The sequence below is a fragment of the Pygocentrus nattereri genome, chromosome 13 (genome assembly GCF_015220715.1).
Source record: "Pygocentrus nattereri isolate fPygNat1 chromosome 13, fPygNat1.pri, whole genome shotgun sequence".
NCBI lineage: Eukaryota > Metazoa > Chordata > Actinopteri > Characiformes > Serrasalmidae > Pygocentrus > Pygocentrus nattereri.
This window is the reverse complement of record NC_051223.1, coordinates 36,262,616-36,400,115: the sequence shown is the minus strand read 5'-3', so window position 1 is coordinate 36,400,115 and position 137,500 is coordinate 36,262,616. Positions and strand designations below refer to the sequence as shown.

Below are 137,500 nucleotides of genomic sequence, written 5' to 3'. Positions count from 1 at the left end.
TAAAGAGAGAGAGAGAGAGAGAGATAAAGAGAGAGAGAGAGAGAGAGAGAGAGATAAAGAGAGAGAGAGAGAGAGAGAGAGAGAGAGGGTGAGAAAGGGTCACTTTATTATAACCACGTCTCATTAAAGTGTGTAAAAGTGACTTCAGGCCAACTCGGCCCTCAAACCAGCAAAAAGCAAACAGGTTCCTGAATAAATAAAAGAAATAAATACAAAAAAGTGCAATCCACTTTGTGTCAAATAAAATGCAGGTGCAAAGAAAAGTTCACCATCTAAAACTGAGAGAGAGAGCGAGAGAGAGGGGGGGGTGAGAGAGAGAGGGTGAGAGAGGAGAATGAGAGAGACAGAGAGAGAGAGACAGACAGAAAGAGAGTGGGGGCGAAGAATAAGAGAGAAAGGGGGGATGAGAGAGAGAAACAGAGAGACAAGGGGGGAGAATGAGAGAGAGAGGGTGAGAGAGAGGGGGCGAAGAATGAGTGAGGGGGGGGGGGGTGACTGAGAGAGGGTTAGCGAGAGAGAGGGTGAGAGAGAGGGGGAATGAGAGAGAGAGAGAGTGGGGGGTGAGAGAGAAAGAGACAGAGAGAGGGGGGGTGAGAGAGAGGGTGAGACAGAGTGGGAATGAGAGAGAGAGAGGAAAGAATGAGAGACAGAGAGAGAGAGAGAGAGCGTGAGAGAGGGGGGTCAGAGAGAGAGAGAGAGGGGGGGTGAGAGAGAGAGAGAGAGAGATAGGGGGGGGAGAATGAGAGAGAGAGAGGGTGAGAGAGAGGGGGAATGAAAGAGAGAGAGAAGGGGGGGTGAGAGAGAGAGGGGGGAATGAGAGAGAGCGAGAGAGATGGGGGAATGAGACAGAGAGAGAGAGAGAGGGGGGGTGAGAGAGATACAGAGAGAGGGGGAGAGAGGGGGAGAAGGAGAGAGAGAGGAGAGAGTGGGGGGATGAGAGAGAAAGAGACATAGAGAGAGAGGGGGGAGAATGAGAGAGAGAGAGGGTGAGAGAGAGGGGGAATGAAAGAGAGAGAGAGGGGGGGTGAGAGAGAGAGGGGGGAATGAGAGAGAGAGAGCGAGAGAGACGGGGGAATGAGACAGAGAGAGAGAGAGGGGGAGAAAGAGAGAGGGGGGGTGAGAGAGATACAGAGAGAGGGGGAGAGAGGGGGGAGAAGGAGAGAGAGAGGAGAGAGTGGGGGGATGAGAGAGAAAGAGACAGAGAGAGAGGGGGGAGAATGAGAGAGAGGGTGAGACAGAGGGGGAATGAGAGCGAGAAAGAGAGAGAGAATGAGAGAGACAGAGACACACAGAGAGAGCGTGAGAGAGGGGGGGTGAGAGAGAGAGAGGGGGGGGGATGAGAGAGAGAGAGGGTGAGAGAGAGGGAGAATGAAAGAGAGAGAGCGGGGGGGTGAGAGAGAGAGAGGGGGGAATGAGAGAGAGAGAGCGAGAGAGACGGGGGAATGAGAGAGAGAGAGAGAGGGGGGGAAAGAGAGGGGGGGTGAGAGAGATACAGAGAGAGGGGGAGAGTGGGGGGAGGAGAGAGAAAGAGACATAGAGAGAGAGGGGGGAGAATGAGAGAGAGGGTGAGACAGAGGGGGAATGAGACGAGAAAGAGAGAGAGAGAGAGAGAGAGAGAGAGAAAGAGAGAGAGAGTGAGAGAGGGGACGAAGAATGAGAGAGAGAGACAGAGAGGGGGGGGGGTGAGAGAGAGAGGGTGAGAGAGGGGGAATGAAAGAGAGAGAGGGGGGGTGAGAGAGAGGGGGGGTGAGAGAGAGGGGGAATGAGAGAGAGAGAGAGAGAGAGTGGGGGGTGAGAGAGAAAGAGACAGAGAGAGGGGGGGTGAGAGAGAGAGGGTGAGAGAGGGGGAATGAAAGAGAGAGAGGGGGGGTGAGAGAGAGGGGGGGTGAGAGAGAGGGGGAATGAGAGAGAGAGAGAGAGAGTGGGGGGTGAGAGAGAAAGAGACAGAGAGAGGGGGGGTGAGAGAGAGGGTGAGACAGAGTGGGAATGAGAGAGAGAGAGGAGAGAATGAGAGACAGAGAGAGAGAGAGAGAGTGTGAGAGAGGGGGGTCAGAGAGAGAGAGAGGGGGGGGATGAGAGAGAGAGAGAGATGGGGGGGGAGAATGAGAGAGAGAGAGGGTGAGAGAGAGGGGGAATGAAAGAGAGAGAGAAGGGGGGGTGAGAGAGGGGGGAATGAGAGAGAGAGAGCGAGAGAGATGGGGGAATGAGACAGAGAGAGAGGGGGGGGGGTGAGAGAGATCCAGAGAGAGGGGGAGAGTGGGGGGAGGAGAGAGAAAGAGACATAGAGAGAGAGGGGGAGAATGAGAGAGAGGGTGAGACAGAGGGGGAATGAGACGAGAAAGAGAGAGAGAGAGAGAGAGAGAGAGAGAGAGAGAGAAAGAGAGAGAGAGTGAGAGAGGGGACGAAGAATGAGAGAGAGAGAGAGACAGAGAGGGGGGGTGAGAGAGAGGGTGAGAGAGGGGGAATGAGAGAGAGAGAGGGGGGGTGAGAGAGAGGGGGGGTGAGAGAGAGGGGGGAATGAGAGAGAGAGAGAGAGACGGGGGAATTAGAGGGACAGAGAGAGGGAGGGGTTAGAGAGAGAGAGAGACAGAGAGAGGGGGAGAAAGAGGGGGGAGAAGGAGAGAGAGAGGAGAGAGTAGGGGGGATGAAAGAGAAAGAGACAGAGAGAGAGAGGGGGAGAATGAGAGACAGGGAGAGAATGAGAGAGGGGGCGAAGAATGAGTGAGAGAGAGAGAGGGGGGGGGATGACAGAGAGAGGGTTAAAGAGAGAGAGAGGGTGAGAGAGAGGGGGAATGAAAGAGAGAGAGAGAGACAGAGAGAGAGAGAATGAGAGAGGGGGCTAAGAATGAGAGAGGGGGGGTGAGAGAGAAAGAGAGAGAGAGGGGAGAATGAGAGACAGAGAGAGAGACAGAGAGAGAGAGAGACAGAGAGAGAATGAGAGAGGGGGCGAAGAATGAGTGAGAGAGGGGGGGGACAGAGACAGGGTTAGAGAGAGAGGGGGGAGAATGAGAGAGAGGGTGAGGGAGATGGGTAATGAGAGAGAGAGAGAGTGGGGGGGTGAGAGAGAAAGAGAAGGAGAGGGGGGTGAGAGAGAGGGTGAGACAGAGGGGGAATGAGAGAGAGAGACAGAGAGAGAGAGAGAATGAGAGAGGGGGCGAAGAATGAGAGAGAGAGGGGGGGTGAGAGAGAAAGAGAGATGGGGGAATGAGAGAGAGGGTGAGACAGAGGGGGAATGAGAGAGAGAGAGAGAGAGAGGGGGGGGGGGGAGAAACAGAGAGAGGGTGAGAGAGAGGGGGAATGAAAGAGAGAGAGGGGGGGAGTGAGAGAGGGGGGGACGAGAGAGAGGGGGGAATGAGAGAGAGGGGGGGTGAGAGAGAGAGGGGGGGATGAGAGAGAGAGATCGAGAGAGGGGAGAAGGAGAGAGAGAGGAGAGAGACAGAGACACATAGAGTGAACGTGAGAGAGGGGGGGGGTGAGAGAGAGAGACAGAGAGAGAGAGAGAATGAGAGAGAGGGGGGAGAATGAGAGAGAGAGACACAGAGAGAGAGGGGGGGTGAGAGAGAGGGGGGGTGAGAGAGGAGAGACAGAGACACACAGAGTGAGCGTGAGAGAGACAGAGGGTAGAATGAGAGAGCGAGGGTGAGAGAGGGGGGGGTGAGAGAGAGAGGGGGGGATGAGAGAGAGAGATCGAGAGAGGGGAGAAGGAGAGAGAGAGGAGAGAGACATAGACACATAGAGTGAACGTGAGAGAGGGGGGGTGAGAGAGAGAGAGACAGAGAGAGAGAATGAGAGAGAGGGGGGAGAATGAGAGAGAGAGACACAGAGAGAGAGGGGGGGTGAGAGAGGAGAGACAGAGACACACAGAGTGAGCGTGAGAGAGACAGAGGGTAGAATGAGAGAGCGAGGGTGAGAGATGGGGAATGAGAGAGAGGAGACACAGAGACACACAGAGAGAGCGTAAGGGGGAAAATGAGACAGAGCGAGAGGGGGGGTGAGAGAGAGAGAGAGAGAGAGAGAGAGAGAGAGAGACAGAGGGGGATGAGAGAAACAGAGAGAGAGAGAGAGACAGAATGAGGGGCGCAGAATGAGACAGAGAGAGAGAGAGAGAGAGTTCTGAACCCTTTATTGTCCGTTCACACAGTCAGTTATGATGATGATAAAACAAAAAATGGGGAGGAAACAAAAAAAAACACATAAAGGAACAGTGCACTGCACAGCGAGGTCCAATAAAACATGGTGCCCAAAACAGACCCTACAAGACAGAACAGGGGGGGTTAGTCTGGGACACTCCATAAAACAATGAAAGACAGTTTCCCTCTCACCACAGTGGGGGCACTCCTGGCGTATAGCTGGATTTAAAACAGAAGTAAATGCATTCACAGCCATGATGCCATGCAGAACGCTCCACTGCAGGTCACCATAGGTCTAAGTTAATGGTGGTTTATAAAAAGCTCTCCATGACGGTTTAACATCAACTCCTAAGGCAAGCTTGGCCCGCCAGGGTGTATCAACTCTTGCATTTAGCTTAGTTTTGTTAAGAACCATTACACAAGCTTTATAAAACTGTTTCCCAGTTGTTTGACATAAAACTTTGCCACCAACATCAAGTGCCTGAACAGCACACTCTGTGGGATCCAATGCAGCTTGTCCCAGAAGAAGTCCACCAGTGCAGCAACCCTGGAGGGGGATCTAAACACACTAATCTGTGCCACAAAGATGACGCCGCCAAATTATTACAAATTAAGACATGTCCTTTGTAAGACAAGTAAGGCAATAAAAAGGTCCACCTACAGAGTCGACCTTTGACTTTTTCAAGGAGCCCTTCCCAGTTTCTTTGCTCCGTTTGCTTATCACCCAAAAACACCCCCAAGTACTTAAAACCTTTGCTGGCCCACTTCAACCCTTGTGGTAGTCTGGGTGCTCCACTTAACCAGTTTCCCACCAACAGAGCCTCACTTTTCTACCAAATTCTAATAAGAAATTCTACCAAACCTGTGTACAGTGCTGATTAAGTTGTCATCATCAGACTGAGTCTTAGCAATCACAATTACATCGTCAGCATAGGCAGATAGTAAAATCTTTGAGTTACAGTTTGGTACACTAAAACCAGAGAGAACGTGTCTTAATCTGTGTAAGAGAGGCTCTATTGCCAATGCATACAACATGCCAGACAGACAAGATCCCTGCCTTATCCCCCTCTGAACTTTAAAAGGAGCACTTAAACCACCGTTAACTTTCATAATACTTTCAGCGTCACAATACAAAGCCCTGATCTTGGCTATAAGACCTGGGCTGAACCCAAAAGCTGAGAGAGCTTTCCACAAATACTCATGCTCAACCTGGTCAAAAGCCTTTTCCTGATCCAAAGAAATAAGACCAGTATCTAAACCCAGTGGTCTTGAGACGTCCAAAATATCTCGAATTAAAAAAATATTGTCGAAAATTGACCTGCTTGGAATGCAGTAGGTCTGGTCAGGATGGATAACCTGTCCCATGACCGCCTTCAGTCTGACTGCCAGTACTTCTGAGAGCAGCTTGTAATCACAGCAGAGCAACGAGACAGGTCTCCAGTTTTTGAGCTCATGAAGGTCACCCTTTTTAGGCAACAGGGTCAGCACAGCCCTTCTGCAACTTGACGGCAGTCTCCCCTTAGCGAGGCTGTCATTGAGGACTTCCAGCAAGTCCTAGCCAATCACCTGCCAAAAGGACTTATAAAAATCTACTGGGAGTCCATCAATACCTGGTGCTTTCCCGCACTCCATACCCTGCAGAGCATCACTCAGCTCCACCAGGGAGAGCTGCCTCTCAAGGCCCTAAGCAGAGTCTTCCACAAGCTTCGGAAGACCGTCAAAGAAAGCTTTTTCCAGCTCTGGTTGCTCACTGTATTCAGAGGTGTAGAGCTTCCCATAAAACTTAGCTGCATGACTACAAATCCCTGCAGGGTCTGAAAGTAGAGCTCCACACTCAGACCGCAGGGCATGTATACACCTCCTTCTTGTGCTCCAGACTAAAGAAGAATTTGGACGGAGCATCCATCTGTGCCACTTACTGAAAGCGTGACCGGACAAGAGCCCCCTGCAGAGACAGAGAGTGCGAGGGGGGGGGGGGGGGGGGGGGGGGCGTGAGAGAGAGAGCGAGGGGGGGTGAGAGAGAGGGGAGAATGAGAGAGACAGAGAGATAGACAGAGAGAGAGAGAGAGAGAGAGAGAGAGAGAGAGAGACAGAATGAGAGAGGGGGGAGAATGAGAGAGTGAGTACAAAGGCTTGTCGCTGGGGCTGTACCCTGTTGAGGTACAATACAGTACCTTTCAGCGCAGGTCCTTCTTTGTACCCATGGTTATTGTATCAGTTAGGGTACAATTGCATACCCCAAGAGGCAAAAATGTACATTTAAACTATGGTACAACTGTGTACCCTTTCCCAAAAGGTACCAACATGTGATTTAGAGGTACCACCCCAGCGACAAGCCATTTCGGACCCTATAGTGACAAAATTGCACCAGAAATATTCACAAAAATGTTCATAATGTCTTTCTACACCGCTTATTTAGTAGTAAACAGACAAATGTAGTATAAATTCAAAGAGCTTTACAGAGAGAAATACATTAACACAAATGTTTACGAAGGTGAGGTCAAATAGTTAAAAAAACCTCCACTGCAGTTTAAGAAATAACTTCAAGTCAAATGTCATTTTAAAAAGCTCATTTCATTCAACCATGGCAAAATTTATGAATGTGTACTCGAACAATAAAAAATATCCTAGAGAAGATCAGCCTCAAATACAAAATTGACATTTTTAAAAAACACCTCAAATACCAAACATGCCCCACTCCATTGTAATACTATAATAATAATTTTCAAGAAACAGCTTCACAACTAAATGTGGCATTAATGTCCAATGTGGCAATTACAAAAAGAGTGTTGCATACATGAACATGACCGAATTTATGTTTATTTTTTATCCAAATTTTTTATTTATTTATTTAACATGTACCTTGAAAATAAAAGACCAACTTCAAAAGGTATTACTATCACACTGCCAATTCTGTGTCTAAAATGACTTCAGACTAAATACTTCAGTTGATCATCATCAACTGAATATGCATCAAGCACTTGACGGTCCAGTTCCTGTCCTGGATTTTGTAAAGTCCAGTCTTTGTCAAATATGACACGATATGCATGGAAATGACCATCAAACGAAACTGGATTTCAAGGAAGCAAGATTTCACCACACAGAAGCCATAATGTATCTATGTTTAGTACCTGACTTTCCAAAACAATGGAATCATTTCAGTGTGCAGACGGCCTATTACAAAGACATCACCAAAGGAATACTTAACGGTATTTACAGACACATCAGACACACGCTAATGCACCTTCCCTTGAAACTGCACTTCTCTGAGAGCATTGCTGAGTTTGAGAGACTTTTGTAGGTCTGCTGGTAGGGATGAAAATGGTGTGCATACACTTTTGCTGGGCATCTCTTCAAACTCACCTAGGAGTCGTTTAGAGGAAAACTCCCAGCACTGTTTCAGCTGATGACGGTTGCTCAGAGTCAGTGTTATGTTTCTGAAATTCCTACATGTGCGAGCAATATTCTTAAAATACTGGTGCTTATTTTCAAACCTCATACACCACAAAGCACAGAGAGGGCCATACATAAGCATAAGTCTTGGATAATGTATTAGATAATGATACTTGGGTGTTAAAACATTCCCGAAAACAGTCATTTCAGTGAGAAATTCTTGTACAAGTAATCCCAGAAAAAGCAAGCTTGTTTGCCCAGTCATTTTTCCCAATAGTTATATTTTTAAGCTCATCATTAATCTCATGTATGCTTGTATTTCTGTTTGTGAGCTTCACTAATAACCAATTTCATTACTAGAGGCAGAACTCCCTACAAATCATGCATAACATCTGGAGGAAGACACTTCAACATCAAAGTAATCCATCCATCCATTTTCTAAGCCGCTTCTCCGTCAGGGTCAATCAAGTACATCAAATTTGCAAGTACCATACACACCATACAAAGCAGTGCTTGCTGGATCATTTTCTACATATTCAAGGTGATACTTGTGCACTTCCGCAGTCCTAAGAACAAAACTATCCTCCTGGAATTTTTGTTTCATCTCAGAATAAGAAGCCATGCAGTATCGACAAACTCTGCCAGACTTAAAAGACATGGTAAACCCCCTAATCATGTGAGCAGACAGGTTATCACATGAAAAAGTTGCCAGAGCAGCATTAATTCTATACACTTCTCCATTAATCTTTATGCTGAACTTCAGATAACTAAATGTGGCATTAATGACATACAAAAATGTCCAATGTGGCAATTACAAAAAGAGTGTTGCATACATGAACATGACCGAATTTCAGAACCTCAGTTGAGAGCTTTCTGAGGTCAACTACCACTGGCTGTAGTATAACATCAACTCCACACTCTTGCAGATGTGAACAGCGAACAAACAAGGCTAAATGAATGTGACCGAGTTTTGAGCAATACCTCCCACTTACATTACCAACACCATAATAAACTGCACACATCTTGTACTTATTTCTCTTGGAGCCTAAAGGGTTAACAATTTCAAATTCATCTTCATAATCCAGATGCAGAAAAAGGGCCACTGGCATCATGAAGGACCCTACTCACCCAGCACACACACTTTTTGTCCCGCTCCCCTCAGGTAGGAGATTGCGGAGCATTAAGAGTAAAACAACCAGACTGAGGAACAGCTTCTTCCCTGAAGCCGTAAGACTCTTAAATTGCAATTAGATGTCACTGCAATGGCACTTCGTGTCCAGTTATTTATCTCTGCTGCTGTACTGAATCAGTGCCTCCACTATAATCACCCCTAACATGTCAATTTATACACATCACTTATACATCACCAGTATTAAGATGTACAGCTTCTACCTCATACTCATGTTGCTGTGGTTCATGCTGCTGTTATTTGCACCTTTTATCTGCATCTTCTATTTATTGTTTATGTTACTTTTGGGAGTTAACTGGGACCGCAAGTACAATGTTTCGTTCCACCTCATGTACCACATGTGATGTGAATGACAAAGCCTCATCTATCTATCTATCTATCTATCTATCTATCTATCTATCTATCTATCTACCTACCTACCTACCTACCTACCTACCTACCTACCTACCTACCTACCTACCTATAAAAGTCTCAGAGCTTTTGGGTGGTCTTTGAAATACAAGTGCTCTTTAAAATAAACTCTGTCAGCGTAGTCCCATAAAACCTGATCATCCGTCAGTTTATGAATGTCCACATCCATCTCTTCCCAGACATCTTCAAGAGAGCAATATTTCTTCAGTACACCTGCAATTGGTACATAGGAATAAGTGCCAATTTTGTTACCATAAACATTTTAGTTCAAAGTTAATGGGTTCTGTCAAATCCATTTTAGATTTGCAGCATTCTTTAATCATGTGTGGAGAATGAATAACACCACAGGCTTTGTCAAATAAATAAATAAATAAAAATCAGGGGTGGATAAAACTTGCTGGTGTTCAGGACATTCTGAAATCGAGAAGCTGTATTTTTCTAGATGAGAAATGAATACATCGTAGTTCTCTTTGAAAAAGCAAAAAATAAAAAAGTTGAAATCATGAATAATTTCTTGCTGAACTGACAGAGGAAGATGTTTTTTCCCCTGCATTTCAGAACGAAGCCAAAAAGGTTCTCTTTTAAATACAAGCAGTCGATCCATACTTGGTGGGGTGCTTCGTGTTGTTCCACTATGGAGTCTTCCGTAACCTCCTCATTGCTCTCAGGGGAAGGAAAAATATTGTGCTTGTGTTTTCCGTACATATGCCTTTGGAATGATACTTGGAAAAAGTAGACCGGCAGTCATTTATACCACATGCTATGCTGAAGTGAGGTTCATGCGCATGTACAAATCCCATGTGTTGTATGAGCTTCACAAGGTGAACATTTGATGTGGGCATTTTGTGCGCTGGTGCAGTGGAAGCATGACTGGTTTAATTTCCATCCTCCTTAATGTTAAGAATGCACCTCTGGAGAAATGTCAGTATTTTTCCAGGCATCCAGGGTATGCAATGTTGAAAGTGTAATACATACAGAAGGTTGCGATGAAAGCCTAATCTATTGCAGTACAAGAGCACACTTCAACTCCATCAACCTTCACCACACTAGGACTTCATCTAGAAATGGCAATTTTCCAACCCTTGCCTTTCAGCTGAATTGTTGGATATGGTGTTGTTGGTTCACCCTATAGAGAAACTACAAGAGTTCCACTGATGCAAAGCACCACTTTTTCTGCCTGTGGTCATTTGAACAACCTAGTTAGTTACTGTTATTCTGAGTGAACATTTCTGACATCCCTAAACAATCATAACACAAAGGCTGTAGCAAGAAACTGCAAAATATGTACATTTACTAGATCCCGCTAATGTAGATTCTTTCAATACTGCATCCAAGTTATTTGGAAGCGAATGACACCCCCTCGTGGAGAATATTCAGTCTACTTGAGACAGTGAGTATATGTTGGTGGGCATGGGTTAAAATGCATGACAATAAAACATCTGGCATGGTACAATAAAGAGCATTCCTGACTTTCTGTTGAGGGTGGCTCTGTCAGGTTTGTGGCACCAGTTTCTTACCTCCCCAAGAGTAATGAGGTGGTCAACATTCTCCCTGAAAATGGATGGTAAAAGAACAAGTCCACCTCTGAAGTCAAAGCCTACATCATGGAAAAAAAATGTCTTTAATAACAATCCCATGCTTAATTTGATTTACATTCAAAAGCACAGAGGCAACACTTATGCAATAATAATATATTTAGGTCAAAATCACAACCTGGAAGGTCCTCAGCCAGGGCTTCCTCCCTCACCTTCAGATACAGCGATGTCCCCTTGACTACTTTCAACAAATTACAGTAGAACTTACATTGTGTACTGTACCATCATTTCATACAGTGCTCTAATAATTTTGTTCTGATCTCCTGGAACCTTTTGACAACGCTCTGTGGCTGGCATCCACATAGCTCTGGACATCTTCTGGAAAACGTGGAATGGATATGACAGCAGGTAGTCTTTGGCAAACTGGTTCATGTCTGAAAAATGAAAAGGAAACTGTCTCTATGACTACTGTGTGACTATATAGGATCAGATTAAACTCAGATAAGAGGTATAAACTACCAGAAGCTGGTTTAATCCAGTTAAGCTTTATTCTTTTTATAGATGAGTCAACCAAAAACAAAGCACTGCAAACAGGTGGCAAATACATTTTAGGAAAGGTAATATTCTTTATTAAAAATGCTTACCTTTCCCTTTGAGTCAGGTGCTCCACTACTTGTGTGACTTCTTCCAAATTAAGAGTCACCTCCTTGTTTTGTTTCAATTTTAATTGGTTTTTGAAAGACTTGTCAAAGAGCTTCTGTAAGTCCACAGTCCATGCTCTCTCTGTCCACATCATTGTCTTAATATGGGGGGTGGGGGTTGGGGGGGCTTCACAGTGTAAAGTAATCTAATCCTTTGAAGATGAGAGGTGAACTGAAAAAAGTAAAAAGCTGGACAACTGCAATTGGCAGGCAGATTTGTTTTTGTGTACTATACAACCCATCTCAAGGATTTCAACAAGAGAACTCACGAGTGCGCCACATCGTCAGCATCTGTCATCGGCTGTGAATTTTTTAGCCGATGTTTCGTTGGCGCAGCTCAGTGGGCATATAACTAGTACAGGTCCGGATAGTTCAGCACGCATTTAACGTTACGTGACGACAGACACATTTAACTACCTCAGCACTCAAGGCAGCCCTCAGGGACAAACATTTTCGGTGTGTTAGTGTTAAACGATTAGCGTACAACTTGAAGTGTGAAACAGAATCCAAGTTAAATTAAACTGAACGTTTGCATGTTGGTCATATCCAAGTAAATGGCCAAGGCCACCTTTGTTTCCCTGGAATCTGTGGGAAATACTTCAGATAATGACATAGATGATGAATACTCTGATACACAGCCAGACTGCAATGTTGATGCCCCAGAGGACCTTTCAAATCTAATCGAATGTACTTTTGCAGCAGCTTTGTTAAAGTTGGAGCATTTTACCCATGTACCAAGCAAAGCAATTGATGATTTTTTGCTAGAGTTTCACCACTTATCTCTCTCTCTCTCTCAAGTTCCCACACTGATGGTGTTCTAGTTGATATTTTTCAGAAGCACGATCTCCAGGTTAACAGTGCTGTCATAGAGAAAATAACCAATCTCAGATCAGAAGAAGTACATGGGACTCATGTCAGAGCAGCCTTAGAAAGTTGCAGTAGTTGTTTTGGAGTTAAAAGAGATTGTCCTTTGACTAAAGCACTTTCTCATTTTCATGTTGTCAGTGGCTCTACCCCCCCCCCAGACATTGCCCATGATCTTTTTGAAGGCATTGTGCCTGTTGAAATAGCATATTGCCTCTCATTACTAACATCAAAGAAATATATCACTTTGGATGACATAAACAGCTCCATTCTACATTTCCCATATAAGTGGACGGACAAAACAAATAAGCCTCATACTTTGCCAGAAAACCTCTCAAGCAGAAAAACCATTGGTAGTAACGCCCATGAAAACTGGAGCTTGTTAAGATTGCTCCCATTTCTAATTGGGCCTAAAATTCCTGAGTATGATCCCGCGTGGCAGATCTTGTTGGACCTAAAACAGATTGTTGAACTTGTGGTTGCCCCAGCCCACAATGACGAGTCTATTGCATACCTTGAGAGCAAAATTTCAGACCATAGACAAAGGTATCAAGAGGTGTTTCCTAACAATAGACTGCTCCCGAAACACCACTACATAGAACATTACCCACAACTAATAAGCTTCTTTGGGCCTCTTGTGGGACTTTGGACAATCAGGTTTGAAGCAAAGCAGTTTCTTTAAAAAAAGTAATTAAACACACCAATTGCTTTAAAAATGTGCCTCTTTCTCTGGCTTTAAAACATCAGTTTATGATTGGTTACCACTTGTCGTCTCCAAGTATCGATAAACCAGTGCTGGATGTATCAGATGTATCTACTGTCCCATTAGATTTTTTGAAGGAGTTGGCTCAAGCATTTACACAGCAGGATCCTGATCTATCTGAAATACACCTTGCAAAAAATGTTTGGAGAAATGGAATAAACTACAGGACTGGTATGGTAGTTGCTCATGGGTCAGAAGGTGGCTTGCCTGAATTTGGGGAAATACATCAAATATGCATTTTGCATCAAAGACTGTTTTGAAACTACTGTGTGGCTGGTATAATGAGCACTACAGAGTCATTGAACTGACTCCATCTTCACCTGCTCTTGTGGAAGTCTGTGAACTGGTCTATGAATATCCCTTGGCTGCCTTGAAGAGGTCAATCTGTGTCTGAGGTAAGGTAACAAACACTGTGTGAAAAGGTACATATAGTCATGGAAAGAAGGGCACACACTTTTTCACTTGTTTTTGTCTTGGTGCCTTTCCTAGACATAGTGTTAATACACCTGGATGCTCATGAAGTTTTGATCAAGTACCTCTTGAAATAAAACAAATAAAAAAAAATTATTTATTTATTTTTACCTAACAGACTGAAGTTGGACCATGACGACCTCCGCTATTCTAAGAGTGATCCTGGGGCCAGACAGTTGTCAGAGGGTGGTGTTTTCTGCTGGCCTGCCTTCAGCTGTAACGGAACTGGAGACTGAGATAAAAAAATTAGTGTAAAATAAAGGAACCCTTTCGGCTGCAGTTTGTGGACAGGCTTTTTGGCAATGAATTTATGAACTTCAATGGAAGAAGTACAAGACAAAGCTACAGTCAAGCTCATATACACATCCTGCAAACCCCTCGATGCTCATGCAGATCAGTGTGTGTACAGATGCTCGTTTCCAACAACCAGTCATCCTGATGACTCTACATTTTCTTCTGATGACAGCACTGTGATTCTCACATCTCCAGAGTCCACTTTTTCCCGGTCTTTGTGGCCAGATACCTTCCACATTCACAGTTTTTCATATGATGCGGAGCTGAAGCTTGAGAAGGCACATGAAGCTTTCAGAGAAAAAGGGACACTGCTGATCCCTGATCCAAAGCTGAAGTCTGATATACTACAAGGGTTGGTTCAGGAGATTAAGTACAAAGTCTATGCCACAGACAGGGAGTTTGACCAAGTTGCCAAGGCACTCGTCACGAGACATCAGTGTCTACAGGAAAAAGGCTCAGCTACTGGCTATGGGGGATGGAAGACCAGTTTGAAGTATGTTGTCTAACTACCGTACACATCTCCAGAAAGTAGGATGTCCTGAAGTATGTGTTAATGCTTTGAAACATAAACCAAATGGGAAATGTTGTCCTGCCTTTGATGTTAAAAAACCAAAGAGGGGTGAAGTAGCTTATTGCCCCTCCATTCCACTTGGAGAAAGCAACCAGTCCCTGGAGAAGATGAGGGTTGAACTCCTCTCGGATATCAAGAAGCGTAACAATAGAGAGACTGTTAGGGCAAAAATGGAAAAAATGTTTACACTAAGAAGACAGGAAGTCATTTTTGATACTCCCATGTTCAGTGATGTACAAGAGAGATGGCCAGCTCTCTTTGATGTAATTGAGGTAAGTATAATAATAATAAAAAAAAAAAACCCTTTCAATGATGGTGACTTTTTGTCCTGTAGATAATATATATGCGGCTGATAGACTAATGGTTGACTCCATTAGGATGTGGTTCAGAACGTTCCATAGCAGAAATGTATTTGTTGCTTTGAATCTTTTTGTTGGTTTTAAAAACATGAATGTTACAGGACACCAAATTTTAAGCAATACCTGTATTTACTAATTGCGAATGGCGTTGAGGATGATGTAAGCTAAAACATGCCTGCCTTACAACTGAAGCATAAACTGGTGTAAGCAGTCATAAGCTCTTCCATAGTTATTTGAGTGTGGGTTGCAGTGGGTTTTTTCTTTTTTTTTTTTTTTGGTGTAACACGTTGTTTCAGATAAACGCAGAGTCCAGGCGCATCACAACTATGCCTCTACAGTCAAGGTTTCTGTCACAACTTCACCTACATTCTGCAAATCTCCTGAGGGTGTTTGTGAGGAGATTGCAAGTTTGATCCTTGGTGATGCTACATGCTACTGTTTTGTTTTAATCCTTGATGATGTTGAAGCTGGCAGAGAGTGCATCATAAAAGGACTCTACATGTACTTCAATGAGGACCCTAAAGATCTGGTGCAGGAGGAATACATGGTGAGTGTGCAAAAGTAGGTGGTGCTTTTTTTTTATTTAAAAATGAATGTTCATATAAACATGTTCATATAAACATGTTGTGGTGCTTTGCAACCTGGAGAATGTGGCCCTTGCAACTGCCATGCTGTTTGGATTTTTTTACATCTTAAATATGAGGTACCCGTCGAAGTTGCACTACACCCTGGAAGTTATTCAAAAGATAATAATGAAGTTGGATGCAGCCGATCTATCAAGAAAGGCCCAAAGCTTGAAAACTAAAGTACACCAGTAAGGAGAACTGTGTTGTTTTTGCTTCACCCTTCCTGTAAAAGAAGGGCTACATTCTTGGACTGAGCAATGTGGCTGGTTTTACAGATGTTTGTTTTAATTACTGTGAAATTTTAAGTCTATTTGATTGTTGATTTCTGTTTGCTGTTTTACAGTTGTAATTACTGTGCAGTTCTCTACATATCTGATATTACTGTTTTATTGATATGTGAATAATAATGACTATGTTGCTGTCTGCTGAGCTTTGCGATTTATTTTTTCTAGTTGAAAACATTTGACTGACATTTTAAGTTGGTACATTTAGAATGGGGACACTTGCTGTTCTGTTTCTGGAATAAAAGTTTTATAACAAAACTGCTTCTTGTTTTCAATTAAATAATTAGATATTAGGAATGATCAAAAAGAATTAAGGTATTAAACAAGACGATACTTGCTGAAATTTGGATTTTTAATCATCTTTATATTTAATTTATAAATGAACCGTTTTTAAATGGATGGAATTTAAATGTTACCATTTTGAAACCTTGATATGGAAATATTAAAATACTTAATATTGTAATATTGATATGGTTGTGATTAAATAATGTTGGGGTGGAATACACTGTCTTGGAATAAAATAAATTTCATTTATTAAATCAAATTTCAGTAGCTTTGTATCAACACAGTACTTGTGTTGATTAAACATAAATAGCTTGTCTTGATTTTAACTGAGAATTGTTGAATGAACATAAATAGTTTGTTTTGATTGAACACAATTGTGTAAGTTGCTGCAAAACCAAACAATATGTGTGCAACCAATGTCCACTATTGAATTGAGTAAATCCAATGTGTTGTTTTTTTTTTCAGTGCGTGCGCCAATACATTTTTCCCCCCACAGCAGAGCCAGAGTCACCCCAAACATGAGTAACACTCACCTGGCGAAAAAGCCAGGAATGTCCTGGCTTTGGGATGGGAACGTCCGAAAACAGAACCTGCTTCCTTAGGCGGTCTATGCTAACTTTTAATCTTCACCAAACTCGCTGGAGGATTCAAATAAGAAGCCAGCTTCAGTCTCCTGCTAGTTTACAACACGTAGAGCCAATGGAAAACAACTAGGTTAGCTAGCTAACTAATTACTAATTATATAAAACTAATATTAACTATGATTTATACTGGTTGTAAAAATGCTCTTCGCCTGTAGCGCCAGGCTCTTTCAGCCAGGAGCTACCTTACGATGCTAATGATAACTATATAGCTATATTAATATAAAATATACAATGATACCTATATATATATATATATATATATATATATATATAATTTAGATATGATAAATATATATATCATATAATGATAACAAATTATATCTATATTTTTTAGAAAGACTCTTAGCTCTTAGTTAATCTAAGCGTTGTCTGAAAGAGCCAACACGCCAATGAGACGTTGGCTAAATAATTCCCAGCCAACGACGAATTAATGTGATTTTTCCAGACATTTAGAAAAAGAAAAAAAGACAAATATCGCCATTTATAACTGAGAGCGCCTCAGTGTTAGTTAGCCTGCGTTTCACTGAACTCGCGCAGCCAAGCTCTTCCCGCTCTTTTTAAAGTCGGTTAGCATCATTAGCTAGCTCGCATTTCACTGAAACTCACAGGCCTATTGCTGAAATAAATGTCGAAAACATCACTGTTAGTTAATACAACTTCGAGCTTTGTTTCAAATAGAAGAGGCCAACTTCCTCCACACCGTCACTGAAAACGTAACCTAGTTAGCTTGACAGCATAACTTCGCTGATTCATTAAATCAGTTAACGCTAGCTAGCGCTCGCTAGTTTAGCTAATGGTACCCATCACTGTAACAGTGGCGATAAAGACACTTGCTGCGACTACACCGCGCTCATCTTTGAACCCCTGAGCCTCCGCTGGTATGTTACTGACTGCGTCCTACTTTTTAAAATCTCCTCCGCTGTAAGTCGCCTCAGCGCCGCGGCGAGGAGTGACCGTTAAATTTGAAAATTAAAAGGGGGAGGGGCTCGGGCTCGGGCTCTCTCTCTCTCTCTCTCTCTCTCTCTGCCTCGCTCTCTCTTTCTCGCTCTCTCTCTCTCTCTCTGCCTCGCTCTCTCTTTCTCGCTCTCTCTCTGCATCTCTCTCTCTCTCTCTCTCTCTCTCTGCCTCGCTCTCTCTTTCTCGCTCTCTCTCTGCATCTCTCTCTCTCTCTCTCTCTCTCTCTCTCTCCCCCTTTCTGTATCTCCTCTATCGCTCTCCCCCTCTCTCTGTATCTCTCTCTTTCTCGCTCTCTCTCTGCATCTCTCTCTCTCTCTCTCTCTCTCTCTCTCTCTCTCTCTCTCTCTCTCTCTCACAGAACACAGGCCTAATTTCATCTTCATGGACGACGATGCTCCAGCTCATCGAGGTCGCATCATTAGGGAACGGCTGCTGGAGACTGGGGTACCTCAAATGGAGTGGCCTGCACTTTCTCCAAACCTCAATCCCATAGAAAACCTATGGGATCAGCTGAGTCGCTGTGTAGAGGCTCGTAACTCTGTACCCCAGAACCTCAATGACCTGAGGGCCGCCCTTCAAGAAGAGTGGGATGCCTCAGCAGACAATGAGTCGACTTGTGAACAGCATGAGACGTCGTTGTCAAGCTGTAATCGATGCTCAAGGGCGCATGACGAGTTACTGAGACATTGACATTTTTGTTGGGGTAACCAGACACTGTTGTTGGCTTTTGTTTCAATAAATTGTTGGAGATGAGGAAATCACCATTACATGCTTCTAATTAAATGACCTACTTTCATGATATAATATCACTGTATGTATGTATGTATGTATGTATATATATATATATATATATATATATATATATATATATATATATAATGTGTGTGTATATGTGCGTGTATATATATATATATATATAAATGTATGTAGAGAGTAGAGAGAGGTGATATATATGTGTGTGTATAAGTGTATAATCACTTATCACACTCTCTCTCTACACACACACACATATATATATATATATATATATATATATATATATATATATATATATATGTGTGTATCTCCTATAAATTTTTAGTGACTCATTTGAATTATTCAGTATGCACTATGAATTTATAGTGAGTAATTTGAATCATTCAATATCTACTATGAGTTATTCAGTATCTTCTGTGAATTGTTAGTGACTACTTTGCTAACAGAACCTTCTCTACTGGAGTCCAGGTGGGGGCGCTAATCCTGCAACTGTGCATCTTCGACCCAGTAAAGCGCCGAAGAAGAACCCGTTCTTTAACCCGTTCCAAAATTCCTGCTTTCTCCTCTCCTGGTGCAGATCTTCTCCACATCTACTCGGCAGGTGTTCTCCGTTCCCCCTCACCGGCTGTCCCAGTTCTGCAGAGCTGAGGGTGAAGGTGAGGAGATGTTCGACACTTTACAGGCTGTTTTTAAGGTGTGTTCAGCGAGCCTGGAGCTCCTGCTCCAGCATTAGTAACAGCTCAGTTTCAGAAGGAGGCATCAGTCAAGTCCAGTGGTCTTTATTAACATTGCTCAGTACAGCGACATGTGGTTCTTCACCAATAGAACCATTAAGAGTGAAACCTGATGGTTTTGTTTTCGAATGGGAAATGGCTCAATAGCTACCATTACAGACCACTAGTTTCCCAGTAGAACACCTTTATATCCCGTTAGGGAAACATCAGATACAGCTGGAATCAGAACACCTGCTAAATTGCCCCTAGGTGTGAATGTGTGAGTGACTGTCTGTGTCTGTCTGTCTGCCCTGTGATGGACTGGTGACCTGTCCAGGGTGTATCCTGCCTTCCGCCCGATGACCGCTGGGATAGGCTCCAGCATCCCCCCCGCGACCCTGACGGAGAAGCGGCTTAGATGGATGGATGAACACCACCAGGAACCAGCAGAACCTGTTAATGGTTTCTATGATTTTTTTCTGCAGGAAATAAATAAACCAGACAGTAAATATACAGAACCATAAATATACATACAATACAGTATATAAAAAAGGATTCATATATAATGTATGTATATACATACATGCAGACACACACAGGGATTGACAACTACTGCAAACACAGTCACTGTAAACTGGGCAGAAAGAGTCACATATTTAAAGAGTTTGATGTGCAGTGAAGGTAAAGGGTATGTGATCAGTCTGTGGTGGATGTAGGAGACAGTCTAGATTAGTGCAGGTGGATGTTGGAGAGGATTAGTCTAGGTGGATGTTGGAGAGGATTAGTCTAGGTGGATGTTGGAGAGGATTAGTCTAGGTGGATGTTGGAGAGGATTAGTCTAGGTGGATGTTGGAGAGGATTAGTCTAGGTGGATGTTGGAGACCCTCTTTTGATTGGGAGTGCCAAAATTTTCATATGCAACTGCAGCAGTGTTGACATGTTCTTATCTCCTTGGCTCATTTTGTTGGCCCTGCTCTCTGGATGGGTCAGTTGGCTTCTTTTCCTTCATCCTCTGTTGTTTACTGTGATTTTGGATCACACATCCGGAATAGGGCAGTCAGATCTCTTCAAAGTGCATTCAGTTGTTCTGTGTTTTTGCATGATGAGGTGGCTGGCTTTACATATCCTGGATGAAACACGTGCCAACTCTTGATTCTCCCAGCTTTATAAGAGCAGTGCTCTACATCAGTGACACTGTGTTTCCTTATTTTTTCTGTTCCTCCTCTAGAAATGTATGCCATCCTGGTCCAAGTCCTCTCCTGCAACTTCTACACAGTTTGAATAACACCTGGATTAAAAACACCTGGAGTCAGGAGAGACTGAATGTGAGAATATGGAACCCAGCGGAGGCTCCAGCAATCTCGGCACCAACACATCTCGCAGGCGAATGCAGACAAATACAGGAAAGAAGAGAAGTCACCACTGCTCACAGTGCGGGAAGAGTTTCACTCAGCGAGGTCATCTGCAACAGCATCAGCGCATCCACACGGGAGAGAAACCGTTTCGCTGCTCAGAGTGCGGCAAGAGTTTTAATCATCCGAGCAGCTTCCAAAGACACCAGCGCACTCACACGGAAGAGAAACCGTATCACTGCTCAGAGTGCGGCAAGAGCTTTACTCAGCAGTGTCACCTCCAGCTACACCAGCGCGTTCACACCGGAGAGAAACCGTATTACTGCCCAGAGTGCGGGAACAGCTTTAACAGTCAGAATAATCTCCAACGGCACCATCAGATTCACACCGGAGAGAAACCACATTACTGTGCAGAGTGTGGGTGGAGCTTCAGGCATTCCAGCACTTTAAAGAGGCACAAGTGCGTTAAGCTCACTCGTGGTGACATTCAAAGCAATGACTTTCATATTTATTACTTTTAATTGTTATTCTGTAGTTTTATGTATTAAATGTATTTGGTTTTGGCTGGTCAGAGTCCAGATTTAAACCCTGTATACAGTATTTGTTCTTGCATTAAATACAAACTAGTTCAGCAGTTTTTTTCAGCTGTTTGAAACCATCAAAGATGAATGGAAAAATATTGACACTCCAAGTTTACCGACAAGACATCAATTAAAAGAAATCAATGGGAAAGGCTCTCTCACACTAAATCACTGCAGCTATTTGTTTAATTATTGCTAATTTATTGATCAATAATTTGTTGCTAAGTGCATTAAGCTTATGTATTGTATGCACATGCACTCGGGTTTTTCCTACTGTAAGGTTTTGATTCTGTAGCTTAGTTCCTTTAAACCACTGCATCTGCAGAATGTCTTCAAGTACAAATTGTTAATTGATGGGTTCTGTTTATTTTCTCAACATGTAAATTTGGGCTTAGTATTACTGCTGCTGAGTGCTGATTGGTTAGCATTACTGCTGCTGAGTGCTGATTGGTTGGCATTACTGCTACTGAGAGCTGATTGGTTGTCGAGCAGAGCAGCTCATTGGCTGCACTCAAGTGTTGTCATGAACATACACGAGGCACCGTTTTAAACTCATCCAACTCGGGTTAAAAAGCTCTTAAAAATGTAGTGGTCATGACACCCACAGAGCAGGTACTACACACTAACACCACGTCAGTGTCACTGCAGTGCTGAGAATGATCCACCATCGAAATAATACCTGCTCTGTGGGGGTCCATGAGGGTCCTGACCACTGAAGAACAGGGTAACAAAGTATCAGAGAAACAGATGGACTACAGTCTGTAACTGTAGAACTACAAAGTGCAGCTATACAGTAAGTGGAGCTGAAAAAATGGACAATGAAGTGACCGATAAGTTTAGGTGTAATTTGACCAGGGATGCCCAAACCTTTGTATACACCTGTATGATGTCACATTGCTGTCGTGAGAATTGATTTCAGAACCAAATGCAGTGATGGAGCCCAACCTCAACCGCTGGATGCTGTTTAAGTACCATTGTGTTCTGTCTTGGTCTATGGCAACATGGATGCTTTCTCAACGGACCAATCAGGAGACTTCGAATGAACAGATTGTCGGAAGACGGGTGGGATTTGAATAATAACACCGCAACTTCCAAGCTCCAGATTCCAGATTCCAGTATGAAGCCCCTAGAGGCCAGGTGGGGGCGCTAATCCTGTAACTGTGGATGTTGAACCGTAAAAAGCGGAGAAGAAGGACCCGTTCTGCTCAGCTGTTCACGGCGTCTTCCAAATCCCTTAAAATTTCCTGCTGTCTCTTCTCCCGATTTAGATATTGTCCCTACCTGCTCCCTTCCTTTGGCTTTTCCAAAACTGGAGGAGTTGAAGAAGCTGCTCCAAGGAGCTTCCAGAGAGCTGTTGGAGAGCCAGGAGCTGCTCCGCTGAAGGTGAGGAGCTCCTCTTCACCTCACACTGATTGAATCGTGTAAAACACGCCTGACCCCAGTTTCAGTTCAGCATCAAAATGAGGCGGCGGTCAAATGTCAGTCAGTCCTTGTTGGTCAAGCAGTGCTCGGTGGTTGTGTACAGTCAGTAGAGGTGGGCGTATGTAAACAGAAGCCTGTAGACAATTGGACTGTTCTATCAAAACTCTCTGTGTGTCATAACTGGAGCTTTTTCTCTACCATCAATAACATTTTACACCCTGTGGGGCTGGGGATTGGGTTTAAATGTAAAAACTAAAGATCAAACACAGATAACACAGTTTTGGGCCAGTTCTCAGTTTTGGGCTTTCCTGTGTGAGGATTGGTTGACTACTGGGTAAATGCTAGGCATGCGGGCTAGAATAGGGCCAGATCCTGGACAGCGCCATATGGTTTTGCCTCGTGTAAACAATTGTGGGACAATTCTGGCATGAATGTTGTGAAATAACAATGTAGTTGGCCCAGTGTGGGGCCAGATTTGGGCCATATACTTAAGTTCTACTCACTTTATAGAGTGTGGGCCAGATCTGCGCCGAGGACCCATACGTATATTGGGCCAGGACAAATCAAGAATGCGGCCCACCAGTGGGCCAGACTAATTTTGCTAACTGGGAAGTTGTTATTAATTTAGCGCAATGGTCTCCATTACTCCTTCTCCTGGAGAGCCACTTCCAGTCTGCTTGTAACATGGTCACCATACCCTGGTTAAGTCCAGTGTGAGGGGGTCTTTATCGTCATTGCTGTAGCGCTGTGTGAGGCTCCTTGCTCACAGGACCCTGGAGGATGGAAACACAGACCTCTTTTCACTTCTTCACACAGTTAGATTTTTATGAATGAAAGAAGAAAGACACACATACATTAACCCCGTTTTCACACCAAGTCTGAAGCTGATGGACTGCAAAACTGCCTATGTTTGTTAATTGGAGGCTGCTCTGTTTTCCAATAGACTCTGGCTGCAGATATGCATGCTCAGCCTCAGTGACGTACCGTGCACATAACACGGCTATAGAGTCACATTTAATGTACCTCCCTGATGGAAAGGAAATATGTACAGCAGGCAGTAAATATACAGAACTATACATATGCATAACAATACGGTATATACAAATGGAGAGGTGTCGAGATTAGTCCAGGTAAATGTTGGAGATGGGGTCTAGATTAGTCCAGGTGAATGTTGGATAGGGGTCTAGATTAGTCCAGGTGGATGTTGGGAAGCAGTCAGGATTAGTCCAGGTGGATGTTGGAGAGGGGTCTAGATTAGTCCAGGTGGATGTTGGGAAGCAGTCAGGATTAGTCCAGGTGGATGTTGGAGAGTGGTCTAGATTAGTCCAGGTGGATGTTGGGAAGCAATCAGGATTAGTCCAGGTGGATGTTGGAGAGGGGTCTAGATTAGTCCAGGTGGATGTTGGGAAGCGGTCAGGAATAGTCCAGGTGGATGTTGGAGAGGGTCTAGATTATGGAGCCTTTAGGAACAAGCTGTTCTAGAGTCTGGTGGTGGTGAAGCGGATGGCAGGAGGGTGAAGAGGCCATTCATGTAGGATAAAAGATGATGCATCTGATCCAGTCAGTTAACTTTCACGTGCAACTTCAGCAGTGTTGACGTGTTCTTATTCCCATGGTTCATGTTGTTGGCCCTGTTCTCTGGGTGGGCCAGATGGCCTCCTCTCCTGCATCCTCTGTTGTTTAGGGTAATGATAACCTAATGCTGTTGGTTTCTAGGTCACACATCCAGAATAGAGCAGTCAGATCTCTCCTCCAAGTACATTCAGTTGTTCTGTTTTTCCATGATGAGGTGGCTGGCTTTACCTGTCCTTTTCATTGGTAGTGACTAAATTAGCAGAAAATTGGCTGAATTTCCTGTTTTTTCGTTTTTAATTGTATCTATTTTTTGCAACTCACTGGGAATGAAGATATAAATCCCAATGTTATTTTTTTGGTATTAGATCTAGATTTTTTCTGATGCAAAGAATGTTTTGGTCCTGGCTTGTAACTTTCTCACTAACATTTAGAAGGCTGAAATTTTGATGCTCTATAAGAGCAGCATTTCACATCAATAACACTGTGTGTTCTTGTTTTTTCAGTTCCTCCCTCAGAAATGTATGACATCCTTGTTCTAGCCCTCTCCTGCACCTGCTGGTCATTTGCCTACACAGTGTAAATGTACACCCACAAACACATCGGGAAAAGCTACCAAGAATAAGGCACACTGCTGGCGTCAGAAGAGACTGAAAGTGAGATTATGGAACCCAGCGAAAGCTCCAGCACTCAGCGAGTGTTCCCCAGTTCTCTCCATACAAACGCATCTCGCAAACAAATGAAGGCAAATACAGGAAAGACCAAAACTCACCACTGCACAGAGTGTGGAAAGAGTTTCACTCAGCGAGGTCATCTGCGACAGCATCAGCGCATTCACACGGGAGAGAAGCCGTTTCGCTGCTCAGAGTGCGGCAAGAGTTTTAATCATCCGAGCAGCTTCCAAAGACACCAGCGCACTCACACGGAAGAGAAACCGTATCACTGCTCAGACTGTGGAAAAAGTTTTAATCAGCAGTGTCACCTCCAACTACACCAGCGCGTTCACACTGGAGAGAAACCGTATTACTGCTCAGAGTGTGGGAACAGCTTTAACAGTCAGAATAATTTCCATAGACACCAGCGCATCCACACAGGAGAGAAGCCGTACGACTGCTCAGAGTGTGGGAAGAGTTTTAGAGACAGTGGATCCCTCCAAACACACCGGCGCATTCACACCGGAGAGAAACCGTATCAGTGCTCAGAGTGCGGGAAGAGTTTTAATCAGAACAGTAATCTCCGGACACACCTGCGCGTTCACACGGGAGAGAAGCCGTATGACTGCTCAGAGTGTGGGAACAGTTTTGGTGATAGATGTGCCCTCCAGAGACACCAGCAGATCCACACCGGAGAGAAACCGTACTACTGCGCAGAGTGTGGGTGGAGCTTCAGACATTTGAGAACTTTGAAGACGCACAAGTGCATTAAGCTCACTCGTGGGGACGTTCAGAGCAATGATTCTCACGTTTATTATTTCTAGATTAATTGCTCATTTGTACTTTTCAGAATTCTTTTTCGTGGGTAGGGCCAGACAGTTTTATTTAGTTTTACACTGCCTCATTCTTATGTTTTAGAGCAAGGGTGCCCAATCCTGGTCCTGGAGATCTAACTCTAACTCTAACCTACGGGTGTCTTCCCACTTGTCCCGAATACTTGAATCCGCACCCAGGACTGATTCTGGGCTCGTATGGGGGAGGGGCTCATTATCACTGGTTTGCTTTCACACACAATAATTCATTCCGAACTGTGGATCTGTGTGCAGTTCCACACGTCACTTTTCTGTGTGCAGGTTTGCAGAATATTATTTTCTTCGGATACACTCAAGCGATGAAGAGCTGCTCTTTCTGCCTACAGCAGTCCTCTCTCCTATCACCACACTCGAAGTGATGCAATAAGTTGAAGCAGTCACGTTACAGACTGAGCCAATCGTACAGCCCCACACGATGCGCCGGGAGAGGAGAGCTCCCACTGTGCAGCAGACCAACCAAAGACCACTTTGTACTTTGTTCTGCTCCCAAGCTCGAAAACAGGTTTCGTGCTCGACCAAACATCCTGAACTTGCAGCGCAAGCGGTCTGGAAAAAGGCTCTGTTGTGAAAACACCCTAATACACCTGCTCCAAGTAATGGAGGCCTTCAAGAGCATCTAAGGCCCAATCCCGTTTCACCCCTTGCCCCTACCACTTAGCCCTCCGTTTTGTGCAGTCACGTCTAGGGGTAGGCTGTCCTAGTTTTTTTTTAGATAGAGGGGTAGGGTGAAGTGGCCCTCCAAACAGAGTGTTATGAGAAAATAGAAAAACCGGTGGCTGAGCAAGAGACCAAAGAAACTCACAAATGTGGGAATTTTCTCCAGTAAAAAAATGACGGTAGCTAGTCTTTTATCTTAGTTTAATCATTAATTAATTTATGTTTATGGTTAATAATGTATGGTTTATAATTTATGGTTATGGTTCTTTTCTTCATAACAAGCACAAAAAATCGCTAACAGCATGCTAATGAATCGGTAGCTGGCTAGCTAGCATTCCCGTTCCACCTTAAATAGTCCAGCAGTTCTGACGCCTGAAGCGCCAGAATGTAACTGCTGCACCATTTAAGGTGGAACGGGAAAATTAGAGCCAGAATCTGTTGAATATCTGACTTCAGCTTCATATCACTGAAGAATGGGGGGGGGGGGGGGGGGGGGGATGATGGCGTATGATGCCCTAAATGTAACTGAAGCCCAGCAGTGAGGAGCTGAACTTTACCCTTCTCTGCTGTCACTGCAGACGGGCAGTGTTGCCTACAGAGCAGCGCTAGTATCTGTGAATGAAGTTTTTTTTTTGTTGTTGTTGTTTTTGAGGTCCCATTTCGTGGGGCAAGATTTTTACCACTACCCCTTGTAACTCAGTTCCAAGGTGTTAGGTTGACACTCGAAAACAAAGGGTAGGGGTAAAAAGAAGAAATGGGACTGGGCCTAAATATTAGAGGAAGATGTGTTGGATCTGAACTATCCATGGTGCGAGATCTTCAGGACCAGGATTGAGCACCCGTGATTTACAGCATGTATACATGCAAGTAAGATTATTTTTAGACTGAGAGTTGTTTGTGTCATCTTTCTAAAATGCTCAATGGTGGTTTATGAAAAATGGTCTGCATTTGTAAAAGGATGCTATACGAAGCTCATTGGGTGGCCAGTACGAATTGTAAAGGAAGCTAATTGTACTATATAGCCAGTAAATTATACAGTAAAAAGAGTGTACATTGAAAGCAGGCTGTGAAATACTAGCTGAACAGTTTTAGCTTGCAAGATTGTGTTTAATTGCTTGTCTGCAATCGTAAAATATATTTTTGTTTCTTTTTTTTCCTCTAATGTCATTTAGCCAAATCTTTCCCAATGACAAGACAAAGCAGCCTTTGTAAACAGTTCCCAACTAACAGGGTAGGGAGGCTTTAAAATGTATTCCAGTGCAGAAGCAGTCAAATGCAGATTTCTTAATAAATAAATTATTACTGCAGTTTTATAATATTGAATGTTTAAAAACCACTCTTGTACTCAGACACATATGAATTAGTCTGGAATAGAGATGTGCACAAAAGAAAGGGGTTTAAAATTGCCCGACAGATGATGAAGATGGTTCTTCAAGATGATGAAGATCGTTCTTCCTTAGTAAAGGTAATGCGTCTGTTTAGAACCATGTTCTATGTAGAATCATTCCATGCTCAAGTGGTTCTCTGCATGATGAAATGGTTCTTCAGATTGATGGAGAATACACCAATCAGGCACAACATTCTGACCTCCTCCTTCTTTCTGCACTCACTGTCCATTTGATCAGCTCCTCTTACTGTATAGCTGGACTCTGTAGTTCTACAGTTACAGACTGTAGTCCATCTGTTTCTCTGATACTCTGTTACCCTGTTCTTCAGTGGTCAGGACCCCCATGGACCCTCACAGAGCAGGTACTATTTGGGTGGTGGATCATTTCAGCACCGCAGTAACACTGACGTGGTGGTGGTGTGTCAGTGTGTGCTGTGCTGGTGAGTCGATCAGACACAGCAGTGCTGCTGGAGTTCTTAAACACTGTGTCCACTCTCTGTCCACTCTATTAGACATTCCTACCTTATCAGTCCACCTTGTAGATGTAAAGCCAGAGACGACAGCTCATCTGCTGCTGCACAGTTTGCTGTGGGGTAGAAGGGTGTCGGAATACGGGTGGGTTTTGTGAAAGTAACAACACGAATTCCGCCGTCTTCAGGTTGCGGTGTGAAGCCCCCTGGAGCCCACGGGATGGCGCTAATCGTGCAATTGTGGTTCTCCAGCCCCAATGAAGTGGAGAAGAAGGAAAATCCTGTTTCGCTCAGCATTTCAGGCCCTTGTCCGAATTCAAAACAGTTCTCCCTCAAAAGATTCCTCTCTCCCGTTTCCCGGGTCCTGGTTTCCGTGCTGCCTCAAAACCGGAGGAGCCGCTCCAATCAAGCCCATCTCCGCTTCCACAGAGCTGCTGGAGGAGCAGGAGCTGCAGGGGGTGAGGATCTTCTACACCTCACACTGATGCGCTGAGTTCCAGTACACTTCCAGAGGGATGGACGGGGAGATGACCTGTTACAGTAAATATATGAGAACCCCACAGCAGAACGGACACACAGGCTGCCTTTGTCCAGACCTTGCAGAATAACACACTCTTAAAAAGATGGTTCTTCAGTAAAGGCAATGAGTTCTATAGAGAACCATTTCATGCTTACGTGTTTTTTGCATGGTAAAATGGCTTTGAAAGTGGTTCCATATAGCACCAGAAGGGTTCTTCTAGACCACAAGCTGGATGTCGTGACAATAGAACCATTTTTGGTGCTGTATAGAAACATATACCACACATTCACCAATCTGAAGAACAAGTTCACTGTGCAATGAACGAGTTGCATGCTTTGAGTGTTCATGGTTCTAGATAGAAACATCTTTACTTAAGAACTCAGTTCTATGTAGAACCATTGGCTTTCATGTAGAATCCTTAAAGAACCATCATTTTTGCAGCGTGTGTTACAATATGTGAGTTTAATCACCTTTTTATAGGTTTTGAAAATGTGAGTTGTTTTTTTTTGTCAGATATATATATTACACACACAGTGAATGGAGCGAATCTGCATTTGCATGTATGTAGTTATAAGAATTCAGAGTCAAACATTTACAGTAATTGCAAAAATACACATTGCAGTAATATATTGTACTGCATTGTATTGTATTGGCTGGGTGACCATGGTCTTCTCTGTGTGGAGTTTGCATGTTCTTCCCGTGACAGCGTGGGTTTCCTCTGGGTTCTCCAGTTTCCAAAGACATGCAGTTAGGCCGATTGGTCATACTAAATTACCCCTAGGTAGGTGTGTGTGTGTGATTGTGTATGTCTGTTTGTCTGCCCTGCGGTGGACTGGCGACCTGTCCAGGGTGTATCCTGCCTTCCGTCTGATGACAGCTGGGATAGGCTCCAGCATCCCCCTGCGACCCTGAGGGAGAAGCAGCTTAGAAAATGTGTGTATAAAGTACAGTAACAGTGCAGTGATGTGGTTAAAGTGACAGTGTGGAGTCCAGCAGGGTCACAGCCTCAGGGAAGAAGCTCTTCCTGAGCCTGCTGGTGTGAAAGCGAGGGCATGTAATGCATGGCAGATGGGAAAAGGGTTTAAAAGCCCATGGTTAGGATGAGAAATGTTCTTAATGATGTTCCTCGCCCTGTCCAGGCAGCGCTTAAGGAAAATGTTCTCAATAGAGGGTAGCTGGCTTCCTGTGATGCATTGGGCAGTTTTCACCACCTGTTGGAGCGCTTTGCAGTCAGATGCGGAGCAGCTGCCGAACCACACTATAGGTGCAGTAAGCAAGCTCACTCTCAATGGTACAGCAGTAAAAGTAAATCAATTTTGAAGAAGACCTCTGACCAACGGCGTATGTGGCAAGGTGGAGCTGAAGTCCTCTTCAGTCTGCTGTTTGTAGCAGTGTTTCGCCTTTGCGATGCCTCTGCTGCGGTTGGCTCTGGCTGAGCTGGAGACCAGGCGGCTTACAGACCTGAAGACAGCATCTCTTGCTTTGAACAGGAGGCAAACCTCTCTTCATCCAAGGCTTCTGATTCGGGAAGCTCTTAATTATTTTGTGAGTTGTCACTCTGCCCACACAGCTGTTGATATGTTCCAGCACCGAGTTGGTGTAAATGTCAGTGTTGGTATGAGGGTCTGTGGTGGCCTGGGCTGCAAATACACTACCATCTGTGTGCTGGAATTGGTGCTGAAGAGAGGAGTCGGCACCTTCCATCCACATCTTCACAGATCTTGTTGTGGGTTTCACATGTTTGATGACTGACTTAAAGGAACAGGAATGAAGAGATGTGGTCAGACTGTCCCAGGTGGGGGAAGAATGTGGCTTTGTAGGTGTTAGCCACACAGGTATAAATGTGATCCAGTGTTCTTTGTCCCCTTGTGGTGCAGGAGAAGACATTCTGGTGAAAATCCAGATCTCAAACAGCAGTGATTAAAGTCCCCAGTGACAATAAAGCCTCTGTCCGGGTGCCCAGTTTGCAGTTTGCTGATGGTAGCACAAAAGATCTCTTCTAGCCCTTTAGCGTTTTGGGGAGACATAAACTGCAGCAGCAATAATGCAGGTAAACCTTAGTGGAAGAGAGAAGGGTCTTCTGCACAGAATCAGTATAGACCAGTACAGCTGGGGATGCGTTTCACTGAGCAGAATTTCTCAAATGGGCCAAAAAACAAGCCTGTCCAATAGAAGAAGCGCTAAGGAACTTTCCTCGCCTTTTGGCCTAAGTTACTCAGTGTACTGAGCAAAAACCCCATCCAGGTCACCAGTGAAACCAGCATATTGCTGCTGTCGGAAGAAAACCTTGTATCTCCATTTTTGCCATTTTTCAGTTTTTTAAATAATTTGGAAGTACCAGTTGTCCTTTACATTGTTTGTACATTTAATGATGAATGGACCAAAAGAAATGGCCAAAAATCATGGGGGAAAAAATTCTGGTTCCAATGACTTACATTGAAAGTAAAGTGGGTTTTTTCCTTCTCCTGTAAAGTTACCATTTTGGAGATACAAGGTTTTCTTCCGACAACAGCGACATGTTGTGTTTTGAATACTTGTCAACCAGCTAAACCAACACCAACTCAGCATAACAAACCATTCTAGACCAGCTTGGAAATCATGCTGGTCTAATCTGTTTTTTGTTTTTTTTTTCAGCAGGGTCACCTACAGAAAAAACATTAATGGATTTGTATTTATCTTGGTAATCATTTGTTCACTCCATCCAGACTAGGATAACCTCCTAATGACATGCCAAAAAGGTGGGAAGAAGTTCTGAATACTGCAACAGCTGGATTTTTTAAAACAGTCTCAAGCAACATGAAATTCACCATCTGGTTTTCTCCTGCCTTCACCAGCTTAATCTGGACAGCAAAGGATGACCCAGCTGTAAACTGTAGTGCAGAAATAAAGAAGAATAATTGTCCCACTTTTCCAGCCTGTGGGGCTGAGTACCGTTCTAATAATGAGAGCTATAGTGTGTGTATATAGGTATTGAGGTAGTGTGTGTGTGTGTGATATATAATCATTGTCAATGAAAGCATTTAAAATGAAATGAAAGCATAATTTTTGTCGATTTTTATTTTTCTACATCATTTGAGCACAGCAGTTGTTACAAAGAGTGAAGATTTCATGATGAAATGTACGAAATGTCCACTTGTGGGGTTTAGAATTACAACGTTCTGTCTGTATTCAGTTCAGTTTTGAGATACTAACAAGCAGATTAAAACCTTTTATACAGAAATTGGTGATAAGAAATCAGATTAGATAAATTAGATAAATATCTCAATTGTGTCACCATCTGTGCTCCGTTGCTAAGTTTAATGTCTTTTCCCCTTTCCTTCTCCAGAAATGTTTGATGTCCTGGTCCAAGCCTTCTTATGCTCCTAGTGTCCATTTGCCTGCACAGTTAAAATTTACGATTACAAACGCACCAGGAATCATCACTAAGAGGAATACCCCACACTGCTGCAATCAGGAGAGACTGGATGTGAGAATATGGAACCCAGCGCAAGCTCCAGCACTCAGCAGATGTTCTCTGGTGCTCTCTGCGCTACCACATATCGCAGACGAACACAGAAAAATGCAGAAAAGAAGAGACCTCATCACTGCTCAGAGTGCGGCAGGAGTTTTGCTCAGCGGTGTCATCTGCAGCAGCATCAGCGCATCCACACAGGAGAGAAGCCGTTTCGCTGCTCAGAGTGCGGCAAGAGTTTTAATCATCCGAGCAGCTTCCAAAGACACCAGCGCACTCACACGGAAGAGAAACCGTATCACTGCTCAGAGTGCGGCAAGAGCTTTACTCAGCAGTGTCACCTCCAACTACACCAGCGCGTTCACACCGGAGAGAAACCGTATTACTGCCCAGAGTGCGGGAACAGCTTTAACAGTCAGAATAGTCTTCAACGACACCAGCGCATCCACACAGGAGAGAAGCCGTACGACTGCTCAGAGTGTGGGAAGAGCTTTAGGAACAAAGGCAGCCTCCAGTTACACCGGCGCATTCACACCGGCGAGAAACCGTATCAGTGCTCAGAGTGCGGGAAGAGTTTTAATCAGATCAGTAATCTCAGATCACACCAGCGCATTCACACGGGAGAGAAGCCGTACGACTGTCCGGAGTGCGGGATCAGCTTTGGTGACAGGAGCACCCTCCAGAGACACCAGCAGATCCACACCGGCGAGAAACCGTATTACTGCGCAGAGTGTGGGTGGAGCTTCAGACATTCAAGCACTTTGAAGACACACAAGTGCATTAAGCTCACTCGTGGTGACGTTCAGAGCAATGATTCTCACGTTTATTATTTCTAGATTAACTGTGATGTGTTTCAAATATTTTGTAAGAAAGCACTGTAAGGAAAAGAGATCTCTCTAGATGATTTCTATGATTGTGGGATTATATCCATGGTCTTCATGGGTCAGACCCGACAAGTTGTTTTTCCATTTTTCACTGTTTTGTTGACGTTTCAAAGCGCGTGTTCACATGCATGTAGAGTTGTGTGATTATATTAGTAGCAAAACCGAGCTCCCAGATAAACCACAAAGCAAGCTCAAAAAATAATAAAGACCAAATGTGCAGAAAGGGAAGGACTTTACCTAAAGTGTTTCAGCTGCAAAACACTCTTTTGCTATTAGTCTGATTACTTTGGCTGTGTTCAGACTGCAGGCAAATTGGATTTGTTTTTTAGGTCGTTATTTAGAAGTGGTCAGATCGGATTTGTGTGTCCAGACATTACCAGCCTAATGGCATACGCGTCAATAACTGTGTAGCTATGCTGCTGACATGGATTTCAAATGCTGATGTAGGAGAGATGGAGGAGCGTCATCTTGCCCTCCAAACTCTTCAGAACTCTCTTCATAATCATGAATCTTTGGAGCTCTTCTTGAATCCCAGCACTTGATCACACTGGGTTTGACGTTGTTGTTTGTCACGTTACAAGTGACACAAAAGACAACGATTTGAGTGTCCATACTGGGACTTCAGATGTGGTTTGGATCCGATTTGTAATTATATTGTGCTTTTTTTTTAGGTCGAGACTATCAAAAATCAATCTGGATTCAGTCTTGGTATGACAAAAGTTGGGTTTGGGCTGGCAATCTGAACATAGCCTTTGACCCTGTTTACACCTGGTCTCTTCATGTGTGTAGTATCTGGATTGTTTCCTAATAAGCCACATGCATGTACACTTAGTAGTCAAAGGTGTGTCTGGTTAGTTGCACGGAAATCCAATTGCTGTGTGGGATGGAACATGCAACCTGCTTGTGGCGGGGCAACTGATTATCCGTTCAGCCTCTTCATCTGATTTGCACAATAGTGTCCATATTGCTGTAAAACATTTGGTTTCGTCCCCAATCTTTTGTCCTCCGTGATGGTCTTCCTCAGACACAGATCATGAGTTTTGGTTGTACTGCGAGGAGTTTCGGATGTCAACTGTGTCTTGAAGAGACGGACGTGTTTATACTGCTATAACGTGGCTCAAACGCATCTCAGTCCAGCTCCTGATGTGCTTTGAGTGATTGGATTTGAGTTTTAAATACGTCTTGGGTGGGTTTACACCAGATATAATTCCTGATACTCAAGATACATGAAATGACCAGATGTAAACAGGTTCTTTTCTCCCTGCAGTGATTCAGAGGTTCAGATACTGTATCAGTATCAATCCAATTGATAAGGTTTGGCTCCTTTCAGTCCTTTATCTTACTGACTCCTTATCTTATTAAATTAACACTGGGAGCAGACAGAAGGGTTATCTACAAAGAAATTTTGTAACGAACGTTCAGATCAATTTTTTGCAAAATATTGGCTTAAGCTACTACAGAGTGAAAATGATATTGCCATGTTAGGACGTGCTTTTACTTTTGATGTAATGTCTCTAACGTTTCCTCTTTGCTGTCCTTTAAGTATAGACTGATAAATAAACAGATCTAATATATTCATTCATTTTATTCATCTTCTATGCTGCTTATCCTCCACGGTGATTGGGTGCTGGTGCTGGTGCTGGAGACCTATTCCGGTGCCCGTTAGTTGGAAGACGGGGAAACACCCTGGGCACACTGGCGGTCCATCACAGGGCGAAACTAACAGTGTAATATTACAATGAAAACAGAAAAATCTAAATGTACATATAGAACTAACATATCTGTATGTAATTTTGGGTTGTTCTCTTTCTTACAAAATAGTTCACTTTTTGTCATTTTTATTTCTAATTTTTCCATTTTATTTTTTATATTTTAAGTATTTCCTTTTTATTTTGATTTTCATTTTCATTTTTATATTCACAATTTTATTTACAGTGTTTTAAAGTGAAATTTATATTGATCTTACCACGCAGAGGACAAGTCAACAACTTACTCCCCTACTGTTGCCCTGTATGGTCGTAACGCAACGTTGAGGACAATGTCACAGTAAGATTGAAATGATGTTGATGTACCAAAACTGACCCAGGCTGCAAATCTATGTCATAGTAACACTAACGTTCTATTGATATTATGGAGGCCTAAATGTGCGCTGGTCATTCATATCTAAGGGCTAATTATGTGCGCCCTGTGTGGACTGACCCACAGTAGTCCTGTGTCAGGCTATCTGTGGTTAACAGTGTAGTTCCCCAAAGAGAAACCCTTTAGGACCCACTGTGGGCCAGTATAGGGTTATCTCTGGGCTGGTCCGAGCCGCCAGACCCGGGCTTTTTGATGGGTTTCTATCATGTGTCAGCATCCAGTCCTCGCGGGTCAAAACAATGGAGACCTCAGCTCACTGCCTCATTAAACACACCTGATGCACTTCAAGACCTTCATGAACTGAATTCAGAGCTTTAGATGAGGGAAAGCACTGATCTCCACAGGATTTTGGCCCAGAAGGTCCCCAGTTTGACACGCAGATGTAAAGGATAACGTTTCACAATGTAAATGAATTTGATGGTTTCCTAATGGGATTTAAAAACCATTAGGTGTTAATCCTAATGGTTTCTAATGGTACTTTTTCAGCAGGGCTGACGCAGACTCTGTGATCAAGTGGTTCTACTGTGACGCTCCTGCAAACCAGGTGCGGGCACTCTTTTAGCGGTGCTTCATTCACAGAAAACTGTAGGAGAAGAGGAAGAAAATTGCGGCTCCCATGCGATCAGGACGTCACAACTTAGTCCAGTTCACGCAAAAATTCCCGTCTTTTCCTCCTGAACTCCTTTCACCCGCTACCCATATCCTGCTTGCTGTGCTGCCTTACCGGCTGTCCCAAATCCAGGAGCTGCTCCAAAGCAAACCCAGCAGAGCTTCCACAGGATCTTCTGCACCTCACACTATGATACACTGTTTTATAGGAAAGAATGGAGAGGTAGTAGATGTAAAGGTAGGACAAAATATATGTCCACGTGATTGGACTTAGTATGCAAGCACAGGGCTGGAGCGCAGCCCCAGTTACAAACTGGTTCCTCTGGAATTTTTGGTTCGTGTGAACGGAAAACGGAGCTGTGCACCAGTAACTTTCATTTAATGGAAATGTTGACTGCACTTGGTGGCTCTCACTCATGTCGTTCAACCAGTGATCTGACTGATTGAGGTGTGATGTAAAATAATCCACCAAAACGGTATTTATATTTCAGCCTTACACTCAGAGGTGGACGAAGTACACAAATCATGTACTTGAGTTAAAGTAGAGACCCCCAAAGAAAAATATGACTCCAGTAAAAGTAGAAGTTCCTCCCTTTAGACCTCCACTTGAGTAAAAGTACTAAAGTATTTACCTTCAAATGTACTTAAGTATAAAGTAAAAGTAATAAAAAAAAATTCGGGAGAGCCTCAAGCCACTGCGTACGTGTCATTTGAGGATGCCAGCAAGCACGTCCATGTTCTTCACATCATAGAAATCATAGGGCCCTAGACCTGCAAAAGTGTTTTTTTCCTGCAGTGAGCAGGCTGGAGCAGTCTACTCCTGGGTGGGAGGGGTTCTTTATGATCACTGACACCTTTGCCAGCACATTCCTCTCCACCACCATCTCCGCTGTGTCCACTTTAGCCCCTAGGACTGAGCCAGCCTTTTTAATCATCTTGTTCATTCCGTCCGTGTCCTTCACTGTAGCACTGCTGTCCCAGCACACTACAGCATAAAAATGGCACTTCACAGTTCATAGTTCTCAGTAGCTGGCCTCTCCCACCAGAGGACCTTAATCTCCTCAGAAAATACAATTGGCTCTGACTCTACTTGTCCATGTTCACGTCCCGAGCCAACTTGCCACACAGATGAACATTCAAGTTCTTGTAGATGCTGTCCACCTCAGTGTTTTCACCTTGAATGGTGATGAGGGCTGGAGGAGACTTAATTTTCTGAAAGTCGGCCAAAATCTCTTTTGTCATCTTGGTGCTTAGTTAGAGATGATTCCGCTGACACCAGCCCACACAGCTGTTCACTAGGTTCCCTCCTCCATAACAGTGTTATACAACAACTTTTGTAGGTGACACATCTCATACGTGAAATGGAGGTGTAAAAAGTGAAAAGAAAGGGAGGAACAATAGTGTAAGCACCTGACAGTTCATTAGCTGTATGTACTGGGGCCTGCTGGTCAGATAGTGAATGATCCAGGATACCAGGGCAGTATCCACCTGTGCCACACTTGGCTTGTACCTCAGCAGGAGAGGCTGGATGGTGTTGAAGGCACTAGAGAAGTCAAAGATTGTTTTTCGCAGTGCTCTCTGCCATCTCCACATGTGAGTATGCTCTGTGCAACAGGTAGATCATGGTAACTTGAACCCCCCGCATGTGAGTGAGAGGCAAACTGTAAGGTGTCCAACATTTTATTCATAATGTGAATCATTGCTACAGGTCTGTAGTCATTTAGTTTCTTTGGGTACTTGATCTTTGGTATTGGGACTATACAAGATTTATTCCAAAGTAGCGGGACTCAGGTTGTATATGCAACCTGCAGGACTCCACGCAGCTGGTCTGCGCAGACCTTCAAGACAACCACAGATCACTTCCTGACTGCCTTTACTACAGTTAACCTCATCACATACTGACAGTTACTTGAAGGTTGTGGTGCCACTTTTTTATTTGTTATTTGTTCTTTGGCATACTTCTACAATATGCGCAATATCCTTCTTGTGTGTGCAATACCTCTATCTCCAACTGCCCCCTGTGCTGCCATAGTGTAAGAATTTCATTGCATTTTTGAAGGCCCTGTATTCTGAATACATGCGACAGTAAACCAATTTTGAACTACTGGATTAGATTTTCAACTGAATATTTAGTTGTAACTGAACTTGAGATACAAACACCAATTCTATGTCATACTTTTGTCATACATTTCATATTGAGATTGTAATACTTCTTTTTCGTTTTTCTTTTTCGTTTTTCCTTCTCCAGAAATGGTTGACATCCCGGTCCAAATCTTCCCCAGCATACACAGTTAAAATTAGCCTCCACAAACACATCAAGAAACAGCACCAAGAGGAACAGATCAAATCAGGACTCATTTGGGACAATAGAGTTCAAAAGATGCTCCTGTGAAATATAGGAAAGAAGAAATCTCCCCAGTTAGAATGTATATGGTTAGTTAGATGCTGGTTATTCGAACCCAAGATGTCTTAAGCCTGCAAGGCACATTGTGAAAGTAGTAATAGTGATTGAATAAATGGCGTAAGATCACATTCAAAACGTGCATCCCAACGTGCTGCCCATGAGATTCATTGCATCATCAGCCTGCTAACTTCCCAGCTCCACTGCCATCTTCTGCCTGTCTGTGAGATGATCCTGGAGATGTAAAATCTAATATTTCTCATCTTCAGCAGGTGTGATGACCCAAGCAGCAAGCTGCATGGCAAATTGAACTTGATACCTTTATGTTGCTTCTCCAGGCTGCAGCAATGACTGCGTGTGGTTGCTGGTGAGGTAATCTGTAGACGTCAGTGTTTTACCTGCGATCCTGACCTTTAGTGGAGGCAGCAGATCTACTTTATTCCTCAAAGACATCACAGCCCATATTGCTTTGATTTTAAGAGGCTTCTGGAAATGAAAAAAGCTCTCATAAAAAAAAGCTTCTGCTGTTTATTAACTATGGAGTATATAATCGTCTCCAACAGTGCAGGGCCACTGCATTCGGATGTGCCTCAATCATGTGAGATGGGAGAAGCGTCCTTTGGTAGACAAACATCCAGGAAAAATCCAGAAAAGAACAGAAAACATCTCTGCTCGGATTGTGGGAAGAGCTTTACTCAGAAGAGTGACGTGCAAAAACTGAAAAAGGCTCAAGTCTTATTTTGATTTCAAACTGAACTTAGCCACGTCTAGGAGAGGTAACTGAGCTGAAGTGGAGATCTCATTTAGAATGTTTCTTTCCTCTGGGTGGGCTGACCAGGTGAGACCAGAGATTCTTTAGGATGAAGCATAGCTAAAAACCGAATGGCCGAGTATTACTGTATTAAAATAGCATAAGTGCTGTATGCTTTTTCCCCTTGTTCATATCCAATCCAGATGTAATTTCCACTTGAATAAAAATATTATTTATTATATTACATCAATGCAAAAGTGTTTTTTTTGTCTCACATTCCATAACTGGGATGGCCAGAAGGACGGCCATGCTGTATTCCAAGGTGGCACTGGTATACAGTGGTCACCCTCTGGCCTATGCCTCTGTAAACTGGTTCCATTGGCTCCTTTAGTTCCTTTGGTCCTTGTGAACCTTAATGGAATACTGTAATGGAAATATTAACTGTCATTGTGAAATCCGTTTAATTATGCCACATGATAAACCACGTTTTAAAAACTTTACATTTTAAACTTTATCTTTAGACAAATTCACCTGCTAAACCCCCTCTTGGCAATTTGGAATTGTGCCTCTAAGAAATCAAGAATGGGATGAGACATAAGTCTCTAATGCTAAACAGTGATAAGACAGGACTCATTCTCATTGATTCTAAATCTGCACTCAATAAAACCGGCCCCCTCACTCTCTCAGTTGATGATGTTGTCTCCCTTCTCTGTGGTCCGTAATCTGGGTGTTGTCCTCAACTCTTCACTTAGTCAGCTCTCATGTTAGCTCCCTTGATAAAACCTCTTTCTTTCAATATAGCAAAAATCCGACCATCTCTCTCCCAGTCAGCTGCTGAAACTCTCATTCATACTTTCATTTCTAGCCGTCTAGATTATTGCAGGCATCAGCTCCTCTTTGTTTCGGAAACTCCAGACGTTCCAAAACTCATGCTTGTCTCCTCATTTACACCTAGTCACTTCACCACATTACATCTGTTCTCCTAAACCTCCACTGGCTTCCCATAAACTACCGGATCCTGACCTATAAAGCTCTCGACAATCTTACTTAATCTCTCTGATCTTCGCCAATCCTGCAAGCCAGCACGCTCCCTCCGTTCTTCTACCACTGGTCTGCTTACCGTTCCCTCCTCTAAACTCCACAGTGTTGGTTATCGTATGTTTTCCAGAGCAGCTCCACACCTCTGGAACTCTGTCCCTCTCATATTCAGCTGTCTAATTCTCTGTCCTCCCTTAAATCCAACCTTAAAACACATCTGTTCTGTCTTGCATACAATCTTCTTCTATCTTAAACTAATATGGCTCTTGTTATTTTGTTTGTATGTTATATATGTTTATTATGCCACTAATTGTAATCTGTAAGTGTCTTTGGGTCCTAGAAAAGCGCTATACAAATTTCATGTTGTTGTTGTTGTTGTTGTTGTTATGATTATTATTATTATTATTGTGCATTTTTTGGATTAACAAATCCACCGAAGTTTTTGGCCACTGCACATTCATGGCACACACTCCTCATGTCATTCTAACAATTTTCACAATCATGTAAGTTATGCTTGATAATAATAAGTAATATAAACGTTTACCAAAACTATGGAAGAAAATTGTTGAGTTAAAAATGAGTTGAACTGCATGATTTCATTAAATCAAGTTTAGCCATTCAGTTTCTGATATTAGTTTGACATGATTAGTGTCAGTCATTCAACTAGATGTTAATGCTTTAACATAATAACATTGTTTTATTTGAAAATGTTTTTCAAGGATAATAATAATGGACGTTTTTGCAGAATGGCCCAGTGTGATGTGCTGTAGATGGTTCTGTGCAGACCCCTTTTGAAAAAGGTCCTATATAGCTCCAAAAATGTTCCTTCTATCCAACAAGCTTCACACCGTAACAATAGACGAATGCTTTTCTGTTCTGTGTGAAATGGTTCTCAGATTGATGGAGAATGTGTTGTATGGGGTTCTATATAGCACCAAAAAGGGTTCTGCTACTTGGTGCTTCTCATGAAGGTTCTATATAGAGCCATACACATTTTCCATCAGTGTGAAGAACCATTTTAGCATGCAAGTGGTTCTATTAAAGAACTCGCAGCTGTAAACAGAACCATTCCCTTTACTGAAGAACCCTTGGAGAATCATCTACTCTAGGTGTGGACCAGCATCCAGACTGACGCTCCTGCAGGCCAGGTGGGGGCGCTGTTTCTGTAACTGTGGTTCTTTAACCTCAAAAAAAAAAAAAAAAGGGGGAGAAGAAGATCGCAGCTGCTGTTTTGATCCGAGTTCCTGTCGTTTTTCTCCTGGTTCTCCTCCTTCCTTGTTCGTGCTGTCTTACCAGCTTGTTCCAGAACCGGGACCGGAGAGGCTCCTACAGACAAACCCATCAGAGCTTCCCCAGAGCTGCAGTCTGGGGAAGCAGCAGCTGCTGAAGGTGAGGATCTCCTGCTACAGGAGGCCGGTATGTTCATAATCATAATCTGGGTTAACCCTTATTTAAATGTATGTTAAAAACGTTTACCTGCTTTAATGTGTGTATATATATATATATATATTTAAAAAAACCCATTAAAAGGCTCTGCTGGTGTCCAGTAGTCTTTACTGGTGTTCTGTGTTTTCCTGATGGGTTGATATCACAGTGTAAATGACTCTAATGCTTTAACATGTGTTTCCTAATGGAATCTAAAGTTGTTCTACGGGATAAAATGATTACTTCTAATGGTAACCATTAAGCCAGTTCCCATTATAAAGCAAGACCATCAGGTTTTAATCCTGTTGATTATAATGGTCTTTCTTTTCTTCTTTGCTTATCGCTGTTGTCAGAACAAAACCTTGTATCTCCATTTTTGTGGATTTTCAGTTTTTGGCATAATGTGAAAATGCTTGTTAGCCTTAATATTGTGTGTAAATTTCATGAAGGATGGACCAAAATAAATGGCCAAAAATGACTTGGAAGAAATTCTGGTTCCATAGACTTACATTGAAAGTGATGTATGTTTTTTCCTTCTCCTGTAAAGTTACCATTTTGGAGATACGAGGTTTGGTTCTGACAGCAGCGAAATGTGGGTTCAGAGAAAATTCAGATGAAACTGATTTGTTCATTGGAATCTTAGCTGGAATCCTTCTTTTTAAGTTCAATTTTAACTAATTATTATTATTATTAGTAGTAGTAGTATCATCATCGTTATGATTATTATTATCCTTTGAAATTGGTCAACGCTGTTCCTCTTACAGCTTGCATGCTAGAACCACCAATTCTGAGTGACTGTAGAGCCTAAATTTGAGAGTTATGCTTGTCCTTTTGATGGTTTTTGCACCACATTATTCAGGCAGGATATTATTTCAGAGACTCCTGTAGTGACTCTGGTTCTCTGGTGCTCAGCAGATAAAAGCAGATTTTCCCAGTTCAGTTCAAACTCTACCTGGCAGGTGATCAGTCAGTACAGCGAGTCTGATAATGTCTCTTATTTATAGAGAGATATATAGAGATATAAGCTGGCGTACAGCCAGAGAGAGATTTATGAATAATAAAATGCAGACTGGAACTGAACTGTGTAGGATCAGGGTTGGAGATCACTGCTAGCACTGTGGTGCAACATCAGTTATTTTAAGTGTGCAAGAAGAAAATATTAGTTATTTAGTTATTTAATTACTTATTGGGTGTAGCCTTTCTGAAACCACTTCATAAATCACAGTGATTGTGAATGTATTATTTTTTAAATACATTTATAAAGAGTTTTTTTTATTATTATTATTATTATATAATTTTATTCATCATGTATTATTAATTTATTGTTATTTGCTTGTAACAATTATTTGTTTAATTAAAAATAAACGTTCAGGAAATGTGCCCAGCACATTGTTATAAGTGAAGATTTTGGACAGTTTTCTATCATCAAGGTCCAAACTAAAGTGGTTTTAAGGTCCAACTGTGAACCTTAAATACGTTTTACCAGGAGAAAAGTTCACATTTATGCTTCTTTCCTAACCTGATGTTTTAAACCAGAACAGTAAAATAAAAGCTTGGAGGCGAGGCGGGGGGTGTGGAGTCAGTACAGCTTAGAACAGATCAAGGGTCCCACCCCAGTGACAGTTTACTACCTTTATTGCTTTTATTGCTGAGAGTTTAGCGACTGACAACAACAGGATTATATTTGTTATATATTGTTTTTCCTCTTTCAGAAATGACTGGGCTCCTGTTCCGAGTCTTCTCCTGCTCCTAGTGTCAGTTTGCCCCCAGACCTTTTACTGACCTTCTCATCAGATGACCAAACTCATCAGAAAGGGGCACCAAGAAGAAAAACCTCACACTGCTGAAGTCCGGAGAGGCTGAATGTGAGAACATGGAGTCCAGAGGAAGCTCCATCACCCCAGAAGCGTCCCCTGACGCTCCTCCTGCAAACACACCTTGCAGTAAAACTCAAAGTAGTCCCGTAAAGAAGAGAACTCACCACTGCTCAGAGTGCGGAAAGAGTTTTATTCAGCGTTGCCACCTGCAGCAGCACCAGCGGATTCACACCGGAGAGAAGCCCTATCAGTGCTCGGAGTGCGGGAGGAGGTTTATTCAGCTGGTCAGTCTCCAGAGACACCAGCGCACTCACACAGAGGATAAACCGCATCAGTGCTCAGACTGCGGGAAGAGCTTCACTCTACAGAGTCAGCTCCAGCTTCACCAGCGCGTTCACACCGGAGAGAAACCGTATTACTGCGCCGAGTGTGGGCGGAGTTTTAACACTCAGAACAGTCTCCATCGACACCAGAGAATCCACACAGGAGAAAAGCCGTATCAGTGCTCAGAGTGTGGGCGAAGCTTCAGAAACAGAGGGACCCTCCAGTCGCACCAGCGCACTCACACCGGAGAGAAGCCATATCAGTGTTCGGAGTGCGGGAAGAGCTTTATTCAGAAAAGCATCCTCAAAACACACCGCCGCACTCACACGGGAGAGAAGCCGTACGACTGCCCAGAGTGCGGGATCAGCTTCGGAGACAGGAGCACCCTCCAGAGACACCAGCAGATCCATACTGGAGAGAAACCGTATTACTGCGCAGAGTGTGGGTGGAGCTTCAGACATCTGACTTCTTTAAAGAAACACAAGTGCATCAAGATCACGCGTGGAGTTTCTCAAAGCAGCGGCTGTGACGTTTTTTTCTTCTAGGTAACCCAAAACCTGTTTTAGTGAGGACAGTTAGTAGAACTTGAAAGAAAAGCTATACGTCTGTATGATTGTGTGATTATGTCTCTGGTCTGCAGAGGACTGCACTCTCAAAAAGATGGTTCTTTAAAGAACTATTTGCATGATTTAAAGGGTTCTTCGCGTGTAGAATACACCAATCAGGCATAACGTTATGAGCACCTCCTTCTTTCTACGCTCATTGTCCATCTTATCAGCTCCACTTACTGTATAGCTGCACTTTGTAGTTCTACAGTTACAGACTGTAGTCCATCTGTTTCTCTGATACATTGTAACCCTGTTCTTCGGTGGTCAGGACCCCCATGGACCCTCACAGAGCAGGTACTATTTGTGACGTGGTGGTGGTGTGTTTGTGTGTGTTGTACTGGTACAAGTGGATGTTGGCTGGATATTTTTGGTTGGTGGACTATTCTCAGTCCAGCAGTGACACTGAGGTGTTTAAAAACTCCAGCAGCACTGCTGTGTCTGATCCACTCAGACCAGTGCAACACACACTAACACACCAGGGTACACACAACAGGGTAAAACGGGGCTACCAAAGTATCAGAGAAACAGATGGACTACAGTCTGTAACTGTAGAACTACAAAGTGCAGCTATACAGTAAGTGGAGCTGATAAAATGGACAATGAGCGTAGAAACGAGGAGGTGGTCATGTTGAAATGTCTGATCGTTGTATGTTGTCTATGATTCTGGATAGATTTCTTGGAAGTTCTATATATGCAACAAAAAGGATTCTTCTATTGTTACAAGCTGTTCATCGTAACAATACCAGAACCCTGTTTAGTGCTTTATAGAACCATTTTTGAAAAGGTTGTATACAGAACCATCCACAGCACATTCTCCATCAGTCTGAAGAACCGTTCCAGAATACAAAGAGCACCTTCTAAATCATGCAGATGGTTCTTTAGGACCATTTTCTATACTAAAGAACCCTTGAAGAACCATCTTTTTAAGTGCGTGTTTCTGATGAAATGGCCAGGCAAGGTTTTCATTTTGTGGTGCTGCTATTTAGGTTTTTGTGTGATAATTTTTTCTTATTGCCACTTTTCAGTGTTTAATAATAATAAGAGAGACAATATTATGGTGCTGAACAGACAAGATACAAGAGTCTTTATTGTTAATACCCTATTTTGAGAATGAAATAAACTCACACACCTATGGCGTTATGCTGTAACTGTGATCCGAAGGTCGCTGCATGCACGACCAGCAGCAAAAAAACAAATCTCTAAGTAATTGGTGCCGTGCAGCAGCTCTAGCCAAGCAGGAAGCTTTGCTACATTTGTGTTAACATTAAATGGTTACTGGACTGCTTCTTCCGCATGTGTCCGGAAACCGGACAACAGCAACCCAGATATTCCACTGTTTTTCAGTAGTGGCGAATCCACACACCACAGCGGTGAGCCGAACGATCCAGTAGTTCAGTTTTTCCCAGTGGAAGAAACCATATGTTGTTTTTCGGGAGCCGTGAATGGCAAACATCTCAGTGAATTCCAAATGAACTCAATATTTTACAACACGACATAAGAGTACCGATCATTTTCCTCCCTTTGTTCGCTTTAAATAAACAATATACACTGAAAAAGCTTTTGTGATAATAAAGCAGTAAATCGCTGTGTGTTATTGCGACTTTATGTGGGGAAGTTGTTCATAGGTACGATGCAAAGCGAAGTAAAACCTGCTTCCTCTTGATAAAATCACTGTAATGCGCAGCCTCAAGCGGCTCATTGCTTTTATAAAACGGTGGCCAATGTAAATACTGGCTCCTGCACCACAACAGTGCTTAAGCATAGCTAAGAAACGGTCATTTGGGACACAGCCACGTCCACACTGGACACACTGCGCTGTATTAGCTAGATTTTCTAAACTTACACAGCACTCCAGTCTAGTCCATGTAGGCTCAGGGCTGGATCGTCACGGCCTTAGTTCATGGCTGGGTCTTTAGCGCCTTAGCTCAGGGTTAGGATTTAACCGCCTCAGCTCAGGGCTGGATCGTTAGCGCCTTAGCTCAGGGCTGGGTCGCAGCTGTGGGCCAGAGGTGCAGTGCTAAAAACATGCGAGTTAAGAGAATTTAGGACTGAACTAAAGTCTGAGTTTGGAGGAAATTGAGCCTGACTGAGTCTGTTTCTCTGTGCTGATGTGAATGATTCTCAGCTGAGAATCAGGGCTGGGTCGTTAGCGCCTTAGCTCAGGGTTAGGATGTTAGCGCCTCAGCACAGGGTTAGGATTTAACCGCCTCAGCTCAGGGTTAGGATTTAACCGCCTCAGCTCAGGGTTAGGATGTTAGCGCCTCAGCACAGGGTTAGGATTTAACCGCCTCAGCTCAGGGTTAGGATTTAACCGCCTTAGCTCAGGGCTGGGTCGTTAGCGCCTCAGCTCAGGGTTAGGATTTAACCGCCTCAGCTCAGGGTTAGGATTTAACTGCCTTAGCTCAGCTCAGGGTTAGGATTTAACCGCCTCAGCTCAGGGTTAGGATTTAACCGCCTTAGCTCAGGGTTAGGATTTAACCGCCTCAGCTCAGAGTTAGGATTTAACTGCCTTAGATCAGGGCTGGGTCGTTAGCGCCTCAGCTCAGGGTTAGGATTTAACCGCCTCAGCTTAGGGTTAGGATTTAACCGCCTCAGCTCAGGGTTAGGATTTAACCGCCTTAGCTCAGCTCAGGGTTAGGATTTAACCGCCTCAGCTCAGGGTTAGGATTTAACCGCCTTAGCTCAGCTCAGGGTTAGGATTTAACCGCCTTAGCTCAGCTCAGGGTTAGGATTTAACCGCCTCAGCTCAGGGTTAGGATTTAACCGCCTTAGCTCAGGGTTAGGATTTAACCGCCTCAGCTCAAGGTTAGGATTTAACTGCCTTAGCTCAGGGCTGGGTTGTTAGCGCCTCAGCTCAGGGTTAGGATTTAACCGCCTTAGCTCAGGGCTGGGTCGTTAGCGCCTTAGCTCAGACCTGCTGCAGGAGGAAGCAGCTGTGGGCCAGAGGTGCAGAGCTAAAAACATGCGAGTTAAGAGAATTTAAGACTGAACTAAAGTCTGAGTTCGGAGGAAAGTGAGCCTGACTGAGTCTGTTTCTCTGTGCTGATGTGAATGATTCTCAGCTGAGAATCAGGTGTGATTGAATCAACCCATCAGCCTTCATTTAGGCTCTGAGGTACATCGAGGGTGACCCTCATTAATAGCGTAGCCAAGCAGTTTAAACAGGGACTGAAGAAGTTCAGCCTGAATTTAAACCCGACAGCACACATACGCGGCCGGAGCGTCGGGAGAACATGGAAGTGGACAGAGTCCGTTTCCGAATGATGGACGACTTAATAAGGTGTGGCCATGACTTAGTAAGGCGTGGGAACGAGATCACAGCTTACTAAATCGTGGCCACTCGTTAGGTTCTCCTTCTGGCGCTTTGCTAAGGCGTGGCCACGCATCATTTTTATTTATACAGGACGTCACCATCAGGGCTCCTTAGAAAAGCAGAAAAATGGGTGGACTTGCCCTTTACCAGCGCATTCAGGCTCTGTGATCACGTGGTTCTAGTGTGACGCTCTTGAAGGCCAGGTGGGGCGCTGTCTCTGTGGTTCTCCAGCCTCTGAAAAACAGCGGAGAAGAAGAGGGTTCGCCCAAATAAGCTCTCAAACTGCTGCTTTGTCCGGATTAAACTGCTCTGCCTGAGATCTTCTCCGGAGGAGCCCAGCAGGAGAACCCGGAGCTGCTGAGGGTGAGGAGCTCTTACACGCCGAGACGCTGGGTGTGTGATGCGGAGGGATGCTGGAGCGGTGATGGTCTGTTTCTGAGCTGCGACACTGTGAACGTGGCAGAACTTCACCTGTGCATGATGAGGTTCTAGATCAGCAGGTCTTTGGCCTGGAACCAAAAGAAGTGTGAGTCACACCAGACACTCAGCTCAGAGTGTCGAGGCTCTCAAGAACCAGACCTTGCCCTGTTTGTGAGGTTCTCAGAACCAGGATCAGAGCCTTTATTGGTCAAACACCAGGTGTTCTGCTGGTGGAGGGGTCAGCATACAACTAAACCCAGCAGGATCGATGGAAAAAAGATCTACTGTATCAACATAAACAGACAGTGCAGTCTGCATGTGCAATGAGACACAGAACCGAAAAAAGAACATTAGAACCATTAGGATTGAAACCTGATGGTTTTGATTTCTGATGTGAATTGGCTTAATGGTTTCCAGTTAGAGACCACTGTTTTCCTTTACACTCTTAAAAATGTTCTTCAAGGGTTCTTCAGTAAAGACAGTGGTTCTGTATGGAACCATGAGCACTCAACCAATTTACATCCTTAAATGGTTCTTGCATGGTGAAATGTTCTTCAGACTGATGGAGACTGTGTTGTGTATGGTTCTGTTTAGCAACACAACAGAAGGGTTCTTCTGTTTAGAAGGTTGACATAACAATAGCAGAACGCTTTTCAAAAGAGTTATATATGGTACCATATTCTCACATAAATACATTCTCCATAAATCTGAAGAACCATTTCACCATTCAGAGAAATATTTAAGCTTGCAGTTTGTTCCTAGAGTGTTCATGGTTCTGCATAGAAGAACTATATTGAAGAACCAAGCGTAGAGCCGATAATCACTTCATATCTAACAGATCGAACTCCCAAGAAAAATGTACCTGTCATTTTTCAGCCTTGCCTGGCCAGATCAGCCATAAATGAACCCAATGCCATTCGGCAAACTTGGTGTGTCTGATCTTCAGAGTCGGACCAAATCAGACTGAGCCATAAAACTGACCCAATATCAGGTTCAGCTCAGTTTGGTCATTTTTTCCAGATCAGTATTAATGTTGTTTTGTTCCAGCCGGTCTGTAAAGCTTCTTACAGCCCGTTTAGTTTGGCGAATGGTGTTGGGTTCATTCTGGCTGATTCCAGGTTGTTCAGCTGTTCTGTCACAGCTGCCGACTGAAAAGCTGCTCAGTGATGACAGTTTGGGAATTTGTGTCGTCTCGTCTTCAGAGTCGGACCAAATCGTCTGTCGGTCAGATGTGATCTTAAAAGTGCCCGTTTTCTGTTTGTGGCAAAGTAAGAAGTAAAAACGTTAAAATGACTTGAGCGTCTCCTGCAGCTGTCAAAGTCGTTGCTTAGCAACGACGTCTCAGCAGAGTGATGGTGTTTGTGAAAAAAACGTGATGTTATTGTGAAATAACAGCACGGTTAGAACGCTTCACAACCAATCGGCTCGCGTGGCCAGAACTAACTGCTGTATAGTTTAAAATACCCATAATATCACTGGCTAAGACACAGCCGCACCACCTTACCTAGAACGCATCCCTGCGGTTCTGAGTGCACTTCTATTCCCGTTTCTTGTTGGAACGCTGTCTAGGTAAGCAGTGTTAGTGACTGAAGTCCTAGTGAAGACCCTCTTTCAGAGTCACTGGGATCTTTTCCTCCTGCTCTCTTCAGCCAGAATCACGGTCGGCTGGTCCTGCTCAGCACTGTGTCCTGCAGTTCACCGGTCGGGAGGCATCTGCCCTCGTTATGCTTCGTATTATTCAGGTTTTAATTTTAATGTGTCGTCAATCTAGATTTTTTAAATTCTGCAGTTCACAGTGAACGAATCTGACCTCATTCATGGTCTCTCTGGATATGGGGTGTCACTGAGGTCTATAGACATCAGGTTCTACAAATTGGTCCTCATTCTCCAGTGTCTTTCTCAGATTGTTCTTAAATGTGTTCTTGAGAAAGATCCTAAGAAAAAGTCTACGTCAGATTCATGACGTGTTCTTAAAGCGCAGAACTGTTCTCACCTCTGTGCTCTAGAGTGTGTGTAGATTCAGTTCTTACCCAAGAACAAACCCCACATAAGTTTTATGCTTAATTAGTTCTCTGGATGGTGAAATGGTTCTTCAGATAGCCCAACCTTTTTGTTTCTGTTGTATCCATGGGTTTATGAAGAAGAAGGGTTGGTGAATGAGGCCCAGAGTTTTTCTAAATAAGTCCTGTGGCAGCGTGAGCTCTCTCTGCTCCAGTTCTGCACTGCCATATTCAAATCGACCATCGCGTTCTCCGTCTACAGCGCCCTTTATTCACGTACCAAGCGTTCACTATGGTGAATGCTGCAGTGACGATCATTGGGCCTCGTTCTCCAACCGTTCTTAAGGAGAAATTGCTTCTTAAACCTGGGGCTTAAAATGGGCTTCTTAGGCACATTGCTCTTCAACAATCACCAAGTTTGATCAGGATTGGCCAAACCTTTTTGTATACATCTGTATTTTTAAATGCATTTTTAAAATCCAGTTTTGGAAACTCCCGTTTTCTCACTTTCCTTTGAACGTTTTCATCTTTTTGTAAGTGGACCATCTTATCTGGTCTCCTTTAGATGTTTTAGATGCTGGTGAGAGCGATGTGGGAGGTGGTTGTTAGTGTGCGTGTTGGGGTCTGTCTGAAGGGGAATGTAATGCCAGTGATTCCTTTAGGAGCACACAGTCCTGGAGGACACAGTCTGTAAATGGTTGGTTTTAGGATGGGAAGCGTAGAACAGGTGAAAATGGCAGGAGGTGCGCAAAGCAGTGGGAATATTAAATGCTGATTTGTTTAATGTCATATTTAGGGTTGTAGGCTACTTTGTAATTTTCTGATAATTTCTGCTTTTCTCTGACACTGAAAATGAACCCCTTGCACTTAATGGGTGTTTTGGAAATAGATAATGGTTTATAAAACATTGTTTGATTATTTCTTTAAGTTTAAAAAGCAGTGTTACGCTGCTCAAAGCGGACAGTGTTCGTCTGACTGCAATGAAAGTACAGCACTCTCTTTAAGAGTAACTCCATCCTAAGACTTTTTTTTCCCCCCAAATCAAATGTATTTGTATAGCGCTTGTTACAACGGATGTTGTCACAAAGCACCTTCACAGAATTGAATGTAACATGAAATGTAAAAACTCCCAGTTGAGCAAGCCAGGGGGGGCGACGGTGGCAAGGAGAACCTCCCTCACAGCTGAGGAAGAAACCTTGGGAGGAACCAAGGCTCACAAGGGGGGGATCCGTCCTCCTGGAATGCACTGCTCTGTAATAGTAAAATATACCAGCCTTGGCTCTGCTGTAGTTTTGTTTACGTTTTGTTTTGGTTTTGGATGTCGCTGAACATGCACACAGATGTGAACGCAGACTCTTTAAGCTGCGCAAATGGGGTTTCATGCATAGGTGTTTTCAAAAATGTCATGAAACGTCATAACGCAACGCAAGCAGTTACAGCAGGGGGCGCTATAACAGCCAAGCCTGTCCAAGCAGTCTCATACCGCTAGCGTGTTTCTCAACTGCCTAAGTAGACGAGCAGTTGAGTCTCACACAAAGACAACATAAACATTAAAATATGATCCATTTAAGGCCTTTTCATTCCAGCAGAGGAGCTGAAGCAGCTCGCTCTCCTCTGCTGTCCAAGTGTAGCTGTTAAGGCTTTTGGAATCCTCTCTGATCCTCTCTGATTTGTCCTCTAGCGCCCCCTTCAGTACTGAGTGTTTTCACGCATGGGGAGGTTTGTACAGAAGGGTTGAGTGATTCCAGTGTGTTACGCGTACTTGCGTCGAGTTTGTTTCTGGCCTTTTTGTCATTTTTCACATAAAGATTTACATCTACAAGATTTTTTCTTTTTCTCTTCCAGAAATGAACAGCGTCCTGTTCCCAGCCTTCTCCTGCTCCTACACAGTTTAAGTTCATCACCAAGAAAAAAAACTTCACACTGCTGAAATGAGGAGAGATTAAATGTGAGAATATGGAAGTTGGAAGAAGCTCCAGCACTGAGGAAGCGTCTCCTGATACTGTCCACACTAGCGCTCCAAGAGCTCATCCCTGCTTAGAGTGCGGGAAGAGTTTTACTCGGCTGAGTTATCTCCGAATACACCAGCGCATTCACACCGGAGAGAGACCGTATCAGTGCTCGGAGTGTGGAAAGAGCTTTCGTGACCGTGGTGATCTCAGGACACACCTCAGGATTCACACCGGAGAGAAACCATATCACTGCTCAGAGTGCGGGAAGAGATTTGCTCAGCTGGGTCACCTCCAAACACACCAGCGCATCCACACCGGAGAGAAACCGTACCACTGCTTGGAGTGTGGGAAGGGTTTTATTGTGCAGAGCAGTCTCCAGCTACACCAGCGTACTCACACCGGAGAGAAGCCGTATCACTGTTTGGAGTGCGGAGAAAGTTTTAACCGCCAGAGCCATCTCCAACGACACCAGCGCATCCATACTGGAGAGAAGCCGTTTGACTGCTCAGAGTGCGGGAAGGGCTTCAGAGACAGAGACACCCTCCAAAAACACCAGCGCATCCACACCGGAGAGAAGCCGTATTACTGCTCCGTGTGTGGGCGGAGCTTTAACCAACAGAACCATCTCCGAATACACCACCGCATTCACACCGGAGAGAGACCGTATCAGTGTTCATTCTGTGAGAAGCGGTTTAGTGACCGGAGCACCCTCCAAAAACACCAGCGCATCCACACCGGAGAGAAACCATATTACTGCGCAGAGTGTGGGCGGAGCTTCAGACACTCAAAAACTTTAAAGACACACAAGTGCATTAAAAGCGAGTTTGACACTCATGGAGTGACCGTGTTGGAGGTGGTGATTTGATTATCTTGGTTATTTCTAGGTTAAATGTAACCTACATTTGGCGCAGTGTTGGCCCCGTCATCGGGAGAACATCAGGAGGTCGCGAGTTCGATCCACGATGATGCTACAGCCGTCTGTGGTCGGGAGTCCAAGAGAGCACAGTTGTCCTCGCTCTCTCTCGGAGGGCTGGATGCCCTCCCATCTCCCCCTCAGCACTCAGCGCAATACTAGCCAGCGCAGGTTGGCTGATGTAGTAGAACTGGTGGTTAGTGTTCTCCTCTGAGCAGGTTCAGCTGTTCAGTGGTGTTGAAAAGATGCGGTGGATCGTCACAGAAGTCGGAGGAAGACTGTGTTTGACTTCGCCCTCCTGGAGCTGGGGGTATCGTGTGATTGGGGTAGTCCGAACTAGTGCGTGGAATAGGAAATTCGCAAAAATCAACTAACAAAAAAAGTAACTTGCAGTTTTGCGGTGTAAATATCTTGTGTGTGATTTGTACATCTGCATGACTGTGATTGTTATGCACATGCAATTGTTATTATACATTCACATGTATAGCATTTAGTAGGAGCGCTCACTCAGATACACGCTTTAAAAAATGGTTCTTCAAAGGTTCCTTTCATATTTAAAGTGTTCTTTGCATGGTGATGATGTTCTTCAGATTGGTTGAGAATGTGTTTGGCTCCATGTAGCACCAAAAAGGGTTGTGTAACAAGTTCGACATCATATCACAACATAAGAACCCTTTTTGGTACAGTATAGAATCATTTTCAAATCATTTAGAATCATTTCAACTACCCTGTGACTGAGGTACTGAGATAGAATACTGGTCCTGAAGCCTCTTCTACCATGTTGAGGGGGCACTATAGGAGAATTAAGGGGAGTGTAAGCAGACTTCACCGCATACAGAGAGGTTTTTGATTGGTGCCCAGTGAGGAATCCTGTCTTATTCATCCAAATAAAAATTGCTGTTTGTAAAGTAACTGGACAGGTATGGTGCCGAAAACCAGCCGATTCGGAGTTTGTTTACATGCACTTAATAATCAGATCATTAGTGGATTTCTGCAGTTATCTGAACAGCATGCTCAGTTTTCTTATGCTCTGGTCACATATTTGGATTGAACAAAACAGCAGTCCGCACATCATAGCGGTTTGCGGCCACTGACGACATATCCACACACAGTTGTTATCATGGTGCAAAAAGGGATGGTTATAAGAGGAGAGCTTTATCAGTGTAGAGTGTGTGTTTAAGGTGGTTCTGCACTCTTTTGTGTTGTGTAATGCTGGGTTTGTCTGCTATTCAACAACGAGATGTTTGGTGTCCACAGCTCCAAAAAAATCTCGTTTGTTCTACTGCTGTGGTCGACGGCAAATGTTAGGAGTTCAATAATGGGATTTTACCATGCATGTAAACCCCACTCTGATTTCTTTCATTTCTGTGAAAACAGAGTGCCGTCCCAGAAACAGCAAGTAGCGTTTAACACCCTCCAAGACCAACACAGCGCTTTTGGAGCGACACTGAAACCGAAAACACGCTGGAACAAATGAAGGATTTAAAAACTCTTCGTCTTCTAGATGATATGTGTTCATATTTTCAGCTGAAGTGATTCCGCGTGTTTTGAAAAAGGCGCTCATATCATTTGAGTTTTAATATGTTTGTCACATCTTATTCTGCGAGTTTATTGCCTGGCTGTAAAGCAGAAATCTGATTGCTGCCTGACACATGTAGTCACAGTGATTACGCAAGAGCGTGAAAACACCCTGAACCGGTTACTGTCACAATCTGATTTTCAGCAGTTATCAGATTATTAGGTGTAAACACACTGAACCAGTTACTGTCACAATCTGATTTTCAGCAGTTATCAGATTATTAGGTGTAAACACATTGAACCAGTTAATGTCACAATCTGATTTTCAGCAGTTATCAGATTATTAGGTGTAAACACCCTGAACCGGTTACTGACCCAATCTGATTTTCAGCAGTTATCAGATTATTAAGTGTAAAAACACTGAACCAGTTACTGACACAATCTGATTTTCTGCAGCGATCAGATTATTAAGTGCATGTAAACACACTCAGTGTGGACTATTTTATGTAACACTAGGTTGATTAACCACAAATGTTTTGCATCATAAGTAATTAAGATATTTAAAGTAGGATTAATGAATGTTTTTTTAATCTTGACTGTGTACAAACACTAAATTATGAACTACATGCTGTATTATTTATATTATTCTCTCCTGTACATGTGTTCATTAACTAGGTACAGTTATTTATTATTCATTATTGATTTATTATACTTCATTGTTGCTAATCGATAATTAAACTTGATTTCCTGTGTTATTATTTGCCTCCTACTTCTTGTCTTTATTGTAATACACTTAAAGATGCTTCTCAAAACTTCAAAAGGATGAAATGTTAGGGCTACATGGCAAATAAGCAAGCAAAGTTTATTTATAAAGCGATTTTTATAACAGGTGTTGTCACAAAGCAGCTTTACAGGACAATCAGTATTACAGAAAGAAAGAAAAGAAAAATCCGGGTCCAAGCACCCATGAGTGTCGCCAGTGGCAACAGCGGGAAGGAAAAACTCCCTAGAAGATGAAGAAACCTTGAGAGGAACCAAGAAGGGGAACCCGTCCTCCTCTGGTCGACACCGGATAGCAAACATTCTTACAATGAAGTTTTATAGAACAAAGTGGGGAAAAAAGAAAGCAGTGGCTGATTTGATTAGTTTATGATTATGCAGGCGCAGCAACAGCGGTGGTCAAGCCGATGGCTGGTGAGCAGTGGCACCCGGTCAGGGCAGAATAGGCAACAGCATCAGACACACAGGATGGGCAGCTGATCAACTCAGCAAAGAAAGGAAGAAAACACAGAGTCAGTTCTGTAAAGAGTGGCTGACCACTGATCACAGTATAACAGAGCAGCAGAGACCCCAGCAGGTCTAGATCTGACAGGGAAGACTGATCACCAAAGGTGCGACTACACAAGTACATTTTTAGCCTAGACTTAAAGATTGAGGCTGTGTCTGAGTCCCGAACATTAATAGGAAGATTATTCCAGAGCTGGGGGGCTTTGTATGAGAAAGCTCTCCCCCTGATGGAGCTTTATTAATTCTAGGTACCAGTAGTGAGCAGCACCTTGTGATCTAAGTAGGCGTGATGGTTCATAGTGGGAGAGAAGCTCACTCAGGTACTGAGGGGCGAGTCTGTTTAGAGCTTTATAGAATTTTATAATCAATGTGAAATTTAACTGGTAACCAGTGCAGGGTTGATAAAACTTGGCTGATATGGTCAAACTTTCTGGTTCTTGTGAGACTCTGGACCAGCTGAAGCTTGTTGAGGCTTTTGCTGGGACATCCAGACAGCAGGGCATTACAGTGATCCAGCCTTGAAGTCATAAAAGCATGAACTACATGGCCATCCAAACAGTGCTATGAGAGAAAAAAAAAGACCAGCAAGGTGGCTGCACGAGAGACCAAAGAAACCCACAAATGTGAGAATTTTTCTGTTAAAAAATGACAGTAACCTCTGTATTATCTTAGTTTAATGGTGTTTCAGTGGATTATGGTCCTTTTCTTCATAACAAGCATAATAATCTCTAGTAGTGCTGATGTCTCGGTAGCTGGCTAAATTTCCGGATCCACTTTAAATGCTGCAGCAGTTACGTTCTGGAGCCTCAGGCATCAGAACTGCTGCTCCATTTAAGGTGGAACAAGAAAATTCTAACAAGAAGCTGGCGAATATCTGACTTCAGCTTCATATCACTGAAGAATTAGGGGTGGGCGATAATAAGTAATTCCACACCTGAACCCAGTGCTGGTTCTGAGTCTGACTCCACTGGGATGTTCAGAGCTCTAGTATAAGGTGGAGAATCCTGGGTTCCCCAGTCTGCTGGGAGAGAAGATCTCTCATTACAGCCAGAAGGTGAGAGTCCTACTTTATGTGCACATTTAAAAAATATGATTCTTCAAAGGTTCTTTAGTAAAGGGAAAGGCTACATTTAGAACCATGAGTTCTGTATAGAACCACTGTATATATTGAATGTGTTATAGGTTATGTGGTTCTGAATAGCACCAAAAAGGGTTCTTTTATTGTTAAATCATGGACATCATAGCAATAGCAGAACCCTTCTTGGTGCTAAATAGAGCTAAAAAAGGGTGTATAATACATTCTCCATCAATCTGAAGAACATTTCACCATGCAAAGAACCATTTAAGCATGAAATGTTTTTATATAGAACTAATAGTCTTCAAGGGTTCTTTAGTAGAGTTCATCACCTTTACTGAAGAACCCTTGGTTTATTTTATATCATTAAAGAAAATGGTTTGCATCTTATCCCTTCAGCAAGCAGTGGTGTCTTTAGGGGAAAACAAACATTCAAAAAATTAAATAAATGCAAAGTTATGTTATCAATTTTTTTCTTGTGTCGAAAATGCATCATATACAAATACTCTAATACATGTATTGTGTCACAAAATGTGCGTATCATTACACCCTCAGTTGTACGGCTGAAAGATCGTTTTCACATCTAAAGCTAAAAACCACTGCATGCAATTTTATAATCAGGAGAGCTGCATTTTTATTACAGCCTATTTTATTAACAACACTGTCTTAAATTTTAAGTGGAGAACATTAACCTAATAACGCAGAGCTTGTAAACCACCTGCAGATCAGTTAGTGTCCAATCTTATCTGCTGAGGGCCGGCCCTTCACGGATAAGACTGGACCCCCCTTGAGTCAGTCCAATCAGAAGCAACTAAACATCCACGAGATTTTTCAATGAGCCCCAAGTTTCTGAGTTGGGGGCATCAACAAAAAATCAGCGATAGCCGTTGACGAACTAGTATTTCAGTCATTCATCAGCCACAACATTAACACTGCAGGCTGAAACCATCCACACATGGAAATACAGGTATAAGCATATTATGCCACACATCACTCTGCTCATCAGCATCCTCTGCTCTTCACTCTGTTGCAGTAACGAAAAATACACAGACTCTCTTTAATGACGGAAGAATAAAAGTCAAGCGAAAACATTATTTCCTGTCTTCTTTCTAACAAAAACTGCTTTAACACAAATCAAGTCTTATTATGACCCCCAAAAGTCGTAAGTAGGACCTTCCAAGCAGGAGATTAAATTATAAATCGCAATTTAATATTAATGAACAATTAGAAAATATAATATAGGCAAAGTACATATTTTCTCCAAATCGAACTACAGGACACAGCAGGCCAGTTCACTACAGGCACTACATTTCCCACAATGCATCAGCATCTTTGCAAAAGCTTGAGTGTATCCTTAGGTTTTTTGGACATTTACTTATGTCCAATTCAGCATTGGACATAAGTCTTCTTCTTCTTTCGGCTGCTCCCTTTAGGGGTCGCCACAGCGGATCATCTACCTCCATCTCGCCCTATCCATTGCCTCCTCTACTTTCACACTACCATCTCCATGTCCACCTTAACTACATCCATAAACCTTCTCTGAGGTCTACCTCTTCTCCTTCTACCCGGCAGCTCCATCTCCAACATTCTTTGACCAATATATCCACTATTCCTCCTCAACACATGTCCAAACCATCTCAACCTGGCCTCTCTGGCTTTATCTCCAAACTGCTCCACCTTCACCGTCCCTCTGATCTGCTCATTTCTAATCTTGTCCATCCTTGTCACTCCCAACGAAAATCTTAGCATCTTCTTCTCCACCACCTCCAGCTCAGCCTCCTGTCTTTTAGACAGAGCCACAGTCTCCAAAAGGGCTACTACTACTTAAGGCAACTGGTAAAATGTTACACCTCATTTTGCAGATATTAATATTTACATAATCTTTACAAACACAAACTGTACACAAATATGGTTCTTTGGTGAATAAAATGGTTCTACATACAACCCCAATTCCAATGACGTTGGGACGTTGTGTAAAACATAAATAAAAACAGAATACGATGATTTGCAAATCCTTTTCAACTTATATTCAATTGAATACACTACAAAGACAAGATATTTAATGTTCAAATGGATAAACTTTATTGCTTTTTGCAAATATTCACTCATTTTGAATTTGATGCCTGCAACACGTTCCAAAGAAGTTGGGACAGGGGCGTGTTTACCACTGTGTTACATCACCTTTCCTTTTAACAACACTCAGTAAGCGTTTATGAACTGAGGACACTAATTGTTGAAGCTTTGTAGGTGGAATTCTTTCCCATTCTTGCTTGATGTACAGCTTCAGCTGCTCAGCAGTCCGGGGGCTCCGCTGTCGTATTTTGTGCTTCATAATGCGCCAAACATTTTCAATGGGAGACGGTCTGGACTGCAGGCAGGCCAGTCTAGTACCCACAGTCTTCTACTACGAAGCCACGCTGTTGTAACACGTGCAGAATGTGGCTTGGCATTGTCTTGCTGAAATAAGCAGGATGTCCCTGAAAAAGACGTTGCTTGGATGGCAGAAGATGTTGCTCCAAAACCTGTATGTACCTTTCAGTACTAATGGTGCCTTCACAGATGTGCAAGTTACCCCTGCCATGGGCACTAACACACCCCCACACCATCAGAGATGCTGGCTTTTGAACTTTGCGCTGATAACAATCCGGACAGTCCTTTTCCTCTTTGGCCCGGAGGACACAACGTCCATGATTTCCAAAAACAATTTGAAATGTGGACTCGTCAGACCACAGGACACTTTTCCACTCTGCGTCAGTCCATCTCAGATGAGCTCGGGCCCAGAGAAGTCGGCGGTGTTTCTGGGTGGTGTTGATATCTGGCTTCGCTTTGCATGGCAGAGTTTTAACTTGCACTTGTAGATGGAGCGATGAACTGTGTTCACTGAGTGGTTTTCTGAAGTGTTCCTGAGCCCATGTGGGAATATCCGTTACAGAATGATGTCGGTTTTTAATGCAGTGACACCTGAGGGATCGAAGGTCACGGGCATTCAATGATGGTTTTCTGCCTTGCTGCTTACTTGCAGAGATTTCTCCAGATTATCTGAATCTTTTGATGATATTATGGACTGTAGATGATGAAATCCCTAAATTTCTTGCAATTGCACGTTGAGAAACGTTGTTCTTAAATGGTTGGACTATTTGCTCACACAGTTGGTCACAAAGTGGTGAACCTCACCCGTCCTTGCTTGTGAACGACTGAGCCTTTCAGGGATGCTCCCTTTATACCCAATCATGACTCTCACCTGTTTCCAATTAACCTGTTCACCTGTGGAATGTTCCAAACAGGTGTTTTTTGAGCATTCCTCAACTTTCCCAGTCTTTTGTTTCCCCTGTCTCAACTTCTTTGGAACATGTTGCAGGCATCAAATTCAAAATGAGTGAATATCTGCAAAAAACTATAAAGTTTATCTGTTTGAACAATAAATATCTCGTCTTTGTAGTGTATTCAATTGAATATAGGTTGAAAAGGATTTGCAAATCATCGTATTCTGTTTTAATTTATGTTTTACACAACGTCCCAACTTCATTGGAATTGGGGTTGTGGAACCATTAACTCTCAAAGAACCCTTTACATGCTTAAGTTGTCATTTGAATGGTAAAATGCTTCTTCAGACTGATGGAGAATGTGTTGTATATGGTTCTATACACACACACATTTTCTAAGCTGCTTATCTTTCTGGGGAGGTGGAGATTATCCCAGGTCACTGGGTGGAAGGCAGGATACACATTGGACAGGTCGTCGGTCCATTACAGGGCTGGTTCTATATAGAACCCTTTACAAAGAGTTCTATGTAGTACCAAAAACGGTTATTCTGTTGTTAGAAACTTGACATTGTCACAATAGCAGAACCCTGTCTTGGTGCTATATAGAGCCATAAACAACACATTCTCTATCAATCTGAAGAACCATTTCATCATGGAAAAGTTTCTTTGATTCACTCGGATTTCTAAAGAAGAAAAATTGGTCAACTGGCCAATCAGCAGACTGCTCGCAGGCAGGGGGCGGGGGTTACCGGAAAACGGGTGTGGTTAAAAAACACACCCATGTCCGTGCAAGTTGTGTCCAGTGTGACGCTCTTGCAGTCCAGGCGGTGGCGCTAAATATAGGACTGCGTTTAGTTTTCAACCCAAATAAAGCGGAGAAGCAGAAGATCCCGGTCTGAGAGAGAGAGAGAGAGAGAGAGAGAGAGAGAGTGTGTGTGTGTGTGTGTGTGTGTGTGTGTGTGTGTGTTGAAGGTAAGGAGCCCTCTCTCCATCAGCTTTCGCTGTGTTTACAGCGCCTTCACTGACCAGCAGAGCAGCTGAGAGACGGTGAGATGATGTGTTTGTGAAAAGGTGCTGAATGTAGATCAAAGCCATCAGACAGTCTTTAATTGGCTCGTGCTTGTGTTTGATGTTCTGCTGTCACCGTATAAACGCAGTGTTAATGCTTTATTTAGGATTCAGAGGAGCGAGGAGCCCTGCTGAAAATCCCACAGAAACCATTGTGTTTCTGTTGGTTCCTGATGGTTTTGTAGTGTGTTTTGTCCTTTTTAAACGTGTAAAGAATCCTAATGGTTTAACAGGTGATCAGTGGCGGATTCTAAATGCATTTGATGTTTTCCTAATGGGATGTAAAGGTGTTCTAACAGGAAACTAGTGAAAACCATTACGCCAATTCCCATTAGAAAGCAAAACCATTAGGTTTTAATCCCTAATGGACCTGCAGGGTTCAGCATGGTGCAGATGTTCTCCAGTGGAGATGAGTGTGTAGGTTCCTTCTGTTCTCTGAGCTTCAGGTGTTCAGTTCTTTACTCTGTTACAGGTACAGCCTGTGTCTTTTTGTCACGTTGAGCTTCTCTAATAATCCTGTTTGGAAATAAAGTCCAAAAACGGAGATCATCCCTTCTGAAAAAGGACCATCGGAAAAAATTAGGATTAGAACTTAATGGGAATTGGCCTAATGGTTTCCATTAGAGACCACTAGTTTCCTGTAGAACACCTTTAGATCCCATTGGGAAACCAACAAATGTATTTAGAGTCAGTCAAAGATCATAAGTTAAACTATTAGGATCCTTTACACTGTGATATCAACTTATTAAAAAAGCCAAAACACATTAGAAAACTTGATTTCCAGCTTGCTCTCCAACAGACCGTGATGGAGGTGCATGAGATCCTTCATAATCATGATGCAGATTTTTGTGATGTCTGATCCCCTGAACCCAAGTGGAGCTCACATCTCTAACGTCCTTCTTTCCCCTCCCTCACTTCTCAGCCCACCCCCCACCCCCCGAGGACCTGAGGAGAAGACGGAGAGAGAAATCAATGACAGACGTCCATCCCTCGTCACCTGTTACTGAGCTGTAAGGATCTCAGACACTCAGAAATCAGGCCTGAGACTTCAGCTTCAATAATGAATTAATTTTCATCATCCCTTTGTCTCGTTAACCATAATCAGCGCTGATGTAATCATCCACTGAATCACAGTTCACAGAACTGATCTGTCCTTAAAGATGGCGGAATTCGATTGATCTCCGGCTGGCGATGGAGGAGATCAATAATCAGCTCTGAGATCCGTCTTCTTGAAGGGCAGACTGAGTTGAACAGCAGCTGTAACATGAAAAATCTTCTTTGCATCGCAAGATTCAACAGCCATATTTGTACTGCACATTCTGTTTGTTATTATTATTATTATTATTATTATTATTATTATTAATAATAATAATAAAGATATTATTTATAGAGTACATTTTTTATCATCTCAGAGATGCCTTACAGCCCAAGTACTAAAATATATGCAACCAGAAAAGTGCATTTCCTGATAAAAATGCAGCGATTGTGCTGCTAAAGCAGCCGCTGGTGGTTACTGTGGTAATTTAGGTGGTTGCAAAAGTGTTAAGTGGCTGCTGTAGTATCCCAGATGGTTGCTAAGTGGTTGATATGGTATCTCAGGTGGTTGCTTTGGTTTCCTTTGTGGTGGCTAGGGTGTTGCTAAGTGGTTGCTATGGTATTCCAAATGGTTACTAGGGTGTTACTAGGTGGTGCTAAGCATTGATAGGTGGTTGTTATGGCACCCGTGGTCGTTGCTAGGGTGATTCCAACTGGTTGCTAAGGTATTGCTAAGCGGTTGCTATGGTATAACAAAGGGTTGGTAGGGTGTTGTTAGGCAGTTACTAACAGCAGTGCAAAGTAATGCTCAGTCACAATAGACGATAAACAGTATTCCAAATATTGCAAATAAAAAAATAAAGTAGAAAAAATCGTGACAGAATTAGCAAAAGTCTGCTGTAGGGTGTCAGTATTATTCCTCATTCTGACCTTTGGATTTGGTTTAGATGTTTCCCCTCACCGCCTTAACCATGAAATAAAATGTATATAGCTGTATCCATTTCCTAATGGAATCTAAATGTTCTCTACAGGAAAGTAGTGGTCTCTAATGGAAACTATTAAGCAAATTCCCATTAGAATAGACAATAAATATTTTGTATATCATTTTGTTGTCCTAGATTTTGTTGGTCAGTCTGATCTGAGGTGGTGTTCGGACCCTGCTGTTCTATGCATTTACCAAGCCTGTGGTTTACATACGCTGGTGAATCCAGCTCTTTGTTCTGTATATCCGAGGTGAGCTGCAGTTGTGTGCACTCTTAAAATGGATGGTTCTTCAAGGGTTCTTTAGTAAAGGCAATGGTTCTGTCTTGAACCACGTGTACCATATAGAACCATTTCATGGTTAAATGGTTTATTGCAAGGTGAAATGGCTCTTCAGTTCTGTATAGCACCAAGAAAGCAAGTTTTTTTGTACAGTACCTTTCAAACACAGTGGCAGTTTAAAGTGCTTTACACATGTAGAACAATGTATGCATTAGAAAATAATGCATCTTAACATCCTGAGATCCAGCACCTTAGAAAGACCTAGCACCTCAGACAGATCCAGCACCTTAGAGAGATCCAGCACCTCAGAAAGATCCAGCACCTCAGACAGATCCAGCACCTCAGACAGATCCAGCACCTTAGAGAGATCCAGCACCTCAGAGAGATCCAGCACCTCAGACAGATCCAGCACCTCAGACAGATCTAGCACCTCAGACAGATCCAGCACCTCAGACAGATCTAGCACCTCAGACAGATCCAGCACCTCAGACAGATCCAGCACCTCAGACAGATCCAGCACCTTAGAGAAATTCAGCATCTCGGACAGATCCAGCACCTTAGAGAAATCCAGCACCTCAGACAGATCCAGCACCTCAGAAAGGTTCAGCACCTCAGACAGATCCAGCACCTTAGAGATATCCAGACAGATCCAGCACCTCAGGAAGGCTTTTGCAAAGATAGTTATAAACACATAATTAAAAAGGAAGTAATAAAACCATAAAAGAGAAAAAAAATAGTTAAATAAAGAAATAATTAATTACAAAGAAAGGCAGTTGTGATTAAACTCGAGTCGTTTCCTTCAGCCTGAGTGAGGAAGAGCACCAACAATTACCGCTTTCACCCACTTGACACTGTAATAACAGAAGAACCCTTTTGGTGCTAACACATTCTCCATCAGTCAGGAGAACCAGCACACCATGCAAAGCACCTTGTAATCATACACAATATTCTTTAAGTATTCAGGGTTCTATATAGAACCACTTTCTTGACTAAAGAACCCTTGAGGAATTGTCCTTAGTAAGAGTGTGATCATGATTAAAGGCTGCTGCTTGTTCAATGTCTGTGTTTTTATGATTTAAACGATTTATTCAGGTAGCCACTGTTTTCATATAGAACGTTTCCCGAAAAAGCACAGACAAATGGACACAGCTCAACTGCAGCCACGGCAAGAATTGATAACTTATTACAGCCTTTAATAGCTCATTAATCATTCAGCTGGGCATCAGGTCTAATCAGATGCTGAAGATCAGCCGTGCAGGCGCAGCAGAGTATCAGTCCTAGAAAACCTCAGTGCTGAATGTGGCTGTGGATGAATATTAATCTAAGGTTTTTATTATTAAGGTTCTTTTTTTTTCAAGGGTCATTCCATGTCAGCTCCCCTTGGGCCTGTGCAGACACATCATGGACTTGTATGAATAAATGAAAGCAAAAGCTATGCAGAATTGCAGAGCTTTGTCCCAGTTAGTTTTTGGTCATTAATATTTAAACCTTATATATTTAGTTTAACTGGTTACAAAACAACTGAGCTGAGCTCAAATATTAACCAGGTACAAATACAACAATGACAGTGATATTCTGTCTTAAATCAGCCGGCTTCATGCTTTATTCCCAAAACAAGTTCATTTGTTGGAGGACGTGCTTTTTATTTGCAAAATTTCATCTTGGAAATATAATCATTCAGTCTTTTTCTTTCCAGAATTAGTTTTGGTCATCTTCGTTTTTATGTCATATTCATTTTGTGTAGCATGTACGTTTTTAGTAAGTCTTTCAATGATGAATTTTTGTATGCAATATTTGACAATGTACCATTCATGTAAAAATCTGTCATTTGAAAATTTGCCAAAAATGTATTCATATCTAAATGAAGTCTTGCAGAAATAATTCTAAAAGATCATAAAATTGATGTGGATTACATTTCAAAGAAGATGTAAGCCAACATTAAATATACCCTCAATAAATGAACCTGTTGTGTGAATTTATTATGATTTCAACTGAGAAAATATTTTTATTGCTGTATTTAAGCAGTTAATTTGAAACCTGATGAGACAAACCTTAATTATCCATGACTAAAAAAACCTATTTGGAGCACAGCTTTGCCATGGTTACATGTGTGACAGATGCTTCCCATTTGTCAGTGGAAAAGAGGAGTTTTCTGAACCCAGAGTGCAGCATGGCGTCCCACAAGGCTCTGCTTTAGGGCCCTTACTGTTCTCTCTTTTTTACAGTAGAATGCATAATCCATAAATACAATGTTGCCATTCACGTTCATGATGATATTCAGTTGTGTGTTTGCTCGGCCAGATTCAGTGACTGCCACAAATATGTACAAATATTTTTTCAGAGATAAAAGTCTCAATGACCAGAAATTCCAGAGTTTCACAGCACTGACTCCTTATCAGAGCAAATTCAGCTGTTAAGTAAATATAAACCCCTTTAGGAGTACCATTAATGACTATTATGCTGTTAAATTTGCTCTTCCAGTTTAATAAAATGATTTTCGAAAGATGCTGCATTAATTTGATATGTAAAGCACACAGTGAAACAAAACCAAACATTTATGGATTTTTGTTTCGTTTGTTGCACAAATGACATTTTTGAATTCCTACTTTAGGAATAGGAATAAATGTTTTATTGCTACTCTTAAACAATTTAATAATTTGTTATGAGCACTTACAGGTCCAATCACAGTGATATGAAACACAGTAGCTCACAGGGAGGTCTGATTGTTGGTGTGGATATTTTGAAAACTTTAGATTTTTATTCAGTTGTGAATAATATTTTGATTCTTTGAAAAAAGTGCTAGGATTCAAGAAGAGCTCCAAAGACTCATGATTATGGAGAGATTTGGAGGGTGAGATGATGCTCCTCCATCTTTCCTGCCCACATTGTTACCATGGCAACCCATGCAGGTAGACTGGTGAGATCTGACTCAATACATCTCATTTGATAAACAAACCAAATTCACCTGCAGTCTAAACACAGACTCATGTGTACCATTTGATGTTATACTAACATTTGTTGCAATTTGCATAGATTTTTTATTGCTTTTTCTTTTCCTCTTCTAGAAATGCAGGACATTTACATGCATGATTTAAATTTACCATGAGCAGACGTCATCAAGAGGTGTCCGAGTTTACACGACTGAAATCGGGACAGATTAGATGTGAGAATATGGAATCCAGAACGAGCTCCAGCACTCAGCAGACGTCCTCTGGTGTTCTCCACGCTACTGCAGCTTGTGAACGGACACCAAAGAATGCAGGAAAAGAGAGACCTCACCACTGCTCAGAGTGTGGGAAGAGCTTTAGTAGATACAGTCACCTCCAAGTACACGAGCGCGTTCACACAGGAGAGAAGCCGTATCTGTGCTCAGAGTGTGGACTGACATTCAATCAGCAGAACAACCTGCAGCTACACCAGCGCATTCACACCGGAGAGAAACCGTTTCCCTGTTCGGATTGCGGGAGGAGCTTCAGTCGTCAGAGTCATCTGCAACTCCACCAGCGCATCCACACCGGAGAGAAACCGTATCGCTGCTCAGAGTGTGGCAAGAGCTTCAGAGATGGAGGAACCTTCAAAGCACACCAGCGCATTCACACAGGAGAGAGACCGTACGACTGCGCAGACTGCGGGAAGAGCTTCAACCGTCTCAGTAGCTTCCAACAACACCAGCGCATTCACAAAGGAGAGAGACCGTACGAGTGCTCGGAGTGCGGCAAGAGCTTTTCTGTACATAATCATCTGCAGCGACACCAGCTCGTCCACACAGGAGAGAGACCGTTCCACTGCCCGGAGTGTGGAAGGAGTTTTAATCAGCAGATTCATCTGCAGCTGCACCAGCGCATTCACACCGGAGAGAAGCCGTATTACTGCTCAGAGTGTGGACAGAACTTCAGGCACTCGAGTACATTCAAGACCCACAAATGCGCTACGAGGGAGCTGATAACGTACGACATTGGTTTGTCTGATCAAGGTAACTTAACAGAAATGATGTGACCTGTTTAAAGGTGTTCCTGCGATGGACTGGCAACCTATCCAGGGTGTATCCTGCCTTCAATGCGGTGACCGCTGGGATAGGCTCCAGCTCACCCTGTGACCCAGAAGGATACGTGGCTTAGAAAACATGTGTGTGGGTTTAAGCGTAGAGCTTTTTTCCAGGTCCAGGACTATTTGCTCTGCGAGTTCGGTACATTTGGTTGAGCGTGAAGCCTGTTTTCGAGCTCAGTAGCGGAACAGAGAACTAAACTCTGGTCATCCTGAAATCCGTGGTCTTGGGGAACTCCGGTGGGTCCACTGGATGTGTGGAAGCTCTCTGCTCCCAGCGCTGTGTGGGGCTGCATGATTGGTTCATTCTGTAATGTGACTGCTTCGACTTATTGCATCACTTCCCTTTTCGAGCATGGAAATGGGGGAGAGGGCTACTGTGGACAGAAAGAGCTGCTCCTCACCGCTTCAGTGTTTGTATCCAGGTAAAATAAAGCATTAAAAAAATAAATTATGAACTTTATTTTATAAGTAAATTATTTGTCATGTAATTGTAGCACTGAGTGATACAATATACATGGATTCTTTTGACTAAAATGTTTAAATGTAACTACATTGACTTTGGGTATTTCTTTGGAGCAGGTGTGTCAAACTTACACTACAGGGGCCGTATGAAAAAATCTCAATGAATCTGTTGCCCAGAGAATGTGTATGATTTTATTTCATTTTTAAATAAGTGACCCGAAGACTGGATATTTAAAATACTCCAAAACTGCAACAGCAAAATCTCGGCGCCTGTAGTAGACCTTTATCATATGAATACTTAACTACTCGAATATCAAATCAAACCACATTTATTTGTATAGCACTTTTTACAACGGATATTGTCACAAAGCAGCTTCACAGAATTCCAGAAAAGACAAGAATGTAAAAACCCCTGGTGGGCAAGCCAGGGGCAACAGTAGCAAGGAAAAACTCACTTAGAACTGAGGAAGAAACCTTGGGAGGAACCAGGCTCACCAGGGGGGACCCATCCTCCTCTGGTCAAACTACCTACAGTGATTATATTACTAATATTAATAGCAGTAATATTGGTATTAGGAATAACTAGGAGTCTATGAGAACATCAGTGTAGGGTGGGCAGCTATTCCAAGGTAGGTGGCGGTAGCTGGGGCGTGGGCAGCTGGTCTGCAGTGGGTAGCAGGAGGGCTTGACAGTCAGTCGTCCTTCAGTGTCTGGCCGGACATGTGGGCGGTGGTCTTCTTCTTCTTTCGGCTGCTCCCTTTAGGGGTCGCCACAGCGGATCATCTGCCTCCATCTTGCTCCATCTTACTTTCATACTACCAACTCCATGTCCACCTTCACTACATCCATAAACCTTCTCTGAGGTCTACCTCTTCTCCTTCTACCAGGGAGATGGAATTAGTTTTATTCTGTCTGTTTGTACATAAACAGGGAATGTAAACATTTCCAGAGTGTGGCTAACGACTCCGGCAGATCTGACTATGACAGCTTAACTAAGAGGAGAGAACCAGAAAGACACACAGACACGGCAGCACTCTGAAACAGTTTGGCATCCCTCTGCTCCACTGTCCACAAACCTGAGTGACCGCGTGCGAGCAGCGGGACGACAGCACCAGCGTCTCAGTTTACTATAATTCCCTGTATCCATGGACCCCTGGATCTGCTGCCTTTATCTAGGGGGAACAATTAACTACCAAAAGCTGAACTGAACAAGTGAGTTTTCAGCCTAGTTTTAAAGACTGTTTTAAAGTCCCAAACATTTTCTGGAAGATCATTCCAGAGTTTGGGGGCTTTATAAAAAGCTCTTCCCCAGCTGCAGCCTTATGAATTTTAGGAACTACTAATAAGCCAGCACTCTGGGATCTGAGTAGTGTTGATGGCTCGTAATGGGAAATACGGTCTTGCAGGTACTACATGGGCCCATGTAGGGCTTCATAAGTCAATAAAAGAATTTTATAATCAATACGGAATTTAACAGGCAGCCAATGAAGTGATGATAGCACTGGACTGATATCAAATTTTCTAGTTTTAGTGAGAACCCTGGCTGCGGCGTTTTGGACTAGTTGAAGTTTGCTTAGATTCCTGCTCGTACATCCTGACAGTAGTGCGTTACAATAGTCTAGCCTGGAAGTAATAAAGGCATGTACTAGTGTTTCCACATCATGCAGGGACAGGGCATTTCTTATCTTGGCAATGTTGCGAAGATGTAGAAAAGCTGTTCTAGTGATGCTGCCTGTGTGTTGATCGAATGATAAATCTGAACCAATGACAGCACCAAGATTTTTTGCTGCTGAACCAGGTGTAACTGGAAAGTCAACAGGATTAAAAATTAAATCTGGTAGTTTATTTCTTGCCAATTTTGGACCCAGAAGGAGAACCTCTGTTTTGTTACTATTTAGTAGGAGAAAGTTCCGTAAACCTCCAGCATTTCATGTCTTTTACACAGTCCTCTATGTTCTTTAATCTGTATTTATCATCAGGCTTGGCTGATATGTACAGTTGCGTATCGTCTGCATAACAATGAAAGTTAATGCCATGGTTAATTATAACTGTGCCTATTGGTAACATGTATAGTGTAAATAATAATGGTCCTAAAATAGGCCCCTGCGGAACTCCAAATCTTACTTTTGAATAATTGGAAGATACATTGTTTACACTGATGAACTGATAACGCTCTGTTAGGTAAGATTGGAACCATGATAGGGCCGTCCCTGTGATTCCAACCATGTTTTCTAACCTTTCTAGGAGAATATTGTGGTCTATCGTATTGAAAGCTGTGCTGAGGTCAAGTAGCACTAACAGGGATACGTAGCCTTAATCAGAGGCAAGAAGATCATTAGTTATTTTAACTAGAGCCGTCTCAGTGCTGTGATGTGGCCTGAATCCAGATTGGAATTTTTTATATATATGGTTCTTATGTAGATATGAACTAAGTTGTTGGGCCACAGCTTTTTCTAAGATCTTAGATATAAACGGCAAGTTAGAAATAGGCCTGTAATTAGACAAAATGCTAACATCACACTTCCAGCTTGGTTTGTCACCATTTCCGCTCTAGTTTCCGAGCTGTTTGTTTTAAGGTACAGGTTTTATCATTGTACCATGGGGTGAGCTTTTTATGTCTTATCCTTTTTATTTTAAGTGGTGCCACATTTTCTAAAGTGGATTGGAAGGTATTTTCTAAATAATCAGTTAGTAAATCTAGCTCCATTGGGTCTGATGGAGTGAAAACTGGGGCTGATAGTTCTAGGAGATTTTCTATAAATTGTAGGGCGGTAAAAGGTTTTATTGAGTGCTTTGTGGAATAGCGAGGGAACGTACATATATTATGGCTAAGTCGTAGCACATATGAAATTAGGTAATCGTCGGAGATTGTTGAGGTTTGCGGTAGGATATTAAGCCTGTCTATGTTAAGATCTAGTGTCAAAACTAAATCTAATGTGTGACTACAGTAGTGTGTAGGCCCTGTTACATTTTGGGTAAAACCAACAGAGTCTAGAATTGAAGAAAATGCCTTTTTTAGTGGGTCATCTGCCTTCTCAAAGTGAATATTAAAATCTACAATTATTACTTTAGCCAGTCGGTTTAGCCTGTCTGCCTGCGGCCTGGTCCTGGCTATTTACACTACACTGCCGACTAACTAAGAGACTATGAGCTATGCTGCAAGAAAGTAAGGCAGCACCCTCCTGCATGGGGTGGACACCATCCCTAAATATAAGACCAGGCTTGCCTTCGAAACGCAACAGATTATCTATAAAGCCCACTTGATTTTCAGAACACCACTTGGACATCCAGCAGTTTAACGCCGTAAGCCTGTTGTAGGCTTCAGCGCCGCGTCGCATTGGGATGGGGCCAGAACAAATTACGGCATCGGACATCGTCTGGGCCTGTTTAATCACCTCTCTAATATTACCCTTAGTTATCTCAGACTGCCGCAGATGAATATCATTGGCCCCTACATGAATGACCATCCTCGAATATCTCATCAGCTAACAGTCCAGGGTTGCCACTAATGTCTGGCAATCTGGCTCCCAATAAACATCTAACTGTTACTGCTGGCGCCCCTAAAGGAGTAGCTAATTTCACGTGTCAGACAATTGAGTCTCCGATACCCAGAGTACTGTAACGTCCTGCTGGACGTGTTGAAGGATGGACGAGAGAGGCGCTGCAATGAACAGTTGTCACTTTTATTGCGGGAACTACATTGGTTGCTATCGGCTACAACCACGCCAAAATAACAACGGGCTAACGCTAGCACACGAGCCGAACGCACACACATACCACAGCTCTCTCTCTCGCTCACTCTCACACACCACGCGCCTACGCTCTCCTCCAATCACATGCTTGCCTTACCTTAAACACAACAGTGCATCTTTAACAGTCAGTAAACACAGAACATTACTTGCAGGTGGAGAGGACGGAGCCACAGGGCCTGACTTGGCCTTGTGTTTGACACATGGGCTTTAGAGGGTGAGTAAACCTAATTGTTTTTCTTTCTAATGGGAATAGGCTTAATGGTTTCCTGTAGAGACCATGAGTTTCCTCTAGAACACCTTTAGATCCCATTAGGAAACCATCAAATACATTTAGAATTAGTCACTGGTCAGCTGTTAACCAACACCACCAGGAACTAACAAACACACTTAATGGTTTCTGTGGGTTTTTTCAGCAGGGCTGATTCCTCCGTTGGACCAAAGACGTGCAAACTGACCAAACACAGAATGGATCATTATCTCTTCTCTGCAGACCTTCTTTGGTTCTTGCAGCAGATGAGATCCTGATGGTGGAGTGTTCAGTCCAGAGTCAAGCTTGTCTAATAAGAGCTGAGGGACACTCCTATTGGACAGTCCTCATCCTTTAACTGAAGTTATCAGGCAAACTGAGAAATCCAGCTTTGTGAAACGCTCCCCATATGACTTTAGCTCATGTCTTTAGGTCTGATATGCTAGTCCAACAGGACTACAATGCAATGTTCTGCTTTGATTTTGACCAAGAGAACCAAATTACTATAGACACTCATTCCCACCAATTAAAATAAACTCTGCTAAAAAAAAAAAAAAAAAGGACCATTAGAAACCATTAGGATTAAAACCTAATGGTTTTGCTTACTGTAGGGAGTTGGCTTAATGATTTCCGGTATAGACCACTAGTTTCCTGTAGGACAGGATTTCTCCACCTGTGGCCTGAACTCTGGGGAGGCAGCAACAAACATTTTCAATTCATAACCAGCACATGTAGTTTAGCCAAGTGAGGATTAGAACGCCAGGCCAGCGAGGGTCTTACACTGTTTCTCAACCCTCGTGGTCCTGGAGGCCCACTGTCCTGTATTTTTTACTGTTCTCCTGCTCCCAGCACACCTGATCGAACTAACCATAACCCATTGGGTTAAAGTTGGAAAAACACGGGCCTCCAGGACCAGAAACACTAGTCTATCAGATCAGTGCAGCTCTGCACCTGGACAGCCGCAGTCCAGCACAGTTTAGAGATTCCTGGTCAGACGTTCATTAGTTTCTTACCAGGTGTGGAAGGTGTGTTATAGCCAAAATCACCACATTCTGCTGGACTCTGGCCCTCCGGGACTGTGGTCGTCCATCCCTGCGCTGCAAGGGTGTCCCGCCATATCCAGTGTGGCTGCAGGCTTTCGTTTCAAACAAGCAGGAGCTCACCTGACTACTCTTTAATCAACTGCTCAGTCTTTAAATAGCTGACCATCTGAGCTCCTGCTTTATTGGAGGTAAGACAGGGCACACCTGCTGTACTAGACCAGTGCAGGCCACATTGGGCCTTGGAGGAGGTACATGTGGCCGAAACCAAGCCCAAAAAAGAAAAGATATTACACAAAAATATGGCACAGTGAAGCAGGCAGTGCCTCAAGTATGTTTATCAGCTGATTTTGAAAATAAAACCAATAGATCAAACAAAGCAAACGGCTGGATGATACACTGAGGTGATGAAACATGACTGAAAACGAGCACACAGAATAAAAAAAACTGATAGTGATGAAAACACTGAGTGAGTGGAGCTCTACTGCCCCCTTCTGGACAAAGAAATCTACTGCGTCCAATCAAAAGTCTTCTAGCAAATACACAATAGGCATAATTTCCTGTGGGATATTATAAAACGTGCTTAGCAAATTATTGATAAGCAAAATAAAGAACAAGACACGCTGTTTTAAACAGGGAACCCTTATTTATTTCTGCTATGTCTAGCAATTATTAATCATATCAGAAGAGAAGAAAATGGGCCGTACTGACAGCTGAATCCACTATGGGGTCTCAGTGTCCCTCTCCTTCATATGCCTTCCTGCTGTTTATCTGAACAAATGGAAATCTTCTGGAGCATCATTTACAATACATACAGTGATCTGTTGTACATTTAGCAGGAATTAGTTCAGGTAAGTACAGGTGCTGATGCCTGTAGCACACTAGCGCTGCTTTTACACCACTTTTTACATCAGATCGACATTTTAGAAATTATTATGTATCTCGTGATCATTTTAAGCTCAGATCTGTGCATATAGATATTTCATAAATAGAGTTTTATTATGATGTCTACACTGACAGCAGTGTTATGATTTAAACATCATTATTTCTTTCAGGTTTGAAGGCTGATTTTTGCTCCAGAATGGCTAGTAGAAGTCTGGATTTCTCTATTCTGTCGCAGTAGTTTGAGGGGTGAACCACAATTTATCTGACGCTCGCTGTATAAAAGTATTAACTGTAGTGTGAATCTCTCACACCAGAAAAAGTCCTAATTTTAGCTACCTTTAAACTGAAAGCAGTGCTTTTGTGTCTTGTTTAATCTACAGTATCATTAATTTGCCGTGTTCTGCGAGTGATGGAGCGCTGCTTCAAGTTAGACAGCTGCTAAAAACAGCTAGACTGTAAGGATGGCGCTCTCCCGCTCTCCAGTGCCTCACAGCTTCCACAGTTTACTTTTGTTTAAATCAGGGCTGTAACTCACATGAACCCACTTCATTCTTTCACTTTCGTTGCTTGGTAATGCTTCTTCTTCTTCTTCTTTCGGCTGCTCCCTTTAGAGGTCGCCACAGCGGATCATCTACCTCCATCTTGCCCTATCCATTGCCTCCTCTACTTTCACACCAACCATCTCCATGTCCACCTTCACTACATCCATAAACCTTCTCTGAGGTCTACCTCTTCTCCTTCTACCCGGCAGCTCCATCTCCAACATTCTTTGCCCAATAAATCCACTATTCCTCCTCAACACATGTCCAAACCATCTCAACCTAGCCTCTCTGGCTTTATCTCCAAACTGCTCCACCTTCACTGTCCCTCTGATCTGCTCATTTCTAATCTTGTCCATCCTTGTCACTCCCAACGAAAATCTCAGCATCTTCATCTCCGCCACCTCCAGCTCAGCCTCCTGTCTTTTAGACAGAGCCACAGTCTCCAAACCAAACATCATAGCAGGACGCACTACTGTCTTGTAAACCTTCCCTTTCACTCTTGCTGCTATCCTTCTGTCACACATCAGCCCTGACACCCGTCTCCACCCACTCCACCGTGCCTGCACCCTCTTCCTCACCTCTTTTCTACACTGTCCATTGCTCTGGATGGTTGACCCAAGATATTTGAAGTCATCCACCTTTACGACCTCTACTTCTTGCATCTTCACCTTTCCACCTGCCTCCCTCTCATTCACACACATGTATTCCATCTTATCTCTACTGACCTTCATTCCTCTCCTCTCCAGTGCAAACCTCCACCTCTCCAGATTCTCTTCCACCTGCTCTCTACTCTCACCACAGATTACAATGTCATCTGCAAACCTCATGGTCCATGGAGCCTCCTTCCTGACCTCATCTGTCAACCTGTTCATCACCATTGCAAACAAGAAGGGGCTCAAAGCTGATCCCTGATGTAACCCCACCTTCACCTTGAAACCATTTGTCACTCCAACTGCACACCTCACCACTGTCTCACTATCCTCATACATGTCCTGTACCACCCTAACATACTTTTCAGCTACACCTGACTTCCTCATACAGTACCACAGTTCCTGTCTTGGCACCCTATCATCTGCCTTCTCTAGATCCACAAAGACACAACGCACTAATACTAAAATATGGCTGAGCGCTGTAACGCAGTATTGGAGTTATGTGGAGCGGACGTGATTTAACGCTGCTAAAGCTTGTTATGATGTACACAAAGAGGTGAGTTCATTGTATGTCACTGCATTTACTCCACTTATCTCATCACTCAGACTTGGTCACAGCAGAGCAGATCGCTGGTCGCTCCACCCAAACATGGTGCACTCTCTTCTTGCAGTAGAAAAACGCCACCAGGGCTGTCCCTGAACGTGGAAGTGTGAGAATGGTGTATTATTATATCGAAAATTTAGCAAACATGTCTTATTGCTTTATTGAGGAAAAGTTATATCGCAATAATTATCATTATTGTTTTATTGCCCAGCCCTAATTTAAATGTAACTAAAACCCAGCAGTGAGGTTGCTGAACTTTGCCCTTCTGTGCGATCACTGAAAACGTCCTGGTCGACCTACAGAGAAGCGTTAGTAGCTGTTAATGAAGGGTTTTCTCTTTATTTGAGGGTCTCGCCCATTTTGTAGGGCAAGATTTCAACCACTATCCCTTGTAACTCAGTTCAAAGGAGTTAGGGTGACACTCGAAAAGGTAGGGTAAAAAGAAGAAATGGGATTAAGTTGTGGCCATCACTTAGCAAAGCATGGGAACGAGGTCACAGCTTATTAAGTTGTGGCCACAACTTTTTCATCTCTTTCTCACACCTCACTAAGTTGTGACCACACATTATTATTATTTTTACAGGATGTCACCAGCAGGGCTCCATAAAAACACTTGTCTTGTCTCTTTATTCGTTTTTTTCAGACAGACAAGCTGTAAAGATGGTGTGGCCTGGTGTCTTTGTGCAGGTTGTACTAAAAAAGTATGAAACATGAAGTCAGTACAGCTTAACTGCTGAGGGCAGAAGCACAGAAATCAGTAGTTTATTCTACAATTTAAGGCATATTTAACTGCCAGCACTTTGTATTGTGGGAAAGAGCACATCTCAGTGAACAGCTCCACTGAGGATGAAGTTGTAGTTTTTTGACGGAATGATGTACAATGTTTATCCAGTATGTAGCCATTTCAAGCCCACTGACAGTCTGCAAGGTGTCAGGTGGTCCTTGTGGTGATACAACATCCTCTCATGGCTTCTCCTACCAGTGTTCTGCTGATGATTCTCAGGCTTGATCACCTTTCAGCATGTCTGGCTAAAATCTCATCATGGAGGAGCCGACCACCTGAGAGTGAATCCCACCCAGACTGAGCTGCTCTTCACACTACAGGACTGATCTTTCTGTCTCCTTTGAGAATTCCTTGGTCAAACCTGGAATCTCCTCTACAACATCAGGAGGATTCAACCCTTTCTCTCCACTCTCAAAGCTTGAATACACTCTAAAAGATGGTCCTTCAAGGGTTCTTTAGTAAAGACATCAGTTCTTTATAGAACCATGAATGCTCAAAGAACCGTTTGCATGCTTAAATGGTTCTCCGCATGGTGAAAGTTATTCAGACTGATGGAGAATGTCTTGTATATGGTTCTATACATACCAAAATGAGTTCTGCTGTTGTTATGATGTCAAGATTGTAACAATAGGAAAACCTTTTCGGTGCTGTATAAAAACTTACACAACACATTCTACATTATTCTGAAGAACCATTTCACCATACAGAGAACCATTTAAGCAGTGTTCATGGTTCTATGTAGAGCTACTGTCTTTACTAAAGAACCTGAACTTGCTCGAGGCTGGTAATTAAAACGTTGATGGTGATTTGTTGAGATGTTGGCCCTTTTTATCACTTCATGATAAACATGACAAATGATCAAATTGTAATGAACAGATCCTTCAGTTTTTGTGAAAATTTACAAAAATAAGTCTAAAAATGTACAACAAGAAATTCATCATCATCATCATCATCAGCAGCAGCAGCAGCATCTTTAAGTGCTTAGTCCAGATGGGGTCATGGTAGGAGCTGGGAGAGCTGCAGTTTGGACATGGACAGATCAACAAATGCATTCATGAGAAGTTTCCTGTAAAATACTTATTACATCCATTATTGTCCACAAAAATGCATAATAAATCACGTATCAGGAGTTTTCATCTTCCTTGTGCTGCACTTGTGAATCTTTAAAGTATTCAAATGCCTGAAGTTCCTCTCGCACTCCGAGCAGTAATACGGTTTCTCTCCAGTGTGAATAAGTCGGTGCCGCTGTAGGTGACTGTTTAGAGTAAAACTCTGCCCGCAGTCTAAACAGTGATACGGTTTCTCTCCAGTGTGAACGCGCCGGTGTGTTTGGAGGTGACTCTTTAGAGTGAAATTTTTCCCACACTCTGAGCAGCCGTACGGTTTCACTCCAGTGTGAATGAGCTGGTGTTTCTTGAGGGTGCCGTAGTCTCTAAAGCTCTTCCAGCACTCGGAGCAGTGATACGGTTTCTCTCCAGTGTGAATGCGCTGATGTTGCTGCAGATGAGAGTGTACGGTAAATCTCTTGCCGCACTCCGAGCACTCGTACGGTTTCTCTCCGGTGTGAATGCGCTGGTGTCGTTGGAGAGAGCTGTGCAGAGAGAAACTCTTCCCACAATCGGAGCAGCGATGCGATTTCACCCCAGTGTGAACGAGCTGGTGTTTTCTGAGCGTACTGCTGGCTCCAAAACTCTGTCCACACTCTGAGCACCGAAACGGTTTCTCTCCAGTGTGAATACGCTGGTGTTTTTTGAGCGAACCACGGTCTCCAAATCTCTTCCCACAATCCAAACAGGGATGCGGTTTCTCTCCGGTGTGAATGCGCTGGTGTAGTTGGAGACTATTCAGCTGGTTAAAACTCTTTCCACACTCTGTGCAATGAAACGGTTTCTCTCCAGTGTGAACGCGCTGGTGTGTTCTCAGATGACTTGGATAGTGAAAACTCTTCCCGCACTCTGAGCAGTCGTGAGGTCTCTTCGCTGCTGCGTTGCTCTGTGTTTGACTGCGAGACGTGTTTGTGTGTTCAGTACCAGAGGGCACTGGCTGAGTGCTGGAGCTTCCTCTGGACTCCATATTCACACATTTAATCCCTCCATTTCTGGAGGGAAAAAGAAGAAAAATATTTGAAGTTCAGTATGAACTGCAACCAAAATATGACATAAAACTGCTGAAACACTGGGTCTCATTCACCAACCAAGACTCTGACGTTCACCAATGTTCTCTTATGTGGGGTTTGTTCTTAGGTAAGAACAGAATCTACACACACTCAAGAGCACAGAGGTGAGAACAGTTATGTGCTTTAAGAACACGTCATGAATCTGACGTAGACTTTTTCTTAGGACCTTTCTCAAAAACGCACTTAAGAACTAACAGAGGAAGATACTGGATAATGAGACCCATAAAGATCATTAAAAAAAAACTAGACATTGCATGATACCAGTTTTCTTTTCAGATGTCAGGTAGGGGCGAGTAACTTGGCGAATATATATTTTTTTCATGATACAAGCTGTCATGATATTTACTGTTCCTGATATCTGATCCGTTGAGACGCACAAAAAGTGGCCAGTGGTGCCACAGCACTTTAAAAAAAACTCAATACAAATGTTTTTGTTCAACATTTCACACACTGCACTAAATTAGTGACATTAAACTGTTCTGTGAATGGTGAAATAGTTCTTCATACTGATGTGTATGTTTTTAGGTTTTATATAGAACGTTTCTGAAAAGGGTTCCATAATAGCACCAAAACAGGTTCTGTTACTGTTACGATGTCAAGTGTATCACATTAGAACAACCTATTTTGGTGCTATAAGGAACCATACACCAATCATGCATAACAGTCTGACCACCTCCTTGTTTCTACGCTCAGTGTCCATCTTATCAGCTCCACTTACTGTATAGCTGCACTCTGTAGTTCTACAGTTACAGACTGTAGTCCATCTGTTTCTCTGATACTCTGTTACCCTGTTCTTCAGTGGTCAGGACCCCCATGGACCCTCACAGAGCAGGTACTATTTGGGTGGTGGATCATTCTCAGCACTGCAGTAACACTGATGTGGTGGTGGTGTGTTAGTGTGTGTTGTGCTGGTCTGAGTGGATCAGACACAGTGGTGCTGCTGGAATATTTCATACTACATTTTTTCATACTACATTTGTCCATTTGATCTTCCCACAGATTGAAAGAAGGTCTTTTGGAGTCTCTTCAGTTCAGTTCCAGAGACTTGCAGAATTGATGCTGAGGCACGTCAAAGATGGCTTGTTGCGGCTCAACACCTCACCGAAATACTGCTGGCTCTTACTTTGTTTCCCATCTGTACATCACCAACCCTGCAAATGCACTAAATACTCATACGATAACCAGTACACTGTATGATCTGCTGTACAATCCGTACTGCAAAGCTCTCGAATGACTTTTACATGTTTGTAGCCACTGTGTTACTGTATATTTACCACTGCAGTGATGAACCATGCAGTCACATACCTGGTAGAAAAAGCAGCAGGCTGGTTCTCATTAGGAAACTATCAAACGCATCTGTAATCAGAACACCTGTTAGAACCATTAGAGTCTGAGATATCAAGCCATCAGGAAAACACACCATTAAAGACTATTGGACACCGAAAAAACCTTTTAATGGGCTATATGATTTTTTTTTCAGCTGGGTTTTACCGTTTAACTGTTTTTACATATAATTTTCATGCTGGTTTGTGAGATCTGTTCATGTGTGGACAAACTGGTCACTGAGCAGAGGCTGAGGATCTCACTACACCAGAAGAACCAATTAGATACAACTGCAGCAATGATGAGAGCAGAGAATACAAATCTGTCCACTACTGTCCGAGACAGACACTGTAAATACTAAACAAATACTAGCAAAGCAAACCAAAGAGGAAAATGCCTTCGACCAAAAACCCACCCCTTTTCCACCCTGCATTTCAGACTGTGATCTCTCCCATCAGGATCGATTAAAACACAGCGCAGAACTCTTTACCTTCAGCTGATCTACTCCTGCCTCGCTGATCTTCTTCTCTTCTTTACTGGGCTAAAAACCACAGTTATGGAAACAGCGCCCCCCATCTAGACTGCTGGGCCTTCACACTGGAACCAACTTATTTTTAATCCCACCTGTTTTCCGGCAGTCAGCTAGAGCTTCCTCAGACAGCAAGCACTGAAATCAGAGTTAAAGCACCAAATTAACTCCAACTTTCTAACTTTACTAAATCCTATTAATGCATTAAAACACAACCACAGCCATCCTGCAAGGACCATTAAAAAAAAAAAAAACAACTGGCCTAAAACAGCTAAACTTTAATGGTCTCGATAGTTTAGCATCCAGAACACAACATCTGCTTAAGCTCCCGTTCTCACTTAAACTGTCAGTAACTTAGAAACACCAGAGACTGGTTTAATTCTTCTGCTCACCTATAAAGCTCTTAACCGTCTCACCCCTTCTTACCTGTCTGATCTTCTTCTTCCCTATAAAACCTCTCGCTCTCTCAGGTCGTCTTCAGCTGGACTACTTACCATCCCTCCATCTAACCTCCAAGGCTTTGGTGACCGAGCCTTCTCCAGATCTGCCCCTAGACTCTGGAACTCTCTTCCACTACTGGTCAGACAATCCAATTCACTCTCCATATTCAAGTCTAACCTGAAATCTTATCTTTTCGCACTTGCCTATAACCTCCCTCATGCCTTCAATGTCTGACCCTGCCATTGTACAGCATTTCTTATGTTAACTGCTCTGCCTCACCAAACTCATAACCTGCCCCGAGTCTGCTATGCTCCTTCATGTGACCTCCCATATACTGCCTTGTCTTTTTGTTTGTATTATTGTGCTCTTGTTGTCTGTGTTAAGTGTGTTATCTATGTACTTTGAATTGTAAGCGTCTTTGGGTCCTTGATAAAGCGCTATATAAAAATAAAGGACTATTATTATTATTATTACTTCCCAAGATCTTCTGTCTCCTGTGGCTGCTCTGGAAATGAACTGTGGTTCATTTAACCGGTTTTACAGAAAGTGTAGAGGTAAGAATATCTCTGGTTCTGTATTATTTAAAGAAAGAAGCTACACCAGCAATTTCGTTTGTCTTGGCTGTCATGACGCAGTTGATTAGGTGGCTCATTACTGATGCATTATGGGAAGCTTATTCTCCCGGTTCACACCTGACATTACCATAACACGTGTTGGGTGATGTGACCATAACTGGACAGTGCCAAGTTCATATGTTAAGTGATCATATGCATCTTTGGTAGAAATCGTCCTCCCGCCCTTTTCTGATCCCACCGTCACCTCAGTGAACCTGTTTATTCTCCCTCCGAGCTCCGGGGAGTCAGAACAGACGACACAGAGGCATCAATGTTCAGAGACACAAGTCAGAACAGTCTTTTTATTCGTGGAGGAGTATAGATAAGTCGCAGAAATTGTAAGTGCAGTTTGAGTTTGACACTTATAGATTACAGGACGTTGCCACTGAGTAGTTCAGAGCTGCCAGGCAGGTGTTTTCTCCCTTATTGAAACAGTCAGTGGTGAGAACATGTGCTGAAAGATGCAGGATGTTTCACACTATATTACATTGCTTAACATTACTGTGCTCACAGTACGGCTTATTTTACAGAAAATTCAAATTGCCCTATTAGGGAAATTCCTTTCACTGACCATCCCCAGAAGTGCTTCTGTCTTCGTGGAGCACTGATGAAAGTCTGTTGACTGAAATGTTTGCTTGTGCTCAAATGGTTCCCTGCATGGTGAAATGGTTCGTCTGATTGATGGAGAACGTGTTACATAGAACCATATACAGCACCATAAGGGTTTCATTTTATTGTTAGAAGCTTGACTTCGCAATAGGAGCAGAACCCTTTTGGTGGTATATAGAACCCTTTTTAAAAAGATTCTATATAGAATTACATACAATCAATAAGTATATTGTATCAAGTGAGAGATTATATATATCTATATCTATATTTCTTAAAAAGTGGGACCACCACCCCAGTCTGCCATTCCAGGGGGACCGCCCCAGATGTCCACGCGATGTTGCAGAGGCGTATCAGCCAAGACAGCCCTACAACATCCAGAGCCCTCAGGTATTCCGAGCAGATCTCATCCACTCCCGGTGCTCTGCCACCAAGGAGTTTTCCAACCACCTTGGTGACCTCAGCCCGAGTGATGGACGGACCCTTCTCTGGTCCACTTTTGACAGCGTCCAGTTTAAGCCCTTGGTGCACTGACGTTATGGCTGTAGCTACCGTTTCATGTCATGACAAGTTGTGAGTCATCCATCCATCCATCCATTATCTAAGCCGCTTCTCCGTCAGGGTCGCGGGGGGATGCTGGAGCCTATCCCAGCAGTCTTCAGGCGGAAGGCAGGATACACCCTGGACAGGTCGCCAGTCCATCGCAGGGCAGAAGTTGTGAGTCATGTCAACCTTCAAATACCTCTTTATGCAAGAGTGACCGAAGGACAAACACTGGCTGGACGGTTTTAATACAAGGTATTTGTAATGTACAAACATTGTTAAAGCCTAATCAGAGTAATTCCTTCACTTTCAGTGAGAGTCTGCTTGGTCAGTGACACAGTGCTTTGTAGACGGACAGGCACTGAGTGAAAGAGCGTGTGTGATTTGTCTCTGTTCCACTAGAGGGAGACAGGTACACAGATATGTTTAAGCACTAACCTGTGCTGGACTGCAAGCCCTCAGAACCAGCGCTGCTAAGTCTCTGCACTACAATATTACAGTGTAAAAAGCTTGTTACTCATTTGGAGCTGCCCATTTTTAAACATTAAGGCTTATAGGTCCATATTAATGCCCTTTGTTTTGGAACGAGACGTCCAACAAACCCACATAGGTGTGACAGCCAGGTTTCCACATAATTTTGGCCATATAGTGTATAAATACTCAAAAAACGTGTCGTTTCATTGGTGGTTTTGATTAGTGAATAAAATGGTTATATTTGTATTGTAGACATGATTCCTATCACTACCACTAAAGAAATTAGTGGTCATGAGTTTCTCTACAATTAACCATTTAACATCGCAATGATCTCAATGACTTTGGCTACATCAGCAATTGAATTTCCCTTTCACAGCAGTGAAAGACCAGCACAGCACTGAGTGGCTTGCCTTTGAAATGTACCGTCTTTATTTAAGAGTTGTGTTATTTTGTGTTGGGTGTGAGTTTTGTCAGTTTGGGTTGTGATGGTCAGTGTTAGTGGGGCTTTAATGGCTTTAGGTGACCTCCCTGCTCTTTTCCTCCTTATATATGTGCCTTTTTCTGTTGGTGCTAATAAAGAAGCACTTCTCTTAGCAGCAATGCGGCTTCCTCTAACTCCTCTTCTGCCACAATATAATGAAACACCCCCATTGTGTTCAATAAATAATTAAATTTATTAATGATAATATTCACCACAATCACAATAAACACTTCTGGCAGGCAGTGTAGTTTGTGAACAGTATGATCGTGGTGGTTATTAAGGATTAATTCCACCAATTTTTCTGAAGGTCTGCATAATTCAATCACTGACAGCTCAGCAAAGTCATTCAGAGCGTTTTTATTTTAAAAGGTTTACTGCAAAGAAACTTACCGACTCAGATGTCTTTACAGTGGTGGTGATAGGAACCAGGCGTCGTACAATAGCCTTTTTATTTATTACCCAACACCACCAGTGAACACACGTCTTCTGAGTTTTTCAGTGTGTCGTTGATGATGGTAAAGTAGTGGTAAATCTGAAAAACAAAACACAGTTTTCTTAGGGGATGATCATGTCCAGCATGAACCCCTCCACTATAAATGACCTTTAAAAATAGCATTTAGGCTAAAATATTATGCTAAAACTACTGTAAAACAGTGTCTCAGGCAGCTTATACAAGTTATAAACGTTCAGTGTTATAACTTTCTATGATGTAGGTTTAGAGACATTAAGCTCTTTGATGATAGAGAGCACCTTTGCCAGCTTAATTGTTTTAATAACCGTGCACATGAATGCAGAATTCAGCTGATGTGTGCAGTCATGTGTGAGTATGTTAAGCAATCAGGTTTTAGAACTAGAAAGGAGTGTTGGTTGGCTTGTAAACAACCCGGGACTCAGCCTGGTTTATTGTTTTGGGGCTGGAGGATCTAGGAACCAGCAGATCTTTTAGGACTTTAGTAGTGGTCATTGACGTCTCTTGGTGGGTTGATAGAGCTGGCCAATGTTTCAGTATTTATCATTGTCCTGATAAATTGCGGCCCAATATACCTTTCTACGTACACTGATTAGACATCAGACACAGCAGTGCTGCTGGAGTCTTTAAACACCTCAGTGTCACTGCTGGACTGAGAATAGTCCACCAACCAAAAATATCCAGCCAACAGCGTCCTGTGGGCAGCTTCCTCTGACCACTGGTGGAGGACTAGAGGATGACCAACACAAACTGTGCAGCAGCAGATGAGCTGTCGTCTCTGACTTTACATCTACAAGGTGGACTGACAAGTTAGGAGTGTCTAATAGAGTGGACAGTGAGTGGACACAGTGTTTAAAAGCTCCAGCAGCACTGCTGTGTCTGATCCACTCGTACAAGCGCAACACACACTAACACACCACCACTGCATCAGTGTTACTGCAGTGCTGAGAATGATCAACCATTCAAATAGTACCTGCTCTGTGAGGGTCCATGGGGTCCTGACCACTGAAGAACAGGGTAACAGAGTATCAGAGAAACAGATGGACTACAGTCTGTAACTGTAGAACTACAAAGTGCAGCTATACAGTAAGTGGAGCTGATAAAGTGGACAATGGGTGTAGAAACAAGGAGGTGGTCAGAATGTTATGCCTGATCGGTCTATATAGTTGGAATATCATCAGTGCTTAAAAATCTCTTCGGAACTGCATGTTTGATTAAAAAGAGAACACAATTTGTCCTGTTTAATTAGATTTAGTGCAGCACAGTGTGTGAAATGTTGAATACAAGTATTTGGATTCATAATTTTTGAAAGTGTCTTTAAAATGTGGAACTGATTTGTCTGTTCTAACTTCTCAGATGTCACATTGACACACTGTGAATCACAGAATCATCCGGAAGTATTGTGATATTGTGTTATTTAAATATATTTACTATCATTTTCACTGAATCTGCTCAACAAATGTTTGCTCAGTGACTAGTGTGTGCTTTAAAGATAAGCTGCTGTCAGAAACACTATTACATGAGCTCTTTTAAAAATGCTTAGACAATGGTACAAAGTCAGATATCATCACAGTAGAAGAACCCTTTCTGGTTCTATGCAGAACACTTTTTGAAAAGGTCCTATATTGACCCATCTACAGCACACTCTCCATCAGTCTGAAGAACCCTTTCATGATTCAAAGATCCACTTGTTCTCTGATATCTGCTGGTTTTATGGACTGTTTATTAGAAATGAGCATTTGATCATGTTCTTAGTTTAACATATTAAAACACATTTGACAGCACTGGAGATTTTGGCTGCCCATTATTTTAAATTCCCACAGCCGAATCACTTCATTATGATAAACTGTGAGCTGATATCTGCTGGTTTTATGAATTACTCATTGGGAATGACCATCGTATAATGCTTCAAGTTTTACTAGCCTAGTTTGGAAAGTACCATTGAGAAATGTGAGAATTCTGACTGCCAGTTTGTGGTGTTGTGGGCATCATTTTAGCAGAATGACCTTAAGGTTTTTGAAGTGTCCACTACAAAAAGAACACTGCACACACAAGGAAAGTTCCCAGTGCGCGTCTTTTATTAAGGGTTCAACCAAACAATAATAGATATATTTATTATAGATAGCGCTAATTTAACCACGATTTGGCCAAAGGCAGCTGGTTTAACCGCAGTAGCTGTGAGGGTCTGACAGCGTGGGGGCTGAAGCTGCTGCACTGCTCTGCAGGTGGATGGATACGACTGTCTCATGTCCGTTCAGGGGTCTCTTCCCGTCCGCTCCTCCGGCAATTTCCCATTCACGTCCTCCTCACTGAATAAGAGACTGTGGGCTAATTGTCCTCTCCTTTTCTTCTTCTCTCACCTCGGGAGCTGAACTACCGGAGACCCAGCGGCGCTCGTGGTAAGTGTCCTTTTTCTTTTTTTCATTTACCTCTCTCTGTTTCTCTTTTCCCCTCTGGCATCTTAGTATTTGATTATAGAAAAAGCATATATTAAACATGCATTAAAAACGTCTGTCTCTACCAAACCCCAGTTAATTGGGAAGGACAGAGTACTCACTAGAGTATAGGCTGTGTCCAAAGCGCCTGCTGCCATGTTAAATAGTATGTTAAAAACAGTGCATCACTATTAAAAGTGCTTTCATTAGTGCAGTATGTGGTATTAGATGCAGCCATAAAGAGACAAAATACAGCCTGATGTACAGCATAATGTTAATAGTTATGGCCATGATTCTAAAGGTCAGATTAGGTGGCATCACTGTAGTTTAAAAGTTTTAATGTGCCTTTCATTTTTGTTCGAGAATAATCAAAGATATTTTGATTTAGTTTCTCAAATGACCAAATAAGGAGTAAGAAACTTTATTATAATGACTGAGATCACGAACATAAACAATATTTTTCTCAAATGTTTCTCCTCCTGTAAGCCGTGGGGTTGACGCATGGTGGAACCAGAACTAGCAGTAGAGCCACCAAATGGCTGTTGACCATACATTGAAACAGATGTAGGAAATAGATACAAAGGTAAAAAGCCACAGTGCGGCGATCACGGATGTTGCCTGGCTGCTTCGAACATGCGGCCGAAAAAGAGAATACAAGTAGACAGAGGATAAGCAAGAATGTAGTGAAAACTTTGTTGAACTTTTCAAAAAACAGCAGGTTCTCAAGCTGGGCTTTCACGACTTCTGGCTCACACACCAGCCCTGAGATAATGTGGCCAAACTCAGCTCTTCCTGTTAGCACCAGTACAGTAGATGTGCCAGCTCCTGTCAAAGCCAACAGCCAGACAAAAGTCACATGAATGCGAATCCGTGCATTCGTCATAATGTTCAAGTAACGAGAGGCGTGGCATGTGTAGAGAAAACACTCCAAAGACATGGACGTCACAATCAGCAGTGAGGTGATGATGGCCAGTGAGGTGGTAAAATACTGGACGACACACCCTGCATTGAACTTCAGAGTCTGATGGTTTGCAAAACAATGTAGAGCCGAGGGAGCCACACTTAGAGTCTTTAACAGATCACTCACAATCAGATTCTTCAGGAGTGTGTAGCGTGCCTGCCAGGACAGAGATTCTGACTGCCCCAGTCTCACCAGCAGGCAAGTATTGATAGAAGAGGAAAAAATGAAGAAAATCGCCACCAAAACTGCTGAGACGTTACCCAAGACCTCATTATAGTCGACACTCCAAAACTTGCAGGATGCCACATCAGGAAGCCATGGGAGCGGCAGCTCTGTCCCATTGAGAGATGCTGCTAAAAGCTCAGCACACTCAGCCTGGTGCCTCCGGGTAGCGTTCATGCTGCAGGTTAAGTTTTCCCGGACAGCTGGAGAGGTTGAAGTGGACTAGAAAAGTAGTGGACTGGAGAACTGGAGATGTGCTGAGCTGCGAAATATGCAGGAGAGCTCGAGATCCACCACACCAGTGGAGCTACACCGAAGCGCTCTGCTATAAGTAGTTAGTTCCCTTCCACATGTGGTCCAGAATGATGCGTTCATCTCCTAGCAACAACACTCCTGTAGGGTCTAGCGAATGCAGTGGGCACCGTTTAACACTGAAGTGATTTCATTCAGTAAATCATATTGTTGACATGGTGAGGTCTCTTTCTCTGAAACCGTCAATTAGAGATCATTATCAGGTTCATTTATGGTTGAAAATTACACACGGTCAGTTTTCTGTTTTCTCTCAACCGGTGTGTAAACAAGAATTTTAAATCGTTTATGTTATAAGACGTTAATGCATAATTGCTTAAGTTTACAACAACTAATGTTATTTTAATATTTAAACATGCTACACTACTCAGTTCCAACATCCAGCTTGGATTCCTTTACAGTGTCTAGCCTTTTTTACTGTCTGAAACCAAGTTTTGAATTGTCACCTTCTTCATCAAAAATGAAACTATTGTAGACTTCCACAGCCATCGCGAGTAATAATGCTACCTTTCTGGCATCCCACTTCGTATCCAGTCCCACAGCCTCCAGGAACAGTTGAAATTGCCGTTGGAAAGCGCGCCAATTGCTGTCGACATTCCCGGCCAACTTCAGGTGCACCGGTGGCTTCAATCCGTCCGTCATGTCGCTTCTCACAATCCTCACAAACTCTCAGACTCTGTATTCACAGAAGTTTCACTCCTGGTACCATGTTTTGTTCTCTTTAATAAAGAACTGTATTCTTAATGTTTGCTTTTTTATTTTTTATTCACACAACAGGTTTTGCATTACCATTTGTGCTTTTCTTCCTTCCTCTGCTCCCCCGTGCCCATATCTCCTTTACTGACACCTAGTGTTCTGCAGTAACATACTACCAATCATCACACTTTATGTCGAGAAACATTGTTCTTGAATTGTTGTGCTATTTGATGGTATCCATAGATTCCATCTTCACTTCTGAAAGACTCCGCCTCTCTGTGATGCACATTTTACACCCAATCATGTTACTGACCTGTTGCCAATTAACCACCAGGTGTTTTATAAGCGTTACACTACTTTACCAGCCTTTTGTTGCTCTCGTCCCAACTTTTTGGAATGTGTTGCTGGTATTAAAAATTCAAAATAATAATTCGAGTGAACGTTTTGCAGTTCATACGCGAGTTTTGTGCTGTACATCACGATTTCTTAAATCGTTCACTAGTTTTAATCGTGCACACGTTTTCTTTACTTCGTGTGTACGTTTTTTTATTCGTTATCACGATTTTCTCATTCGTTCTGTTTTATTTTTAGCTGAATGCGCGGTTAGATTAATTAGATGAACAGAGACGCTCATCAGGTCTGAGTTTGATTTGGGGGGTTATGAGGAAACTGCAGCCCCTCTTCACAGCAAACGGCCCGCTGTGTTTCTGCTCCCGGTCAAATGGCGGTGTTAGGGACCATCACACAATTACAGGAAGAAATGATCAGCGTTTAAACCTCCGCACATTAATATTTCTACATCTGATCCACAGATCAGTTAGACTCTCTCTCCGTTTCACCTCGTCCCTCATGAACGTTTCTGCGTGTTTAATTCGAGGTTGTTGAAACGGCGACGCTGATCATTTCTTCCTGTAATTGTGTGATGGTCTCTAACACCGCTGCTCGCCGCGGGAGCAGAAAGCGGCCAGGCTGCGTCTGTATCTGTTAAACGTGATCACGAGAAAGTGCGGTTTAGTGAAAACTGTGGTTTTAGTTTTACTGTCTCCCTTCATTTCACCTCCAAACCGCAGCTTCTCTGATGAATCTGAGGGCCGTTAGCGGTGAAGAGGGGCTGCAGTTTCCTCAAAGCCCCCAAATCAGAATCAGACCTGATCAGCATCTCCATCAGTCAAGTAAGTCAAGTCAAATTTATTTGTGGCGCTTTTTACAGCTGATGTTGTCACAAAGCAGCTTAACAGAATTCCAGTAAAGACAGTTTTAACAAAAATGTAAAATGTTATTATTTCACATCTTTTACACAGTCCTCTATTTTCTTTAATCTGTATTTGTCATCAGGCTTGGCTGATATGTACAGTTGCGTATCGTCTGCATAACAATGAAAGTTAATGCCATGGTTACTTATAACGGTGCCTAACGGTAACATGTATAGTGTAAATAATAATGGTCCTTTGGGAGGACTTTGGGAACAAAGCCCAGACTAATGGACAAGTTTATTATAGTTAAAGAGGGTTTATAATAACTGGCAGTACTTCTTTGAGTAATTTTGAGGGAATTGCATCGAGTGTGCAGGTTGTGCAATTTGCAGAGGAGATGATCTTCTCTAGCTCCAGCTGTGGGAGTGGGTAAAAAGTTTCCAGCCTTTCTCCTACAACTATGTTAGGTTTGATATAAGCCATGTCAGATGACAGCCAAGTTGGATTTAACACTGTGGGTTGAATTTGTTGTATAATATTTTAGATTTTATTATTAAAGAAGTCCATAAAAACTTCACTGGTGAGAGTCGCTGGAATTTGTGGTTCAGTACCTGCCTGATTTTTTGTGATTTGGGAAATCACATTAAACAGAACTCTAGGATTATATTTATTATTCTCGATCAGTGAGGCCGGATATGCTGAGCGAGCTTTAGTGAGAGCATTTCTATCCTCTATAAGGCCGTCCTTCCAGGCAGAGTGGAACACTTCCAGCTTGGTTTGTCGCCATTTCCGCTCTAGTTTCTGAACTGTTTGTTTTAAGGTCCGGGTTTTATCGTTGTACCACGGGGCTTTTTCTGTCTTATCCTTTTTATTTTAAGTGGCGCCACATTTTCTAGAGTAGATCGAAAGGTATTTTCCAGACAATCGGTTAGTAAATCTAACTCCATTGGGACTGATGGAGTGGAGACTGGAGTTGATAGTTCTGGGACGTTTTCTATAAATGGTAGGGTGGTAAAAGGTTTTATTGAGCGCTTTGTAGAAGAGCGAGGGGACGTGTATATATTATGGCTAAGACGTAGTCAAATTCAGCAAACATAAAGTGTGTTAAGTTACTTTTCAAAAGTATTGGCATCCTGAGCTTCAGAACCCCCGGATAAAGTGAGCAGGTTTTCAGTCCTTCACAGTTTTTAAGAGCTTTTGTTTTGAGGTGAGTTTCTGCTTTGTTTTGATCGCAGAGAAGAGCAAACTTCACTCTCTGTGCTGGTCAATGCTGGATGGACTCAGGAGGTCAGTGCAGTTCTACCCTTGAGTGATGATCTCACTGCTGTAATAGTTCCCCTGAGTTCCTGAGTTACTCTGGTACTGACCGGCTGATCTGCTGTTTCCACATTGCAGCTCGTGTCTGTGTTGTTGGAGCACAGCTGTGGGAGTGAAGGCTGTCTGACCTTTACTGCAGCTCTGCTGCGCCCTCGCTCACTTCTGCACCTTCACTGAGTGACCGGGCGACACTGCGTCACGTGCCGTGGCAAATAACTATTAAATGCCCTGGCTCGCGTGGCCTGGTGGGCAGTTGGAAGCGCGCACGAGGCAACCACGGGTCAGAGAGCGCGCGCATTGCCTTGTTTTGTGGACATGGAGTACAACGGCTATGAGCAGGAGTACATGCTGCAGGAGGACGAGTGGGACCGGGACCTGCTGCTGGACCCCGCCTGGGAGAAACAGCAGAGGAAGGTGGGGGTTTTCAGACTTTCAAGGAAATTCTTTAGGATGTAAAGGAAGTCAGTCAGAGTGGTTTGGGGTGATGTGCTCTGTTATTGAGACACTCACTAAGTCAGAATTGTCCAAAACATTGGCGTTAGGAACCAGACGTCTCAAGCATTTAACCTCTAAAGAGACAAAGGGTTATAAATGTGTTGTGTGACGTATGAGACGTTGTTTTCTGCCAGTTTCTAGCTTTAAACCTTTTTTAACTCCATTCATGGTGGAGAGGGACAGGCAGGGCAGTGGGTCTGGTGGTTCTGGATGGTAAATAATATGTCTCTATGTGTGATGTCGACATTGTGACCTCTGGTTCCATCAACACCACTGTAAAGAAATCTGAGGCTGTCAGTTTTTCTACAGTGAACCATCTCACACCAAACCACTCTGACTGACTTCATCTACATATTACCCATTCATTTAGACAGGAATTCTGAAAAATCAATAGAATTTAACTTTAAAACTATTTTCTCATGTTTCTCAAATTCGGCTCTTGAGAATAAACCTCGGATTTTCTCACTTTGATCAGATGTGAGAAGTGTCTGATTCACTTCAGCCCTAAATTAACTGTAACCTAATCATTCAGTGATCTATGAGCCGGATGAGACTTCATTAATGCAGTATTGAGAGACGCTTCATTTCTGGTTCCTATCACCACCACTGTAAAGACGTCTGAGTCAGGTAAGATTATAGTAACCGTTAAATTATGCAGGATCATGTTTCTGAATTTCGGCTCCTGAGAAACAAACCAAAGATTTTCTCACGTTGATCAAAATATTGCTTCACAGATGACTCTTTACTGTCGGATTCATCCCAAAACCTCAGAATTCCTCCTCGACTTTTCTTTGTCTCATGAGAAAAAAAGCGTATCTCAGTGCTGCGTTAATGAAGGCGCAGGGCTTTCTGAATTCTTTCTTCTAAAATCTCCATTATGAGAAAAAAGAAGCCTTAAATAAGATGTTAAGTGTGACCCCCTGGATAGACGGACTTAAGACTGGCTGATAAATGATGTGTAGCTGCAGATGGGTGGATCTTATATATATCGCTGCTGTCAGAACAAAACCTTGTATCTCCAAAATGGTAACTTTACAGGAGAAGGAAAAAAACATACTTTGCTTTTAATGTAAGTCAATGGAGCCAGACTTGTTTCCCATGTAATTTTGGGCCATTTCTTATGGTCCATTCTTCATGAGATTTACGTATGATGTAAAGTGTAACAGGCATTTTCAAATTATTTCAAAAATGGACAAACAACAAATATGGAGATACAAGGTTTTCTTCTGACAGCAGCAAAATGAGTCTTATAATTTTATCACTTTCCATTCCACAATCTCACTGGTGTAGGTCTGTCCATGTTGAAGTCTTTCATCAGGGTGGGCTGTTGCGTTTGTTGATCGAAAGAACAGTATGTTGAGTAAAACTGGGCTGAAAGCTTAGCACTTCTGAGGTGCGTTCATGTGGTATTTCACTTCACAGAATGTTTGGTGGGTTGCAGCGCAAATACTACATCTATACATGGGTCCTGGCATTAAAAGGTTCAGGAGCCTCTTTAGTAGAGAAACTCTGGTAGAAACCACATAGCAGAGTTCTGGTGGTATTTACATGCATATTGGAAATCTGATTACTTTGCATAGGTAATTGGTGATGATTGGTGGAGGCATTGAAACAGTCCAGTTGAGGTGGAGAGTGTGTGTGTGTGTGTGTGTGTGTGTGTGTGTGTGTGTGTGTTTGTGAGAACACTAACAATAGAACAAGCGCACTGACAAACACCTTTCTTACTGTGCCATTCTAACCATGTGCACAGTATGACGACTGTGAGCAGATGCACAGAATGGATGCTAGGACTAAATTTAACTCCTCATAAAGGATCAGGGCTCCACTAATCCAGTGCCAATTGGTTGGGAGCTCATTTGTGGTGTGCACTTTTCTCACCGTAAGGTTCAGTTGTTAAAAGGCTTTTCTCACAGGGCAAAATCCCCCAGTGTTTAATGTAGTCCTGCAGTGTTCATGTAAGTCCAACTGGATGCAAATGAACACAGTAGATTACATCTCAATGCTGTCTGTGTTAAATCAATACAATGTTAAGTCAGTATTGGTGATTTTGCTGTGCTGGCAATGCAGGTCTTGAAGCTCATTGGCTGGACTTAACGGATTATTTTAAAAAAGAATCAGCGGTGAAATTTAGTCCAACTGAAAGTCAACTCTCATCGTTCCTTCTCACCACAGTGCAGAGCCCTCCTTCATAATAAAAAGTAATGCATGGCCACAACTTATTAAGTTGTAGAAATGGTATTCTAATGTGTGGACATGACTTAGTAAAGTGTGGGAACAATTCAATTATCCTATTCCCATGCTTTACTGAGTTGGGGCCATGACTGACTTATCAAGTCCTCACACCTTGTTTGACCTAAGTTGAGGCTACACTTTAATTATCTCCTTCACATGCCTTAATAAGTCATGGCTATTGTTTAACAATCTCATTCTGACCCCTTACTAAGTCATGGCCAACATTTAATTATCACAACTTAATTATCTCTTCTCATGATGACTTGTCTCGTTCCCACACTTTACTAAGTCATGGCCACAACATAATTCTCTTTCCCACAAGTTGTGGCTATGACTTAACTATCTCCTCTTCTTATCTTAGTAAGTTGTGGCTATGACTTAACAATCTCCTCCCCTCATCTTAGTAAGTTACTACACATTACTCAGTTAAAGTTGTCACTTAATTATCCCATTCCCACATCTTACTAAGTTGTGTCTATGATTCACTTATCTCATTCCCACACATTACTCAGTTAAGGCTACCACTTAATTATCTCATTCCCACACATTACTGACTTAAGGCTACCACTTAATAATCTCATTCCCACATCTAACTAAGCTCAGCTATGACTTAATTTTCTCAAAACCACACATTACTGAGTTAAGGCTACCATTTAATTATCTCATTCCTACACCTTACTGAGTTGTGGCTACAGCTTATTTATGTCATTCCTACACATTACTGAGTTAAGACTACCATTTAATTATCTCATTCCCACACCGTACTAAGTTGTGGCTATGGCTTATTTATGTAATTCCCACACATTACTGAGTTAAAGCTACCACTTATTTATTTTATTTCATGCCTTTCTAAGTCATGACTACAACTTCACTATCTCGTTCCCATTTGCCATCCAGGATCCTGTTTTCATGCTTTTGAAAGTTCTTATTTCTAGTGATGTCATTAATAAGAGAGGTCACTAGAGATCATTAACACTGTTTGATTGAGTAATGAAATTCTTCCAGGACGCAACAAAATACAGGCACAGGAAACTACCAACCACTATACAGTGATCTGTTTAGCACTGGACAGCAGAAACTAGAGAGTAAGTGGACAGTTTCAACCAGCTGTTGCTATTGGTCATTTATTATCAGTGCTCACTGATAGTTCCTACCAGTCCTTAGTCCTGTTGAACCTTGACAAAACTGATGAGAACACGTACAGGCCGAAGCAGGGGTGTCCAGCCTTGTCCGCAGAGGGCCAGTGTCGCAGGTAACTTCTTTCCAATCAAGCAGGAGCACGCCTTTGCAGAAAAGACTGAACACCCCTGCACACTATTTTGTCTTTAATTTAGCTGTCCAAGCAGGACAGAGGGCTGTTTACCCTGAACCTGTGTTTCATCACCTCTTCTTTTAAAAACACTCTAAGTGTTCGGGGTTTTCTTTGTCGTATTTTTCATTTCAGACCCGTCCAGATGTTTTCAGTGGGTGACAAATCTGAACTGCAGGCAGGTCAGTTTAGCAGTTTATGTGGCAGCATTTCTGGATGCTGTTTATACAGTTTCTTCTTTGCATTTTAGAGTATTAACTTGCATTTGTGATGAACTGTTTTCACAGCCAGTGGTTTTCAGAAGTGTTCCTGAGCCCACGCAGTGATTTCCACTACAGAATCATGTCTGTTTTTAATACAGTGCTGCCTGAGGTCCTAAAGATCATGACCAGCAAATACTGGTTTACGGAGATTTCTCCAGATTCTCTGAATCTTTTAGTGATATTATGTGTTGCAGATGATGAAAAACAAAAGTTCTTTGCTATTTTACGTTGAGAAATGTTGTTCTTAAATTGTTGCGCTATTTGATCGTGCAGTTTTTCACAGAGTGACAAACTGCTCCCCATCTTTACTTCTGAAAGACTCCGCCTCTCTGAGATGCTAATTTTATATACACTCACCAGCCACTTTATTAGGTACACCTTGCTAGTAAAAGGCTGGACCCCCTTTTTGCCTTCAGAACTGCTTTAATTCTTCATGTCAGACTTTCAACAAGGTGTTGGAAACGTTCCTCAGAGATTCTGGTTGGTTATTTGAGTTCCTGTTGTCTTTCTATCATCTGGAACCAGTCTGCCCATTCTCCTCTGACCTCTCACTTCAACAAGGCATTTTCGTCCACACAACTGACCGCTCACTGGATATTTCCTCTTTTTCGGACCGTTCTCTGTAAGCCCTAGAGATGGTTGTGTGTGAAAATCCCAGTAGATCAGCAGTTTCTGAAATACTCAGACCAGCCCGTCTGGCACCAACAACCACGCCACGTTCAGAGTCACTGAAATCCCCTTTCTTCCCCGTTCTGATGCTCGGGCTGCACTTCAGCAAGTCGCCTTGACCACCTCTACATGGCTAAATGCAGTGAGCTGCGGCCGTGTGATTGGCTGATTTGCGATTTGTGTTAACAAGCAATTGAACAGGTGTACCTAATAAAGTGGCTGGTGAGTGTACAGTCATGTTACTGACCTGTTGTCAGTCAACCACCAGTTTATTTTTTAGCATTACTCCCCTTTACCAGCCTTTTGTTGGCCCATCCCAACTTTTTTTGAATGTGTTGTTGGCATCAAATTCAAAATGGGCAAATATTTTTCAAAAAACAATAAAATTTCTCAGTTTCAACGTTTGGTATATTATCTGTACAAAACACCTCTGAGTGCTGCTTTATTGCTAAATTGGGGTGCCTTTTCCCTCAGGCAGAAATATCAGCGTGATCACAGACATGAAGCATGTTAAATTGTACACTTCATGGCCACAGGGAGGGTATTGACAGGACAGTGCTGATGAAATGCAACACCTGTTTGCTATTGTTATGTCTGGAGTTGGCACTCGGTGCTCTACTTTAGGTGACTCTGGGGGACCCTCCAAAACTCCACTATCACCGTTTTAAAAACTCGAGCAGCTGCACCTCCATGGTGCTCAAAGTTACTCCAGCAGAGATCACTGGCTCCCTGTACAGTGTTCAAATTCAGTTTCAGGACACTCTTTGAATAGAATTCATGTCTTGTTTATAATTTTCAGTCTTATCCTTCAGAAACGTTTATTACAACTATGTTAATTAACTGAAACTTGCACTCAGGCATGAGCACAACAAACATTTATGTTGTTTTCTTTTATATAGGTTATTATGCCAATTCATCTATTTTAAGTTAAGTGACCCTTTAAGTCCCACAACGGGGAAATTTCACCTCCGCATTTAAACTATTCATGCAGTAAAGCACCACATGCACACTAATAAGCACACACACACACTAGGGGGCAGTGAGCACACTTGCTCGAAGCGGTGGGTAGCCCTATCCACAATGCCCGGGGATCAGTTGGGGGTTAGGCGCCTTGCTCAAGGGCACTTAAGTCACAAGCTGTCAGCTCCGGGGATCAAACCGGCGACTTTCCAGTCACAAAGCTGGTTCCCTAGCTTCCAGCCCATGACTGCCCCTTCAGGCACTCCTAATCACATTTTAATCATATGCAAGTCTATTCTGTCCTTTCTGGAGGGCTCCCCAAAGAGCACCCTTTCTGAGCCTGGGTTCACTAGAGGTTTTTCTTCCATATCATCACTATCATCACTTTATAGTGTGTTTCCCACGAACATGGACGCTTTACAATTAGGTGCTTTACAAAAGTAACAAAATACATAATCAACAATATATTAAACAACACACACAGAGTTGCCAGAGCTACTCCCCAGACCACAGTATAAAGTCAGCTGGCTAGCCTGGAAGGGGCCTTAGCCACGAGAGGAGGTCTCACTCTGCCACAAATACATAACATAATGCAGGAGGCTGGCCTGGGAAGCCTTGAAGGCCGGAAATGTCCTTAGCCACGAAGGGGTGTCAGTTTCATACAGCCAAACACCACCAGTCCAGGCTGCATCACAGCTGCAGTGTGGCATTGCTCAAACGGCCAGCCCACAAAAAATCACTCTCAGCCTCTATCTCGATTAATGTGCTGGTGAACTCGTCAGCCAACAGGGAAACATCAAAACATAGGAGCAAACATTACAAAACAAACTAAAAATTGATGGAAAACAGCAGTCATATTGCCCCAGGATACTTATACGGGAATACGCACGTACACAAACACTGTTTACCATTTTAGAGTTTTTCCTCACCACTGTCAACTTTGGCTGTCTCAGATCGGGGATTAGACCTCAGATCTGAGTATTTTGTTGGCTGTCCCTTCTTTTGAGTGACAGCTTGATACAAATATGTACTTTTTACCTGGGAAAAACATATTTAAGGTTCATAGTTGGACCTTAAAACCACTGTTGTACCTTTTAAGGGAACATTTACCTTATATGTACCTTGATGAACAAAAGATGTACCTGCACAGAACCTTTATTTATAACAGTGTGGGGTGAATGTGTTTGCACAGCTGACACTCAGCCAGGCTTGTTGGAGTTTCTGTTTTGGATAATCAGAGCAGGATGGGTTTTGAACATTTCCACTTCCACCACTTTAGTTCATTTTTATGCTGGGTTTGGATTTTACAGCGCATCTGTAATCTTTCTCACAGATGTTTTGTAACCAGGAGACAAGCTTTAGATATTTGATATTGTTGAACATTGAACTCATGATTTAAGTTTTCTAATCAATATCAGAGTGTTAATGAAATAGAGTTAGCTGTGTTGGATGGTGGCTTTCTATAAGTAGTGTCTCTGGTTTGAACATGTGCATTTGGATTAGAGTCCCAACATTTGTTTGGGAGTGAAATGGGGGTTAGGTAAAATCTCTCAAATTTGCTATTATGTAAGAGAACGCAAATTATTGATTTATCAATTATAGTTGAAATTATGTCTTTTGGAATATAGTGAAGTATCATTTCCATAATACATTAACAAATTCAATAATTCTAATGATAGAAATGAGAACAGCAGTCAATTGCAACAAAATGTTTGGTTTAACAATTCTTCTGGAAATGCTCTTTTCTAGCTTGGTAATGCGTTTTTCCTCACATCAATTGAAATCTTAAACATCTCCTCGTTTGTCTTCAGTTTGAGAAATTCACTCTTTACCCCAGTCTCTTGGGTAAATTGGTCAAGTTTTCAGATTTCCACATAAATTACAGCATATTGTAAGTTTTTTGGATCCTGGGCATAGTTACAGTTGCTTGGCTATGAAGGACCAACTGGGTGAACCAAGTTAAAAGCAGACCACTTTGAGGCAGACCAGTGCTGCAGCTTTATTTAGTCAGGAATACTAAAAGACAGAAGCTTGTTCATTGTGGGTGAAGCAGCTAAACAATGACTGCATACTGTCAAAATAAGTTTATTTTCAAGGACCTGACAGAAATTTGATTTTGAGACATTCATGTGGTCCAAGAGGTTAACAAACCGTGGGCCCACTGCCAGGCCCAAAGTTTTATTACACACTTATATAACTTAAGAATAGCTCCATTAGTTTGCATGGAAGTCCCTGTAGTTACTGAATAATCAGCCTTTGTGTGAAATAATCCTGGCATAAGGGGTCCCAGGCCCCCCCAGGGCTCCCTATGTTTCACACCCTGGTCTCTCCCTATTTAACAGGATAGGAGTCTGTCTTGTACAGCTGGAAATAACTGCCTGGTGGTGGGCCACCGAGTGAACAGACTTTCCTGTTAGAGCTTTGTCTGGATCCAGCAAAAAAGCCCCAGACCACCATAGTTCCTGATCCATGTTTGACAGTTGGTTGATGAGGAACCATTGTTTTTCCTGATAAACACCCTGTTTGATAAAAAGATTCATTCGTTCATAAGACCTTCATGCAGTCTTCAGGGATCCACTGGCGGTGCTGTCTGGCCCTGGAAAATCTCGTCTTATTTGACATTTTATCAATGGCTTTCTGCACTGTTAGAAATAAAGGTTCTGTGCAGGTAAATGTTTTGTTCATCAAAGTACAAACAATGTAAATGTTCCCTCGAAGATACAACAGTGGTTTTAAGGTCCAATTGTGAACCTTAAATAGTTTTTTCCAGGTGAAAACTACCTATTTGTACCTTTTCATAACCAAATGTTTTAAAACGGAACAATAAAATATAAAGCGAGTGAGACAGGATGTGTGGAGTCAGTGGATTAAGGTAAAGTTATTTTCCCTGATTAAAGGTATTGAGATGTACCCTTGAGGGTACCACCCTGCTGATGGGAGGTTCACTGGCCCAGTTATAGTTTAGTACCTTTGTCTCAGAAAGTTTTCCACTCAGCCTGTCAGTCCTGCAGTTTGAAATCTTCACAGATGAAAATGAGACTTGGTTACTTCAACAAGCGTTAAACTGTTGTCCTGTGAGCCACGCTGTTGACTCTCAGAGACTTGTCTTCTGATTATGTAGCAGTTTGGGTCTTCCAGATATGTTCCCATCAGTTTCCTCCAGGTTCCAAGTGCCTTTATGATATCCTGGCTTTCTTTGCAATTTCTCTGAAGGAAAGACTTACACCAGAGGTCCCTAATAGGCAGACCACGGTCCGAGTCCGGACCCAGACGCTGTCCTATGTGCACCTGGACCTATAACCGATAAACTGTAGAGAATTATTTAATTTCACCTGGGTGGTCCCATTTTAATCGCCATAACTTTTCTAGCCTTTACAGTACTGCTTTAGCGGCCAGGAAAACTCACAAACCAATTGCATGAGTTGTAAGAAACAGCAGCCAGAGGAGAAAGTGAGTCAGAGGGAAGTTATTTCACATGGCATGCTCTAAAAAGAGAAAACTGACAGAAAATAAATAAATGTAATATGACGGAATTGGACTTTATTTGATTTGACATTCAGTTTTTGACTATACAAGATGTTGATATACCCTCTAGGCTACTTCAGTAAACAGTATATGGCACTGATTAATGATGTAAGTTAGATATGATGTTCTGGACCTTTGCTTGAGGAAATTTTCTCGAACTGGACTTTGTATCTGTTATACTGATCTACGCTAGTCTGTCTATTTTCTTTAGGTGTGGTAAGTCTTTTCCAACACTGCTTTTATACAAGGGTTTGTAAGTTATTAATGAAAGTTGGGATGCCTGAAGGTATTGTTTGCATCAACCTTCAAAGCTAAATTTACTTCTGTTGCCGCGGGACAGCTGCCAGTTGTTAACTTGTTACCTGAAGAAAGGCCTTGTTTATAACTCATTTTTCAGTTTATTGATCAGCTTTTTAAATCTTTGGCAGTTTAACGCTTATCTTTCTAACATTTCAGGTTATTCACAGGACGTAAACTGTGTAAATGTCAATAAAAACTGGAAAAATGGGTGTGTTCTAAAATTCTTGACCAGTAGTCAATGTTAAGTACCTTTGTCTGGTGTCTTCCATAATGACCTACAGGCAAGATTTCCAGCAATACGCACACAACTTGGCTGTCATTGCTAAGCAGCTTTATAGCTGTGGTTAATTTGTTGTTGTTACGTCATGGTCCCCATGTCTTTCAAATTCCATGCATCCTTACAGGCTGTGTGGAGACGCTGAAATGAATTACAGTGGAAGACAGAGCGTCCCACTGTCCCAGCTGAGTCACCTTCAGTTCTGATTGACAGAGACTGTTTTCAGCACTGCACGCAGGCCAGTGAAATTTAAGCATGTGGTTAATTTATGAGTGGCAGTCCAGCTGTCATTGATGGAACAGATGTTCTTTATGTGCTAATGTTCTGAAACGTGATAATAAATCCACAGAAGAGATCAGCAATGGCAAACAAAAGACACTGCTCAGGCGTCGGACATCTAAATCCAGAAGTTATTAAGAGAACACAGAGAACCAACAGTTGAAAACAGCTGATTAACATAAATTCTATTAATGTGTGTGTGGTGTGTGTGTGTGTGTGTGTGTGTGTGTGTGTACCTTTTCTGGGAAGAACATGTTCACTGTTCCCCCTAAAACCACTGTAGTACCTTTGAAGGCACATTTATACTTGAACAAAAACTGTACACGGACAGTATTTCTAACAGTATATAACCAAAATAAGAACTTGCTTTCCATAAATTATGAAGCATGCCGCCACTGGACTCTGGAACAGTGGAAACAGTGTATCACTGTTGCACACTTCTCTATCTGACGCTCTGATGGACGAGTCTGGGTTTGGCCAATGCCAGGAGAACGTAACCTGCCTGACTGCACTGTGCTGACTCTAAAGTTTGGTGGAGGAGGGATAATGCTATGGGGTTCTTTTTCAGGGGTTGGCCTAGAACCCTTAGTTCCAGTAAATTATTTGCTTCCAACTTTGTGAGAACAGTTTGGGGAAGAACCTTTTCTGATACAGCATGACTGTTTCCCAATGCACAAAGCAAGGTCCGTAAAGCCATGGCTGGGTGAGTTTGGTGCTTGAGAACTTGACTGACCCACACAGAGCACTGACCTCAACGAAGATGAATGGGCAAAATTGTGTGGAAGCTGTTATAGCTGTTAAGGGGGACCAACTCTATATTAAAGCCTATTGATTTAGAATGGGATGTCATAAAAGCTCCTGTGGGTGTAATGTCTAAGTGTCCCAATACTTTTGTCCACATAGTGTGGGTCATTGGAGTCACAATGTTATTATTTTTTTCCACTGTGGGTGAAATGAGTTACATTGAAATTGTGGTCTTCATGAAAGGCTGTCTCTCTGTCTTTGCCTCTCTCCTTTCAGACATTCACTGCCTGGTGCAACTCTCACCTGCGTAAAGCTGGGACTCAGATTGACAACATCGAGGAGGATTTCCGAAATGGACTGAAGCTCATGCTCCTTCTGGAAGTCATATCTGGTACTCACGAGCCATCTTCACTCTGCCTTTCACTCTACTCATATCGATGTGATTGAATTTTTACAGATGGATTTTTTATGATGTGGCTTGTGAATTTACAATACTGTGCAAAAGTTCGAGGGGCATCCTAAGCTGCTGATGCCCAGGGACCTCACAAGGCCATGATCTGTCCAAGGTGAAAACATATTTATAACAAATATATTCTTTTCTAGGCGAAAGGCTGCCCAAGCCAGATAGAGGAAAGATGCGATTCCACAAAATAGCCAACGTGAACAAAGCGCTGGAGTACATTACCAGTAAAGGGGTTAAGCTTGTGTCCATTGGAGCTGAAGGTAATCAAGATCCACTGCTTGGTGTGCAGTTTGTACATATCTCTGCTACAGATAAAAACAAATGACCTTTATGTTGTGTCAATATTTCATGATGAATGGGCCAATTGATATGGTCTAAAATTACATTAACCTTTTGTTGCATTAACTTATACTAAAAGTTAGTAATGCCTATTTTCTAGTTACTGTTTAGAAGTTATGAGTTTTTGATCCGACAGTGATATGTATCTATCCATCCATCCATCCATCCATTTTCTAAGCCGCAAATGAATATAATTAAAAGAGGCTAATTAAACATGGCTAATTTATTTTTGACCACAAAGTAGAACAACAAAATATAATATCAGCACAAAACAGTTAAATACGGTTTTAGAAAATCTGAAGCCCCTTTTTGATGAATCTGTGAACAGATAAAAACCTTCATCTTTGCTTAGAGTGCACTTTTCATACCGGTGGCACCTCAGTGAGTGTGTTTACATGCCCCAAACAGTCCGATCACTGCAGAAAATCTGATTTTGTCAGTAATCCATCAACGCTTGAATAATCAGATAATGGGGAAACTCTGGGTCTACATGAGTCAGGCAGTAATCGGATCTCTGCTTTGCAACCAGCCAATAAATAAAAGAAATCTGATTATGATCAGATTATCGAGTGCATGTAAACACACTCAATAGAACAATGCAAAAGGCATCAGAAAGTACGCGGTTTTTAGAGACCATAACAACTGCAGAACCCTTGAAGAACCATCGTTTGAAGAATGTGCTGTAATGCATGCAAAGTGAAGAGCTATTCAATACAACAGATCATAGTGAAGGACCAAATACTCTGGAGCTTTGGGCTAAAACTGCCTTTACATTTTTACAGCCTGTAGTAAAGTCTGTCATGTGTGTATGTGGTTTTTAGAGATTGTTGATGGAAATGTGAAGATGACCTTGGGAATGATCTGGACCATCATCCTCCGCTTCGCCATCCAGGACATTTCAGTGGAAGGTAAGGAGAGAAGTGTGGGCAGGTTTCTGGGGACAGACAAACAGCCTAAAGAAGTCAACACACTTTAATGTGCAGTATTAGTTTCTGGCTATTTAGACGTGGGTCACTGTGAGGGGTGTGGCCCCTGGAGGGATTGTGCACATTACTCTGCACCCACTGTCATTGACATAGATGCTTAAAAACAATTAGGTATGTCTTGTTGCAGGTGTTAACATGCACCTTACTGACATGTTGTTAATTAGTTCTCACATTTCCTCAGAAACCTCAGCTAAGGAGGGCCTGCTGCTCTGGTGCCAGAGGAAGACGGCACCTTACCGAAATGTCAACGTCCAGAACTTCCACTGCAGGTCAGAGCTAATAACAAATGATCTCAAGCACTGTAGGGTAACTTGGGTCAAGAAGCCCCCCGTGGTAAGAGGACGCCACTGCCCCCTCCTGTTTGGCTTTCTTGATCAAATGACTGAGCCACGTCTCGTCTCAGTTCTACATGGCAAACAGTGTTTTCTTGGCATGTGAAATCATTTTAAATCTAGTTGATATATCTATTATTTCTCATTTTGAGATTGCAGTAAACTTATTATGAGATTATTTAACATTTTATACTTATTTGAACAAATGAACAAATGTTATTAACCCCTTAACAATCCAGGCTTATTACATACTTAATATTCAGTAACTACAGGGACTTCAGTGCAAACTAATGGACCTATTCTTAGGTTATAGACGTGTGTATTGATACTTTGGGCCCGCTGGCTGACTCATGACTTGTTTAGGGTTTAAGGAAAATGATCTCACTATGTTGCACAAATTTAAGAAATGTGAACGAAACAAGCAAAATCATCTGCCAGCATTGGGAGATCATTTTACTAAATAAACAACAACAAAAAGAAAAATCTAGAAATAAAGTTAAATAACTTAGTAATGTTTCTACAACCAACTCAAAATGAGAAACTTTAGATGACTAGGCTACATTTAAGATTAAGATATCATTTATCTGAAGTTCAGGGCAATCTTTAATAATTGAATATTTATAAGAAAATGCACATTTCAGTTTAATAATCAGATAAATACTTATTCTTATTGGAATTATTATTATTATTATTATTTATTACATGTTTTTTAATCTAATGCTACAAGCCATGAAAAAAGATCACTGATAAATAATTATTTTCATAGCAAGTTGTATTAAAATGTGAAGCAGGAGGTTTTGAACAATCTGGCAACCCTGAACACAGCAGCTGCTAGCTCTGTTTGAACATCAGGAGGTAGGGCAGGAAAGGGCTGAGTCCCTAAAGTGCCACTTGAAAAAAAATGTATTTCATATTGCAAGGGAACAAGATGCCATTAGCGTTTTCTTTTTCTTTTCTGTTTTTCATTTCTACCTCAGTCTCTTACTGGCTCAGTAGTTAAGTAAACAACTTCTTTTGAAAATTGAAGGAGTTTTTTAAATCATCAGAAAACATCTTATACCGTAACTGGCGCTAAACTCAGACACACAGGCTTTGCCTTTCCAGTTCTTGATAACTGTATGCTACTGGTGACGTTCTAGTATTTGGCTTGATAAATGGTTTTCATCACAGATGCTTCTATATAAGTGATAAATGTGTTATTTAGCTTTTCTGTTCACAAACACTTTGATTCTTAAATATAATGAGTATTATTGGATATTTATTGCAGACCTACTCAGTACATGTACTGAATGGCACTGTTCTAACTGTTTTTTTTTCTAACTGTTCTAACTCAGTGTTTTTCAAATTTGTGGGCTGCTAGTGGGCAGTACTGCTTGGGGGCAACTGGCTATCACTTTGTTTTGTTTGTTTTCAAACAGAAATTTAAACACATGATTTTAAACATATTACAAATATTGTGATAATTATCTGTAAAACATGAACATGGACATGCTGGCTAGTTATGGTTATATTTTCAGTGCAAAACTGTGTCTCCGACTGAGAAAAGGAAGATAAGACAGCAGTGAGTACTTAGCACTAGGCTGCACATGTGCGGCAATTACCGGAAATGACCACTTTGTGTTGTATGTTCAGAGTGAATATATATATATACATATATATATAGTATTGACATTGAAAAAAAATTAAAAAATACTTTTACTTCTACTTCTTTTACTTCTTAAAAATACTTCTAAAAACAGTCATATAGCCTAGTCCCCTATTTAGCCAAATTAGCAGAATTTTTTTTTTTTTCATATTTCATGTCACACATCTTCACGTCTTCTGTAATCAGTTTCATCGTTTGGTTCCCCAATGAAATGGATCAGTGAAAAATTAGGAGGCCCGAAGGAAATTGATCAAGGTGTAGAAATTTTGATTGCAGCTGTTGGCATTAGCTGGCTAGTTAACACAGCTGGTTCCCGAAACGTTAGCTTCAAGAAACTCAAGTTTGTTGTAAGACTCTAGAGAAACTACCAACCTTGAGCCAGTGGGGGCCCTCCTTTTCATCTGCCCAACAAACCATCTTCTGTTTTATTTTCTTGTGCACTTATTCTGTGGAAACAGTGCTCTGAAAGTAAAGCAATCAACGTGATCACATGACGTGTGATGCATTTTGATTGGATGGTTCATGAACCCTGTTTTGTGACAATTCTTTCAGCCACTGAATTGCTTTATATCATCCATTGCAAGTCCAATTTAGTTTCATGTAGGTTTCAGGCAACTAAAGCTGCATTAAAGTTCCAGCAGTATATAATGTGCAGTGGTTACTCTTACAGTACACTTTAATGGTAATACGTAATAATTACAGTATGTACAAGGTGTAAGTTTACACAGAGGTTTATAATAGTGTATTCCTAGTGTGTTCACAGGATGAAGCAGCCAGATATATAATATTCACTAATATTACTATGATATAAAGTTCAGTGCAATGTGTAACAGTGATATATAAGCAAGGTGGTTTGAGAGATTTGTTGATGTATAGAAACTGAGGGTTATGATGGGGGGTGTCTGTTTGTTGTCTTGCTATATTGCAGTTACTATACTAGATCAGATGTTGTCTACATGCATCTCTTGTACTGTCCTTATGGGGCCCCAAAGCACAATTAGATTTGTAGGTAATAATAAAATAATCCTCCTTTACAGTAAAATAAAGCTCTGCTGATCGTTCAACACAGTTTAACAATAAATGGTCTTAAACGCTGGAGTCAATGTAGAGTTGCTAATTCACACTCAGCACAGAGTGCTGGTCACCATAGCAACGCAGACAACACTAGCCTAGCTAGTAGCTAACGAAATGGCAAAGATAAAGATTTCAGATGAACATTGATAATTTGGAGACGAATGGACCTATTAATGTTCATAATTGCTCCAGCTGGTTTCCTGATACGAACTTTATAAAGTTGCAAACTGAAGTCAGCTTCTAAATTGCCAGCTTCTTGTTCAGAGTCTCCCATTCCACCTTAAATGGACGTGTGGCAACATTTAAGGTGGAGTAGGAAAATTCAAGCAAGAAGGTGGCGAATGAGAAGCTGACTTCAGCCTCGTACAAAATCAAATGATGAGAGAAAATTTTAAAAGAATCCATTCTACTTGTGAGGAAAAGTTTCCTGTCGGAGATGCGAGAAAAGCAGCTATAGCTGGGCTAAAGCAAAGTAAGCCCTTCGTTTATATTCGATTTTTTAGCCTATGCTACTAGCACATACTGAGACATATATAAGATGTTAAAATAGATATAAAATGTGGCTCCCAAGGTCGTTTGATTTTTGTTGAAAGGACAAAATGGCTCTTCTTAACATTTGGGTTACCAACCCTTTCTGTTTTTCCTTCTTGTGGTGTTGTGTCTGAAGCTGGAAGGACGGCCTGGCCTTCTGTGCGCTCATACACAGACACAGACCTGACCTGATCGACTACTCCAAGCTCAACAAGGTCTCTGCCGTCCTCACACGTTGTTCTGCATGCTCTTCGGCCTAACGCTGCAGGCACGGTGTGAATGATGATGAAGAGTTGTGGAACGAATCCTTTGCTTGGAAAGTAGTGCCTCACCCCTAACCCTAAAGGGGCATTCCAGCCTGAAACTAGAGTTTAACACGTTATTCATCCTGTTATTCTTCAAATATGTTCTCTTACTTCAGTTCCCAGCATGCATCTACAGTAGGCCAATACATCATACAAGTATTTGGAATCCCTGTAATGTCAACCAGTCTGCTAACCTATCCGCTGATATATAGTCTAAGTAATACAACTAGGCCAGCATTAGTGTAATTCTTACCTTGGTTATTGAAAAAGGGAACAATACCATCATCATTCAGCACGAAACTGACACCAGAGGCAAATTTTAACCCTTTCCGACAAGGAAAACCTAAATAAAGAGGACACAGAAGTGTGAAAGACTTGGACGTCTGGCTCTACAAATAAAAACTGAAGTCAGGAATCTTGGTGTAACACTAGACTCTGAGTTAAGCACATATTAATAATATTATCAAAGCAGTTTTTTATCATTTAAGGAATATATCACAACCTTTTCTCCGTCTGCAAGGTGCCAAGAAATTGGCCCATGCTGTTGTGTTTTCTTGACTTGACTGCTGTTCATAGGACTTCCTGCAAGTACAACCAACCAACTACAACTTGTGCAAAACGCAGCAGCTAGAATATTAACATGGACTAGAAAACAGGATCGTATTAGACCAGTTTTAGCTTCGCTCCACTGGCTGCCTGTCTTTTTTAAATTCGACTATGACATTGTAATACTAGTTCTTAAATCTCTTAATGATTTTGCATTTCGAGCTTTAAGACCATCTAGTGCTGCTTCTCCATATTCCACGCCAGGAATCTAAAAAGAGCGGAGAGGCAGCGTTTTGTTTCTAGGCACCAAAGACCTGGAACTCATTACCAATTCACGTCTGTCAGGTTCCTTCTGTCAATGTTCTTTACTTTAGCATTTAACTTTTGTTTTTATTGTTTCCTTGTTTTTTACTGGAATTACTATTACATTTATTTTCTTGTTTTATTTTTTTTTCTTCTTTTTTCTTCCACTGTTGTTTTTAGTTGTTTTGTGTGTTATGAAGCACTTTGAACTGATTTTTTAGTTTATGGAAAGTGTTATATAAATAAACATTATTATTATTATTATTAGTAGTAGTAGTAGTAGTAGTAGTAGTCGTGGTATTATTATTATTATTATTATTATTATTGTTATTATTATTACTATTATTATTATCATTATTATTACTAGTTGTAGTAGTAGTTGTGGTATTATTATTATTATTGTTATTGTTATTAGTAGTAGTAGTAGTAGTTGTAGTTGTTGTAGTAGTAGTAGTAGTAGTAGTAGTGGTGGTAGTGGTAGTAGTTGTGGTGGTAGTGGTGGTGATAGTAGTAGTAGTAGTAGTGGCAGTAGTGGTAGTTGTGGCAGTAGTAGTAGTTGTAGTGGTGGTGGTAGTTTGTGGTGATAGTAGTAGTAGTAGTAGTAGTAGTAGTAGGGGTGGTAGTGGTCTTTTTCGTGCTGGTTCTGTTTACTCAGCACCGTGAGGGGCTTTCCTTGGTAGGGTTGCATGGACACCCTCATATGATGCTGCATGTAAACCCTCCATCCCTATTGTAAAGTAGATTTGGAAAAATCTTTAAGGCAGTTATATGGCTGCAAAGATTAGGCTTTGTTAGCATTGACCAGGTAACAAAGCAAAACAGTCTGTCCCTCAGAATCCACCCCAAAGTTCTCACCATCAAGATACATCAGAAGGGAGTTGTCGAAGTTATTAAACCAGAAAATCTGAAATAGATTAGTGATTACTATAGGAGGTGAGTAGGCATATTTAAAACAGACATCGTGACGTTTTATCAGTTTTGGCTGGAGTTTGCCTTTAACTTTAACCCTAACTGTTTACAACTCTTCTTATGAGCTTGACTAACATCACTGTTGTTGGAAGATTTTCTGCTCTTTTGTTCCACTCAGGTCCGCTGGTATCCGGCTGGCTACCGTGTTACACAGAAAGTGCTCACTTAACCCTTATAAAGTCTCGGTTATTGTTGGCGATAAAAGCATGCTGCAGATTTTGACATGAAATAGCTTCTCACTCATAGCTTCATCCTGTTGACAGAGCAGGGCCTAAACTTTTATCTGGTTTGTGAGTAGAAGTGGAGCTTTTTTATAAGAAGAGTTTAATGAGAAGTTATTGGTGTGTGCAGTCCTGTTAATGAGTGCGTTTACATGCCCTTGATAATCTGATAACTGCAGAAAATCAGACTTTGTCAGTAATCCACGTTTACATGTACTTGAGCAATCAGATAATGGGGAAACTCTAAGTTTACATTAGTCAGACAGTAATCAGATTTCTGCTTTGCAACCAGCCAATAAACTCACAGTAGAAGACGTGACGTAAGCATAATGTCGAATTCTAACTTCATGCCGCAGTTTTATTTTTTGGAAAAACATTGCGGCACTTTACCTGAAAATATGAACATACTGTACATCATTCAGAAGATGAAGAATATTTAAATCCTTCATTTCACTGAGCATGTAGTTGGTTTCAGTATCGCTTCAAAAGTGTTCCTCGCTTATTTGAAGTACCCCCATCTGTTATGCACATGCGCAGACTGAGAAATCAGAAAGAAATCAGAGTAAGAGTTCACATGCACTGAGAAATCTGATTACTTAGCTCAAATCCAGCTCTCTTTATCAGATTTCTCAATCAGATTTCTGTCTATCTAAAAATTTGATCTAAGAATTTGGAGTGTGCTGTTTACATGAATTTGAATATTCAGATAATATTCAGATCGATTATGATCAGATTATTGAGGGCATGTAAATGCACTCAGTGAAAAAGAGATAGTAAGAAAATAGTCCTTTACATTTTTTCCCCGTTTTTTTTTAACAAAAAGTGCAAACAGAAGGTATTAATGTACAAAAAATATAAACCTAATTCATTGTAGAATATTTAACGTACATGTTTTTTGTAATTAGCAATGTATTTAATAATCGGATTATATAGCACAGTCAATACAACAGCAAGGCAGTCTCAGGGTTTGTCAGGGCACTTCCCTCTTTATTCTATATGATGAATCTTATTGATTATTCTCTTCATGCTTCTATAGGATGATCCTCTGGGTAACCTTAACCTGGCTCTGGAAATTGCAGAGAAACATCTCGACATCCCTAAAATGCTGGACCCTGAAGGCGAGTAACTAAACACATTTCATTTCCAGAGGCTTGTTTCTCTTTTTAAAGTAGTCCTGAAGTCCTGATATGGATTTAGGGAACCAATCAATATGTGCTGCTAGTGATGAGCGTTATGGCCAAAAAGTGCACTCACTTCAATTACTTTTATTAAAAAGACAGTTTCTGATGGTTCTAGTAATTGGATCAATTGACCAAACTCTGGTCTAATATATATATATATATATATATATATATATATATATATATATAAACAGACCTACACTGAACAAAACAAGTCATTGAAATTACAGGCTTCAAATGTTTACATCAGTTCCACACAAAATTCAATTTGATTGAGCAAATATGTTGTCATACATTTCATTCATGTTAAGCCAATGTCCACATTTGAATCCAGCAAATTTAACACTACCTTTTCTCAGGGTACACCAGCTGTTTCTCTCTGCTGGTTATTTTTGGCAGGCTAGCTAGCTAGTTAGCACACTTGCTAAACAAACTACTGTCCAACTTTCCTTTAAAGCAATTTCAAACATGTTCAAACGTTAGTTTGGCCTTCAGTTTCAGGTTTTTAGGTTTCTCTCCATTTAAAAAATGACAGCCTGGTATTGTATAACTGAAAATAACTGCCTGGCTACCAAGATGCCTATCAAGTGGACAGGCTTTCCTGTAAGGACTTTTATTTACTTGATTCAGTGTTTCAGTTCTGTCCTTCGTTTATCTGTAATGAAAGTCTCATAATTTGGTTCTGTTGTTGAACAGTACAGTGTCTGGAGCTAAAAACAAGACTAGACGTAAATTAAGTAATAGTGATATTTTTCTGTCTCTAATTTTTCCATTTTTTTCTTCTCAGATATTGTCAACACCCCGAAGCCTGACGAGAGAGCTATTATGACCTATGTGTCCTGCTTCTACCATGCTTTCGCTGGAGCTGAGCAGGTATATCCACCTGCACATGCACTGTAAAACATGATCTAGTGTTTTAACTTAAACAACTAAGTGACTTGACCACCCTCAAATTTTGACTGTACTAAACTTTACACTATAAGGTAACAGAATATAAGGATTTGTTAGTAGATTATTGTTCACCTTTATAACCTTGCTTCCAAAAGAAGTTGGGACGCTGTGCAAAATGTGCATAAACGCAAAATGCAATGATGTCAAAATCACTTAAACCCTATAATTAATTGAAAATAGTACAAACATATCAAATGTTGAAACCGAGACGTTTTATTGTTTTTTGAAAAAATATATTCCCATTTTAAATGTGATGCCTGCAGCGTGCTCAAAGTTGGGACAGGGGCCTGTTTACCACTGTGCTTCATTACCCCTTCTTTTAACAACATTCTGCAAGTGTTTGGGATCTGAGGGGACCAACTGTTTTTCCATTCTGGCTTGATATAGGATTTCAGATGCTCAACACTTTAGTGTCTCTTTAGTCTGATTTGTTTTTTTTAATGCATCAAATGTTTTCAGTAAGTAACAGGTCTGTTGTTGTTGCTGCTGGATGCCTAAATTTCCTTCGGGATCAATAAAGTATCTATCTGTCTATCTATCTATCTATCTGGACTGCAAGCAGGCCAATTTAGCACCCAAACTCTTTTACTACACAATCATGCTGTCGTAATGTGTCCAGAACGTGGTTTGACACTGTCTTCCTGAAAAAGACGTCATCTGGATGGCAGCATATGTCCCTCTAAAAGCTGTATACATCATTCAGCATAAAGGGATCCTTAACAAATGCACAAACCATCCATGCCATGTGTACTAATGCACCCCATCCCGTCATGGATGCTGGCTTTTAAACTGTGTGTGTATAACAAGCCTCTCCTCTTTAGCTTGGAGGATGCGGTGTCTATGATTTCCAAAAACAATTTCAAATTGGACCACAGAACCTTTTTCTACTTCGCCTCAGTCCATCTTAAACAAGATGAGGCCCTGAGAAGGTGGTGGTGTTTCTGGATCTCGTTTATACACGGTTTCTTCTTTGCACGGTGGAGTTTTAACTTGCTTTTGTAAACAAAATGTTTTCATAGACAGTGGTTTTTAAAAGTGTTCCTGAGCCCATGCAGTGGGATCCACTACAAAACTGTGGCTGTTTTTAATGTAATGCTGCCTGAAGGCCCAAAGATCATGGATTTTCAGCCTTATCCCTTACACACAGAGATTTCTCCAGATTCTCTGAATATATATTGATTATATTGATACTAGGTACCATAGAAGATTAAATCCACAAGTTCTTTGCTATTTAAAATGTTGTTCTTGAATTGTTGCTGTGCCGTCTTTCATAGAGTGGTGAACCCCTCCACGTCTTTATGGCTGAAAGACTCCGCCTCTCTGAGATGCTTGTTTTATACCCAAATATTAGTTGTGGCATTTTCCACCAGGTGTTTTTTAGCATTACACAGCTTTGTCTTTTGTTTCCTCTGTCCCAACTTTTTTGAACATGTTGCAGTCATCAAATTCATAATAAACATGTATTTAAAATTTTTTTTTTCCTGTGACTTTGTATGAATATGAACCATAACAACATAAACATCAGATCTGAGCAAAAATCATAATTGATGAGGCCTATCATCTAAACGATCTGTACCCAGTGGATGAAGTCACATTTGTGTAATATATTTCATGCCAATATAGAGAAAAAAAAATTCTGAATTGTACCAGAAGAATCAAATCACGGTCATATTGGAAACAGATTTCATGACTCATCAAATTTTGTCGGGATGAACTGAATTCCACTAGAGAGATTTAAACCCTGACAGCGTGTCTTTTTCCCTGCTGTCTCTGAAGGCGGAGACTGCTGCTAATAGGATCTGTAAGGTCCTGGGGGTCAATCAGGAGAACGAGAAGCTCATGGAAGACTATGAGAAACTGGCCAGTGAGGTGAGACACACGGGCTTTATATTATACGAGAATTTACAGCAGCACTTCAGCTACTGCTGCTCTTTCCTCTTATCACACTACAGCTGTATAACAGCTCTCAGCAGGTCTGGTTCTCACTGTGTGTGATATAAGCAGTCACTCAGGACCCCAAAGCCCCCAAGGACCCCATATATAGAGCTTTTTTGTTGTTGTTTTTGTATCATTTCTTAATACAAGTGATTGGGCAGCAGGATTTTGTGTAGTGCCCCTAAATGACAACCCTGATTGCAGGAGCTTTTAGTCTTCATCTGTTGTCCTGACTTTACTTCACCCACCTCTAGCTCCTGGAATGGATCTGCCGCACCACCCCATGGCTGGAGAACCGCACTCCTGAGACCACCATGGCGGCCATGAGGAAGAAGCTGGAGGATTATCGTGACTACCGCCGCATGCACAAGCCCCCCAAAGTGCAGGAGAAGTGCCAGCTGGAGATCAGCTTCAATACCCTGCAGACCAAACTGCGCATCAGCAACAGACCCGCTTTCATGCCCTCTGAGGGCAAGATGGTGTCGGTGAGACCCTTAGGCGGGATTACATGGTGAAACGTTCATGCAACTAAGTTTCATCTTCTGAGTTGCATTCAACTTCAGTTCCATGCAACTCCATGATATGGACCCTTTAAAGAACTTCCACAGAACGTAGAGATTCTAGGAAGTGACATTAATTGGTAAAGAACCTTTTATGCTATGTGTTCTTCACACACATCCATTTTTCCAACATGATTCTTTAGGGACCTAAAAGTGGTTCTTCTCAAAGAACCATTTGTAGCACTTATTTCCAAGAGGGAGGATTAAAAATAGCTGTTTTTAAATGATGAGGAAACCTCTGCTGGGATCTTTTATTACCTAATATTTACTTATTATTATTATTACATATTGTTATTGGGTCATTCTCCATTTAGATGGGAAACGAAGTCACAAAGGTTGCAGGGCTTAAAAAGATTTTAAAAAGACTTAAAAAGACTTTAAAAAGCTTCAAATACTAGGCACAGCTCCAGAAGTTAGTATGTACATTTACACAGTTGACCTAAGATTAAATAACACATCTCTTATAATTTCTCTGATTTTTCTTTAATAGTCGATCTGCATCTGTAAAACAGCTCATTACAAAACCAGCTTTCAACATTTGAGAAACCATTTTTAATATAAAACAGTATTTTTAAGAGGTTTAAGTTAGAAATTTGTATAAAACAGATTGATGTCTACTTTTTATATCTTTAACATTAACATTTAAAAAATATGTATTTTATTTTTAAAAATTCATTTTTCACAGAGATTTTGGTCACTGCTGTTATCAGGACTCTTATCACATTTAACACAGTATTTTCTGCTCTATTAAACTGCTACTTTGAGTCGAGGCTCATCGGAAAGGAAGCATCTCATGGCATGAGAAGGCTAGTCACTCGCTCTATTTCATTAATTTATTAATAATTTAGTTTATCAGGCAGCACAAAACTTCTGTGTCACTGGTGTCATGTGCTTTAATGGCTGGCTAATTAAAAATTTTGTCAAATAATTCCAAATATAATTTTTATTACTGATTTTAAACAGTTGCACAAGCTCATCTGACGGTCAACGTGTCAGCCAATTTAAAAATCCTCAGTTTTAACCAGAATGTCAGTGGAGTCACTGGTGTTACACCATATTCATACAGCACCAGTGACTGTAAAATATGCTTGGAATTAAGCACATATGATAATAGATGTTAATGGACATATTAAGATAAATAAATATAAATAATATAGTATAAATATTTAGTTTTGGGATGAAACAACTAGATTTTTAGAAATGAATTCCCACTCCAGATGGAGAATGTCCCAGATTCATCCCCTCAGGGAAGGGTTCCGAAACACAACTCATGTTCTTTCACATGTTGCATGCAATTGCACATTTCCACCAGAGAAGTCTCCAAATCGGCAAAACAAAATAAGAGTAATATTTCTAGACTTGCTATTGTTGAACAAATAACCCCCCTCTGTTACCGCCAGCTAATGTCAACTGAATGGTTATTAATATGTTCATTAAATGTCATCATTGGTGCAGTTACCATCACACATCTAAAACCAGACTTCTGAGCACCACTTAGCAGATTCCTGCTCTTCCAAACTGTTTTACATATTGGTATTATTGTTTATTACTTATGCAAATAAGACATTGCGTCTCCAGACATCTGGCAGTCAGTGTGAGGCTGTTCTCTGTTGTGTTCTTGCTCCTGTAGGATATTACAGGTGCCTGGCAGGGTCTGGAGCAGGCAGAGAAAGGCTACGAGGAGTGGCTCCTAACCGAGATCCGTCGGCTGGAGCGTGTCGAGCACTTGGCTGAGAAGTTCCGGCAGAAGGCTTCCACCCACGAGGCTTGGGCCAAAGGTTAGAGTCTATATTTTTTAATGCATTGTAAATGATGACTACAACAGACATTTGTTTGGTATCCAAAACCACCAGTGAACATATGTGGGTCTTCTGAACTTTTATGTGTGATGTTGATGTTGGTAAAATAAAGATACATCTGAAAAAATGCATTTTCTTTAGGGTCTCCACCATGAATGGATTAAAAAATAATAATAAGCCAAAACCTTCTGATAACTGTCTAAAACAGTGTCTGAGACATCAGGCAGCGTATTAATAATCATTTCATGTACTACCGTTTCTGTGAGGGAGCTTTTACAGACATTCAGCTTTTCAAACATCTGGTTCCTGTCCAAAACTTTTCAAAAATCAGTGGCATTCCCTAACAGACGAAGAGCAGTGGTAAACATGCTACTGTCCCAACATTTTTGGAAAGTAATGCAGGCATTAAATGTAGATTCAGTGTATATTTACACAAATACATGAAATAAAATAAAGTTCATATGGTAAAACTTTAGATGTAGTGTTTTTGTTCTGTTTTCAATTTAATACAGATCAAATAGAATTGACGAATCAATGTTTTCTGGTTTTGTTAGCATTTCACACTCTGTCCTAACTTTTTTGGAATTGAGGTTTGTAATTATGCTGTTATTTAAGGTGTATTGTTTTGTCTTTCTAGGGTTTATCTTCTTTTGTAAAGTATAACTGTAATAATGTATTATTATTATTATTATTATTATTATTATTATTATTATGTTTAAACAGATAAACGAGGCTGATGTCTCTATATTCTCAGCCTTCTCTACCAGCAGATATCAGTACGTCTCATTATTCTCCACTGATATCTCGATTGCATTCCTCAGTGTTTGTGTGTTGCAGGTAAGGACGAGCTCCTGATGCTGAAGGACTATGAGGCTGCCTCTCTGGCCGAGGTGCGCGCGTTGCTACGGAAACATGAGGCCTTTGAGAGTGACCTGGCAGCACATCAGGACAGAGTGGAGCAAATAGCAGCTATCGCTCAGGAGCTCAAGTACGACCAGCACTCCTCCAGCACTTATAATCAATTAAATCAGTGTTTGCATTGCACCTCACAAACAAGAGTAATTCAAGAGTAAATCTACACCAGGGGTGCCAAGCCCTGGTCCTGGAGATCTACCACCCTGCAGAGTTTAGCTCCAACCCTAATCTAACACACCTGATCCAGGTAATCAAGACCTTCAGCAGCATTTGACTATGTGAGCCAGGTGTGTTGGATCTGAATTCTCCAGGGCGGTAGGACCAGAATTGAGCATCCCTGATCTACACAGTTAAGACAACCAGTTCTCAAGCTTTAAGAGCTTATATGTTATATATGAAATAATAGCCTTAAAATGTAGTAAGCTAAATAAAAACACCGTGCTGCTGCCAAACCAGGTATAGTTAGGCAGCCAAGTTCACTCATAGGATCCATAAAGAATAATGTAATATACAGTCAAACTAGTGGATAAGAGGATAACACATCCTCTACAGTGAACACACTTAAATATGACATCTTCTGTTCAAATTTTAAGGCTCAGTTTCTTATTTGTTGGTGGAGCAAACAGGAGCAATAAGCAGGAAAAACAAAAAACACAAGTAAAACAAACAAGAAAAAAAGAGAACTGAGAGGCAAAACTACAGCAACAACATAACAATGAAACTACAACTGCTGTATGAACAATCCAGGACAAACATTTACACACATTCACATTCAGTGCCAAGCAAAGACATGACTGAAAACAAAGGGTGTGTCTGTGTTTGTGTGTGTATATATATATATATACATATATACATATACATACACACACACACACACACACACACACACACACACATATATATATATATATATATATATATATATATATATATATATGTATGTATGTATGTATGTATGTATGTATGTAAAAGAAGAAAGGAAGAAAACGTTTCTCTCAAAAATCTCCATTTTTGATATTGTTCAATTTTTGGCATAATTTGGAAATACCAGTTGGCCTTTATATTGTATGTAAATTTCATGATGAATGGACTAAAGAAACTGACTCTGTGTGTGTGTGTGTGTGTGTGTGTGTGTGTGTATGTATGTGTGTGTGTGTGTCTGTGTGTGTGTGTGTGTATGTGTGTATATGTGTGTGTATAGCCCTTGGTCACACCCCTAACCTTTTTTTGTTGTTTTTTTGTTTTTGACATAACGTGAAAATGCCTGTTGCTCTTTACATTGTGTGTGAATTTCATGATGGATGGACTAAAAGAAACGGCCCAGAATGACTTGGAAAAAAGTCTGGTTCCACTGACTTACATTAAAAGTAAAGCAAGATTTTTCCTTCTGCTGTAAAGTTACTATTGTGGAGATTGAGGTTTTCATCCGACAACAGCGATATTAAAGTAACATAATATACACCAACATACTAAAACAAAATCAAATCATAAAATGTAAATGTGCCATAATTATTGGACAGGTCACATTTTATGTTTGTTTTTCACAGTGTGTTACATTTAGCAAATAAATGATAGTATAGTGTACTAAAAATATGTGTTCTCTGTAGAGGATGTGTTCACTATTTTCACAAATCAACACAGTGTCATTTCACCAGGGGTGCACGTACTTACAACATAACAAAATGAGAAGCACATTTAATAGAACTTTTAATGTATAATCACGTAACAAGATTTTTTTCCAAGCAATTTTGGAGCATTTTTTATTTACGTTTATGGCACCTGGCAGACACTCTTACCCAGAACAACTTACAGTTTGATCATTTTACACAGGTAGGTGAAGGCAGTGTTAGGAGTCTTGCCCAAGGACTCTTATTAGTATAGTGTAGGGTGTTTACCCAGGTGGGGAATTTAACCCCAGTCTGCAGCATAGAAGGCAGAGGTGTTACCCACTACACTAACCAACCACGACCAACCTCTTTATTATTCCATTCATTCTGAAATGTTCACACAGCGTAAAGGACAGCAGGTATTTGTTTAATGAAAAAAGTGAGCATATATATTATTGCTGTACAAAGAAAATCTCCATGTATTTTGGTGATTTTTATTTTTCTACGTCATCTCAACACACACCAACTGTCCTTTACCCTATGTGAAAATGTCATGATGAATGGGCCAATAGAAATGCTCTAAAATCACTTGCAATAGAATTGCTTTACATTAACTTACATTGAAAGGTAAGGAGGTTTTTCCCTCTCCTGTAAAGTTACTATTTTGAAGATACTTGTTCTTCTTGTACAGCAACAAAGTGTAAAATAATTATTATAACACACACAAAAAGTAGCAGTTCAGTATGTTAAGCGCTTCGCGGCTCTGAGCCTGAGCTGAAAGTCATTTGCAGACGACAGGACTTTCATTTAAACCCTACTCTGATCTCGTTACCTGCGCTGCCTTGGCAATGATGACTTTTAACAGTCACTGTCAAGCTCTGGGCGAGAAGGGAAAGTGCTACAGCTACCGCTGATCAGCTCTGTAACCTGATCATACTGTCTTAGAATAAAACAAACAGTCATGAGCTCAAACAGTCATAAACAGAATAGAGCCACATGACACCATCTGGAGGTTCCAGCCAGGCAGTGAAGTTCCTCTCAACGGTTTGTGTTCATGCTCTTCAGGGGTTTTTCAGTCTTCTGGGAAGCTTTCTGGATTTTGGAGCGTGTCTGTCATCTGACATCTCAGCACCTTCAGGCAGGGAACATAATTGGACCATAAATGTTCCACTGAAATGATATTTTCCAAGTTGTACTGACTCCACATCCCCCGTCTCGTCTCCAGGCTTTTTATTTTAGTGTTCTGTTTAAAACGATCAAATATGTAATTTTCACCTGGGAAAACTTTTATGGACCTTAAAAGCGCTGTTGTACCTTTCAGGGAACATTTACATGGTTTTTAGCTTAATAAATGAAAAATGTCCCTGAACAGAACCTCTATGTCTAACAGTGTAATGTAGTTCATTTGACGGGGCAAATAAATTGTTCTAGATGGGGCTGTAAGTGCACCGGGACACCTGTTGGTTTCCTTCGTTCTCAGAGCCATGCTTCCAACTGCAAACACGCACACACCCGCACACACACAGGCTCAAGGACATATATTTACCCGTCTATTTATGGACGCTTTGTTGTGGGTATGCCATACCTTTCTGCTCGTACGTCTGAGTTTAAGTCCTGCTGTTTCGCTCTCCACATTGCGCGGCTGTCGCTGTTGCTGCTCTTAGCGCTTTCAAACCATTAAAGATAAAATTTTTTATAATGCACATCAAAGTTTTTGCTATTATTTAGAACAGTTTGCGCTGTGTATGAAAGGTTGGTACTAGGAAAGACATTTCCCCTGACTTTAGACTTTTTGAGTCATTCAGCTAAACTACATCATTTTCCAGCATTACAGATTATTATGCTACATTAAATCCTTAAAACTCATAGAGGTAATTATCCAACATTACAGATTATTATGCTACATCAAGACTTTAAAAGTCATGGAGGTTCATGACCTGAGTGACTCTTTCCAGTTGCTTTTTGTTTTGCTTTCGCTGTTGTCGGTAGAAAACCTTGATCTCTAAAATGGGAACTTTACAGGAGAAGGAAAAAAACGTCTTTACTTTTAATGTAAGTCAATGGACCCAGAGTTTTTTCCAAGTCATTTTGGGTTGATTTTTTTGGTCTATTCATCATGAAATTTACACACAATGTAAAGAACAACAGGCATTTTCACATTATGCCAACCTGAAAAAACAGCAAAAAATGGAGATACGAGGTTTTGTCCCAACGGCAGCGATTGATGGTCATGATTAAATAGGCATGGGAGTGAGATAATGAAGTCATGGCCATGACTTAGTAAGGTGTGGAAATGAGATAATTAAGCTGTGGCTTAAGACATGGGAATGAGATAAATTAGCCTTGACCACAGCTTAATAAGGCGTGACCCTACTAAGTCATGACCACGCTTTATTTTTATTTATATGGGATGTCACCAGCAGGGCTCCATATGTTTCTGTTGGTCTCTTAACCAAAAGGCAGCTGGTGTGCTCGAATGATTAAAATCTGGAAAAAAACAATACGATATTTGTATTTGTAACAAAAATTACACAGAAGCCAAAATAGCTAAATGAATTATCACATTTTTATGTGTCCACAAAGGCTTTGCCTTTATTAGAGCTTCCATTCTTTACAGGAGACTCACTTTCAGTTGCTCAAAGAATCTGCAGACACACCTCCGAAGTTCAGTCTTAGAAGTCGGTTACGTTTTCTGCTTCTCACCATCCCAGTAATCCAAACACATTTGGTGATGTTGAGGTCTGGACTCTGGGGTGGTCCGTGCATTCTTCTGCTGTCTGTCTCATTTTCCCAGTAGCGGCTTCTTGACAGCTGCACATCCGTTAGACCCGTAGTCTTTTTTGGAAGGTGAGAACCAGACTGAACTTTGGAGGTGTGCAAAAATATCCCTGAAGATAATTCTTATTATTTGAAATAATTGAAAGGCTTGTCTCAAACTTGTGCACAGTACTATATATATATATATATTATATACTCTATATAATAATAATAACAATAATAAACTATGTTTATGGCAGGGGGAGCATTAATGGTGTTCTCTTTTGGGGTCTGGTTTGACCCACAGTAAGCCAGGTGCCCTTGAATTGTCCACACTGGTTTCTGTGTGTGTGTGTGTGTGTGTGTGTGTGTGTGTGTCTAATTCTGGTCACTGAGCCCAGAGAGAAATGCGTTTGGCAGTGTGACACAATGTTAGGGTTCAGGGTGCACTAAACATGCACTAAATCAATGGCCAGTTCAGATGTCAGTTTAAAAGAAGAGTGGGCATCAGACAGACCCCTCTGTGTGTGTATGTGAATGTGAATGTCATTCTGACTTTGAAAATGGCTTCTTCACCAAAACAACATGTTTCATTTTTTTTTTAATTAACACAATAAAACTATTTCTTTTTAGTTCCCAGGGTTAGATTTAGGATTAGGCTCAGAAAATGAGTATTATACAAACAGGGTGATTCAAAAAGATTCATCCAATTTCAAAATGATTTTCACTTGTAAATTAATACAGATCAATACAGTAAATTGTAAATGGTTTATATGAGCAAACAGTTTGTGTAAATTTACAAGGACTCAGTCTGAACCTCCTCCAGCTTTACGGACAACATCAACGCAATAGTCAAATTCATCCCATAGTCGATTGAGCATGTTGGGTGTCGCTGCACTCACGGCTCTTGACCTCTCATTTTTAACAGTGAGAAAAAGCCCAAGGCAATCAGCCCCCCAACCCCCCCCCCCTCCCTCCCTCTCTCTCTCTCTCTCTCTCTGTGCTGTAATAACAGCCTATGCTATCAGCAGGGTGTGTTAAGTTAAAGTGGCTCACTGTTGAGCTGCTGGCAGCTGAACTTTGGCCATGAGGTGATCAGTGTGTCAGGGGCTCTGTGTGATTTATGGTCCATGTGCCCTGCACTTTAGCTTACCACAAACACACACACATGGACCGACATCACTCCAGCGGATCTTGGAAGGTCAAGCTGTCCGGCAGGGGCTGCCAAAACAGCACTAAGTGTTTTCTAGTCCAATCCACACTGTGTTTTAACCCTTTTCACCACAGATTTTTCTGTACCATTGATGAAATACAAAGTATTTAATTGGAAATGTGTTTTTCAAAACGGTCTAAAAACTGTTCTGTGACATAAAATGGACATTTTTTTCACTCCAATCATTTTTTAAAATTCATTTTTATTCAATACAATTTTCATGATTGTTATGTTTAAATCCTAAGTGTGTTGTAGAAATGCTCTTTATTTTGTTGTAAAGTTTTGGTTGGAAACAAAAAGCTTAACCCTTGTGTGGTGTTCAGGTCTGTGGGACCCGTTTTCAATGTTGACCAAAAGAAAAAATGATGTGATTTATTATTATTTCACCCACCCTCTGTTCACCCACACATTTATATTACACATGTTGTGTTGGGCTGAACCCACGTAGTAAAAGTGTGGAGGTGGCCTCCTACATGGCCTGCTGTTTGTGTGTGTGTGTGAGGGTGTGTACAACATGAACAGGCTGCTGACTGGCTACAGCTGCTAAAGGAGAACCCTACGCTGGACAATTGTGATATTTTAGATTATGATATTTGTGGTATCTAGGTGGAGCTTCCTCATTGATTAGGGCTTTAGGAGCTAATCTGAAGGCATGAAGAGTCAGATTAAGCGCTAACACAGTTAGGAACTGACAGCGGAATCAACTAATCACGTTTTGATTTACAATGAGTACGACCAATTTCACGAGGAACAACCATCACTCTAGGCCTTCTGGAAGTTCTACAGACGTCACTGGCTGTGAATACGAGTCGTAACCTAACCTGGTTTCAGTCAGTTGTTAGAAGTGGAAAACAGCAGCAGCTCTGTGTCAGAATGAAAGATCTCCACAAGGGGGAGCCGTTGTTACTCAAATAGCTTCAGAAGCTTCATAAGAGCAGTGCTTCACATCAATAGCTACCTTTCCTTCAGCTTAATAGGCAAGTGGTAAAATTAATATGTAAAAAAAGTTTGTGTTTTTTTTGTAACTTCTCATAACCTACTGATGGGGTTTTTTGCCACATAGAGCTGATGGAGTGCTTTCAGTTTAGATAGGCTGAGTACCTCTTTCTGTAAGAGCTGAAAAGCATCGCTTTTGAAAATGCTTTCATGTCCTCCTCAGTCCTCCAGCTCTGTCTCTCTGCTGCTTGTTTTTTTATTGTAAGAGGCACGTGAGAGAAATTTAACACATGGCACTAAAAAAATGCATAAATGTGATGAGGCAAATTAGACACAGATGTAATCTGCATGCTTGTTCTTGTGTGTGTTTGTCCACAGTGAGCTGGATTATCACGCTTCAGCAGCCATCAATGAGCGCTGTCAGAGGATCTGCGATCAGTGGGACCAGCTGGGAACTCTGACTCAGAAACGCAGGGAGGCACTGGAGGTAACACACACAAACACACATTAGAGCTGTGCTAGTGACCTGAGCCTGATGGAGGGTGGACATCACATACGACATCAGGCTCTGGTCAGTCTTTCTCTCTCTATCACTCTCTTGTAACATTAGCCACATTCTGAATAGCTCTGGAGTTTGAGGAGTGGATGAACGCACCTTAAATTAAGCCATGTGTATTGAGAGGGATGTGTTGGGTTGGTAAAAGCTCACAGCAGGTCTTTCCTCTTCTTTGTAAAGTATTTCTGCAGTGGCAGCATCTGAACAGAGGAGGGAAGATGCTGTTCTTTGCCAAATATGATCAGCAAATCCACAAAATACACTGATAATCAGTACTGCTGGTTTATTACAGATGTGTAAAATTCAGCATGACATTTTTTTTGTCAATCAACTCGTCAAGTCTTGTCAAGTCAAAGTTTATTTATATAGCACTTTATATAACACACAGGTGTTGTCATGAAGCAGCTTTACAGAAAAATCCAGGTCCGAGTCCCCATGAGCGTCGCCAGTGGTGACAGTGCAAGGAAAAACTCCCTCAGGGCAAGAGGAAGAAATTTTGAGAGGAACCAAGACTCAAAAGGGGAACCCATCCTCCTCTGGTTGACACCGGATAGCAAACTCTAGTAGGATGGCAGTTTGTACCTTTAAGAAGAGAGTTGTTTTGCTATTGGCAATCAGCAGGTCAACTGTCCATCCTTTCTCCAGCACTTAAATCCCCCAACCACCTCATTTTAGCCCTGCATTTTACAGCAGACAGTGAGACCACACTACAGCATGTTTTCTGTAGTTCAGTAAACTTTTTTCTGTTTTAGTAAAAACATAATTTTGTAGCTGTTGGACCAAAACCTCGTATCTCCAAAATGGTAACTGTCACGATTGGCCCCTCCCAGTCCTGTCCATGTGTTCGTGTTTTGGTTTAGTCCATGTGCGTTTGTTTTGGTATCTAGTCCTGCCCCTCGTTTTGTAACTCCGCCCCTGATTGTTTTTCCCTGTCCCTCGTTTTCCCTGTATACTTAAGCCCTGTGTTTGCCGGTCTTTGTTTGATGTCTCGGTCTCCGTTTTTTGTGTTGATTCTGGTTTTTGTCATGTCTGTCCCCCGATCTGTCCGTGTTGGCTCTATGAACCTGGACTGTTTTGACCACAACCCTGGATTTGCCCCTAATAAATCTCGCTTATCTCAGCACATGCGTCCGCCTCCTCGCTCCCCCTTACAGTAACTTTACAGGAGAAGGAAAAAGCACACTTTATTTTTAATGTAGGTCAATGGAACCAGACATTTTTTCATCATGAAATTTACACACAATATAAAAAACTGAAAAAATGACACAAGTGGTTTTGGTCCGACAGCAGCAATTTTCTAGTCATGTACTGGTAAGCATATTTGATTTTGATTGATTTTATTAACAAAATGGTTTAATCATTTTCTGCCTAACTAAGTTTTGTAAACTAAGTCATTTAAAGTGTTTTGTCATGAAGTGTTTCATTGAACAGAAACGTACCACCCAGATATCTTCGCAGTGGTAGTGATAGGAACCAGGGGTCAGAATGTCTGCAACAGAAATACAGCAACCAGCGAAACTTAAAATAAATGATGTTGATGATGGTAAAACTGAAAAAATAAGGTTCCACCAGGGTCTATTTTGCCACCTGAATGACTGTGTCCATCTTAACCATCTGATTATGCAGAATTTTAGTGGTGAAAAAGTGGTGAATTTCCCCTTGAAACTACCACAAGACGGAATAGATCAGTTTTAGGTACAAGTCAGGACACAATTTAAATAGAAGACATCAGTGAGGTCTTCATGTAAAACAGGTTCATAATTGAGGTTCAGTTGAGCTGCCAGTGTTGAGGCTGGACAGCCGAGAAAATGAGACTGGGCTTGGGGTCTGTCGATTATACTAGATGCACATCTGCATGTGGAACCTCTGATGTTTGGAACTGAGTCTTTGCCTTGAGTAGTACGTGTGACTTTGTATTTGTATGTGCTTGTAAGAGAACAGAGAAGCTACTGGAGACTATTGATCAGCTGTTCCTGGAGTTTGGTAAAAGATCTGCACCCTTTAATAACTGGATGGAAGGAGCCATGGAGGACCTGCAGGACATGTTCATTGTGCACAGTGTGGAGGAGATACAGGTACCAACACATACACTCAGCATTGTGTCTTCGGGTCCAGTAGCATCAGCCAATATTCAGATCATACAAATTTATCAGTATCTCACTTGCTTGTCTCCTATTGCAATGAGCTTCTAAGCTTTTGAAGTGAAAAAAAAGCTCTTAAGGAGCGATACAGGCTGAAGTGGTGCATTTGAATACAAATATGCTTCAATATATTTGAATTTTGCTAATGGTTAAAATAACAATGATTAAAGAAAAACATGCAAAATAGTAATATTTACAGAGAGAATCGCGTTTTAACACGACATTTTTCTGTGATGAGAAAAAAATAAGAAATTAAAAGCAAAAAATACAATAACAAGTTAAAAAAATCTAATAATAATTAAGGACCAGTAATTATTATTTCCTTTAATTCCTTTTATTCTATTCCTTAATTAAGACTGTAGACACCTGCCAGGCCTAGCTGACCCAGAGACTTTATTAAAAGCTCTCATTAGGGCCACATCTCACCGGCAGTTCCACTCCCTCTGTAATTTTTGGAGTTCACGCTGTTTTTTCACCAAGGTTCATGTATGTGTGCAGAATCTGATTTCAGCTCATGAGCAGTTCAAAGCGACGCTGCCCGAGGCGGATAATGAGAGACAGGCCATTCTGAGCATCTATAACGAGGTGCAGAAGATCGCCCAGAGCTATGGCATCTCCCCCAACCTCACTAACATCTACTGCACCATCACCCCAGCCGAGCTCAGCGCCAAGTGGGACAAGGTACATGTGTACAGTCGCATACAAAACTTCGAACACGCTCTGTCAAATTTCATGTTTTGTGAAATTAACACATTCATTATAGCGAACAAACTTATATGTGGCAATTTCTTGAAATTTGGATCATTTTTGTTTATTTACTGAGTTGTATACATATTGGGGGAAAATGTGCCATAACTTTTGCACAGGGCACATTGTATGTTTTTTTCACTAATAGGTAAAATTCAGCAAATAAAGAATATTTGTGCATTAAAATGTGCAGAAGTGTGTTCTTTGTAGATAATGTCTTTACTTATTTGTTGATTTCATGTAAAACTTGAGAAAACATTTGACCAAGGGCACCCAAACTTTTGCACGGGATTGTGCTCGGTATGAACGCTATATATTAGGGCACGTTATTGTAATGTGTTACCAAGAAATGTAGCTGCTTAAATGGCACAAGTAAACTAAAATGTTTGAAAGTCATAATGTCTGAGACTGAGGGGGTGGGAAGGTCTTTGTGAGGGGGTGACGCCCCCTTTCACGCTCCCTGTGTGGGGTTCCTGACCATTGATGAATGGGGTAAAGGGGGGTAACAAATTATACAGAGATGTATGGACTACAGATGGACAACAGTTGGTAACTATAGAACTACAAAGTGCTCCTATGTAATAAGTGGAGCTGATAAAATTATTTGGACCTCATAAAGTGACAGTACATTGATTTGAATTACTAAGGCTTTCCTTAAAAACATAAAGTGGATGGAATGTTTGTGTGAGTAGGTGAAGAGGCTGGTCCCACAGAGGGACAGTGCTCTGCAGGAGGAGTTGACCAGACAGCAGGTGAACGAGCGGCTGAGGAGGCAGTTTGCGGCCCAGGCCAACCTCATCGGACCCTGGATCCAGACACGCATGGAGGTACAACACCAACACCAAAGTCTGCATGTGTGCAGGATCGAGAGGTCTGAGTGAGCTGCAACTGTTGACTGTCTTTTCAGGAGATCCTGCACAGTTCGGCGGACGCAGGCGGCACGCTGGAGGACCAGATGAACCAGCTGAAACAGTACGAGAGCATGATCATCAACTACAAACCCAACATCGATAAGATGGAGGGAGACCACCAGCTCATCCAGGAGTCGCTTGTATTCGATAACAAACACACCAACTACACCATGGAGGTAGACACACTGAAACACTGGTTCCCTAAAGCTTATCTAAGAATCTTCAATTTGGTGAAGGATCGGTTTGGCAAAAAGTGATTTACACAAATTTCCACGTAACCCAGATGTAGTCAATCAGCCAAGATATGTTTAGGGAGGTCAGTAGACACCCAAAATTACTGTACATACATCCCCAATACTTCTTTAGACCACTTCCAACACATTAAGGGCCTGCAGACTTGTCAGAGTGGTTTAAGACAGAATATAAGCTGTAAAAATGAATCCACTATGAATTATTCAGTATCCATTGTGAATTATTTAGTATCTGCTATGGATTATTCAGCATCCACTATGAATCTTTCAGTATCTATTATGAATTATTCAGTATCCTCCATGAATTGTTCAGTATCCTCCATGAATTATTCTGCATCCACTATGAATCTTTCAGTATCTATTATGAATTATTCAGTATCCTCCATGAATTATTCAGCATCCACTATGAATTATTCAGTATCTATTATGAATTATTCAGTATCCTCCATGAATTATTCAGCATCCTCCAGTATTCAGCATCTGCTATGAATTATTCAATATCCACTATGAGTCTTTCAGTATCTATTATGAATTATTCAGTATCCTCCATGAATTATTCAGCATCCACTATGAATTATTCAGTATCTGCTACGAATATTCTGTATCCTCCATAAATTATTCAGTGTCTGCTATGAATCTACAGAACTTCATTGTGTAGCTGAACACAGAAGGCAGCCATTTTTAATAAATGACTGTTAATCTAACATTTTTGAGCTGAAGATAAATGTTTTTAAATAGAAACAACAGGCCACTTTAAAGAGGTAGAACTCTAAGGTGCCACTGCATTTAAGATTGCACAGAATTTAAAGTGGAACTTGGCACATGGCACTAAATTTAAGGTAGCAGTAAAGTTAAGGTGGCACTAATTTTATGTTGGCACTGAATTTAAGGTGGAACTGCATTTAACATGGCTAAATTTAAGGTAAATTTTAACATGGCTAAATTTAAGGTAATGCTGAAGGTGGCGATAAATTTAAGGTGGCACTGAATTCAAGGTAGCAGTGCAGTTAAGGTAGCAACCAAATCCAATGAACTTTGGATACGGTAGCAACCACCTAGCAACATCTAAACAACACTTTAGCAACAATCAGTAGTCTTCCACCAATTTAACATTTTAATGTAATTAACTGTCTTTTTTATGCCAACTTAATGTTAATTCACATAATTCCCTTTCTAGTTAGTGTTGACCTCTGTTTTGTCTCCATGGTAACGGCAGCACATCCGTGTGGGCTGGGAGCTCCTGCTGACGACGGTCGCTCGCACCATTAATGAGATTGAGACGCAGATCCTGACCCGCGACGCCAAGGGCATCAGCCAGCAGCAGCTCAACGATTTCCGCTCCTCTTTCAGCCACTTCGACAGGGTAACGGCACCCAGCCATGAACACCAACTCTACTAATGTACTAACAGCTACTTCTGAAGGAGCGCTTCACCCAGCAGTGAATGAAGCCCAGTCAGCATGAGGCTGCTACTCAGCAGAGAACATTTTATAAAATGTCTAAAGTTGCCCATAGCACACAAAATCTCCAGTCCATACAACCAACATGTGGGTTTTTATATTTTTATATATATATATATGAGGACCTCGGCTCAGTTTAGCGTCAGTCTGGGATTAGAGCTTGTGCCCCCTCTGCTGTAGAACTGAGCAGATACAGAGATTCCCCCTCAGTAACTCCAGCCTGTCACATTGCATAATGTGGTTATTTTGAACAACGTCCAAATATGTCAAAGTGGTCACACCGGCAGCATCGACCTGTGCTTAACAACAACACTACAGTTTGTTACTGATCAGCCTGACCACCCAGCACACTACACACTGAGCTCCACCAGCTCAGAGGACTGTATGTTGTGGACTTCATCTCTGGAAAAGTAGCCCGATAGTGTTTTGTTATAATGTACTACCCTCTATTGTATAATGACAATAAAGTTGAATTGAATTTAATTGAATATAAACCAGTGGTCACCAACGTTCTTCCTGGAGATCTACTTTCCTGCAGATTTTAGTTCCAACCTCTGTCCTAAACTGCTGCCCCACCTTACCTAACACTCATCCAGTCCAGCCAATCAAGGACTTCTGCTCCAGCTAATTAACTTCTTGAGGTGTGGCCAATTGTGGTTGGAACTAGAGCCTGCAGGAAGACCGACCTCCAGGAGCCGGGTTGCTGACCACTGTGCTAAACTAAGTTTTTCTTATTGTACGAAACAGGGATTTACACCAGGCACTGTGGTTCATAGAAATTAGGCAGCTTAGTAGACAACATTCACATTTTATCTGCTGGAGATGTGGTTCAAATCCATCACTGGGCAGTAAAGCTAGAATTATAGGCTGCGTGAGAACTTTTTTACACTACATTTGGTTTCTTCTGAAACTCGATTAGGCGGTCTCGCTTGATAAGAGCTATTGCAGTATACTGTAATTAAGTTTAATTTCATGTTTGTTTCCTTTTTGGTCACACTCCCATATAGATGCTCTACAGATACCGAAATTATCAACAACAGTGTGGTTAGGGTTAGGAGTCAGTGTAAGTTTTGCTGTGAGGTTAAGGTTAGGGTTAGGTTTAGGATTAGGCATAGATTTAATAAAATCTTTCATTCTGAATTTAATAGATATTCAGTTGAATTTAATAGATATTCATGCTGAGCATTTACAAAGAATCTACAGTGCACCATCCAAAGTGTTACCCCTTTTTTACCTCCTGAGCCCTCGCTCCTCAAAATGTTTGTGCACAGGCCTGGATTTTAATCACATGGCTGCATCGCCACATATTCCATCTGATAATGAGTGCATTTGCATGCTCTTACTAATCTGATAACTCCAGAAAATCAGATTTTGTCAGTAATCTGATCAATGCATTTATATGCACTTGAGTAATCAGATAATGGGGAAACTCCATGGGGATTGTGAGTCAGACAGTAATCTGATTTCAACCAGCCAATAAACTCACAGAAGAAGACGTGATATAAACATAATATATAACTAAAACTTCATTCCAGGCTTTTTTTTTAAGCTTTGCGGCACTTTACCTGAAAATATGAACATACATGATCTAGAAGATGAAGAATATTTAAATCATTCATTTCATAGAGCATGTAGTCAAATTCAGCTGCCAATCGCGATGACACTGCTTACTTATTTCTGATACCACTATCTGTTTTTACACATATACAGATTGAGGAATCTGAAAGAAATCAGAATAAGAGGTTACATGCACAGGGTGGCAGGGTGGCACGGTGGCGTGGTGGGTAGCGCTGTCGCCTCACAGCGAGGAGGGCCTGGGTTCAATTCCCCGGCCGGGTGACCGGGGTCCTCTCTGTGTGGAGTTTGCATGTTCTCCCCGTGTCTGCGTGGGTTTCCTCCGGGTTCTTCGGTTTCCTCCCACAGTCCAAAGACATGCCGTCAGGCCAATTGGACATGCTAAATTACCCCTGGGTGTGAGTGACTGTCTGTGTCTGTCTGTCTGCCCTGCGATGGACTGGCGACCTGTCCAGGGTGTATCTTGCCTTCCGCCCGAAGACCGCTGGGATAGGCTCCAGCATCCCCCCGCGACCCTGACGGAGAAGCAGCTTAGAAAATGGATGGATGGATGGAGGTTACATGCACTGAGAAATCTGAGTACTGAGCTCAAATCCAGCCTCTTTACTGGATTTCTAAATCAGACCTTACTCTGATCTTAGAAATCAGACTATATTGTTTACATAACTATCTGAATAATCAGATAACTGCAGAAATCTGATTATGATGATTATTGAGTGCATGTAAACGCACCCTGTGATGCACTGATTGTATTCTATTTAAATCTCTTTCTCGTCTTGATTTTGTCCTCCGTCTCTGTCCTTCATGTCTCTTTGGTTTGCCCTTTCACCCACTTCCCCTCTGCTGGATGTGTCTGTGAGCTGCTGCCTTCCTTTTACCTTTACTCCTCTCTGATTTGACGCTGTGCCCCCTGCATTCCCCCTCCATATTCATCTGTTCATCCCTCCACCTCTCCCTCCTTTTCATTATCTGTTGTTCTCTTCCATCTCTCTTCTCTCTCCGCCCTGCAGAAGAAGAAAGGAGGCATGGAGACTGATGATTTCCGAGCGTGTCTCATCTCTATGGGTTATGACCTGGTAAAGAAATCATAAACCGTGTTTTTACTGGTCATTTCTACTGCTCTTCTCATAACACACTCATTCAGAGTGGGCTGATGTGAAATGCTTTGTTCTAGAGAAACAGTCAGAACTGTTCGCAGTGGTGGTGATGGGAACCGAACGTCTGAGTTTATTACCTCAAAAAGCTCCTTCACAGAAAGTTACTACACAAGTGAAATGGTTATGAACAGCTGCCTGGTGCCTGAGACACTGCTTTATAGTAGTTTTGAGACAAAGTATATTTTACAATCCATTCATGGTGTTTTTGGATAGTAAATACAGTAATTGTAGTCATGGCAACCCCTGGTTCCCATCACTGTAAAGAAATCTAGGGTTTCTTTACAATGAACCCTTTCACATCAACCCCCACTGAATGACTCCATCCCAACCATTGACCACTGAATTAGGGAGAAATTCTGAAAAATTGGTAGAATTCCCCTGTGCACATTTGAAGAGATGGTTCTTCAAGGGTTCTTTAGTGAGGAAAATGGTTCTATATAGAACCATGAACACTCAAAGAAACCTTTTGCGTGGTTAAATGTGCTGTGTATGGTTTTATATAGCACCTTTTTGAAAAGGGTTCTATATAGCACCAAAAATGGTTCTACAATATCAAGTTTATAACAATAGATACGTAGAACCCTTGGTTAAATAGAACCATATACATCTCATTCACCCTTTTTGAAAAGGGTTCTGTATAGCACCAAAAATGGTTCTACAATATCACGTTTATAACAATAGATACGTAGAACCCTTGGTTAAATAGAACCATATACAACTCATTCACCCTTTTTGAAAAGGGTTCTGTATAGCACCAAAAAGGGCTTTTCTGTTGTTACAAGCTTGACCTCGTAACCATAGTAGAACCTATTTTAGTGCTATATAAAAGCATATACATTACATATGCATTTTTCAAAAGGGTTCTATATAGCACCAGAGAGGGTCCTTCTGTTGTTACAAAGTGGAGAGTGTAACCATAGGGGAACCCTTTTTAGTGCTATATAGAACCCTTTTCAAAAGATGCCATATAGAACCATATACCACATTTAATTCTCCATCAGTCTGAAGAACCCTGTCACGATGAAAAGAGCCCTTTCATCATGCAAACAGCTCTGTAAGTGTTTGTTATTGTATATAGAACCATTTTCTTTGCTAAGGAACCCTTGAAGAACCATCTTTTTAAGAGTATAGTCTAACAAATGACATGGAGTGGAATTAAATATCTAATAATGAACATGAAGTGATTTCTATATATTGTTTCTTATGTGTGTGTCTGTGTGGCTTTCTGTGTATGTGTCTCTGGGTGTGGGTGTGTGTGTGTGTCTCTGGGTGTGGGTGTGTGTGTGTGCCCATGTAGGGAGAGGCAGAGTTTGCACGTATCATGTCATTGGTGGATCCAAACGGTGTAGGACTGGTGACGTTCCAGTCCTTTGTGGACTTCATGACCCGTGAGACGACCGAGACGGACACTGCGGAACAGGTCGTCGCCTCCTTCAGGATCCTCGCGGGTGATAAGGTGCGGTTGTGGAGGATCACACAGTTACATGGACTTCAGTTCACTAGTTTACCTCATAAAACATTTTGTTTAAACAGTTTGTTTATATTTATCTTATTAATTATTTCTGTATTTAATTAATTACTTAATTACGTCGGGAACCTTTTCTGGAGTGCATGCTTCTAAAGGAAGAACCCATACAAAAAATTAAGTTTGGTCAGTTATTGTATGAAACAGTGTTTTAACATATTGGGTCAAATTTTTGATCACAAACTTAGTAGCTGTTTCATATGTTTTAGTATGCCATCATTGTCAACCTGCCTTTTAAAGTAATATTTATTTTAGAATCATACATTTCAGAAAAACATGACAACAATCTCACCAAGATCATTTAATACATATAACACACACATTGCTGCTGTCTGAACAAAACCTTGTATCTGCATTTATGTCATTTTTCAGTTTTTGACAATTTGTCTGTTGTCCTTTACATTGTGTGTACATGTCATGATGAACGGACCAAAAGAAATGCCCGGAAATGACTTGGTAAAAACTGACTTGCATTAAAAGTAAAGTAGGTTTTTTCCTTCTCCTGTAAAGTTATCGTTTTGGAGATACAAGGTTTTGTTCTTACAGAAGTGATATATCTCTAATTCTTGATGTCTATTATTTAATAATATGTACATATTTTACTTAAGTCTGTTTGTGAATTAAAGTGGTTGGGATAGTGTAGTGGGTAACACCTCTGCCTTCTACACTGTAGACTGGGGTTCAATCCCCCACCAGGGTAAGTACCCTACACTATAAGAGTCCTTGGGCAAGACTCCTAACACCACCTTGGCCTCCCTGTGTAAAATGATCCAATTGTAAGTCGCTCTGGACAAGAGCGTCAGCCAAATGCCGTAAATGTAAATGTAAATGTAAGTACACTATATTCACCCATCCAGATCACTGAACTCAGGTGTTCCCGTCACTTCCATGGCCACAGGTGTATAAAGCCGAGCCCCTAGGCCTGCAGACTGCTTCTACAGACATTAGTGAAAGAATGGGTCGCTCTCAGGAGCTCAGTGAATTCCAGCGTGGTACCGTGATCGGACGCCACCTGAGCAGCAAGTCCAATCGTGAAATTTCCTCACTGCTAAATATTCCACAGTCCACTGTCAGTGGGATTATAACAAAGTGGAAGCGATTGGGAACGACAGCAACTCAGCCACGAAGTGGTCGGCCACGTAAAATGACAGAGCGGTCAGCGGATGCTGAGGGGCATAGTGTGCAGAGGTCACCAACTTTCTGCAGAGTCAATCACTACAGACCTCCAAACTTCATGTGGCCTTCAGATCAGCTCAAGAACAGCGTAGAGAGCTTCATGGAATGGGTTTCCATGGCCGAGCAGATGCATCCAAGCCTTACATCACCAAGCGCAATGCAAAGCGTGGAATGCAGTGGTGTAAAGCGCCGCCACTGGACTCTAGAGCAGTGGAGACGTGTTCTCCGGAGTGACCAATCACGCTTAGATTGCTTAGATATACTTAATCTGCAGTGCTTTCTAAATAAGAAAAAGACGATTTGTCCTAAATTGAGAAATAAATGTCATATAAAATAAATAAATAACAAAAATAAATGTCATAAAAATGTCATGGAAAGCAGACTATGAGTATAAACTGTTTGTGTATCTTGAAAATCGTTGCTCCTTGTCATGTTTTGCCAGATAGAACCTCATAGTTCCAGGCAGAACGTGAGTTCTTAGGATTAGAAGGTTCTCTCTGCATTTTACTCTTTTACACATCTGATAGGATTTTGATGATGTACATGTAGACTGAATTTAGGGTGTCTGTCATTTTCATATATAAAAGAGACTCAACATATCAGTCTTGCTGTTCGGAATGCAAAATCTTTAAAGCTCAGTATCTCAAAACTGCTCAGAACTCAGACAGAACCGCATAATTAGTGCATCAGAGTAACTTTAGTGAGTGTTTTCACCTGTAAGTGTTCGCTGTTTCTTTCCACAGCCGTATATTCTGATTGAGGAGCTGAGGCGTGAGCTGCCCCCCGAGCAGGCGGAGTACTGCATCTCCAGGATGCCTCTGTACCCGGGGCCTGATGGGGTTCCAGGAGCTCTGGACTACTCTGCCTTCTCCAGTGCACTGTATGGAGAGAGCGACCTCTAAAGGCACACAGCAGAGCTACACCCTGGAAAAGATGTTTTTATTTGCTGAATAATAAAATGCCTACAAGAATGATTAATAAAAATGAAGATATCTAACTGCTCACCCGAACAACACGCTCCAGTGCCAGGTCTGGTCTTAATGAAATGCTGCTGACATCTAGTATTTGACAACTCGAACCTGACAGTTGGGTCAGTGGAGAAAAATTAGTTACAATTGCTGCATTTCAGATCAGAACAATCAATACGAGGCTAAAGTAGAGCTTTTATTTCTGGGTAGTATTTTTCAAACAGGTTTAAATCATCGAGACAATGTCAATGACGTCCTAAGAACACCTGATACTTGATATATACACCGATCAGGCACAACATGATGACTACCTCCTTATTTCTGTGCTCATGGTCCATTTTATCAGCTCCACTTACTGTATAGCTGCACTCTGTAGTTCTACAGTTACAGACTGTAGTCCATCTGTTTCTCTGATACTCTGTTACCCTGTTCTTCAGTGGTCAGGACCCCCATGGACCCTCACAGAGCAGGTACTGTTTGGGTGGTGGATCATTCTCAGCACTGCAGTAACACTCATGTGGTGGTGGTGGTGTGTTAGTGTGTGTTGTGCTGGTCTGAGTGGATCAGACACAGCAGTGCTGCTGGAGTTTTTAAACACCTCAGTGTCGCTGCTGGACTGAGAACAGTCCACCAACCAAAAATATCCAGCCAGGAGTGTCCTGTGGGCACCGTCCTGTGACCACTGATGAAGGACTAGAGGATGACCAACACAAACTGTGCAGCAGCAGATGAGCTGTCGTCTCTGACTCTACATCTACAAGGTGGACTGACAAGTTAGGAGTGTCTAAAAGAGTGGACAGTGAGTGGACACAGTGTTTAAAAAGTCCAGCAGCACTGCTGTGTCTGATCCACTCACACCAGCACAACACGCACTAACACACCACCACCATATCAGTGTTACTGCAGTGCTGAGAATGACCCACCACCCAAATAGTACCTGCTCTGTGAGGGTCCATGGGGGTCCTGAGCAGTGAAGAACAGGGTAAAAGTGGGTAACAAAGTATCAGAGAAACAGATGGACTACAGTCTGTAACTGTATGGACAATGAGTGTAGAAATAAGGTCATAATGTTATGCCTCATCGGTTTATTCCATATCAAAACATGCTTGACATCCCCGCGGACACTCTCACCGTTGCCACTGTGTGTATCAGTTCATGAGTAATCCAATAAACCTGTCTGACAGCAAGCAACTGTTGTGCTTTCTTTTTTGATTATGATTTTTAAATGACCTGTCCATCTATTTGTTTTGTCCTGAAGCACATAGAGCAGCGTAAATGTAACTAGAGCCCGCCATCATCAACGAGATATATGAGGCCTGTGCCATGGATCCATCTTAATTATGAATATTTGGAATATTTTCCAATTTATTGTACCGAAAAACATACAGTCGCATTTTTTTTTTCTAAGGGAAAACAAGTTTACACATCTACACTTAAATAGGACATATTCAGCTATTTTGTGCACACCTTTTATTGATTTGCTGCCTTTAACATATTGGAAAAACATAAAATACATAAAAAAACATAAAATATGTTAAATTCAATAAATAAACAGTAATTGTGCAGTGTAACGTGCAGAAGTGTGTTCTCTGTAGGGGATGTGTTAATATCATTTGACCCTGTTT

The 137,500-nt window shown here is 41.9% G+C and overlaps 4 protein-coding genes across 9 annotated transcripts; 3 read left to right on the top strand and 1 right to left on the bottom strand.

Moving 5' to 3' along the window:
• Nucleotides 1–18,730: 18,730 nt before the first annotated feature.
• LOC108437898 (zinc finger protein OZF-like) lies at nt 18,731–26,125 on the top strand. Its single transcript, XM_037543961.1, has 3 exons — nt 18,731–18,889; nt 20,175–20,739; nt 24,683–26,125. The coding sequence occupies exons 2-3, from the start codon at nt 20,280–20,282 to the stop codon at nt 25,348–25,350; spliced, it is 1,128 nt and encodes a 375-aa protein (XP_037399858.1). The 5' UTR covers nt 18,731–18,889; nt 20,175–20,279; the 3' UTR covers nt 25,351–26,125.
• Nucleotides 26,126–26,609: 484 nt separating this feature from the next.
• LOC108437897 (zinc finger protein 850-like) lies at nt 26,610–67,580 on the top strand. The gene is made up of 6 exons (XM_037543895.1): nt 26,610–26,922; nt 31,758–32,619; nt 33,855–33,860; nt 43,135–43,810; nt 51,554–52,371; nt 66,298–67,580. Exons 2-6 carry the CDS (start codon nt 31,907–31,909, stop codon nt 66,980–66,982), a joined length of 2,898 nt encoding a protein of 965 aa, XP_037399792.1. The 5' UTR covers nt 26,610–26,922; nt 31,758–31,906; the 3' UTR covers nt 66,983–67,580.
• An 8,351-nt stretch (nt 67,581–75,931) lies between these two features.
• On the bottom strand, nt 75,932–80,041 carry LOC108437899 (zinc finger protein 345-like). 6 transcript variants are annotated; one of them, XM_037543956.1, is made up of 3 exons: nt 79,989–80,041; nt 79,481–79,531; nt 75,932–78,097 (listed from the first exon to the last, which is right to left on the bottom strand). In XM_037543956.1, exon 3 carries the CDS (start codon nt 78,070–78,072, stop codon nt 77,116–77,118), a length of 957 nt encoding a protein of 318 aa, XP_037399853.1. In that variant the 5' UTR covers nt 78,073–78,097; nt 79,481–79,531; nt 79,989–80,041; the 3' UTR covers nt 75,932–77,115. The 6 variants fall into 6 exon arrangements, with proteins under 6 accessions (XP_037399853.1, XP_037399855.1, XP_037399856.1 ...); XM_037543958.1 differs by having other exon boundaries at nt 79,481–79,546; nt 79,989–80,015; XM_037543959.1 differs by having other exon boundaries at nt 79,914–79,996.
• A 10,832-nt stretch (nt 80,042–90,873) lies between these two features.
• Nucleotides 90,874–135,904, top strand: zgc:165653 (uncharacterized protein LOC100006671 homolog). Its single transcript, XM_017715324.2, has 21 exons — nt 90,874–91,202; nt 102,118–102,232; nt 102,445–102,564; nt 103,465–103,551; nt 103,811–103,898; nt 107,348–107,426; nt 110,592–110,673; nt 111,524–111,609; nt 113,464–113,556; nt 113,877–114,107; nt 115,813–115,960; nt 116,819–116,969; nt 123,788–123,896; nt 125,900–126,040; nt 126,605–126,787; nt 127,546–127,680; nt 127,761–127,940; nt 129,232–129,378; nt 132,060–132,125; nt 133,504–133,662; nt 135,651–135,904. The coding sequence occupies exons 1-21, from the start codon at nt 91,104–91,106 to the stop codon at nt 135,807–135,809; spliced, it is 2,658 nt and encodes an 885-aa protein (XP_017570813.1). The 5' UTR covers nt 90,874–91,103; the 3' UTR covers nt 135,810–135,904.
• Nucleotides 135,905–137,500: the final 1,596 nt, after the last annotated feature.

Bases quoted from the DNA above. Each gene is read 5' to 3' on its own strand.
- LOC108437898 (XM_037543961.1), top strand. From the start codon at position 20,280: ATGGAACCCAGCGGAGGCTCCAGCAATCTCGGCACCAACACATCTCGC. The intron at 20,740-24,682 runs GCACTTTAAAGA...TCACTCAGCGAG, and splicing joins GTGGAGCTTCAGGCATTCCA to GTCATCTGCGACAGCATCAG.
- LOC108437897 (XM_037543895.1), top strand. From the start codon at position 31,907: ATGGAACCCAGCGCAAGCTCCAGCACTCAGCAGATGTTCTCTGGTGCT. The intron at 43,811-51,553 runs TTCTAGGTAACC...AAATGAGGAGAG, and splicing joins GCGGCTGTGACGTTTTTTTC to ATTAAATGTGAGAATATGGA. The intron at 52,372-66,297 runs GTGCATTAAAAG...GAGCTTTAGTAG, and splicing joins AAAACTTTAAAGACACACAA to ATACAGTCACCTCCAAGTAC.
- LOC108437899 (XM_037543956.1), bottom strand. From the start codon at position 78,072: ATGGAGTCCAGAGGAAGCTCCAGCACTCAGCCAGTGCCCTCTGGTACT.
- zgc:165653 (XM_017715324.2), top strand. From the start codon at position 91,104: ATGGAGTACAACGGCTATGAGCAGGAGTACATGCTGCAGGAGGACGAG. The intron at 102,233-102,444 runs GTACTCACGAGC...ATTCTTTTCTAG, and splicing joins CCTTCTGGAAGTCATATCTG to GCGAAAGGCTGCCCAAGCCA. The intron at 133,663-135,650 runs GTGCGGTTGTGG...TTCTTTCCACAG, and splicing joins GGATCCTCGCGGGTGATAAG to CCGTATATTCTGATTGAGGA.